General features: G+C 36.7%; 1 non-coding gene across 1 annotated transcript; it reads right to left on the reverse strand.

The window, feature by feature from the left end:
* Nucleotides 1-141,644: 141,644 nt before the first annotated feature.
* Nucleotides 141,645-141,753, reverse strand: LOC132693456 (U6 spliceosomal RNA). The gene has a single exon (XR_009616830.3). It is a non-coding gene; the product is annotated as a U6 spliceosomal RNA (small nuclear RNA).
* Nucleotides 141,754-144,179: the final 2,426 nt, after the last annotated feature.

The following is a 144,179-nucleotide window of genomic DNA, read 5'->3' on the forward strand; positions in this document are numbered from 1 at the left end:
GCTTGTGCATACCAAATGCTGCAGTTTAGGCTCTTTGGGAAAGAATTATTTTGGAAAAGAATTCATCCAGAAGCTAATTAGAGAAATGGCAGGACTTCCATTTTCTGTTTCCATCTCTTTTCTCTTGCTTTTTTAATAGAGTCTGGAAAGTGATGAGCCAAACTTGAAATGGCAAGTGGTAGGAAGTGGATTTGATTGCCATTTTGAATTTTTTCAACTCCCCTTTATATTTTAGGATAACTAATGATGTACAAAAAGTTTGAGAGAACTCCATCATACATAGGCTTAATATATTTTTTAATGATATTTATTCTTGAGAGAGAAAAAGAGAGAGCATGTGACGGGGAGGGGCAGAGAGAGAGGGAGATACAGAATTCGAAGCAGGCTCCAGGCTCCCAGCTGTCAGCACAGAGCCTGATGAAGGACTTAAACTCATGAACTGCAAGGTCATGACCTGAGATGAAGTCAAACGTCCAAACACTGAGCCACCCAGGCTCCCCACATATGTAGATTTAAAAAAAAAACCACTTGTGGTCTACATATATGAATATTGATTTCAAATTTCGGTCAGGTTGTATTTTACAGGCCAGTTAAGGAACAATCACACTTGAAGAATAGCAAATAGTGTAGAAGACTGTCTTAAGTTGTATATTTTCTGTTTAACTAGTTTTTTTGGCATTCCTGCCAAGTCTGGTTCTCGTGAAAAATAATTTATTTCTTCATTGGGTGACACTGAAATCTATTTAGGCAACTGTGATATGGATTTATACTCTGCTGAACTGTCACACTAATTTAAATGCCTTGGTCTTATACGGAGGTTGCTCAAAATTCAGATTGGGTGTGAAAATATTCTAGACAGAAACTCCACTATATTAGGAGCATTATGAAGGGTCTTACTACATTTTCTCTAAAATTAAACTTAGGCCTAAGGGGTACAGGAAACATTATCATTTCTTTTATTTAGATCCATGGATTCAGTGGGGGTGACAGCTACTTATTTCAAAACTAAAATATCATCTGCAAAGATCAACTCTGTTCCCTAGCCAAACAAAATTCCATTAACTAACTTAAATTGGACTTAATAATAATCACATAAACCAATTAGTTTCAATTTTTAACTCCATTAGCAGTATTATTCATCATGGCATTGCCAGATAGAGCTGTGCTTCTTCAGACTTTCAACGGATTAAATAAATATAACCTGGGGTGCTAATTATACAGTGATGATGCAGACACTTCAAGATTACTTCTCTTAATATAGATAGAATTTTTGGAAAATAACTTTTTAAAGAAAATGTCCTTCATCCAAACTGCATTTTCTCATTTTATATTTTAAAATGAATGTGTGTCTCTAATATATAATTGGATCCACAGTCACCTGTGGGTTTTGATCATAATCACTCCTTTCCATGAATATCCAATAACCTTTATTTTTACATTCTCTGCAAAATCTATGGCTTTCTAGGTGCTCTAATCTTGGGTAGTTTTGTAATCCTTTATGGTTCACACAGAAAATTTAGTGGACCCTATGGCTTGTGTTTTGATCTTGGAACTATGAGGGAGTCAGTCATTCAGGGCAATGTTCAACCAACAGAGAACCAGTGGAGGAAATCTTCAACCAGCTGTAAGTCACTCGTTCTTTGCTCCCTAGGCAGTCCTGACTAAGTCAAGTACCTAATACTTAGAGTGGTAAAGAACATCATGCATCCTTATATTGGATTTCTTTTCTTCCCCCTCACTGTCTCATTCTCCTTGGTTCTTTCATTTTTTTCCCTCTGGATTTATCTCTCATATAAACTACCTGAATACAAGTATTGCCTGAGGCCCTGCTTTTGGGACAATCCCAACATAATAAAATCACTAAATCCAATAAATAATCTGTTAAATATTGAACCCATATTTTCTATAATTCTCACCACCATCTAAAAGCTATGTCTTATGTTCCCCACTTATATATTAAGTAAATTAAGATTCCAAGAAATTAAGAAGTTTGTCCAAAGTCCCATAGCTGACAGATAACAAAGTCAGTATTCCAAATACACGTCTGACTCCAGTAGAGCATGGTTCTTGCTCTACACTCTAGTGATGCTATAAGGTATATATCATTCACTTTCGGCTTGGTATTTTGGCAAACACTTTCCTATTCTGGCCTGGCTCTGGGCTTTATCTCTGGTGTTTGTTCTTGGTTTATTCTTTCCTGGGATGTATCTAACCCCTGATTAGGATGGCTTATATTCCCAAAGAAGCCCCACCACTCATACAGGACATGGTTTAGATTCCAGGGCAACCAGTGCTTAGGGATTAAAAAAAGCTTGCCTTTACAGGTGATAGTCTTGAGTAAAGATTGACAATGTCTGGTTTGCATTTTTGGCTCTGGTGAGTGTCAGATTAGTTCTTATAAAGATCGCAAGCAATTTTTTCTCTCTCTTGAGATGTTTTTCTAAATTTCAATTTCAGATATAAATTATTTTAGATATTATGATTCTTAGAAATCTTTAATCGGTGGAACATGATGAATTCACATGCATAGTATTTTTTCTCCAGACATAACAAAAAATAGGCACTGTGGAATATAAAAAAATTTTAAGTACTGCCTGATGATTAACTTAATTTATGTACATTTTTCTATCTCTTTGAGCCTATGAAATCATGTTTCATTAATTTCCATAAACTGAATGGGTTTCTCCCTCAAATTAGTAGCCAGGAGAAGCTATCTTTTTTTGAGTCCTTACTATTGTGCTAACTGCTTTTCACGTATGTCAAAAGAATTGTAGTTTGGCTAAACCAACACCCAGAACACATTCCTAAACTCGTTTTCCTACCCCCACTACACAGGCTGTAAATATAATTGCATTCCTATTCTTATTTGCAGGAAAGCCACATGACATAATTCTGGCCAATGGTACCTAAGTAGGTATCTATCGATGAGGAGCTTGAGACAGGCTTTTGCCATTCCTGATGAAAGGGATGGGTAAGACTGGCATGACCAACCATCATCCTCTTTTTCCTGTTTTGAATATGGGTTTGATGACTAGAGCTACAGCAGCTATATTGTGTCCATAAGGAAAAGACCACATTTATTTTGATCACCCAAATAGTTATGAAATATTTTTTGTATATGTAAGACTATATGAAGCACTGTAGGGAGCATAACAAAAATGTTAGCCTGACGCTTGCCCTAAAAATACTTACAATGTATTTATAGAGACATAGGTGTGAGAATAAGAAAGAGAGTATGGTCAAAATTTTATAATAATAGTTTCCAAAGGCAGTCATATGCCCAAAGGACAAAATTCAAAGATCTTACCAGTAAAAAGCACAGAGAGCTAGTATCATGATTGTTTTGTCAGGGGTCTCACTGACAGGTGTTCTGATCTGGGGAACTGTCTTTCCCATAACCATTCTCTCCCCCTGAAGAAGAGAACTTTAGTCCATACCGCACCACCCAAGGAATAGCCCAAACAGACTGTGCATTCCAGATCAATATCGTGGAAGCATGAGAGGGAGGGTGTCTGAATTTAAGGAATGCAAAACACTATTATTTCTTCCAATTGCTAAAAACTCAGAGAGGAACAATATTTTCATCCAAATTGTCTGGCTTTCATTGTACATATTAGAGCCAGACATGTAGTAAACCAGATGCAATTTGAGACTTGTGGAATTTATTTCTCAGCCAAGCAAGAAGCTGAATTAATAGACTTTTACTTTTACTTTTGTTGAAATGAGAAAGCTGAAGATTTTCCAGCATATTCCTACCAGATGGCATGCTCTATTCCCTACAATTTCACTCCCTGCTGTGGATCGCCTCCATCTTGGTCTCATCCAAGGAGGGGAGGAAAAATACATATCTGCCTATTTGTATGATAATCAAAGCAGAAGATAGAGGAAAGATCAGTCTGCCTACCTCCAGTAGGGCTCAGCTTGACCTAGCTGTGCAATTCTTCCACACTTTGGTAACATAAAATATGTCTTCCTGAAATTTAAAACAGGGAGTATTAATCAATTTTGGTATGAAATAAAGTGGATGGATGTTTGATAGCTAATGACCTAAATATAAGAGAATGCACTAATATTTATGAGGCTTTTGAGTGATGATGGAAAAGAAAGATTTAATGTGTTCATCAAAACCAACTGAATAAATTCACCATTTTCAAGACTGTTTTAAACTGGAAGCATCAATTTGTTACTCTTATTTTCATATGAGATCTCTCAGAATTTTTTATGTGTCTCAAAAAGAGAGATAGGAGACTAATCATCTTTAGAATTATAAATAATAGTAGCATCAGAAAAGTGCATTATCAAAGTTATATTTAGGTCAGACTAGATTAAAATCTCACATTCAACGGTTTAAATATGTGGTGCAGAAAAGGGAGGGAGAGATTTAACAAGTCAGAAAAGAGAACATTTATACATTGAGTTGGACCTGAATTGTAATCTACCCTTGACAACTGATCTTAAAAGTACCATATTTCTGATAACCTCTACAAAAACACCAGCAAATAAATACAATAGGAATAGTTTTCAAAACAGCTGGTGATATTTCAGGATTCTGTTAACCCAAGCTTTGACGCACTTCTACCTGTTTCTAGCTGTTCCTATTACGGTGATTTAAATGACTAGAGACCATCTATAATTTATTTAATTTGGCCATGAAGTGTGCACAAACATCAGCCTTCACAGATAAAGCACTGGGAGCCATAATTCTTGAAACATAATTAATATTTGGCCCACTGTTTTATAAGTCATGTTCACATATGCTTCTTCCCATTTCACGTTTGTTCGTAACTTTCCAGGTTTCAAAGTCCAGGGGGAGTGTTTCTTGTTGGTCCTTGGGTTATCTGACTGTCCCTGGCCAAGATAAGGCAGGAAGAGTGTGTTCTAATTCCTTTACAGCCCTAGTGGAGAATGTTTACTTTGTCCTCTCCCATTAATGCATAAAACAGGAGGTAAGGATTCTATAGACGAACATTCAGACATAAGTTAGGATAGAGGGATGGATCCTAGGACATCACAAAAAGAAAATCAAAATCCACATTTATCCACTATAAGATGAAATTAGACTCAAACCCCTGTCTTACCACTGTTCTCTGGCAATTTCAATCCCTCATTCTTCTCACACTCCCCTAACATTGACTATCTTCATCTAAAAGTTCCTTTGGACTTGAATTCTCAGGTGAATATCTCTGTCTCTCTGCCTGTCTTTTTAAAAATATTTTATATAAGTTCAAAAACTCATTTTAGATTGTGGTTTGCTGTGTTAGAAGCATCACATTTATCAGCTGAGTTGTCTGTGTGGTCTCTTACTGTTCTATAAATATTGCCTTGAATATAATTTTTCATATTAAGTTCTCCCGTTTCCAAACTGCACGATCACATCTGCCAGTTGTTTAGGGAATTCATTCTTGAGCAATGTCATATTATCAATATTAAAATTGTACACGTTAAGCCTTTCTTTAAAAAAAAAAATGATTCAAGGCTTACTTTTTATTATAGTCATGATTCAATTATTCCAATAACTTCTCGATACAGCCATTAAATTAAAGTTAATTTCTATTTATTTTGTACTGTAGGAGTACCTAGAGTTTGTAGCAATATTTATGGGGCAAAAGGAAGTGTTAGATGTTAAACTGCATAGGAAATTGAACCATAGTGATTTATAACCAGAGGGGAATGCATTGGTGTCATCACGCAGCTCCCTTATTTATAAATAAAAGTCTCAAGTCATTCCATCCTACCCTTGCCCTGTAACCATTTGACCTTTTGTTCTCTTTAGATAAACTATATAAATGCAAAATGATGGAACTTTTAAAATATTCTTTCCTTTTTCCCATTGATCTTAACTTGCTCTTATTAGTTTACTGAAGACAGAGGATACTATTGTATTCTCCAGTCAAGATCAAGGAGTCTGACCGTTCTCTTCTCCTCATTTCCACGTTTCAGTTTATCTTATTTCCAGATCAATGCCCTTCATATGACTGATTCTTCACTAACATCTGCTTTTCTGTAAATGTAACCAAAAAGTGTAACAATTAACCTCAGTTGCACAAAACTACAACAAAAGAGACTCTTTTACAATGAAAAATAAAATAAAACATTAGCTTTTCAGATATGAAGGCACCCACTCTTCTGTGTATCAAGTCTGATGGAAACCACCTCGTGAAATAGTCTGAATAATACACACTGTTCTAGAATTGTGCAATAGCTCTTTCCTCCATTTGGCTTTCTCAATCAACAGACGGAATAACTCTCACTCTCCTACATGCTTGGCTATTAAACTTTTAATACATTGCCAAAAAAACTTGTCAAACAAATAACCAGACATACCACAGAAAGCAGTTTCTAAAAGGATGAAGTAAAATCTAATCATGCTAATAAGTATGATGCTAGAATGGTAATATTGAAAGTTTTTGTGAAAGGTTGCATGCTTAGCAAGCCTTAAGTAGCTTGAGAGTTATTTAAATATTTTACCTGAATCTGAGTCACACCTTATAAAATTCCAGGGGCTTTCATTCATTTCCCTGCATACACCCTTGTAAACAAATTCCCTGCTGCTTGTAGGATAAGTAGCTTAAATTTCATTTCCTTTAATCTCTGGTCCAGAAAGGAAAAGATTTCCTTTTCTTTTCCTTCCTTCCTTCCTACCTTCCTTCCTTCCTTCCTTCCTTCCTTCCTTCCTTCCTCCCTTCCTCCCTCTCTTTCTCTTTCTTTCTTTCTTTCTTTCTTTCTTTCTTTGTTTTCTTTCCTCTTTTATTTATTTTTTTTTTTGCATAGTATAGAAAGATAAATGTTAAGTACAGACAATTCACCAAAGAAGCAGAGAAAGAGAGGAAGGAGAAGGGAGTCTGTCCAACCATTCTCTTTTCCTGAAACTCCTCCCCCACTCCCACATTCAGTGTATCTTATATTCTGGTCAATGCTTTTCATGGGACTGACTTTTGAGAGAGAAACAATCAAACTCATCTGAACAAAACTGCAACAAAAGAGAAGAGTGAGGGCAGATGGAGGGGGGAAGAGGAAGAAGAAGAGGAGGAAGAGGAGATGAAGAAATTTTCACTATACCTGTAAAAATTACTTTATTTATGATAATCAGGAAAATTCACATACATCAAAGGGAAAATGAAAATACCATTTATAACACATCACACTGATAATGTTCCCCACCTAATTTTTAAATTTCAGCTTTATTGAGGCATAACTAAAAGATAAAATTTTAAGATATTTAAAATTTTAAGATTTATATATAAAGATTTATATATATAAAGATATATATATAAAGATTTATATATATAAATAGATTTATATACATAAAGATATATATATATATAGATTTATATACATAAAGATATATATATATAGATAGATTTATATACATAAAGATACATATATATAAAAATCTAAGTGTCCACCAATGGATGAATGGATAGGGAAGATTATATACATATGTACATGTACATATGTATATGTATATAATCTTCCCTATCCATTCATCCATTGGTGGACACTTAGATTGTTTCTATACCTTGGCTATTGTTAATAGGTCAATGAACAGGTCAGTGCAGATAGCTCTAGGATATCCTATTTCATTTCCTTTGGATATATACCAAGAAGTAGGAGTGCTGGATCACATGGTAGTTATTGGTGGTTCTACTTTTCTTTTTTTAAAGGCACCTCCATATTGTTTTCCACAGTGACTACACAATGTATATTACCATCAACAGCGCACAAGTGTTCCTATTTTTTTGCATCCTTGCCTACACTTGTCTTTTTTTGTGATAGCCATTCTAGCATTTTGTTATATCTCATTGTAGTTTCATTTACATTTCCCTGGTGATTAGTGCTGTCAAGCATCTTTTCATGTACCTGTTGGCTATTTGTATGTCTTCTTTGGAACAGTGTCTATTCAGTTTCTTTGCTCGTTTTCTAAATCAGATTGGGTTTGCTCTTGTTGATGTTGTTATTGGTTTGTATGACCTTATATATTGGATATTGATGCCTTGTCTGATACATGATTTACAAATATTTTCTCCCATGCCATAGGTTGTGTTTTCATTTTGTCATTGTTTCTTTTGCTCTGCAGAAGCTTTTTAGTTTTCTTTAGTTCCATTTTTAATTTTTCCTATGTTGCTTTGCTTTCAGTGTCATATAAAAAATATTTCTGCCAAGACAAATGTTAAGGAGCTTCTTGCCCATGTTTTTTTTTTTTTTCTGGAAGTTTTGTGGCTTTGGTTCTTACATTTATATCTATAATATATTTCAAGTTAATTTTTGTGTGGTACAAGTAGGAGTCCAACTTCATTCTTCTGTATGTAGTTATCCAGTTCTCCCAATACCATTTATTAAAGAGACTATTAGGCCCTCATTGAGTATCCGTGATTTCCTTGTCAAATATTAGTTGCCTGTGTATGTGAGAATTTATTTCTGGACTTTCGTTCCTGTTGAACATGTTATGCATATATTTTTATGAGAGTTCCATACTGTTTTGATTCCTATAGCTTTGTAGTATAGTTTGAAATCAGGAGGCATGTTGACTCCAGCTCTGTTTTTCTTTCTCAAGATTGCTTTGGCTATTCATGGTGTCTTGTAGTTCTGTGAAAATCTAACAACATAAGTTGTTTTTCTATTTCTGTGAAAAATACAATAGGAATTCGACAGAAATTGCTTTTAATTTATACATTTTTTAAGATAATATGGACATTATAACAATATTAATTCTTCTAATCCATGAGCATGGAATGTCTTTCCATTTATTTATGTCTTCTTCAAGTTCATTCTTCAGTGGTTTATAGTTTTCAGTGTATAGATCTTTCACCTCCTTGGTTAAATTTACTCCTAGGTATTTCAGTCTTTTTGATGTAATTGTAAGAGGGATTATTTTCTTAATTCTATTTCTGATAGTTTGTTATTAGCATATAGAAAGAAACACAACTGATTGTTATATATTGTTTTTGTATCCTCCACTTTATTGAATCTATTTATTAGTTCTAACAGTTTTTTGGTGGAGTCTTTAGTATTTTCAATATATATCATGTCATCTACAAATGGAGACAGTTTTACTTCTTTCTTTCTGACTTGAACACCTTTTATTTCTTTTTCTTGATCAATTGCTCTAAGATTTCCAGTGATATGTTAAATAAAAGTGGTGAGAGTAGACATCATTGTCTTGCTCCTGCTTTCAGCTTTTCACCATTGAGTATGATTTTAGCTGTGGCCTTTATTATGTTGGAGTATTTTTGCTCTATACCCAGTTTGTGGAGAGTTTTTATCATGAATGGATGTTGATTTTCATCAGATGTTTCTTTTTCATCTACTGAGATAATCATATACTTTTTATCTTTCATTTTGTTACAATGTTATATCACCTTGATTGATTTATAAATGTTGAATCATCCTTGTATCTCTGGAGTAAATTCCACTTGATCATAGTGTATGATTCTTTTAATGTATTGTTCATTTGCCAATATTTTTTGAGGATTTTTGCATTTTTGTTTATTAGAGATACAAGCTTATAATTTTCTTTTCTTGTATTGTTTTTGTCCGGGTTTGGTGTCAGGATAATGGTGGCCTTATATAATGAGTTTAGAATTATTCCTTCCTCTTTTATTTTTTACAAGAGTTGAAGAAAAATTCGTATAAATTCTTCTTTAAATGTTTGGTAGAATTCACCAATGAAGGTATGTAATCCTGTCCTTTTCTTGTGGGGAAGTTTTGGTTACTGATTCAGTCTCCTTAATAATAATTGGTCCATTCAGATCTCCTTTTCCTTCATGATTCAGTCTTAGTAGATTTTATGTTTCTAGGGATTTACCCAATTCTTTTAGTTTGTCCAATTTTTTGGTGTATTAATTGTTTATAGCATTCCCCCACGACCTTTGTATTCCTGTAATACAAATTGTAATGTCTCCTCTTTTGTTTATATTTTTTATTAATTTGAGTCTTTTTTTCCTTTCTAAGCCTAGCTGAAGGTTGCTCTATTTTGTTTAGTTTTTCAAAACCAGCTCAGTTTCATTGAAATTTTCTACTGTCTTTTTTGCCTTTGTTTCATTCACATCAGCTCTTATCTTTGTTATTTTCTTTCTTCTACTACATGGCGAACTGGAGTGGGCCACAGAGAGAATGTGGAGATTGCACTCACCAGCCTCACTGGAGGGTGCCCAGGAAGGATCACAGTCAGGATCAATCCTGGTTGTGTGCAAAATTAGAAGGTTGGCTCTCTGGCAACAGCTTTTAAAGTATGAAAACAGGATTTTTTTTTTTTTTTTTTTTTTTTTTTTTTTTTTTTTTTTTTTTTTTTTTAAGGACAATACTGGGAGATGAGCCTTTCTGGCTTTTCCCTCTTCATTGAGCTTTGGGGAGATAAACACAAGTCATCCTGAGCCCATTAAGAACTCTTTGCTCTAGTCTTATGAGAGCAAGCCCCATTAATTTTCAGAGATAGGTGTTTGAGGGGAACATCACTCTGGTGGAAGTCTTAAAAGGTGGGGCCCTGAATGTTGGATCCAAACCCTTTATTCCTCAGAGAGAACTTGGGAATTTTGAGTCCACTTCCTACTATATGTCTCTGTGCCACAGGTGAGGTTCTTGGTGAGAATGTGTCTCAGCCTTTCCTACCCATTTCAGTGTAGGTATATTCTAGGTCACCTGATGTGTAGCTCAGTGAGTTTCTGGATTTGTTTCAGAAGGAAATGCTCCATGTGTATATGAACATTCAGTGTATATGTGAGTGGAGGTGAGTTTTTACGTCACCATCTTTGACAGGTTATTATTATTATTATTATTTTTAAATTCAAGACACAATTCTGGCACATGCCTGCCTCCTTTTTCACTGACATTAGGTTAAGTGATCGAGTCTTGCTTAATCTAATTACTACCTAGTTCAACTCTAAAATCTAGTATGTCATATGGATCAATTTTTTTCATCATTTAAGAAATCATGACATAACATACAAAAGGATTCCTAAAAGACACATGTACATACATACATATATAAACATAAAATTTACTTAAGAGGTTAAAATGAGTACATGATTAATACTGCTGAGTTTTTAGAAAACACACACACACACACACACACACACACACACACACACACAATTTTGGCAGATTTGGAAGTCATAACCAAGTTATTTTATCTCCCCTCTCTTACAAGTAGCTCTTATTCTGAAATTTGTATTAAAATCTCCTGGGTTTCTTTTTTTGCTTTATAGTTTCTCATTCAGTTATCCAGCCTAAAACGAACGTTCGGTTTTCTTGCAGTTGAGAGTTGTATAAATAGAATCACACTGTATGTCCTGTTTTGTGACATAATTCTTTCACTCAGTGTGTTGTCAAGGTAGCTCCCTCTTGACATATGCATTTGAGGCTCAGTCATTTCCATTATTATATAATAGTCCATTACTTATTCAACACAGTTTATTTGATCCTTCTACTTTTGGTGATCATTTGATTTGTTTCAAATTTGGAAATGTTATTAACAATGATCCTATGGTCAACCTATATATGTACCCTGATATAAATGTACAAAGAATGTCAAAATATTTCTAAAATATTATAAAAATACTTCCATGTACATATATACTTTCATACACTTTATATACTTCCATAATCAGAGCATGAGAGTTTTTGTTGCATTTACTTCCTGGTTATTTTCCCATTTGTAATTTTTGCTAGTGTAATCATCTGGTTTTAATCATATGCCTCAATTACTAATAGGGTTGCACATTCCTTCTATAACAGCATCACTGACGTATATCAAGTGTCATCAGAGATTCATGAATTTTTGTACAGTGCTTTTTTATATTTTTCAAATTTTTTCAATGTTTATTTTTGAAGGACAGGGAAAGACAGAGCATGAGTGGGGGAGGAGCAGAGAGAGAGGGAGGCACAGAATCCTAAATGGGTTCCAGGCTCTGAGCTGTCAGCACAGAGCCTGATGAGGAGCTCAAACTCATAAACCACAAGATCATGACCTGAGCTGAATTTGGACACTTAACCAACTGAGCCACCCAGGTACCCCTGTAGAGAGCTTCTTTAAATTTTCTGTTTATTTTTTCTGTTTGTAAATAATTGTTCTTTCTATATTATGAATATAAATGCTACTATAAAAATGCTTTCACCAGGCAATAAAACCTCATATCTTAATACATTTGTCTCAGAACTTTATAATAATTCCTCAGATTTCTGTAAAGGTCCTCAGCCTAACACTTAAAAGGTCCTCCTTATACTGCAGCAATCTGTTTTTTCCAGACTGAAATTATTGTCCATGATGTTCCTGTAAAAATACTCTGTTATTTTTTTCAAAATAAATCATTTTTCATGTTTTTTAGAGAGTACTTGACTTGCCTTCTCTGTAAATAATCAACCAATGCATCAAGACATATCGTGACTTTGGTCTCCTCTAAATTCTATCTTTGGGTCTGATCTAGAAATAAATTCCTCCTTATTTTTCCACTCCCTCCACCATTCGTGTTGTTGTTGTTGTTCATGAGCAGTAAAAGAACACTAATGTTTTATATTTACCCATTAAATGTCAGACCTGATTATTTTATTGAGTTTTTTTTAATATTCATGAAATGATGTGGTAGAATGTGTAATAAAGCATACTTTCTTACAAAAAAACTGAAACATATATCTAATAGATAATCTACTCAAAGAGAAACAAACTATAATTATGCTAAAACCAAAGTTCAAACTTCTTTCTGCCTAATGGAAGTACTTGTGTTTTCTCTGCTGCCCCATCCCACTGGGAGGTGTCTTATTGTGCCCTTCAATATATATATTCACGTGTAGAGAGTCATAGCAAGGGAATTGCAGCCAGAATTCCTGGAGCAGTTGAATGATGACCCTTAACAAGATGTGTCCACATCCTAATCCTGAGAACTTTTGAATGTGACTATATTTGAAAAAAACAGTCTTTGCAGGTATAATCAAATTAAGGACTTTAAAATGAGATCATCCTGTGAGATGAGATTACCTGGGTGGGCCCTAAATCCAATGACAAATATTCTTATAAAAGAGGGAAGAAAAGATACAGGAGAAGAGAAGTCCACATGGACACATGAGACAGAGATTGGAGTGATGAGGGCACAAGGCACCCGACAGCCACCAAAAGTTAGCAGGTCAAGAAAGGACCCTCCCCTTAGGCTTCAGAGGGGATAAGTCACTGCTGCCACATTGATTTCAGAGTTCTGCCTTCCAGGACTATTTCTGTTATTTTCTATTATTTTAAGTCTCCCAGTTTATAGTAATTTGGTACAGCAGCCCTATCTTCTATATTCTGAAACTAATATACTGAGATTTATAAGCTGTTTTTGTCATGTAACCTAGAGAAGAATATCAAAGTTCTCTGTACATCAGTTTTCTATCTAAAAAATGAGGATGAAAAAAGAGATCTGGTCAATTTTATAATTATATGATTTAATAAATGCAAAGTGCTTAAACATTGCATGGTGCAAAGTAAGCCCTCAAAACATCATAACTATTTTTGTTACTGATTTACTATACTTAAAACTAATTTTAAACACTTAAGAACAAGAAGTAAAATATATTTATATATTTATCTTTATATTCTGATAGAAGAGCTTAACATAGTTCCCGTTCAAAATATTTACCAATCTGAACTAGAGAAGAATTAGGACCCACTGACCAGTTATACTGCTCCATAGTGGTGTTAGGGATATGTTATTAAGAACATAACAATTATAAAATAATTTATAAATTTTAAACTTTAAAAAACTTTAAACTTTTAAGGAAACATCTTCTTGATGATTCAATAATGCAATGAATTTAGAAAAAAAACTGGGATATTAAAGGTAAAGTAGACTTTATAATCTCACCAAATAGAATATCTTTAAAATATATTTTTAAGTGTCTCAATGGTTTGAGCATCTGACTCTTGATTTTGGCTCAGGTCATGATCCTAGGGTTGTGGGATCAAGACCCAAACTGGGCTGGGCCCAAGTCTGGAGCCTGCTTAAGATTCTCTCTCTCTCCCTCTGGCCCTCTCCCCACTTCATGTGCTATGTCTCTCAATCTCTCTAAAAAAATAATAAAGCATATTTTAAGAATATTTGTAGATAATCACTGAAAATGAAATATGGTTCCCTCCCTTTAATTGTTTTAATTGTCTTTGACGAACCAAATTCAAGTGTTGATTTTTCATCAACAGTACTTCTCAGGTACTCCCAAAGTAAGCTGAACATGGCTGTCTTCCATCTGAGGGAACTTGAGACCTAGACTTTTTTTCTCACAAACCAGTCAGAAGTAGCCCTGGCTTGGGAGGCTGTTATCATAGCACAGATTACATCACTGTTCATCTTGGCTAGCCCTCATAGACTCTAGATGCTTTGGAGGTGTCTCTTTGGCTAGAGTTTCTTGTTTCTAGTTTCAAAGTATTAAAGTACTTTGCTACCAGCAAGTCTGCCACTGCATTTCTGGGCTCCACCCAAGGTGCTGATATGTAAAGCCTTGGCTGGCAAACAAGAAGGATAGGAGAAAACTGTATCAGACAGGACTCTACCAGCCTAGACAACGGGGAGCTGCCTAAATGGATTAGGAACCCCTCTTTCTGGTAGATTTTTCAACAAAACCAAATCATATAACTATCTCAAAAATACAGCAGTGTCCCTATTTCACATTTCTATCATTTGAACTAGTATATCATGTATCAGGAAGGTATCCAGGACACTTATCTAGTACAGGATTAAATAAGAATGTCTGGAGATAAAATCTCTGAGTTCAAATCTTGGCTTCATCATTGGTGGTGAGAACATAGGCTAGTTACTTTACTTCTGTCTTATTCTTTCCTTTGTCTGTAAAATGGGTTAATAAGTGGACATAAAACATAACTTTGTAGTAAAGATTCAATGAGTTAAGGAATGTGTGCTCTGTAAATAGGTAGTCAACAAATTTCAGCCTTTATTTTAATAAATACTCATCTTGAAGGAAAGTTTAGAAGATAAGCTTATACTCATTGGCTCCAGAACAGGTAAAGTATTCCTTTTCAGGAATAACTAACAATTCTTTTTCAAAATGGTTCACTTTAACATAGGTACAGCCACACTTCGTAGATGGGATCTCCAAGAAGGCAAATAAATAGCACCCATTTTCCTCACAAATGTATGAAACCAATTGTGATATAATGCAAAAGAGATGACCCCCTCATAAAGGCAAGGATAGTGAATGCATTCCAGCCTTCCCATTTTCTAGGTATCACTCTGAAGTAACGCTCTCAATGGAAGGATTGAGTCTGCAGAGCAGACCCAAACACCAGGTCAATGCCTCCCACTAGCCTTGATGAAGATTGCCATAGTCCATCCTGGCTGCTCTAACGAAAATAACACCAATTGGGTGGCTTAAACAATAAACCATTATTTGTTATAGTTTTGGAAGCTGGGAAAGCCAAGACCAAGATAATGGCAGAATCAGTGTCTGATGCCTTCTTCCTTCTTCATAGACAGCCGTCTTCTTTCAGTGTCGGCACATGGTAGAAGGGGCAAGGGAGCTCCTGGAATCTCTTTTATAAGGGCACTAATTCCATTCATAAGGGCTCCACCTTCATGACCTAATGATCTTCCCTAAGGCTCCACCTTCAAATGCCATCGCATTGTGTATTAAGTTTCAACACATGAATTTGGGGAAGACACAAACATTCAGTTTACAGAATATAATAAAGAAACAAGGGACCAAGTCACTATTGTGCCCACTCCATACTCAGAACCTTTGATAGATTTGTTCAACACAATTCACAAGTGTGGAGCTATGGCTGACACTCAGCAACCAGACTACTCCTAGCACCTTAGTAAAAACCTGGGGTGTTGAGGGGATTCATTAATGAATAAACATCATTATGAGTAAAGAGCCCTGGAAAAAACCTTCCCGGGGTCACACTGGGGTAGTCATACTGGAGCATTCAGTGTTACTTTCTAATAATATTTTCACAAAAGCCCTTTTATTTTATAGACACAAAACTGATGCTTGAGGGTAGAGTGGGGACTTTTGCAATTAAAAATTATTTCAAAAATTGGTTTATATAACTAATGAGCTAAAAGATTCTTGAAATGTACTAAACCACAAGCTTCTAGATGTCAGCCGTTGTCAGCTGATGGAGAGATTATAGTATTAGACACCCTGGGTCTGAATTCTGGCTCTGACTATTAAGAGCTGTGTGACTGATATCAAAGTATGGTGACCCAACTTACCCTCTCTGAACCCCAGAGGTTTCACATACATGAAATGGTGGATATAGCACCCACCTTAAAGGATGATGTGAGGTTCAAATGAATGAGTAAATACATTACTTAGATAAGTGCCTAACATATGGTAAGGGCTTAATGTTAATTAATAATAGTATTATTCTTAAGATTGCCTTTTGTTTTCACCTTTGTAGTCCCTACAGTGAACTGCACATAGCAGATGTTCAAAAAATGCTCTATGGGAATATGAACCAAAACACTCTACCAAATGCTTTAGCATTGTATTTCAAGGGCTTATTATATAAGTGTCATGGAAGGAATCTATAACTGGGCAAACTTCCATAAATGTAAGCAACCAGTAACTCAAATTTCGCTTAGGTAGAAAGGAAACTGCTAAACAAGAATTAACACAAAACCCTGCAATGAGCCACCTGAAGCTGTAGATTCGATATATCAGAACCATATCGATAGGCATTTAATAGAGCTTATGGTCAGTGTACCAAAATGGTGCAGTCATGGGAATCACCTCAGTCGCAGAAAAAGCCGTCCCTTTATGAAAGCCTGGACTTAATTTAGAGAAACAATTCCAATGGAATCATCATTTTTTTAACTGCAAAATTGATATCTGAATGGAAGACAGAGGGAAGAAATTAACGTGGACAGTGTGCCAACCCCGTGCTGGGAACTGCATTAAGCACTTTAGGTATTCAATCTTATTTAATCCTCACCACCACCCAGTGAGGCAGGTATAATTATCCTTTTCTTTCTTTTTTTCTTTACAATTGAGGAAATAGACACTCCAATGTTATGTGAATTTTCAAGATCAGACAACTGGTAAATGAAGGAGTCGGAATTGGCACTCACATTTATTTAACTACAAATATCTTACTGTTAGCAATCTTGAAAGAAAGATGTGAAGAGAGGTAAGAAGGGAAGAATTTTACCTCGACTCAAAATGACTTTTCTGCTTCATTAAAACTATGCCTACACATGTAATGCTATTTTACTAAACATGGAAATATCACATTTAGGAGAATAAAAAATATAAATGAGAATTCATGTGCATCTGTATGTGTTATTTTATGATTTTTAATATCATTCCAGAAGAAATTTTATCAGCTGGAATTTAAAATATGAAGGCAGTTGAGAATTCCCATAAAGATTAAGGCATAATGATTTGAATTGAACCCAATGATATGTACTCCTTCGAACCTATTCTGCTATTACTTAAAATGAACTCAGCATCTAGATTGCTACCTGGCAAAGCATAGTGCTGGTGTTCTCTGAAGCTTGCAGGGCAGGTAAGCTTTTGTTGCCAAAAATGCTTTTAGAAGAAAGAATTAAAAAAAAAAGTGTGGCTGAAAAGATTACATCAAATACGTAATTTCTAGATGCAGTTATGTAAGTTGTATAAATATTTTAATACTGTGCCCACTTACTATAAAACGTGTGGAGAGAAAATTTCCAATTTCTTCAGAGCTAACTTAACCCCACAGACAGCCCTCTACTGTCAACTAGAACTAACCATATGTTAAATTCTCACTGCCCAGATTTTAAAACTTCCTCTTATGTTATCAATATGGGCTTTCTGATAAATGCTATGTTGTTATCAAACAAGTTTCTTTTTAGAAAGTGTGGTGGCAAAATTGTAGGAGGAAAGACTCTCAAGTGATCTTTATGACCCTCACCTTCTGGTCATCATCCCTCTGAAGGGAAGGATTCTTCCCTTCCCTTGAGCGGGTGTATGGTCTGTGGCTTGCTTCTAATCAATGGAATAGGGTAAGATCTACGAAATGTATGTAATCATGTGTAAGTGAACACCTCACAGAAGTTGTAACACCAATCTTTCTGATTCTTTCTTGCTAGCTTTGGAAAGTGAATGACTATTTTTGGAAAACTCACATGGTAAGAAACTGACAGAGGCCTCTGGCAGGCAGACTGGCAAGAAACTGAAGCACTCAGTCCAATAATCTGCTGGGAACTGAAGTTGCTAACAGCCATGGGAGCCTGGATGGAAGTAGATCCTTCCTTCCCCAGTCAAGCTCAGATGAGACTGCAGTCCCAGCTAATGCATTGACTGTGGCTTTGTGAGAACCTGAAGGAGAAGACTTTCCTAAATGAAGCCAGAAACTATGAGATTATAACTCTGTTCTAACCCAAGCTTCTAATATTGTGGTAATATTGTTCTGCAGCTCTAGATACCTACTAGATATTGCATAGGTATAGGCTCTTGAGTTTAGATTTTTTTTTAATCTACGTTTATTTATTAAGCATTCACCATATGCTAAGATTCATCCTAGGGTAAGCATATGGTTACTGCTCTGAAGAATGTTTTAAAAAGATGTGTAAGAAGCAAAGTATAATACCCATCTCACAAGATTATAATAGCAAGAAAATGAGACAATGTGCATGAAAACAATTAGCAGTGTGCCTGACATATAATAGCTATTAATGCATTTAAACAACTTTTTTTTTTTGTTGTTTCACACTGAGTAGTGTGGTTATGAGGTCTTTAGGCAAAGGGGTAAGAGAGAGGAGCTTACTAACAGGTGGGAAGATAGAAAAGACCTCAGTGGACTTTTCCAGGAAAAAAAAACTAGTGTGATAATAGTAAATCTGGGAGATATAGGGTAGAAGCCCTACATTTGAACAGTAGTAGTAGAAATAAATGGAGTAATAATAATGGTAGAAAAATAGCTTTTATATGGTGAAAAATAAAAGGTAGGTAGTGAGTTTTAATTGTTTGCAGGACTAGATCCTAAGCCAGAATTAATCCTACTAACTAAAAAACTAGTTCTCTAGTTATTGCAGTTAGAAGATAATAAACACTTGCTAAAAAGCATTCTACTAAATTAGAAATATTGAGTTACAAATTATGTCATCTAGGGATGACTGGGTGGCTCGTCAGTTAAGCAGCCAACTCTTAATTTTGGCCATGTCACGATCTCACACTTCATGGGTTTGAGCCCCACATCAGGCTCCATGTTGACAGTGTAGAGCCTGTTTAGGATTCTTTCTCCCTCTCTCTATGCCCCTCCCAACTTGCGTTCTCTTTGTCTCTCTCAAAATAAATAAATGGACTCTAAAAAAAAAAAAGTATTATGTCATCTGCCTTAAAATGTTGGAGTTATGAATTGTGTTTAAATTTCAGCTGTGATATTCATTGGTAGCTGCCACCAGATACATTTGTGCTTAGTAAACCTATTGTGAATTCATTAGTTATTATTAGTTATTTCCAATTATGCTTGGGAAATTCATTTCCAATTCATAGTTGTTACTGGTTATGCCCAATTATGCATGGGAAGAGTATTACTAATTCATTGGTTATTATGAATTGTGTTTGAGATTTCAGCTATAGTTCTTACCAAATACAGTTATGCTTGGGAAATCTGTTGACAAGTAAATTGTAAAATCCTGCTTAGTACTATATTCTAATGACTTTTTATTTGCTTTTTTAACTGGAATAGTCAATTTAGCCAATTAACAAGTACTTAAAAATAACACAATATTTTATAAACAAGGCAGGATTTATAGCAATGGATTTGTTACTTGAAGCAGCAATTCCAATTATCACAGAGCTGCAAGCTTCAGTGAAATTAGAACTGTCTGAGAAATCAGGAAGAATTCAGGCATATTACCAGAAGTTAAAAACAAAACAAAAACAAATAAACATTTTATTACTAGAACAATCATGTAACTTATCATCTAAGGTAACGTATCATTTGGGACACTTGAGAAAGTGAACAAGTGAACATCTAGATGAAATCCTGAGTAAACTGACAGAAGCCATGAGAGTCGCAAGCACACTGGCTTGTGTAGTTACCTTTCTTTCTGTTCAATGTGAATGATTTTTGTTTTTAGTCCCCTTGTTGGCCAGCAATGATATTTTGTTCATGTTAAATTGCCTTATAGACATACTAGTGGTAGTTCTGAAGGGAATTGATGTGAGGGTTAGAGAGTTGTAGCTTATTTAATGAATAATAATAACCATATGTCTGTTTAATGCTTTATAGATAATAGTTTTATTTTTTTATTTAAAAAAAAAATTTTTTTTAATGTTTATTTATTTTTGAGACAGAGAGAGAGCATGAACGGGGGAGGGTCAGAGAGAGAGGGAGACACAGAGACACAGAATCTGAAACAGGCTCCAGGCTCTGAGCCATCAGCACAGAGCCCGACGTGGGGCTAGAACTCACGAACCGTGAGATCATGACCTGAGCCGAAGTCGGACGCTTAACCGACTGAGCCACCCAGGCGCCCCTATAGATAATAGTTTTAAAGGAAACTTCCCAAGAACTCATTAAGTATGACAATAAATTTATGATGTAAGTGTTCATTCATTTAATGGATACTCATTGAGTGTCTTCTACATGTCAGGCACTGTTGTAGTTGCTGGGTACACATTGAACAAAAAGAGATGAAGTTCCTACAGCCTGAAGCTTAGATCCCAGTGAAAAAACAGAAAATTATTTCACTAGAACAAAGCTAACCAATTAACACCAATATTGAAACATTTATTCCAGACTTTTTAATGCCCTGTGCTTACTAACTGACCTAAACAACTGGTCACTTTGCCAATTATTACTGCCACCGTATCAATAAAAAAACTAATCCTTAAATTCACCAAGTAGAGTCTTGACTTAAATCTGTAGCACACTAAATCAACGAGCATGTGGTGAATGGGAATCAAGTTGAGTATTAGAATGTAAAGGTGTTTTAGATATTGTGGAAGAGACAGATAACTGGTCATCAAAATCCATATTTTCATTTTCTTCCTAAGGACACACAGAAGTCATGAGTCCTGCCTATCTCTCCATTAGACTGGCTAGGTAACAGAAAACCTCAAGAGTAGAAAGTGAGAAGTGACGGATGACATTTTCAGACCTGGATCACAAAAATTTCTCATGTGGCGAAACCCAACAGCCCCTCTCCATTTGGGCAAGAACTAACATAATGTCCACCAGGCTGGGTCACTTGATGACCGTTTGGGAAGGACATCACACCAACTTGTTCCCCTCTCCTGTACTGTCACAAGATGGAGAAACAAATTTCTATTGTGTTTGAGACAATATGTATTTTGGAGTCTCTTTGTTGGAGCAATTCACCTATCTTAAGTAAAACAGAAATCTTCTATAAATGTCTTGAAGTAATACAGCCTCTTCTCTCTACCCTTCCTTCTATTAATCATGCCACATTTTTCTTCTGAATCTTGATGCAGCTCAAATTATTTCAAAACCCAGTGCTATAGACAACCAATGCCAACTGAACAAAATGATGACACAAAGTGAAACCTGGTATCATCATATTAACTCCCACTAACATAGACGCAAGAATGGGGGCTTGGAGACATTACCTGGGACTTGAAGCTGGACATAGCTAACAGGGCCCTCTGCCCACCACAACAGGCTGGAACATATCATATCAAGGGGTAAGTTATATTTACTGTCTAAAATTTTAGGATAACTTTTTAGTTTAAAATATATTGGAATATTATCTAATCTGTCCTCTGTAATCCTGTTAAAACCATTTTTTTTTTTTTGGCCAGGGTAGGAAGGAGGTCATATTTTACTAAAATTAAGGTACCATTTTAGTAGGACTTAAATGCATCAAGTATAGCTTGATATAATGGAGGAGTGACAGGGTCTAAAGTAAGTTTTTTAAATGGAGTTTCTTTTAAAATTATTTATAGTGATAGAACTTTAGTTCTGTTACATTACTGGAATGTAGAATAATAAATATAACCTTTGTAATGACTTGGCACATAAATATTCAATGTAAAATAACCGCTATATTTAGTAGTATTTTTATTGTGTTATATTTTCAAGGGAATATAGAGTAGAGGTTAAGAGAGTAGCTACCATCACACTACCTGGGTTTAAATCTTGATTGTACTACTAACTCTCTGATATGACAACCATATGCCTCCTGTGGGGTTGTTTCCCCTACTAACACACCAGGAAGTTGAAGAAATACCACATAGATGTATTAAGATAATTAGATAGAAACGGTATGTGAAGTGCTTATAACAATGTTTGACACATGGCAACAGTTCAATTAATGTTAGCTCTTGTTACTGTAAGGGACACTCAAAGTATTTCTTTCTTAAACGTTGTCTGAAGTACTGGAAAAACAACTATAATTTCTCTGTCACATATATGTCAGTCTAGAAAATAACCAAGCAAACAAATATACTCAAATTAAACAAATGATTGAAATACCCTTTGATGTATTATTAATATAGAAAGCTTGTATTCTTTGTAAACACTTCTCATCCAAGGGAAAAAGGATATTTTTAATGCCTGAAAAGGACCTAAGTTTGGGACTATTATAAAGCTATTATTTAAAACCACTTTTCCTGGGGCGCCTGGGTGGCGCAGTCGGTTAAGCGTCCGTCTTCAGCCAGGTCACGATCTCGCGGTCCGTGAGTTCGAGCCCCGTGTCAGGCTCTGGGCTGATGGCTGGGAGCCTGGAGCCTGTTTCCGATTCTGTGTCTCCCTCTCTCTCTGCTCCTCCCCTGTTCATGCTCTGTCTCTCTCTGTCCCAAAAATAAATTAAAAAAAAAAAAAATAAAAAAAAAATAAAAAAAAAAAATAAAACCACTTTTCCTGTTCTTCACTGAAACTTTCAAGGTTGGGGTGATTTCTATTCCTTCATCATAGTATCATAAATGATTGATATGTCTCCCTTTCACTGGCAGCATATAAATATGTTTTGAATAAATAAATGAGTTAATTGCTATGCTCAAGTCAGTATATCTATCCAAACCTTAGTTTTCTTATCTATAAAATGGGAATATGAGCATCTAACCTGGCAACAGATTGTGTGGAATGCTCTACATAACTTATGTAATATTACCTGGATCTAGCAGGCATTTGAAATATGTGTGGCTGTTAAACCCCTATGCTAAATATTGCATTGCATGATACTTTATAATTATCAAATGTAAATCTCACAGTTATATCATGAGGTTGGTATTTTTCTTAGTTAAAACTCTTCTGTTTGCTGGAAAACAAAATCAACTTGAGTGAACCTAGGGATAAAGGGAGAAATTATTACATGAACACAGTCATGTCTCATGGGCCCCAAGGTGAGCAACACACACAAAGGATTATAATCAGAGCACAGAAAATCATCCAGCCCCCAAGCACCCTCTATTCCAGTCTCTCTGGGGCTCTCACAACCAACTATCCCTTAAAATCTACTTGATTTGTTTCTCTCTCTTTTTTAAAAAAAATTTTAATGTTTATTTATTTTTGAGAGACTGAGTGTGAGTGGGGGAGGGACAGAGAGAGGGAGACAGAATCTGAAGCAGGCTCCAGGCTCTGAGCTGTCAGCACAGAGCTTGATGTGGCGCTCGAACCCATGAGCTGGGAGATCATGACCTGAGCTGATGTCGGGTGCTTAACTGACTGAGCCATCCAGGTGCCCCAATTTTTTTCTCTCTTTAGATGGTTTACTCTGTTTTCCTGTACACATGGCAAAAGAGGGCTGCTTGATGCCACATCAGTCCAATGGTCAAGCCAAAATAAGTTTGGTGCCTTAGGTTAAATTCCAATCTTTCAGGTATAAAAGTGGATTGTCTTAGCTTGGGGCAGGAGATGTATTCTATCTTCCCAGGAAGACAAGATCAAATCATACAAACACAGGTCCCAAGCTCTACACTTAATTTTGGGGGAGGTGGCAAAGTTAGATCTAGGGGATATAGTATCATTGTGGGTTAAATGTTACCCTATAAGATTTTAATATTATAATCATTTAAAAAAAATAGACAAGGATCAGAGAGTCAGAATAGCTTGCTCAGAACCACAGAAGAAGTGAAAACTATGGTCCAAATGCTGTCTTTCTGACTCTTACAGACATTTTTCTCTATGCTTGCTTCCTATTAAGTAATCCTGAGACCTCTGATCTCTTAACTTTTCTGTATTAATCTCTAAGGTGCTTTTAAACTTTTTGGCTTACTCTGACTACTGCCTAATTCTGATGTCTGTTAAGCTATAAACATTCTGAAGTCTACATTTCCATTCTCCTGCTCTTTTCAAACCTTTGCGTTTTCCCCTTGCACCACAGGACTAAAAGAAGCCTACTTTGTAGGATATAGGCCTCAAGAGGAGAGTAGTTTTAAGAACATTAGGTAGCAAAACTCTTGCAAACTTTTGAAGTACATTTTGAACACACTGGAACACTCTGGAACTGAATGCACAATGTTTTGGCATCTTTTCTCCATTTCTGAGGACACTAGATTAATTTTTTTTAAGTGGTATGAATTCTCAAGACTCTTCTTGATAAATAAAACCCATTAAAGTATTTTTTTCAAGTAGAAAATAATATCTATGTGAATATTTAAAATACTCACTAATGAGTTGGCATGAAAATTCCATTCTCCCAACATTGACTTCAAGTTAGTATTTCCAACTGGGTTGCCTTCGGATGATTACATTATTATTTTTTGTGTGTGAAGAAATGGATAACTTCAGTTAACAGATCACTGAGATCAGTTCAAAATCTGTGATTAAGAAGAGACATTCAAATTCAAATTTCTCTTACTTATCCTTGTGTCTTTTTATTAGCTGACTGCATGCAATTGGAAAGGAAGATATTAATCAAAAAATAATTACTAAGACAAAAAAAACTATCATTTTTTTCAAAGATGTCCAAGAAGAAAAAAGTTAAATGTTGGCAACCCAGCAGTTTGGAAACTTTGTTAAGGCTTTGAAATTTGAATGTGAACTGTAGGAGAACACTCAGAAAAATAGTGAAATAAGCAGGTTTCATTGTATTTAATTTGGCCTCTTAAATGTAACATGATGGAACTTGTAACGTAGGAATATTTTCTTAGGTAAATTCACTAGGGAAAGTAAGCATAATTACAGCTGTTCAGACTTCATGCAAACCAAATTGGCGTTATGGACAATTAATCTTTTGAAACATTAAGATAGCTCTGTAATTTCTCACTTTTGTAAAAAGTCAGAGGAAGACAACATATATCAAACTTTAGTCAGTAGGCCAGAAGTTTACTTAATTGACAATATAAGACAAAGCGTCACTAAATTTTTATTACATTGGGGCAACCCATAATTCAAAGTAGTCTATATAGTCCTGAGCATGCATAATTATGTCCTAATTCTTACCTACCTAAAAGAGTAATAAATTGGGAATTGGACTTTTTCCTCTTGTTCTTCCAGTTTACGTTTGCTTGAGATAACTCATCAAAGGATTGGGAGTTCTTAGAATAAAGCAATGTTATAACATTCTCTCTATCCATTCAGGTAGAATGTGCTATGCTGCTTACAATCCTAACAACAGAGAAAGCATCTGACCAAAAATAAAAGGATCATGGTTTTGGTGGACCTGATGAATTGGAAATAAGGAGGCTAGCTACTATTCACTTGGAAAAATTAATAAATATTTTAAATCAAATTCCTTCTGTGGAATAAGAAATATATTTGACTCTGGAGCAAAATTTCTCAAACCTTTGGAATTTCCTGAATGATAAGTCTGTTTCCATTCATTAGAAGCCCCCTTTGGAGTTTATGCTAATGAGGTAACTCAGGGTGGGGCCCCTAGAAAGCCTGTGGGATGGGTGGGGCTTGTCTTCAGAATGACCAATAGACTAGAAGGTTGGAACTTCCAGCCCCTCCTACCAACCTCTGGGAAGGGGAAAAGGGAGGGGCTGCAGATTAAGCTCTATAAAACTCTTGAACAACAGTGTTCCATGAACTTTCAGATTGGTGAACCATAACACATCCATGTGCCAGGAGGGTGGCACATCCCAAACTCATGGGGGAGGGAAATTCCTTTCTGGGACCCTTCATCTGGCTGGTTGTTTCTATCCTTTAATATTCTTCACAATAAGCCAAAAATCTAGTATGTAAACTTTTTCTGAGTTCTGTATACTACTCTAGGAAATTAATGGAACCCAAGGAGGGAGTAGTGAGAACCTCCAATTTATATACAGTTGGTCAGCAGGACATGTAACAACTGTAGTGGCATCAGAAGTGGAGTCAATCTTGGGGAACTGAACCCTTTGCCTATGGGTTCTGACATTATCTCCAGGTAGATAGTATCAGAATTGATTAAATTTGTGGGATACCAGGTCAGTGTCACTAAGAATTTGAGACTTATATGGTGATGTGAACAAGTAAACCATGTTGAACTTACCATTCAATAAGTGAGTTAAATTCTACCTTAAAATAATGCTCAATTGGATTGGGAGTAGATTTATAGATGAAAGGCTTGGTTTGAAGCTGGTCTGAAGAAATTGTCCCAGTTAAAGTAAGGTGGGACAATGACCTATAATATTTCTGACACTTTTATTGAAATCCAGAGTTGGCTATTAGGTGAGTTTCTTATAAAAGTCAGAAATATACAGATTGGTATATGTAGCTCTCAATTATGTGCCCACACTTAACAGAGAGAAGCTAATTACCCTGGCCATATGCTTCCTCCCCTATTCACTGGAGTCTCTCATGTTCTGTCTTTTCCCTCTTCTTGTACACTGTATTGCATTTTATTTTAATTGCCACCTTACTATCAAATGAAAGGGAAATATTGCTGTAGGGATGAGTGAAAATTATAGGGTTTCAACATTGCCCAGATGGGCTGGCTCCCTGGCTTAGGGGTCCTATTTTCCAGAATGTAAGTTTGAATATCTTGGCCCAATTCCTAACCCTGAGGTCTATGGACAAAAACACAGCATGCAACTTGGTAAACATGACTTTATATAAAAGCTCTAGAGTTGAAGAGTTCTGGCTTCCCAGGTTTTTGACTGTGTGGCTGTGTCACAGCCTCAGTTGAACCCCTCAGATTCAACTCTAAATTAAGTTCTGCAGACTAGTTAACCTCCACTGTCTCTTTCAGTTATGACTTGTATTTTTCATCTAAACTTTAGATGAGGTTCCTTCTTTTCAAGACTTCTTTACTTTCCACCCCATCCCAAGAATGAGTTAGGTGCATTCTTTCATCAGAATATATTATTGTGATTCATGTTCACCCATGGATCTTTCCTTAGATCTAGACCTGCTTCCTGTAGATAAAGGCTCTGCCTTATTCATCTTTAGAACATCAGTTCCTTGTAGAGTGTCCAGCTAATGGCAGGTAATCAGTAATCACTGATTGAATTAATAATTAACAAGAAAATTAAAGAAATGAATGACTTAGCAGCATCAATCACTCAATCAGTTTCAGACAACAATGAAACTAATTTTCCCCCTGACCTCCTGAGTCCGATATTGACATTGGAGGGACCTAGAAGCTAGGAGAATATTCCCCCTTCATATCATACAAGATGATATTAACAATAACTAAAATGATTGAGTGCTTAGTATAGACTCATGAATGAAATTATCTTATGGAATAGGCACAACAAACCTCTGAGATAGGTATAATTAATTTCATCATTTTAATGACAAGAAAATTGAGATTTAGAGTTATGTAATGCGTTCCAAGTTTCACAGCTAGTGAGTAGTGGAGCCTGAATTTGTGGTTAATCTGACACCAAAACCATTATTTACCCCCTTGGAATTCTGCCTCCAGGCTCTAAGCATTACAGCTCCTGAGTGGCTGAGCGAGGACCCCATCTTTAAATCTCCCTTTCCAGTATTTTCTTCCAATCTTCATGAAAGCAAGAACTACTCATAATGATAATTAGAATTATCTATCCATAAGTTTTTAAAAAGTGGACTAAACTTAATTCAGTGAAAACTGCCCTTGTAACACGAGTTAATGAACTCAGGGATGCACTAAATGCACATGTTTTCTCTCAGTAGGTGCCCGTCACAGATGACAGCAGGTCATCACTAACCACAAAAGGCTGTGCGGAAACTGGGTGGTTGATACCGTCTTGATTATTTTCATTTTATCAGAAAGGAAGGTACGATTAGGAAACAAGATTTGGCGAGATGTTTTCAAGTAAGTAAGGCACTTGGATGATGTAATACCGAAGGACACATCTAAAAGGAGAAATGGGATGTCAGTTGAGAAACGTAAAATAAATACATTTTTGTATGTGCACTGCATATGTGTGTTGTGTGGAAACTGATAAACTATGTATATATATATATATACATTTAATGTATGCATAGATATGTATATATTTAATATATGTATAGATATATATGTATACATTTTATATAGAAAGAGATATAGGTACGAGATAAACTATATACATTTACAAATATATATTTTATTCCATATATGTGTAGGTACATTTAAAGAATACCTAAGGTAATTATTTATTCCTTTCCTTTGTAGAAATATCACCGTGAATATTTTTTCTCATATCTTACATCCTAGATGCATTTGATGGTATGATGACATGACTTCTACTTTTTTTTTTTTTTTGACCTGTTTATGTAGCAAGTTAGCCACCCTCCTCCATTGCTGGACACCTTTTTATTTTGTGTCATCACCCTCCATAAAGTTGGTGTCATCACCTGGGGCAGGGATGTATATTCTTTTATGGTGACCTTGACTTCTTAACAACCATTTGCACTAAGCTTGGAAACGGGCCTTTAAGCCCTGCTGTGAATCTAACTTTCCTGGTGTAAGATGCCTATGATATTGGAAATAATAACATTCAGCTAAGATGTTTTTGTTAAGTGACTTTTGTTCAACCACTGAAAGGAAAATAGTAAACAAACAAACCTCCCTTCCATTTAGACTTATTAAATATTCAAGTGATTCCTCAAATATACTCAGCCTTGCTGTGGCTTCATTAACGTGCAGCTCCATTGCATTTTACGATGGAACACTGGGACAGTATGCTTCCTGCAGTGGCTGCCCACAAGCGAGTAGATTGTTGCAGTCTTCACCAACCAAAGCTCAAAAGTAGTCCAAAGTCAAGAGTATTATAGTAATCAAGGCCGCAGGTTAGAGGCATGGATAATGATGGTAAAATCCACATCAGTGAAAAAGAGAGGCCACAACTTCCTCATCAAGTGCAGATGGGAACAGCAAGCAGCTATTTCTAGTCAAAGCTTAGTGCCCCTTATTCCAGAAGTCACTTCTAAAGACCTGCTTCAGAAAGCCTACACGTCCATCAGGAGGCCATTGTTCACTGGCAATAGCGTTTGAAATGATTAAAATTGATCATTTGTAGACTATGTACACAAACAAACAACAAACAAAAACCTAATGTCTACCATAATATGATCAATGAAAAACAATACCATAAAGGAATCAGGACGTATATGAACTATGATTGCAATTACTAAAAGTATCTAGGCATGGAGACAGACATGAGAAAATACAGAAAATTGTAAAACCTGGAACAATGAGTTCTGTTGTTTAAATAATTAGTATATGACAGGAATTTCCCAAAGTTTTTTATATTATTTTAGGTAACTCTTAAACCAATTCAGATATACACATATTTATATACACTTATAGATAATAAAGCAAAACCAATACTAAAAATTAAGTGATGCCCCAGCAGTCATTTAGCTAGATGAGAATATAAAACTGTGTTCTGTTGAGTTCCAAGTACTTTCTATTATGCTACATTGCTTTCTCATGGTGAATGATGTTTTATTGAATGACAAACTTACACGGATGTTTATATTTTTCTAGTTGTATTATACTGACTTTAATTTAAATTAAATTTTAAAGTGTGCTTTGGACTATGCAAAAACACCACCATTATCCCTAGATCCAAGATTTCAGCATACTTTACAGACCTTTCTCCTACTGAAATGCATTGAGTCATGCTGGAGCTTGTTTTTATCAGCTTTAGTTCAGTCGTCTCTGTCTTTTTAGAGCACCACCTGAACACGGCCCCATAGTGAATAATTAGTGCAGAAGATTCTATTTTGAAGTGATATGTGCTCTATAATTTTTGAGATGGGATTGTGAATCTACATGGGGACATGTGATACTCTCTTCTACAAAATCTTTTGTAAAAACTGATGGTATACTAGAATCAATGTTTCTGAAGATCTCAGGAGTCAACATAATTATGCGGGCAGGATTTATTTGTACAAAGAATCCAGTAAAACAGTTGTGAAAGGCATTAGTAATAAAATCACTCAAAGTAACCTTAACTCATGCATGGCCTTACACACACAACTTCTCTAACAGGAACCACTCAACCTTAAGATTGTAGTCATTTTTTTCATTCATTTAGATATTACATAAATATTTGGTTTGTGCCTGTTCATTGCTGGGTACTGTCCCTAGGGAGGGAAGGTCCAGTGATTATCCTCAATAAAATGATGGAATCTTAGATGAGACAGCCAACTAAAGAGATGATTACAATAGGGGCACCTGGGTAGCTCAGTCGGTTAAGTATCCAACTTCGGCTCAGGTCATGATCTCACAGTTTGTGAGTTCGAGCCCTGCATCAGGCTCTGTGCTGACAGCTCAGAGCCTGGAGCCTGCTTCAGATTCTGTCTCCCTCTCTCTTTGCCCCACCCCCGCTCATGTTCACACTCGCATGCTCTCTCTCTCTCTTTCTCAAAAATAAGTAAACTTAAAAAAAATTTTTTAAAGAGATGATTATAATACAATTACAGACATGTGACTCTTAAAGGATTAGTCTGTTGACAAATATTAATAATATTAGTTCTGGGGCACCTAGATGGCTCAGTCAGTTAAGTATCCGGCTCTTGTTTTGGCTCAGGTCATGATCATGGTTTGTAGGTTTGAGCCCCATATCAGGCTCTGCACTGGCAGTGTGGAGCCTACTTGGGATTCTCTCTCCTTCTCTCTCTGCCCTTCCCCTGCTTGTGTTCTCTCTTTCAAAAATAAATAAATAAAATTCAAAAATTTTTAAAAATTTACAAATAGTAATAATATGAGTTCTAAAATAAGAGAAGTAAATTTACAAAGAACAGTTTTGGGCCCTCCAGACTCTGCCTAACAGAACCAGAATACTTAAAAGTATTTTGTTTCTCAAGATTGTCAACTGACCATCACTTGAGTCACCCCTAAAAATTTAGTGCAGTCCATAAAGCAAACAAGTCACTGCATTCAGTCCGAAACTGATCTCAGTAAAATTTAATATGTTTTTGTAATTTAATCATTTAATATTTGTTTTTTGCAATATATTTATTTTTGCAATTTGTTAATTCACCTCACCACTTCTTTTATGTAGGAAAGTCTTGAATAGACCAATGACCAGGTAGGAAAAAATGGTGGGAAGTACAAAAAGGTCCAAAGTGGTGAAGAGAACTGGAGAGCTGGAATTTTAAAAGAACTTAAGTATTATTTTGTCTAATTCATTTATTCATTTATTTACACATCCATTCTCACCATCAAGGAAAGAAAGGAAACACTGTGTGTGTGTGTGTGTGTGTGTGTGTGTGTGTGTGTGTAAAAGAGAGAGAGACAGAGACAGAAACAGAGAGAGAGAGAGAATGCAGGTATGCCAGGTAATTCACTAGATATTCTGTGAGTCAGGGTTGGGAAAAAGATGGGGTAGTCCAGACTGGTGGAGAGAAGGGGCAGATACATAGATGCTAAGATATGGCCTCTATCCCCAAAAAGCTTACAGTTGAGTGGGTACATTAGAAATGAATAATTATACCATAAGGGAGGATACAGTAATAAGCAAAATAGATTGCTTGATTGAAATTTAAAAGAAGGTAGAGACGTCAGCCTGCAATCAGCTAGTAAAGTTCTATGGATATTATGGAATAAAAAGCCAAATTCCAGAGAAGTTAAACTCCAAGGCCACAGTTTTTCAAGGGGGGTCCACAAAGAAAGGCCTCCTTCCTAGCTTTGAATCTAGTATTTGCCCCTGTTCTATGTGCTGTAGAGTGAGAGCAAAGATGGCAATCATTTCTTCTTTCCCAAAATACCACACCCTAGCATTAAAGGTTTTTGACTGGGAAGTAACTTCTATCAAAGATGGATCTCAAGTTAAAAATTAGACATTGTAAAAAAATTTTTTTTTAATTTAAAAAAATTAGACATTGTATCTCACAGAGAAAATCAGCAAATTTAGGACTTTGCCTTTCTAAGCTATTTTATTGGCAAATATAAAATAAAATTTGTGTCATGCTATTTATTTCATTTCATTATATATAAAGTAGTTGATAAATAAACTCTTTGAATAATGTAAACTTCATAATGTTTGAAGTTTTTTGTTTGTGTAATGTCATTTGGTGAAACAATATTTCTCTTTTCCAATAGTTAGTATTTTTATGCATAAAATTAGCCTGAGATATAGAACAAAAATGGGTAATAATCAAAAATTCCTGATAGTATGGATGGATAATATAAATAGGTATAGACGCAGTACAGCTATATCTAATATAGATAGAAAATACACGTAGATAAGTAGGTAAGTCCAGGCATTATTCTGTATGCAGTATATGGATCAGTTCCTTAATTCTCCTAACAATTCTGTGAAATGAGGACTATAATTACTCTAGATTTACAACTGAAGAAATGAAAGCAAAGACAGGTGTATTGGTTTCCTTTGGCTGCTACAACAAATAGTCACAAACCAAGTGGTTTAGAGCAATGCAAATTTATTCTCTAATAGTTCTAGAGCCCGAAAGGCCAAAACCAGTATCCTTGGGCTAAAATTAAGGTGTCATCAAAGTTGGATTCCCTCCCCAGGCTCTAGGGGAGAATCCATCGTTCCTTGATTTTTCCAGCGTTTACTGGCTCTTCTGGCATCCTTGCCCATGGCTGCATCATTCCAATTCCTGTCTCCATATTCCACTGCTTTCTCCCTTGTGTGTGCATCTTCTCCTCTAGTCTAATATTCAATCTCCCTCCATGTCTTGTGATTACATTTACTCCCCACCGGGAAAATCCAGGATAAATCCCATCTCAAGACATGTAATCACATCAATAAAGACCCTTTTTCCTTGTTAGGAAACAAGTACAGTTTCTAAAAATTAGGAACTGGTATCTTTAGGTAACTTTTATTCCATCTACTATAAAAGATTAGGTAACTTACGAAAAGATCATACAGCTTGTAATTTGTGGAAACTTTCAGACAGTCAGTGCTTAAATTCTATTAGCGATTCTCATTACTGACCACTGTCCACAACCAATTTCTAAGGATGTTGCTGAGTGTTCACCAATTCTAAGAGAATGGAATGTTTTAATTTGATAACAAATCAGATTTAAGTTTTGTGTACTTTATTAAATTTTTGGATACTTCAAGACCCACTTTTACATTAATTTGTTTTTCACTACATTTTTAAACTTGACTTCAAGGGTTATAACTGGAATAAAAAGGGTTCTGATAGTGACTGTTAAGGATAGGTACTAGTGTCTGCCCAGCTAAAAAATTCATGTTCAAGTCCTTTTATGTCACCAGTACAGAGCAACACAAAAATCGGGATTTAAAAAAAAAATCGTGCTTTATCTGAAAGGCACATTTTGATTCTGCAGCAAGCTCTTTCTTGATGGCTTTATCAATAATTACCTCATGTGTTTAAGCATAGTTGTAACCTTGTAACCATCTTATAGTAATGTGAGGAAAGCTTACCACATAATAATGTGTTCATTAAAAATAATACAATAAGTTACAAATCTATCAGTGTCATAGGATGGGTTTTTGTTATAGCACTTAAAATCTTATTTGGGGATAATTTAATATTGATTTCCCCCAAGTCCAGGGAAACCACTTCAAGCAACAGATGCTTCCATCAACCCCTTGCATTAGAAGAGTATTACAAAACCTACTGTTGAAGTTATTTAAATTCCTTAGTGACAGTGCTGCAATGAAAATTAGTCAGAGTGCAAACTTAGTTAATTTTATTCTGTGTAGGCAGTCTGATATTAATTATAAGGTATGGTATAACTACCAGTTTCTGCATGGATTGCATAATCAACTGAATAATAATTTGCATATATTTAAGAATCCAGTTGTCTGTTAAGTTTTTCAAGATGTTAAGGTCTTTGAATTTATTTTATATATATAAATCTATATATATCCACACATATGTATATATATACACACATACACATATATGATCATATATATGGATATATACACATGATTATATATAACATACATAAATATATAATCATGTATATGTATTTATTGTATTTTTGATACATGTAATCTCGCACTCTCTTAGGAATCTTCATTAAAATTTGAATGCTACTTAAAGAAAACGTATAAGTACAGCACAAGTTGAGTGACAGCATGGAGTCCTGGAAATGGGATGGACTAGAATTCTAAGAGTAGGATTTATTTTCTCACTCTCCATCAATTATTGGCTGTGGAATCTTGGGCAACTTCTCTGACTTCTCTGGGATGCAGTTCCTCATCTATAAAATAGTGAGACCATTGACACCTATGTTGTAAGATTGTTGTGTCGGTTTAAATGAAATAAGTTATGCTTTATACATTGCATAGCACTGGAAGTGTTTTCTATTTAAAGTATAAATGCATAATGACTTCTTTTTTTAAAAAAGGTACTTTACATATGTGAGGGTCCCAAGCCTAAACAAGACGACACTGTTGCTGGAGTAGGATGCCCAAGACCCATCCTCTATCCTCACCCGTTACCACTGACCCCACTCCTACATGGAGAAGCAGAATACAAACCCAGGGCTCAGAAGTGCAGTTTGCACACTATTAATTGGGGAAAGTAAAACTAAAAGCACGTCTATATAACCTGTTCCTAAAGATGAATGTTTTCATTCTTTCTCTCCACAGAACATGGATTTGACTACCCCTCTCCTAACATTCCAGGAGCCAGGGGCAAAGTACAAATGAAGGACCATGTATCACATGTGTAAATAGTTACAACTTGGGGCGCCTGGGTGGCTCAGTCGGTTAAGTGGCCAACTTCGGCTCAGGTCATGATCTCGGGGTCTGTGAGTTTGAGCCCCGTGTCGGGCTCTGTGCTGACAGCTCAGAGCCTGGAGCCTGTTTCAGATTCTGTGTCTCCCTCTCTCTGACCCTCCCCCGTTCATGCTCTGTCTCTCTCTGTCTCAAAAAAAAAAAAAAAAAAAAAACGTTAAAAAAATTCAAAAAAAAAATAGTTAAAACTTAAGCTGACATTCCACTAAATAAAATCTATCTTCTCTCCTATATCGGCATACATGTTTCAAAATGACCTAGAAGGCCAGACTCAAACTGAGAATTTCAAACTCCTTGGAGTTCTCACCTCAGGTCTGTCTGACCTCCAGTATATCCTCCTTCTCTTCCCATTTCCAAGTTCTTCCCATTCCACAATGGGCTATGCACATTCCAACAAACATTCCAAAGGTTTATCCATACCTCAGAGCAAAAGAACCCGCTTCACTCTTGGCCACCTCTGTGTCTAGGAAGCATACCTTAGCAGAATGAGCTTCCCTAAAGACTGATCTTAGAAAGAGGTCAAGACAGGTTGTGGGAGAGGGTAGAAAGCCTTTGTAGCTTGAAATACCAGGGTTCCAGTTTCTTGAGGCACGTTGTGGGAGGGGAGTTAGGGCTATAAAATGGATGTGCATTCTTGGCTCCTATAATTCCTCATACTATTAGAAGGGTCTTAGCTAGAGGAGAGTCAGGGAAGAACTGCTTTTACAAAAATCCAAGTGGGGAAGGAGGTTTGTAATCTTGACACAGGTTTTTCTGATGTTGCTTTTGGTACAGTGGAGGACTGCTGTGTCACTTCAGACATCTTTGGCCACTCATTTATTCTTAGCAACTGAGATCGCTCATCTAACCAGCCTTTCATGAGGAAATGGAAATTCTGAAGATGAAATAGAGAACCCTTCATTTTCAACATCTGTAGGTGGTGATGCATTTAGGTGATGTACTTGTTTTCATCAGCTTGAGCTGCCATAACAAAATATCACAGACTGAGTGCTTTAAACGACAGAAATTTATCTTCTCACAGTTTCTGAAGGTTGAAAGTCCAAGATCAAGTGCTGGCAGGGTTGGTTTCTTCCAGGGCTCTATCTACCCTTAGCTTGTAGCTGTTTTTCTTTTCACTGTCTTCACATGACTGTTTCTCTGTGCACATGCTCTCCTGGTATCTCTTCTGTTTCTGAGGACACCCATCTTATTGGATTAGGGCCCTACATTTATGACCTCATTTAAACTTTATCTCCATAAAGACCTTGTCTCTAAACACAATCACATTGGGGGCTTCACTTATAGCATTTAATGAATTCTAAATACAACCACATAAAGATGGAATATTCTCTCTTATTGTTAAAGGAAGAATCCAAGTTTAAGTCAGTTGCTCAGGAATATTTAAGCCAAAAACTGCTACATTATCACTTTGCCTTCTAGTGGCTTCAGTGTAGGTAGAGTAAGATCTTCCCTTCTGCCCAGCTCAGAGCTGCCCAAGGCAATGTGGAAGGAATACATTGCGATAGAATTTAGGTTCCCACTAATTCTTTAAATCAAAAATAGCAGCGGCATCCCTGAACATGTGGACACTTTTGTGTTCCTGAATTCACAATGCCAAGAACCATGTATAATAAAGAGCACTTTGATAGAAATTGAAGGTAATGTTTATGTCTTAGCCACGTGATTCCATGGTGTGACATTAATTATAAAGGACTTGATCCTGTTGCCTTTGGTCTATTTGTCTTTGCACTAATTCCTGGCACCACGTGCTCCTCAGTGAAAATGTGAAGCCTTCTTAGAATGCAGTCAGGAAAAATGAAGTCTCAGCAAAGGTGATCACAATAATGAGCAAATGAGGAAACGTCACAAAACAGAAACTGAATGAAAATGTGTGTGTGTGTGTGTGTGTGTTTGGTTTGTTTGTTCATTTTGATAGTATTTCCTACTACTAATCACAACTTCCAGTCATTGTTAATCAATAAAGGGTGAAACTTTTCTCTTAAAAATCCTTCTCTTTTTGGAAGCTAGTTGCAGAAACAAGTATTGGCTGCAGGAGACGTTACTTGCCGCAGCATCTGGCTTCCCTCACGGCTCCAGATGCAGTTTTATTGGCCATGTTGGAGTTGCCTCTGGGCCTGGGGTTTTGGAGGAGGCTGCTGTTTTGATTTGTTTAGAATGTCTTTCTTCCTGGAAGCTGTTTTCCTTTGACTAACCTTCAATTTTCATTTGTGAACTAGGAAAAATGGAAGTTAAAATTTCTTTGGGCTATTTTCATATCCTAGAAATATAAAGCAAGACAAATATGCGAAAAACATAACAGTCTTTATTCAATACTCTAGTTAAAATTATGGAATTATAAGTAAACTTGTAAAATATTGTTTCAACAAATTTTGAATATTCTACTGTATATAATTCTACTTTTAGAGATAGACTGAAAAATATGTCTGGGCATTTTTTATGAATAATATTACTACTTATAAAATCATGTTTTATGAACATCATTATCATTACTTAGTATTATGATGTCAAAAAACTTACCATTTTTCTAACAAATTGTGTTCTTTATTTTTTGCTATTTTGATAATACCTGAACATCAAGATAATTTTCACAGGAAAAAAAAAGATACCTGTGTAACCTTTAGATATTAGGAACATAAGGAAATTGAATTGAGCTAATAGTGGGAATTATATTAAATAGATTCAAAATGAACATATTTTATAGGCCTTTTGAGTAAGCTAAATTATAATGAATAAACTATTTAAATTTTGTTAAACAGACCAAGTACAAATTTTATACAGGAGATGGGAAGATAGGTTGAGTAGGCAGTGTGGAGAATAAAGATATAGTGTGGTACATAGTACAGAAATAATTGTGCCATTACTTCAACCTGTATAGATGGTATGCATGATGGAATTTGCTGGGCATTTTTGGAGAGATATTTTTCAGGTTTAATACAGGGAGAATATTCAAATGGTTTTAGGCGGTGGGGTGGGGAGGTTAGAGCAGGCCCTGATTTTGGTCCCAGTTAAGCCTGGACCAAAGCTGGTTGCATTGTCCAACGTTACCTGTCTTTTGGTCTGCGGGCTAGTGATTCTATCTGAACTCTGTACAACACTTTGAATTCCATTTTATCTTAGGCTCTCTTTGTATTTGTGGCACAGTTAGATAGCTAGAACAGTGACTTGGTAGTTTTGGTATGCCTGAGCACCAAGATGTCATGAAGGTCATGACACTCAAAAAATTCATAATAGCCATTAGGGAAAATGGAGGCTTAGGAGGGCGCTGGGCTCACCTCGTCCTGCTGATCACTTAGGTTCCGCCCACACCTGCCTAAATAACCCAGAAAACCACCGGAGGACTAGCAGAATGGATTCTCCCGAGCCAAGCGTAGACAAGAGGCCCACGGAAGAGGGTAGGAAGGGCAGAGAGGTGGTGCATGCTACATGGACTGGTAGGAGGGAGCCGGGGCGGTGGAGGGGCAGCCCACCTGGCAAGGCAGAGACCCCGAGTCTGGCTTGTAAAAGCAGAGGGGCTGGACTGCGTGAGTTCTGACACCAGCAGGACTTAACATCTGGAATGTTAAAAGTCAACAGCTCTGCTCGGAGAGCGGGAGGGCGAGAAGACACCGGGAGAGAGAGTTGTTGAGCCTGGAAAGACAGAGCTCAGCTTGGCAGGAGAACAAAAGCACTGGCAGCTCCATCTCCCTCGCCCATCCCCCAGCCAAAACCCCAAAGGGAACCAGTTCACCGAACTTGCTTGCACCATGCAAACACCCAACGCTGTGCTTCTGTGGAACCATCCCTCCGACGGGTCTGCCTCCCTCCCGGTGCTGCAGGTCCCCTCTCACAGGGGACCACTGACAGCAAAGCCGGCTAAACCTGCGCCTCCCACCCCTGTGCACCTTGCAGATCCACCCTAGCTAATATGCCAGATCCCATCAAAGTAGCACCACAAGCCTGGCAGTGTGTAAGTAGCCTGGACAAGGACCACACCGCTCCACAGTGAGTCCTGCCCCTGGGAGAGGGGAAGATAAGGTACACCCCAGTCTGACTGTGGCCCCAGCAGTGGGCTGGGAACAGACATCAGGTCTGACTGCGGCCCGACCCACCAACACAAGTTACTCCAGACAGCACAGGGGAAGTGCCCTGCAGTTCGGTGCCACCCCAGGGACTACCTGAAATGACGAAACGGAAGAACTCTCCTCAGAAGAAACTCCAGGAAGTAGTGACAACTAACAAATTGATCAAAAACGATTTAAGCAATATAACGGAACAAGAATTTAGAATAATAGTCATAAAATTAATCGCTGGCTTGAAAAAAGTATAGAGGACAGCAGAGAATCTATTGCTACAGAGATCAAGGGACTAAGAAATAGTCATGAGGAGCTAAAAAATGCTATAAATGAGGGGCAAAAGAAAATGGAGGCAACCACAGCTCAGATTGAAGAGGAAGAGGAGAGAATAGGTGAGTTAGAAGATAAAATTATGGAAAAAGAGGAAGCTGAGAAAAAGATTAAAAAATCCAGGAGTATGAGGGGGAGAGTTAGAGAACTAAGTGATTCAATGAAATAGAACAATATCCATATAATAGGAATTCCAGAAGAGGAAGAGAGAGGGAAAGGGGCTGAAGGTGTACTTGAGCAAATCATAGTTGAGAACTTCCCTGATCTGGGGAGGGAAAAAGGCATTGAAATCCAAGAGACACAGAGAACTCCCTTCAGACGTGACTTGAATCAATCTTCTGCATGACATATCATAGTGAAACTGGCAAAATACAAGGATAAAGAGAAAATTCTGAAAGCATCTAGGGATAAACTCGCTCTAACTTATAAAGGGACACCCATAAGACTAGTGGAAAATCTATCTACTGAAACTTGGCAGGCCAGAAAGGAATGGCAGGAAATCTTCAATGTGATGAATAGAAAAAAATATGCAGCTGAGAATCCTTTATCCAGCAAGTCTGTCATTCAGAATAGAAGGAGAGATAAAGGTCTTCCCAAACAAACAAAAACTGAAGGAATTCGTCACCACTAAACCATCCCTACAAGAGATCCTAAGGGGGATTTTGTGAGTGAAACATTGCAAGGCCCACAAAGTACCAGAGACATCACTACAAGCATGAAACCTACAGCTATCACAATGACTCTAAACCCATATCTTTCTATAATAACACTGAATGTAAATGGACTAAATGATCCAACCAAAAGACATAGGATATCAGAATGGATAAAAAAACAAGACCCATCTATTTGCTGTCTACAACACACTCATTTTAGACCTGAGGACACCTTCAGATTGAAAGTGAGGGGATGGAGAACTATCTATCATGCTACTGGAAGTCAAAAGAAAGCTGGAGTAGCCATACTTATATTAAACAAACCAGACTTTAAATTAAGGCTATAAAAAGAGATGAAGAAAGGCATTGTATAATAATTACAGGGACTATCCATCAGGAAGAGCTAACAATTATAAATGTCTATGTTCCAAATATGGAAGCCCCCAAATATATAAAACAATTAATCACAAACATAAGCAACCTTATTGATGAGAATGTGGTAATTGCAGGAGACTTTAATACCGCACTTACAACAATGAATAGATCATCTAGACATAGCATCAAAAAAGAAACAAGGGCCCTGAATAATACATTGGATCAGATAGACTTGACAGATATATTTAGAACTCTGTATCCCAAAGCAACAGAAGATACTTTTTTCTCAAGTGGACATGGAACATTCTCCAAGATAGATCACATACTGAGTCACAAAACAGCTCTTCATAAGTATAAAAGAATTAAGATCATACCATGCGCACTTCCAGACCACAATGCTATGAAGCTTGAAATCAAACACAGGAAAAGTCTGGAAAACCTCCAAAAGCATGGAGGTTAAAGAACACCCTACTAAAGAATGAATGGGTCAACCAGGCAATTAGAGAAGAAATTAAAAAATATATGGAAACAAATGAAAATGAAAATACAATGCAAACGCTTTGGGATGCAGCAAAGGCAGTCCTGAGAGGAAAATACATTGCAGTCCAGGCCTATCTCAAGAGGCAAGAAAAATCCCAAATACAAAATCTAACAGCACACTTAAAGGAAATAGAAGCAGAACAGCAAACACACCCCAAACCCAGCAGAAGAAGAGAAATAATAAAGATAAGGGAAGAAATAAACAATATAGGATCTAAAAAAACTGTAGAGCAGATCAATGAAACCAAGAGTTGGTTTTTTGAAAAAATAAACAAAATTGATGAACCTCTAGCCAGGCTTCTCAGAAAGAAAAGGGAGATGACCCAAGTAGATAAAATCATGAATGAAAATGGAATTATTATAACCAATCCCTCAGAAATACAAGCAATTATCAGGGAATACTATGAAAAATTATATGCCAACAAACTGGACAACCTGGAAGAAATGGACAAATTCCTAAGCACCCACAAACTTCCAAAATTCAAACAGGGAGAAATAGAAAACTTGAATAGACCCATAACCAGCAAGGAAATTGAATCAGTTATCAAACATCTCCCAACAAATAAGAGTCCAGGACCAGATGGCTTCCCTGGGGAATTCTACCAGACATTTAAAACAGAGATAATGCCTATCCTTCTCAAGCTGTTCCAAAAAATAGACAGGGAAGAAAAACTTCCAGACTCATTCTATGAAGCCAGCATTACTTTGATTCCTAAACCAGACAGAGACCCAGTAAAAAAAGAGAACTACAGGCCAATATCCCTGATGAATATGGATGCAAAAATTCTCAATAAGATATTAGCAAATCAAATTCAACAGAATATAAAAAGAATTATTCACCATGATCGAGTGGGATTAATTCCTGGGCTGCAGGGCTGGTTCAACATTTGCAAATCAATCAGTGTGATACATCACATTAATAAAAGAAAAGATAAGAAGCATATGATCCTGTCAATCAATGAAGAAAAAACATTTGACAAAAATCATCATCCTTTCTTAATAATAACCTTCTAGACAGTCGGGATAGAATGAACATACTTAAACATCATAAAAGCCATTTATGAAAAGCCCAGAGCTAATATCATCCTCAATGGGGAAAAACTGAGAGCTTTCCCCCTGGGATCAGGAACACGACAGGGATGCCCACTGTCACCGCTGTTGTTTAACATAGTGTTGGAAATCCTAGCATCAGCAATCAGACAACAAAAGGAAATCAAAGGCATCAAAATTGGCAAAGATGAAGTCAAGCTTTCGCTTTTTGCAGATGACATGATATTATGCATGGAAAATCCAATAGACTCCACCAAAAGTCTGCTAGAAATGATACACGAACTCAGCAAAGTCGCAGGATACAAAATCAATGTACAGAAATCAGTTGCATTCTTATACACTAACAATGAAGCAACAGAAAGACAAATAAAGAAACTGATCCCATTCACAATTGCCCCAAGAAGCATAAAACACCTAAGAACAAACCTAACCAAAAATATATAAGATCTGTATGCTGAAAATTATAGAAAGCTTATAAAGGAAACTGAAGAAGTTATAAAAAAATGGAAAAAACATTCCGTGCTCATGGATTGGAAGAATAAATATTGTCAAAATGTCAATACTACCCAAATCTATCTACATATTCAGTGCAATCCCAATCAAAATTGCACCAGCATTCTTCTCGAAGCTAGAATAAGCAATCCTAAAATTTGTATGGAACCACAAAAGACCCTGAATAGACAAAGTAATTTTGAAGAAGAAGACCAAAGCAGGAGGCATCACAGTCCCAGACTTTAGTCTCTACTACAAAGCTGTAATCATCAAGACAGCATGGTATTGGCACAAAAACAGACACATAGACCAATGGAATAGAATAGTAACCCCAGAATTAGACCCACATAAGTATGGCCAACTAATCTTTGACAAAGCAGGAAAGAATATCCAATGGAAAAAAGACAGTCTCTTTAACAAATGGTGCTGGGAGAGCTGGACAGCAACATACAGAAGAATGAAACTAGACCACTTTCTTACACCATTCACAAAAGTAAACTCAAAATGGATAAAGGACCTGAACGCTAGCCAGGAAACCATCAAAATCCTAGGGGAGAAAGCAGGAAAAGACCTCTCTGACCTCAGCCGTAGCAATTTCTTACTTGACACATCCCCAAAGGCAAGGGAATTAAAAGCAAAAATGAACTATTGGGACCTCATGAAGATAAAAAACTTCTGCACTGCAAAGGAAGCAATCAACAAAACTAAAAGGCAACCAATGGAATGGGAAAAGATATTTGCAAATGACATATCAGACAAAGGGCTAGTATTCAAAATCTATAAAGAGCTCACCAAACTCCACACCTGAAAAACAAATAATCCAGTGAAGAAATGGGCAGAAAACATGAATAGACACTTTTCTAAAGAAGACATCCAAATAGCCAACAAGCACATGAAAAGATGCTCAACGTTGCTCCTCATCAGGGAAATAAAAATCAAAACCACACTCAGATACCACCTCACGCCAGTCATAGTGGCTAAAATAAACAAACCAGGAGACTACAGATGCTGGAGAGGATGTGGAGAAATGGGAACCCTGTTGTACTGTTGGTGGGAATGGAAACTGGTGCAGCCGCTTTGGAAAACAGTGTGGAGGTTCCTCAAAAAATTAAAAATAGATCTACCCTATGACCCAGCAATAGGACTGCTAGGAATTTACCCAAGGGATACAGGAATGCTGATGCATAGGGGCACTTGTACCCCAATGTTTATAGCAGCACTTTCAACAACAGCCAAATTATGGAAAGAGCCTAAATGTCCATCAACTGATGAATGGATAAAGAAATTGTGGTTTATATACACAATGGAATACTACATGGCAATGAGAAAGAACGAAATTTGGCCTTTTGTAGCAATGTGGATGGAACTGGAGAGTGTTATGCTAAGTGAAATAAGTCATACAGAGAAAGACAGATACCATATGTTTTCACTCCTATGTGGGTCTTGAGAAACTTAGACCATGGGGGGAGGGGAAGGGAAAAAAAAGGTTAGAGAGGGAGGGAGCTAAAACATAAGAGACTCTTAAAAACTGAGGACAAACTGAGGGCTGATGGGGGGTGGAAGGGAGAGGAGGGTGGGTGAGGGATATTGAGGAAGGCACCTGTTGGGATGAGCACTGGGTATTGTATGGAAACCAATTTGACAATAAATTTCATATTTAAAAAAAATTCATAACAAAAAATGACATGTGGCCCTTACGTAAATGTATATGTTTGAAGGGTAGGTGATGTTGAAGTGAGAAGGCCTTGCCTAAGAACCCACAGGTTCATGATTTTCTCTTTCTGGATGGACAGTGATTATTTGGGATTTGGGAATTCCTGTCAAAGGCAGGGGTTTGATGTAGGAGGTCAGTGAAAGCAATGTTGCATATGTGTGAGTTGGGAAGGTTGCTGCCAAACCCCACAAGCTCATGTATGTAGTCCCCTCCATGCACACACACACACTCATACTCACTCACACACACACATGCACACACACTCAAATGTAGGTTTAAAAGGTATAGTATAGAATATATCGACTTTGCTGTTAGGCAGAACTGCATTCAGAACTCAGATTTACCACAAAGTTATTTAAACTCTAACAGACTTAAATTCCTTACCTGTAAAAGGAAGATACAAGGCCTTATATCTGAGGATTATCATGAAGATTAAATTAAAAAAATAAATGTGTATGTGTGTATAATTCTTGTCGCAAAGGAAATGCCCAGTCAGTGATACCTACAAATATGGTTTCAACAGTCATAGCCCTATTTAAATTAACTAATTTAAGTTTGACCTGACACAACATATCATATGTTCTTAGGAACATTCATGAGATCAATAAATTCTTCTAAAATCCTATAGTCAAGATTAGTTTCTGAGCTCACTAAATTTCTACCAGCACTTAGAAATGGTTTGGCTCTAGGTAGGCAGGAAAGAAGGGAGGTTTTTTTGCAGTGGTAGAGCAGATTATATTTTCTACAGATAGTCACAATATCATTTCCCACCCTTCATTCTCTCCTGAAATGTGTCTTGTCATCTCCTGATAAGAGGAGATGTACCCTTGAATGAGGAGGGTGTGTAAAGGAGTCCTGTAAGCACTTTGACCAACAGGATAGGACAGAGGTGGGACTCTTCCATCTGTTCCAAGTGTGAGTCTTAACTGCTCTGGAAACTTCTGTTCCTGCCTCTTGAATTCTGGCTTCTATGTAACAAATATGACTACTCGAAGACCACCATATTTGAGAAGCTTGAACAAGTTGAAAGGACCCTAGAGGACCTATCTGGACCTATCATGTCCAGAAAGAGATCAAGGAGGACTAAGGTGCCAGATGTGTGAGGAAGCCATGTTTGCATCTGATCCTCCAGCCCCAGGGACCCTAGCTGACACAACATGGCTCAGAGACCAACTGCCCAGCTGAGTCTTTTCAATATTCCTGAAACATAAAATTGTGAGCAAAATCAGTGACTATTTTAAATTACTAAATTTGGGATGAGCACTGGGTGTTGTATGGAAACCAATTTGACAATAAATTTCATATATTGAAAAAAAAAATAAATTTTGGAGTGGTTTATTACTGAGCAGTAATAAGTAAACAGTATAAGTAAAGAGGATAAGTAAACAGGATAAATAATAACAGTTTAATTATGATTAAGGATAGTATCTGTAATTTTCTGCCACTACACTGAATTATTTGGTTTCTCTCTTCTTTATTCTGCAATTTTAAAATGGTTGTATAAATACAACCTCTAGTGATTGAGTCAATAAGCTTTTAGAGTCTACATGAATGGGAAGAAGATTCTCAAAACTGTAATGATGAGGTTGTAGCAACTAAGCTTAATCTTAGCCAGGTATTGATCCATTACTGGATGAGCCCATGTGTGGCAGGTTGTGTGAAGAGGATAGGCAGCAGGCGAAAATTCCATATGAAAGATATTATATTATAAGGGTTACTTTCAAATTTGAGCCTCGACTCTGGATGCAATATTTTTATATTCTGAAATTATATGATACTAGATTCTTGTAGGCTTGGAGGTAAAAGTTATGGATTTTGAAAATGGATACACTTAGATTCAGTCTTCTACCCACCAGCTACTAACTTAAAATTCAAGCCACTTACTTAAATTCTCTAAACCTTAGTGAGTCTCCTCAGGTACTCAAACAGGCTGTTGTAGAGATTAAATGTGTGAAATGTACAAGGGGCTGCAGTGCACATGCGTGCCTTCATGGCCCTCTGCTAAGGTCAGTCTCTGCTCTTCATTCAGGTACCTAGAGTGGTAGCTATCATTCCCTTTCATGACTCCATAAATGAATCCAGTGAATTCTTTCTCATAACAAAAACCAATGAATCAACCCAATAAATCCTGGGACACCTCCTTAACCTAAGATTGTCCAATCAGAATACTTCCCCAAAATTCAAAATTAAAAAAGTATAATAAAAAATCAAGTTGAAAGTTATGCCCACACAGAAATATGCACACAAATTTTTATGGCAGCTTTGTTCATAATTGCCAAAAGTTAGAAGAAACCAAGATGCCCTTCAATAAATGAATGGAAAAAAAAAAGACAACTGTGGTATATCCATAAAATGGAATATTATCAGTAACTAAATAAATGAACTGAGGCTCCTGGGTGGCTCAGTCAGTTAAGTGTCCAACTCTTGATTTTGGCTCAGGTCATTTTCTCACAGTCCCTGAGATTGAGCCCTGCATTGGGCTCCATGCTAAGCATGGAGCCTGCTTAAGATTCTTTCTCTCCTTCTTTCTGCCCCTCCCCTGCTCCCATTCTAAATAAATAAATAAATAAATAAATAAATAAATAAATAAATAAAATGAACTATCTATCAATGAAAAGACACAGAGGAACCTTAAATGCATATAGTTAAGTGAAAAAAGCCAATCCGAAAAGACTGCATAATATATGATTCTAACTATATGACATTCTGGAAAGGGTGAGACTATGGAAATAGTAAAAAGATAAGTGTTTGCCTTGAGTTTGAGGGGGCAGGGAGAGAGGGATGAATAGGTAGAGCACAGTGAAACTATTCTGTATGTGACTATAATGGTAGATACGTCATCATACATTTGTCAAAACCCAGAGAATATACAACACAAAGAGTAAACCCTAATGTAAACTATAAACTTTAATCATAATATATATCTTAATCATAATACATAGATATTGGCTGATCAATTACAACTAATTGATGTAAATTAATATGTACCATATTAATCCAAGATGTTAATAAAAGAGGAAATGCGGAGGGTGGATTAGTGAGATAGATAAATGAGAACTCCCTGTATTTTCTGCTAATTTGTGTGTAAACTTAAACCTGATCTAGATAATAAAGTCCATTAATTAGAACATAAAATAAAGTCAGCCCCTGTTTTGTAGGCAAAGCCAAGTAATATGCTGTAGGCAGACATATTCCCATTCATGAAGAGAAACCCATCTACAAGCATATGATGACCAACTTCCCAAAATAGCAGTGGTAAAGTACCGAAAAACAGATCTAGCAGCATTTTAGTTCCTGATTCTATTTGTTCCTGAAGTCCACATTTATTCCTGATCTTCCTGTGGCTTATTTTTCATCCCTTACTTGAATTTTGGAAGTCAGCATAACACAATTTCCCAATTTTCCCTTTAAAATCATTAAGTTCCTTTTCCTTATACTGAAGAATACTTGTACTGCCATGGACCTGGGATCACCTCGTACCCAGTTAGCACCCCACACCCAAACCTGACAGCGAGGAGGTAACTTGCATTTATAATACTTTTACAGTTGCAAGGTATTCTCTTTCTTCATTACTCATCTTCTCATATGTATCAAACAGTATTATTATGTAGATTTTCCCCAGCATTTTCACATAATTAATGTAACCTCCACTCTGATGTTCAGAAAAATCTGTAACCAAAAAAATTATATTTTGATTTCTTGAAAAAACTTTGAAGTACTTAAATATGTAAGTGAATAGAACCAGGACTCATCATTTTCTGAAAAAGTAATTTTAAAATATACTTTATAAAAATATTGTGTTAGCAATGTCAAACCACAATACATGTGTTTTGTGAAAATGCCGAACATCTGTTTCAGGATGAATAATGGTTAAAAATTGACTAGAATATCATAGTTTCTTCAAAGCACTTCAGATCCTCTTTACATAAATTTACTCATTTTTTTCCTCAGTACTGGGCTTCTTCTTTTTCCCTTTTACACATGAAAGAATGGCAAAGCTCAGAAAGTTCTGTGACTAAAGTGCCCAGAAGCCAGAACACAAAGCTGGACTGTGTGATTACTTGGACTTGAATCTCCATGTTCTACCCTTATATTCCATTTATAGTCTACTGGTCCACCATGTTATGTTGCCGACACATTCATTCAGCAAGTTTTCTTGTTTTTTTGGTTTTTTGTTTTTTTTTTTGGACACATACTGTAGACCAGGTGCTGAGAATCCATTGTAATGTGGCAAACATTATGCTTTTCATCATGGTCTTTTTAACGTATTGAATACAGGAATGGCATATATAAGTAATAATTAAGAATATAATAACAGTTCCTCAACAAATTAAACATAGAATTACCATACCATCCACTAATTCCACTGCTGAATATATACACAATAGAATTGAAAGCGGAGACTCCCACAGATATTTCAACACCAACGTTCACAGCAGCCTTATTCAGAATAGCCAAAAAAAGCGGACACAACCCAAGTGCTCATTGACAGATAACGGATAAACAAAATGTGATAGACATAAAATGGAATATCATTCAGTCCTAAAAAGGAAGGGACTTGTGACACATGCTACAATATGGATGAACCTTGAAGACGTTAATAACAAGTGAAATAAACCATTCACAAAAACAAATATTGAATGAGTATATGGAATTCATACCATAATCAGATTCACAGAACAGAAAGCTGAATGCTGGTTTCCAGAAGCTAGGGAATGGAGGAAGGAGAATTCATGTTTAAAGGGTATGAGCTACCATTTAGGAAGATGAAAACAGTTCTGGAGACTGATTGCCCAATGGGAATGTACCTAACACCTTTGACACCAAAACATGGTTAAAATGATAAATTTTGTTGTGTTTATTTTACAAGAACTAAATACAACAAGAAATGCCATGTTCACTATTAAACATGGTATACATATTGATATCCTTTAGTGTCAATAACAACTTTACGAAGGATATATTACTATTTTCCCCCATGCTACACGTGTGTGATCTACATGGTTGAAAAGATTCAGTCTCAGATTCAGAGAGTATGTCAACTATTCTTCAATAATAAAACTAAAGATTTAGAGAGTGACTTTTTGAAGTTCACTCAGCTAGATAGAAGCATAGCTAGGATGTGAACACAGTATTCTTTAACTCCAAAATGTAGCATATCAATCCCCACGCTCTACTGATTACTGGTAACACACTGAAGCTACCATCCCATTGCTCTCTGGCTTCCAATATTTTGGCTGATAGGCTATCTGACAGTTTTGTCTGTGTCTGTTTATGCTCCTTTGAAAGCCATGTCTTTTCTCTATTCGTTATCCTTTGTTTTAGATTGTCCACAAATTTACTCTGATGTAGCTAGGTGTGACTTATCTTTGGATTTATACTGCATAGGGTGAATCCATATTTCAGATAGTTAGTAAGTTTTTCAAGATTCTTGGCCACCGTCTTTTCAAAAATTGCTTCTATTCATAGTTTCTCTCTTTTGATCAATATTTATTAATTACCTTAATGCTAGATTCATTTACCATGATCTACAAATCAGTATTCACTTTTCTCTACCATATCTTTCATCCATGCTTCAACTTATCTGGATTTTTGTGGTGGTGTTTGTGTGGTTTTGGTTTTGATTTTTTACTGGTCTATCTTCCATCTTCCAATTCTCTCTTCTTTTAGCCTTTTTTTTTTTCCACCTGAGGGAAAATTTGCTTAATTGAGATTTAATATTTGTTATTTTATTTTTCATATATAGAATTTGGGTTTTTTTTTTATAGATTCCAGTTTTCTGAGTAAATTCTTCATCTTTTACTCTATTATCATGAGCATATTAATGACAGCTATTTCAAAATCTAGGTTTGATATCTGCAGTAAAGCTCTTCCCCATTTTTTCTGTTGTTTTTCAAGATTAATTTAATTTAATAATGGTGTCTTTTACATGGTTATCTAGAACAGGGGAAACTCAGAAGAACACACATATTTTATAAAATAATTCTCAAATAAAGTTTTGTAATATTAGATAAGCATAGAAACTTTTACAAAGCTCTCCAAAGAAAATATGAAGCCATCACTTAAGAAAATCTTCATACCAGGCAATATCTGTTTCCAAATACCCTCAAGTGGAAAATAATTTTCATATTTTATTTAGAGAAAGACAGATGTTAAACTTTAGGTTTTTGAGGATTATTCACTAATGTCCATTTAGTATGAATACTTCATAAAGTTAGTAGATTACATCTGAGAACTATGTCTATATATTTTTCATGAAATAAACTTTTAGATGCCAACTCCTTTTGTTTATTGATAGTTTATCCCTCTAGTAGCATGATAGAATCATAGAGATATTTAAATGCATTTATGGTAAATCCAAGGGTTTTTTTCTCCTTCTAGTTGACAGTCAAGAGGAAAGTATTTTTCTCGGCTCTGACACATAACCTCGAATAAAACAAACAAAACAAAACCTCTGATACACACAGGGCAATGATGCATGCTTTCCTGTTGCTTAGATTTTTAGTTTGGGCATGAGTCAGATGTCAAGAGGCAACCTTAGAGGAAAATCTCTTTCATTGACTGGGATAGTATTCTGAAGTCACAATCATGTAGATGCTTACAGACACTGTATTTGAAAATAAACATTCAACTGCAGTGGTTTTGTTTTGTTTTGGTATCTTATTAGGGAAATGGCATAACTCAGTGCTCAGTGAATCATGTAGATGGGTCAAGAGGGGTGAATGTAAGCTGCGGTTGGGAACCAACCAATTTTATAGTGATGAAATAGGTATTTCCTGAAATTGAATTGACAATTTGTGGGGTCACAATCATAACAGAGAAAACACAATATGTCCCTTATACAGTGGTTTGTAAAATGTGGGTACATCATTATCTGAATAGCATTTTGTTTTTTATACCTGACCTGTGAAGTAGGTAGGGCAAACCTGGACACAAAGACACAAGCACTTGTCTGAGATCCTCAAATTAGAAGTATAAAATATATAGGCATGCCTGGGTGGCTCAGTAGGTTAAGTGTCCGATTCTTGATTTTGGCTCAGGTCATGATCGCAGTTTGTGGGTTCGAGCCCTGTGCTGGGCATCTGCAATTACAGTTCAGAGCCTACTTTGGATTCTCTCTCTCTTTCTCTCTCTCTGCCCCTTCCCAACTCACATACAAGCTCTCTCTCTCTCTCTCTCTCTCTCTCTCTGTCTCTCTAATTAATAAACTTAAAGAAAAGGAGAAGTATAAAATATAAAGCATCAAGTTTGGAATTTAAAAGCCTTCCAGGGGCCTCTCGGTGGCTCAGTTGGTTAAGCGTGCGACTTCAACTCAGATCATAATTTCACAGTTCGTGGGTTCAGGCCCCGCGTTGGACTCTGTGCTGACAGTGTGGAGCCTGGAGCCTGCTTCGGATCCTGTGTCTCCCTCTCTCTCTGCCATTCCCCCACTCACAGGTGCTTCCCCCCCCCCAAATAAATAAACATTAAAAATTTTTAAAAATTTAAAACAATTCTGCCATTTATCTTCTGAGATATCTGCAGTTTGAAAATTTTGAGCACCTAAGGGAGGTAAAGCAGTGAATTTAGTGCTTGGCTAAGAAGCAAAGTCTCAATTCTAGGGGCCTCAAAATCTAGTGAGAGAGACCAAATTTTTACACACACACACACACACACACACACAGTTTGATAATATCTTTCCCAATGGAATTTACAGCATTGTACAGCATGCTAAAAAGAAAGATACCATAACTAATCTGGTATGCTTCCTAGGATTGCTGAAGGATCTTCCATGGGTAGTCTTATAGAAGAAAAGAGAATATCTCAGATGGAAAGCATAGCTGCTCAAAAGCACAGAGAAATGAGAGTCCACAGCCTGTCAATGTAGGGAGTAAAGGAAAATTGACATGACCTATTATAAAATGTGTGTTTTGATATGATATGTTGGTGAGGAGAGGTCAGCATAGCTGAAATCATAAAGGGCCCTTTCTTTTCCGCATGTATAAAACAGAGATGTTTGTAGATATGCTGAGACACTGACCAGACATGCTGCCTTCAGGAGTAAAGCGTAGATTTGCCCAACTGCTGAGGTGTCCGTGGCTTACAGCTCTCAGCGGACTCTTTCTGGGGCAGCCTTCAGCTGAAGAATGCCTTCTCACCCTACGGTCAAGCCTCCAGGAAATACTTGTCAATGAGGGAGAATTGTGCCCAGGGCCTATTATCTCTTTTTGGGACAACTCTAAAGGTCACCTCAGCTCCAGAATTCCCCATTGAATCAGCTGATGACTATGTTGTGAGGGTACCATACCCTCCTGCCCAATCCTGCTTCCTCATTTCCATGTGGATGCCTCCAACAAACTTCCAGAACATATATCTACCTCACAGTCTATTTTCTAAGTGCCCCAACCACATTTCCCGGGGTGGCTAAAAATATACAGAAATAATAAATGTGAAAAAGTATCTCCTCTATGGGAAACACTGCACGGACACTAACTATAAAATCAACTATTACACAAAACAGGGTATTAACTGTGAATAGCTTCAGAGGCTACTTGAGAATGATGGCTGGGATATCAAAGACAACCCATGGGGTATTGAGTCCCAACTTCTCTACTAATCAAAATGTTATTAATTTTTTAACAGATATTAACAAAATTCTTGCACATGGTTAAAAAGAGAAACCACATGGAAAGGCCTATGATGAAAAGCAGTAACCTCCTATGTGACTCCTGCTGCTATCTCAACCACGGTACACTCATCATCAAATATCTTATTTATTGGCTACGTTCATTCTTATTTTTTTGTGTGTATTCATTCTGACATTTCCTTCCTAATGCTAAATTGTCATTTTACCACCTTTTTTTGATTATCAATTTAATATGTTGTCTCTTAATTTCGAGTTCCAAAAATTAGAGATTTAACATGCACAATCTTCCCCTTCCCTTTCCACTCCAAACTTTCGATTGTTAGTTTTATTACCTCAGTGAAATTGTTAACCTTTAAATGAGTTTTGAGTCTCTATTAATTGTTTTATAAATCTAGGTAATATCTTGACTTGATAGAATGTTGGATATTAGCAAGTTTCCCTCTCTTGCTTCCTTATGGTTATCACCATCTATTGTACCTTTATGCCTTAATTGACAAGGTCCCATATGCTCAGTAACCAAAATTCAGTCTTTTATCCTGTGGAAATAAAGTTTACATTTTTGCAATTCATTCAGCATTGTGTAATATGGAATGAAGGATCGTGTACAGTTGACCTTTGCTTTACTAATGTCTCAGCCTAATAACCTTAAGGCCACAGTGATCTGGCATCAGGCCAAATAGCTGTATTCTTACCTTCAACTGGTTGCTCAAAATCAGGCTGCATTTTGGTTTGTATATTCTCTTCACAAAATGTTACTTTTGTTTTTCTGTCTCTAAGTTCTGAAGTGTATAAGCCCTGTAATGGCTACTCCAGCCCCAAATGTAAGTGAGCTTTCCTTTCCAGACACATCTCTCATGTTCACCTATTCTACGGTTTCTCCATCATGGCACTATTCACATTTGGGGCTGTAAAATTTGGTGTTGTAGAGGCTATCTTGTGCATTTCAGGGTGATCGGCAGCATCCCTGGCCTCTATCCCCTAGATGCCTGGAGCCTTCTGCTTTGTCCATTTGAAACAACCAAAAATGTCTCCGGACATTGCCAAATGTCATCTGGAGTTTAAAGTCATCTCCAATTGAGATCCACTAACCCATACAAATTACTTATATAACCTAACTTAACCTATGCCTGTTTTTGAGACTGAAAACTAAAAATGACTTTTTAGTGACTCCTTGCCTAGGCCTTTAGATTGGTTCACAGGGAATAGAATAAAAGCTGTTGTTCTCAATGGGTCTTGTGGTGGGTGTATTTCTCTTTTAGAAAGATTGATGGGCAGGCTGACATAATTACCAACAACACTAGCATGGTGCTGAATATGTTTTGCCAACAGAGAAAATTGAGTTGATAAGGCTAAACATAATTTGCAAGACCTGCTTTCTCACAGAAAGCCTTGATATTGATATGATTCTCGTTGTGGGTTCATGATTTCATCTTTGTGACCTCATTATGAATCGCATGCCAATTATAAGCAGCAACTAACCATCAACAAGAAGAAGGGTGTTAAATGGAGAGCCAAGGCAGAACACAATTTTCATTTTGTTTTAATTTTTTAGCAAGGGAAAGAACAATTCCAGGATGTAACGGTCCTCATGGTACTGAAGTCCCAGCTCCTTACCCTGCCCATCCCCCCAATCTGCTTTTCAGGAATTATAGAAGGGAAATCTGGATTGCATTTTAAGAATAGGAAATCCAACTTAATACCCTTAAATTCAAACCAGTAGGCTCAGCGAATACACTTTCCCAAGCTTTAATTCCTCAATCAAGAGAGAACAGCATACTGGAAATCTCCAGAAGGCAAGTAACATATTTTTAGTCCCTTCTATGTCTAGATACTTAGAAAGGGTGTTTAACCTTCTAATCTTTTTAATACAGGGTTCATCATCTCTGCTCTTCCTCTACTCCCTCAAAGAAGTTAAAGAATTTATGCAAGATCTTACCACTAGTAACAAGTAGCACTTTGGTCCACATCCATGGCTTCTGTTATCAGAACCCATTCTTCTATTTTGCCTTTGGGAACCATGATCACTCTCCTTAGGAAAAAGATGTGCCTTTAAACTGCATGTGGGCAGCACCACACATCTGATATGGAAGAAGTAGTTGTTCCTCTCTGCTCATCTAGAGAGGAGTGGACTTTATGCACTTCTGCAGAGAGTGATGGTATGTAAAGTTTCCTAACTCTAATAAATTGCTACTGGTTTGATTACTGAGCCTTAATAAGTCCATTTAAGAGTCATATTTATGAAAAATGTAATATCATTTTGCCACAGTGCATGAAGTGTGCAGGGAAACTCATAAGCCCATAAAGAGTGAGAATGTATACTTTTGATCCCAAAGAATTACATCTATTTCCTGCCTGCCACCTATATAGCAGACTTTGTGCTAGGGGCTTGAGATACAAAGTTATGTAAGCATAGTCTCTATATTCATTCTCTAGAGCTGATGTAATGAATCACCAAAAATGTAAGGACTTCAAAATTTTTTTCTATCAGTTTTTAAGCTAAAAGTCAGTAGCCAAGATGTTAGCAGCACCAGGCTCTCTCTGAAGGCTACAGGAAATGATCCTTCCTTGCCTCTTCCAACTTCTGGTGACTCCAGCCATTTCTCAGCTTATGGTTGCATCTCTCTACTCTCTGTCTCTGTCTTCACATGACCTTCCCCTATGTCTCTTATAAGGACATGTGTCACTGGATAGTGCACACCCAGATAATCCAGGATGATCTCATTTTGAGATCCTTAGCTAAATTACTTCTGCAAAGACCCTTTTTCCAAATAAGGTCATACTCACAGGATCTAAAGTTCAGGGTGCAGGCATAATTTTGGGGAGCCACCATTCAATCCACTAGAGTCTCTTATTTGGAAGACCCTAGAGCTTAATATGGGAGACTGAGAGGCAAACAAATAGGTAGAAAAATTATATAGAGATGCTGTGACAGAGTCTGTTTAGAGAGTAGTCTGTTTAGAGCACACAAAGGAGTGAAACACATACCATCTGGAGATGTTCAAGAAAAGCTTCACAAAGAAAATAGTCCTTGAGCTTGGTCTTGAAACACAAGAAAAATGAAAATACAGGAGAAAAAAAGAGTGTGGGCTTTCTCACAGAAAAATATACTGTATTCCATCATCTGCAGATGTGTTTTGTTTGGCCCACACAATATTTGCCTACACAGTGTTTAAAGATTATTTGAATGAGTTACTACCACTTAAAACTGGGATATATCAGGATGTCCTGCTTCTTTTGAAAAAATGGAGTATCTAGTAATGTTGGGCCTATATTAGTACATAACAAATATCATCTGAAGCTGCGTATCACCTTTTGATGGGACCTGTACATTTCAGTTTTAAAATATTCCTACGCACCTGGGTGGTTTAGTCAGTTGAGTGGCCAACTCTTGATTTCGACTCAAGTCATGATGCCAGGGTCATGGGCCGAGCCCTGTGTCTGACTCCATGATAAGCATGGAACCTGCTGGAGATACTCTCTCTCTTTCCCTCTGTCTCCTCCCCTATTCATGCTCTCTCTCTCTCGCTCTAAAATAATAATTTAAAAAATTATAAAATATCCCTATAACTGTCTCTTATTTACATTATAATTAGGTCAAGTGTCAAGTGTCATTTGTTGTTATTGGACTTCCTGTATAATGGAGTTAAAAGGGAAGACAAGTTTGATCTTATCTATGTCTTTGTTAAAAGTGGTGGAAGGCACGGGCTGACTCAGTCAGTTAAGCATCTGACTCTTGATTTTGGCTCAGGTCATGATCTCACAGTTTGTGAGTTCCTTCCATGCATTGGGCTTCACCCTGACAGTGCAGATCCTACCTGAGCTTCTGTCTCTCCCTCTCTCTCTGCCCCTTCCCCGCTCTTTCTCTCTTTCTCAAAATAAATAAATAAACATTTTAAAAATGAAAAGAAAAAGTGAGAAAGTCTGTGCTAGAGAGGACTTCGTGATTCAAAAAAAAAAAAAAAGTAAAAAACCATATCTGTGTACGGAGGCGAAGATTTTTTTTAACATTTACTCATTTTTGAGAGACAGAGAGAAACAGAGCATGAGTGGGGTAGGGGCTGAGAGAGAGGGAGACAGAATCCAAAGCAGGCTTAAGGCTCTGAGCTGTCAGCACAGGGCCTGATGCGAGGCTGGAACTCACAAACTGTGAGATCATGACCTGAGTCAAAGTCGGATGCTTAACTGACTGAGCCACCCAGGTGCCCAAAGGAAGAATCTTCTTTTAATAAAGTGTTTCTGGAGTAAAAACAGAAATTTTATTATCATTGCTCACTTCATTTATATTTCTTGTGCATTTTGCTTCTGTGGGCATTTGAGCTTTCCCCTCCTGCCTCTATATCTTATATCTGAGGATATCTGATAAGTAGAGGGAATTCTAATATATAAAAAGTTATCTATAATAGTCTTCACTGCTATTTCATTGCTAAATAGGGAACTCACGTTTGGGAAGAAACTGGATATGCAGGCTTGAAGCCAGCACACATTCTAAGCATTGGATGTTCTCTTCCCTCAAAAGCTTGGCCAACTAACTAGAAGGAACCCATTTGGCATCACTTGATTGTGGTCCAAAACTCCAAAATTTTCCTGCATAGCAGGATAGCTAATGGCAAGGCATAACCATCCAATGCTCTAGGTCAAAGAATATTTGGGTCCCTTTGAAGCTATAGGTTTGGAGGTGCTCTCCATGCATGTTTCAGATAAGCAATGTGGATCTAAATCTGATAGTTGGTTTATTATGCAATTTATTGTTGTTTTTTAATAGTAAGAACACCAGTTGAGTCAAGATTTGGGATTAGGATAGTAAAAGAAGTTTACTAAATAGAAATGGAGAACTCTTTGCCTAACAAAAACTCAAGGATTGCCAATTTACAAAGTCCCCAAATTATTAGTTGGTGATTAATAGTATACAATCACCTTGCTAACACAAAAAGATCTTGCACTTTAGTATGAAAAAGGTCTTCTGAAAGAGAAAGCCAAGAATCTTTCTCTGACAATTGATCAAGACAATAGCTAAGTCCCCAAATAAATTTTAAGTCTTAAGGCTCAAGGCCACAACCTCAATAATTAAAAACTAATTCTGGTGAGTTCTGTGAAGATGGCGGCAGTGGTAGCAACATAGATTCTGGATTTTCCCAAATCTCCACGAAAAATCAAAAGAAACATATACATAGTGAAAGCCACACTCAAACCCCAACCCCCCCCACACACACACGGGGGGTGGGGGGGTGGTGGGGAGTCAAGTAAGAAGTTACCCACATGGAGACCAAAATATAAAATGGTGGGGGGGAAAATTACCAAGTCACAAGAATGAAAGTCATGTCAGGGTATTTGAAAACAGTAGCTGAATCTGGGAGGAATTTTGCTCACTCAAAGAATATGTAATTAGAGAGGGCTTTTGTCAGGGCCCTTAGGGCCTGAAGCAGCCTATTTCTTATGAACTCTAGAAACTGACTAGCTAGGGAGCCATTCCAGGACAGGGCTTCACACTGAGGAATACTGCCTTAAGTGGAAACAAAACTGGGCAAGGTAGGAGAAAAATTGGTGAAAAATAGACATGACCCAGATACAAGGGGAAGAGAGGAAAAGAGCCAAGGAATCTCAGAAATTAAGGTGCCATATTTCACATTTCATAAAAACATCAGAAAAGGAAAAAGTTAGCTGAACCATATCTTCTTTGTCTTAAATTTTTAAGTTTTTTTTTATATTTTTAAGTTTTTATTTTAATCACTTGCAGCACATCATGACATGTGCACTCCTTAATGCTCATCACCCATTTCACCCTTCTTCCCACTTATTTCCCCTCTGGTAACCATCAGTTTGTTCTCTGTAATTAAGAGTCTGTTTCTTGTTGTTGTCATTTTTTTCCTCTTTCTTTCCTTTCCTCATTCATTTTGTTTCTTTTTTTCAATGTTTGTTTTTATTTTTGAGAGAGAAAGACAGAGCATGAGCAGGGGAGGGACAGAGAGAAAGGAAGACACAAAATCTGAAGCAGGCTCCAGGCTCTGAGCTGTCAGCACAGAGCCTAACATGGGGCTTGAACCCATGAACCATGAGATCATGATCTGAGTTGAAGTCGGACACCCAACCGAGTCACCCAGGCACCCCTCAATTTGTTTCTTAAATTCCACATATGAGTGAAATCATATATTTGTATTGCTCTGCCTTACTTCACTTTGCATTGTACTCTCTAGTTCCATCCATGTTGTTGTGAATGGTAAGATTTCATTCTTTCTTATGGTTGAATAATACTCCATTGTGTATATGTGTATATATATATATACATATATATATACATATACATATATATGTATATATATACATATACATATATATACATATATATGTATATGTATATATATACACATATACATATACATATATATACATATATATGTATATGTATATATATACATATATATATAAATAAGATGTGGTGTGTATATATATATGTGTGTGTGTGTATATATATATATATATATATATATATATATATATATACACACCACATCTTATTTATCTATTCATTGATCAATGGGCACTTGGGCAGCTTCCATATCTTGGCTATTGTAAATAATTCTGCAATAAACAGGGGTGTGTGCAGCTTTTTAAATCACTGTTTTTATATTCTTTAGGTAAATACCTAGTAACATGATGGCTGAATGGGAAGCTAGTTCTATTTTTCCCTTTCTGAGGAAGCTCCATACAGTTTCCACAGTGCCTGCACCAATTTGCATTCCCACCAACAGTGCACAAGTCCTTTTCCCCCATATTCTTGTCAACCCCTGTTGTTTATTGTGTTGTTTATTTTAGCCATCCTGACAAGTGTGAGGTGATATCTCATTGTAATTTTGATTTGCATTTCCCTGACAGTAAGTGATGATGAGCCATCTGGATGTCTTCTTTGGAGAAATGTCTGTTTACATCTTCTCCTCATTTTTAATTGGACTTTTGGGTTTTGTGTGTTGACTTTTATAAATTATTTATTTATTTTGGATACTAACCCATGATCAGATACATCATCAGCAAATATCTTCTCTCATTCAGTAGATTGTCTTTTAGTTTTGTTGATTGTTTCCTTTGCTATGCAGAGGCTTTTAATTTTAATGTAGTCCCAATAGTTTATTTTTGCTTTTCTTTCCCTTTCCTCAAGAGACAAATTTAGAAAAATAGTGCAGTGGACAATGTCAGAGAAATTACTGTTTGTGTTCTAGGATTTTTATGGTTTCAGGTCTCACATCTAGGTCTTTAATCCATTTTGAATTTATTTTTGTCTGGAATGTAAGAAAGTAGTCTGGTTTCATTCTTTTGCATGTAGCTAGCTGTCCAGTTTTCCCAACACCATTTGTTGAAGAGATTATTTTTCCCCATTGGATATTCTTTCCTCTTTTATTGAAGATGAATTGACTATATAATTGTGAGTTTTTTTCTGGGTTTTCTATTCTATACTATTGATCTTTGTGTCTATTCTTATGCCAGTACCATACCATTTTGATTACTACAGCTTTGTAATATAATTTGAAGTCTAAAATTGTGATACCTCCAGTTTTGATTTTTCTTTTTCAAGATTGATCTGGTTATTTGAAGTCTTCTGTGGTTCCATACAAATTTTGGGATTGCTTGTTCTAGTTCTGTGAATAATGCTGTTGATATTTTGATAGCATTCCATTAAACATTTATATTGTTTAGGATAGTATAGACATTTTAGCAATATTTGTTCTTCCACTCAATGGGCATGTAATATCTTTCCATTTCTTATGTCATCTTCCATTTCTTTCATCAATGTTTTATGAGTACAATGTTTAAGAATACAGGTCTTTCACCTCTTTGGTTAAGTTTATTCCCAGATATTTTATTATTTTTGTACAATTTCCATGGGATTGTTTTCTTAATTTCTCTGTACATTTAAATATTTCTATGCATTGAAATTGTCTAGTGACTTTACTGAATTCATTTATCAGCTCTTATAGCTTTTTGGTGGAGTCCTTTGAGTTTTTTATATATAGTATCATGTCATATGCAAATAGTGAAGGTTCTACTTATTGCTTGCCAATTTGGATGCCTTTGATTTCTTTTTCTTTTTTTTAAAATTTTTTTTTTTTTTTAACGTTTTATTTATTTTTGAGACAGAGGGAGACCCAGCATGAACGGGGGAGGGGCAGAGAGAGAGGGAGACACAGAATGGGAAGCAGGCTCCAGGCTCTGAGCCATCAGCCCAGAGCCTGACGCGGGGCTCGAACTCACAGACCGTGAGATCGTGACCTGAGCCGAAGTCGGACGCCCAACCGACTGAGCCACCCAGGCGCCCCTTGATTTCTTTTTCTTATATGATTGCTGTGCCTAGGACTTCTAATACTATGTTGAATAAAATTTGTGAGAGTGGACATCCTTGTCTTGTTACTGACCTTAGAGAAAAGGCTCTCAGTTTTCCCCCCTCAATCATCATTGAGGATGATTTTAGATGGTTTTTCATATATGGCCTTTAATACATTGAGGTATCTTTCCTCTAAACCTATTTTGTTGGAGGTGTTTATCATGAACGAATGTCATACTTTGTCAAATGTTTTTTCTGTGTCTATTGAAATGATTATATAGTTCTTATCCTTTCTCTTTTTGATGTGATGTATTATGTTGATTGATTTGTGAATATTGAACCACTCTTGCAACATAGGAATAAATTCCACTGGATCATGGTGAATGATTTTTTTGATGTGTTGTTGGGTTTGGTCTGCTAGTACAGTAAAACCCTGGTTTGTGAGCATAATTTATTTTGGAAACACTTGAAATCCAAAGCACTTGTATATCAAAGCAAATTTCAAGGACCTTTGGTTCAGTTGTGATCATGTGACATTTGGCATCACATACTTGTACTGTAAGACATTGCTCATTCATCAAGTTAGAATTTATTAGAAATGTTTGCTCATTTTGTATAACACTCACAGACCAAGTTACTCACAATCCAAGGTTTCACTGTATTTTGTTGAGGGTATTTGCATCTATGTTCCTCACAGATATTGGCCTGGAGACCTCTTTTTTTGTGGTGTCTTTATCTGCTTTTGGTTTGGGGTGATGCTGCCCTCATAGAATGAATTTGGAAGTTTTCTTTCCTCCTATTTTCTGAAATAGTTTGAAAAGAATAGGTATTAACTCTTTAAATGTTTGGTAGAATTCACCTGTGAAGCCATGTAGTCCTTGACTTTTGTTTGTTAGGAGATTTTTGATTACTGATTCCATTTCCTTGCTGATAATCAGTCTTTTCAAATTTTCTATTTCTTCTATTTCAGTTGGGTTATATGTTTCTAAGAATGTATCCATTTCTTTTATGTTGTCCAATTATTGGCGTATAGTTTTTCATAATATTCTGTTATAACTGTATTTCTGTGGTGTTTGTTGTTATTTCTCTTCTCTTATTTGTGATCTTATTTATTTGGGTCCTTTCCCTTTTTTTCTTGATAAGTCTAGCTAGAGGTTTATAAATTGTATCTCTTTTGTCAAAGAACTACCTCCTGGTTTCATTTATCTGTTCTATTGTTTTTTTACCTTCTGTTTCATTGATTTCTGTTCTTTACATCCTTCCTTCTACTGGCTTTAGGTTTTGTTTATTCTTTTACCAGGTCTTTTAGGCATAAGGTTAGGTTGTTTATGTGGGAATTTTCATTCTTCTTGAGTAGGCCTATATTGCTATAAACTTCCCTCTTAGAACTGCTTTTGCTAAATCCCAAAGTTTTGAACCTTTGTGTTTTCATTATCATTTGATTATATTTTCTATTTATTTCTTCTTTTGTTTCCTAGTTGACTCATTCATTGTTTAGTGGCATGTTATTTAACCTCCATGTATTTGTGGGGTTTTTTTCTTTCAGATTTTTCATGCGGTTGATTGTCAGTTTCATAGGTTGTGGTCAGAAAAGATGCATGCTAGGACTTTGATCTCTTTGAAATTGTTGAGGCTTGTTTTGTGGCCTAATATGTGATCTGTTCTGGAGAATGTCCCACGTGCACTTGAAAAGAATGTGTATCCTGCTCTTTTAGGATGGAATGTTCTGAACATATATGTTAAATCCATCTGGTCCAGTGTGTCATTAAAAGCCATTGTTTCCTTGTTGATTTTCTGTTTGGGTAATCTGTCCATTGATGTGAGTGGTGTGTTAAAATCCCTTACTATTATTGTATTATTATTTATTAATTCCTTTATGTTTGTCATTAAGTGTTTCATGTATTTGGGTGCTCTCATATTTGGTACATAAATATTTATAATTTTTGTATCTTCTTGTTGGATTGTCCCCTGTATTATTATATTATGCAGTGTCCTTCTTTGTCTCTTGTTACAGTCTTTGTTTTAAAGTTCATTTTGTCCCATATAAGTATTGCTACTCTGGCTTTCTTTTGACATCCATTTGCATGATAAATGTTTCTTCAACCCCTCATTTTCCATCTGTAGGTGTTCTTAGGTCTAAAATGAGTCTCTTGTAGGCAGCTTAGAGATGGGTTTTGTTTTGTTCTGTTTTGTTCTTAATCCAATCTGTCACCGTGTCTTTCAATTGGAGCATTTAGTCCCTTTACATTCAAAGTAATTACTTATAGATATGTATTTATTGCCATTTGTGGTTGTTTCTGAAGATTTTTTGAAGATTTTCTCTGATCCTTCCTTATCTTTCTCTTTTTCATGGTTTTCTGGTTTCCTTTAGTGATATGTTTGGATTTTTTTCTCTTTATTCTTTGCTTATTTATTAGCGGTTTTTGATTTGTGATTACCATTAGGTTTGTATATAACATATGCATATAGCAGTCTGATTCAGTGGTCAGGAGCTCCTTCAATTTTTTTTTTTTCTTTGGTCTGGAAAAATCTTTAACTCTCTTTCTATTCTGAATGATAGTTTTGCTGGATAGAGTATTCTTGGCTGCATGTTTTTCCTATTCAGCATTTGAATATATTATTTCCATTTGAATATTCATGCCATTCCTCTGACTTGGAAAGTTGCTGCTGAAAAATCTGCTGATAGACTTATGGGGTTTCTTTTGTGTATAACTGTCTTCTTTTATCTTACTGCTTTTAATATTTTTTTTGTATCACTATATTTTGCCATTTTGATTACAATATGTCTTGGTGTGCATTTACTTTTATTGATTTTGTTGAGGGTTCTCCATGTCACCAGAATATGGATTTCCTTCCCCAGATTAGCAAAGTTTTTAGCTATTATTTCTTCAAATAAATTATCTGTCAGCTTTTCTTTCTCTTCTTCTGGGACTCCTAGTATATGAATTTTATTATGTTTGATGGAGTCACTGAGTCTCTATGTCTATTCTTGTTTTACACAATTTTATTTTCGCTCTTTTTCTCAGATTGATTACTTTCCATTACTCTCTTTGATCATTAATTCATTCCTCTGCTTCTTCCAGCCTGCTATTTATTCTACCATGTAAGTCTCCCATTTTGTTTATTGAGCTCTTTAGCCTTCTATTTTATACCTTATCTCTGTATTAATGGTGTCACTGATGTTCTCCACTCTTCTCTCAAGTCCAGTGAGTATCCTTATGATGATGGCTTTAAATTCTCCATCAAGCATATTCCTTATATTTGTTTCATTTGGATCTCAAGCTGTGGCCTTGTCTTGTTCTTTCATTTCAGACAAATTCCTCTGTCCCTTATTTTGTTTAAGTCTCTGTGCCTCTTTCTCTATGTTAGGAAAGTCAGCTATATCTCCTGTTTTGAGGGTACTGGCTTCATGAAGAAGAGATCCTGTAGTGCCCTACAGTGTGGTGTTCCCTGATCCGCAAGGCCTGGTGCTTCCCCCTGAAGTGTCTCCAGTGTGTGCTGTGTGCACTCTGCTGCTTTGACCTGGCCACTTTATCCTTCAGGTTGGTCATCTGCAGAGATTCTTTGTCTGTTGTGGACAGTGTTTAGTGCCTGGCCTGAATGTGGTGCATTTTACTTAGGTGTACTCTGGTCTGCTTGTGAAAAAAGTGTTGCCATCCCCACTGGAACAAAAGCTCCAGAAAACTCCCAGGTTGGGAGATGTGGTATGAGGAGGGATTTGGGCACATTTTTTTTTAATTTTTTTGGGGGGAGGTGGGGTCTGCTGCCCTGTGCCTGAGGTAAGCACGACTGGGAGGGGTGGTTCCACTGACTGTGGGGGTAGGGGTGGGGTGAGGCTTGGTGTAAGCAAGTTAGGTAGTGATTGTTGGTAGCATGCTGGTGCCTGCTGGTGGCCCTGTGCAGAGAGGGCAGTGGTGCCAGCCATTTTCTTTGTTCCCAGAGTGGTCTCATTGTGAATGCTGTCTCTCTAGGATGTGCTTCAAAATGGGCAAATAACCTCAGTGTATGCCCCAGATGCTCTTCAGATCATCCACACTGTGTGTTTCCAGGCCATTTTCCCTGCCTTTTCTTCAAGAGTAGCCCTGGTGCCTCTGAGCTGTCCCAGAGCCAAGCCCACTGACCTTTAAAACTCTAGGCTTTAAACCACTGGTTGTAAGAACTCATGAATTTTGGGCTTTCTTGCTTCTTAAGCCACTTGCTGTGGGCATTCATTTTTTCCATGCATTTTCCTTGTGTTAGCCTGTCTCTCTCCTTCATCATGGCTGTGACTCCCTCCCCACCTCAGTGGCCATGATCCAGTTCTGTCCCAAGCCACATCTCCACCCTTCCTACCCACTTGTGGCCTCTTCTCTACTTTTAGTTGTGGAGTTTGTTCTTCCATCTTCAGGTTGATTGCTGGGCTATTTAGGAAGATTTGATAGTTATCCAGTTGTATTTGTGGGATGAGGTGAGCCTAGGGTCCTCGTACTCCACTGTCATCTTCCTTCCTACTCTGAACCATATCTCTTCTAAGAATTTAGAAAAAAGGAAATTCACATAAAGATGAACAAGGGAAATTTATCAAGAGAGATGTCATACAAAATTATTACAAGATGGAAAAAGAATGAAGAACAAATAACATCTAGATATAATAAAGGCATACGAGATAGAGGTCCAGATAATACAAGATTATAGTCCAAAAAAACTAGAAGCCCAAATAAAGAAATATGTGGCATCAAAAAGCTAGGACATTAAAAATGGTGCAAGATCTGAAATTCAACATAAATCAATTTTTAAAAACCAAGAAAGGAGTTGAAAGTAGTCAAAAAAGAATTAGGACTTAAAGAAAAAGTTTACTTTACAAATAAATACAAAACTAGAAGGAAATGAAGAGCTAATAAACACAATAAATAATGCCTTCAGGAAAAAAAAGAGGTTAAAAAATATGTTTTTTTTTTAAAAGTAAAGAAAGCAACTAAAAGGATTCAAGAAAAAGGCAAATATTGAAAACAAGCAAAGATATAGTTTACAAACAACAAGAGTCCCAGAGAATGGAAAACAAAGCAAGAGAACAGGAAATATATTAAAATCTATAATTGAAGAAAATTTTCCTCAAATGAAAAAAGATATAGATAAAACTATATATAAAAAGCATATACTATGTACCAACTCAGAAAAAATAACACCAGCAAGTAATCTAGTAAAATTTCAGGATGTTAATGAAAAAAAAAAAAACAAACAATATAACAATAGCAAATGATATATAAGGGAAATAAAATTAGATCATCATCAGACTTCTTGACAGCAACACTTATGGCAAAACAAAATAGTGTAAAATGTTTAAGATATTTAATGAAAGTAAATGTGAATCACACAGTTTATTTCCAGCAAAACTGAAGAACATAAGTGAACTGATTAATATGTAATAATTCAGGGAAAACCTGAGATCTTCCTAAAGAATAAACTCGAGATTGATTATGTAACAAATATATAATATTTCATATATAATGTATTATATATGCCGTTCAGAATAAACAAGAATTACAAAGGAAAGACTGAAGTGTTTAATGTCTATGTGATCTGACAATATGGATATAGACACATAATAAAAGCAGGATTGGGGATAGCATATGCAAAAAAAGTTTAACAATTTTCAGTAATTACAACTGATATCTTTATCTCTCTACCTACCTACCTACCAACCTACCTATCTGTCTATTGATAATGAAAAATACGGTAGCAGTAAGCATTCTGCACCCAGATTTTAGTCTTTGAATATTATTTCTTATTCAAAGAATTTAACCCTTCTTGGAAAAATCTGGATGAACTCAAATCTAAAGGAAAAAATGCACAATGAATCTGAAATATCTTGACATACCAGATAGCAAAGAAGCTATCTTGAAGAGACCATCACTGACTACAGATGGGAAAAATTGAGCTTCAATAAGGGTAAGAATAATAATTGTAATAGATTAAAATATATCAAATATATGGGGTGCCTGGGTGGCTCAGTCAGTTAAGTGTCTGACTTTGGCTCAGGTCATGATCTCATGGTTTGGAAGTTCAAGCTCCACATCGGGCTCTTTGCTGTCAGCACAGAGCCCACTTCAGGTCCTCTATCTCCCTCTCTCTCTGCCCCTCCACTGCTTGTATGTGCACACACACACTCTCTCTCTCAAAAACAAAGAAACATTAAAAAATTAAAAATATCAAATGTACTTAAATCCATGAGTCTATAGTGATTAAAAAATAACATCTCTGCTTAAAGATGACAGGGAACCAATTTCTTATCTTTAAAATTGAATAAGTGATACAAACAAATCAAGCATTTATCTTTTCTTTCTCATATGAACTGTATAACTGATTAAACAAATAGCAGATACATAAAAGGATTTTTAAATAAATTCATGGCTGTTAAAAATAAAAATTAAATTTCATAATTGGAATACCAACATTTTATTATCCCTAGTAAATTAAGGAATCTAAACACTGGATATCACTGACTGCTAACAACACACACACACACACACACACACACACACACATTATGATGGAAGAACAAAGCCATCTATAATTTTACCACAGGGATCAAACTTGTGTCTGATGAAGTGTCCAGATAGATCAGCCAATTTGAAGCAAATACAGAGATTAGAGGAATATGTTGAACCACACCATGAATATGCAACCAACAAAATCCAGACTTTGAGTAAAATGCCCTGGGTACCTAAGGGATAAACTGTAAGAAAAGACATGGAGTTGGAGGAACATATAGCTTTAAAGAGAAAAGACAGTATCAAGGTAAAAAATAAAGTGCTGCCTAAGGTAAAAGAATGGTCTGGAAGGTCTTGAAGTTACATGACATCCATACTGTTACTAGTTATAGTTTGATTTCTTTCCAAGGAATTCAGTAAACATTATAATATTCTTGAATGAGGAGGTAATTTTCCACCTTCAAGAGTTGTTGATGAAACGTAATAATCAACATTTTTAGGAAAAAAAATGACCACATCTACTTCTAACTTTGTTTGGTCCTGTTTCCCACCTCAGTAGTTGGCAAATATCCTATTTTCTTTGATAGCTTGTTATCTCTCAGATCTGGTCCTGACGCAGCAACTCTTGAGACACTATGTTCTGATCATCCTTTTGTACTTAAATATTTACTAGCTGAACAAATTTAAATTCCTTAGGAAAACAATTCCTGCTTTGTTCACACTGGGTCATAATATATAGAATTGCTGATGTGAGAAGTGGTTGAAAATCAGGGCTTATAACTCAATCAGCAGTAATTTGAGGGATCTATTTCAAGCCACCATTTGTTTTATCCCTGGCATCTGAATATCCATGAATGTCTCTCAAGGCTTCTCATGATTCTCTATTTTTAGCAGTTCTGGAAATGCTTTTCTTTGGTGTCCTCCCTCCCCTCCCCACCCAAACTGAATCTGAAAAGGCCAGTACTTTGTATGCTGTATAGCTTTTATTTAAAGTCATACCATCTCTATATATCCTCTGATTCTGTGATAATTCTTTACTCATGTTCTTCCTATATGGTAACATATGAGCAAACAAAGGACTTTTCATTACTAGTTTATATGTTCAATGCCTGGTCTCTCTACATGTTAGGCATTATGACTCATGAAGACATTAACTGTATTTTCCTCACCATTAAACCTAGTGCCTAGCATCATACTTGAGACATAGAAAGTATTTGATATCTATTAAGTAAATGCCCAAGGGACTAAACAAATATAGTTCGCTACTATCCCCATCTAAGTGCATCATCCAAAGTAAATACAGGATTCTAAATGTAATCTAATTACTAAAGAGTACAGTCATTGTATACAGTCTCTTGATTTGGATATCCCAAGGTATTAACACAGCCTGTGAATTATGTAACTGGTTTCCCCTCTCCTTTCTAAACAATATGTCACAAAGTGAGTTCATACTTAATATGAACTGTTATGTCACATAAGTTAAGTCTCATGTCATGTAACTTGCACTTATCAATTTCTTCCCCAACGTACTTGTACTATTGACATTTTTTAAATAGTGCAATTTGATTGTAAGAGGGAATTTAACAGGGATAAATATATCTTCCAGTTCAAGATCTCCAGGTGAGATCTTACTGAATCTTCCAAAACATAAACCATCTTTCTCAGATTAATAGCAGCAACAAGTCTGTTTTCATACAAGGTATCAATGAGAATGTTGCAGGAAGAAGCCCCTACAGAGCACTGAAGACCTAAGTGCCCATTTATTCAGATTGATGTGCATCTAAAAATTAATGACATTTTGTATTCTTCCTCATTATTGTCACTAGTCCTATATTCTTCCTGCTTCCAAACATAGCTTGATAAACTTAGTTGATTTCTAGACTGAAGATGATGCCTCTAGAATGAGGCAGGAGTGAAAGAAAAGGAGAAAGTATAGATGAAAGAGAGAGAGAGAGAGAGAGAGAGAGAGAGAGAGAGAACCACTGACTAAATAATCCATTTAGAAAAGAGGTTAGAGTGGGAGAGGGCCAAAGCATAAGAGACTCTTAAAAACTGAGAACAAACTGAGGGTTGATGGGGGGTGGGAGGGCGGGGAGGGTAGGTGATGGGTATTGAAGAGGGCTTCTTTGGGGATGAACACTGGGTGTTGTATGGAAACCAATTTGACAATAAATTCATATATTAAAAAATAATAAAAATTTAAAAAATAAGCCATTTAGATTATCAAAATGATAAGAATAATTTGATATTATTTTTTATAAAGGTATTTTGACTTGTTGTGATTCCTCTTTTATTTATGAGTCTTCACAAACCATCTAGTTAGCATTTTTTCTAGAAATCTGTAGAAATCAATTGTTTTTCTGATGCATAATTTCTGAAATGTATACTCTCTTTTTAGAAATTTAAGAAAATATTTTCATAAAACCAACATTATCAATTTTGTCAAACACTGGTTCATGGATTGCAATACCCTCTACAGTAAAAGGATAGATGTAGTTTATAGCAAACGAGTAATACATACCAATTTTGTCAAAGTACTAGAAGATTAGCCATGCTCTAATGATACCAAATTTAATAGTTGATTTGCTCAAAAATGGTTTTGGAAGTCTACCTATTGCTGGATTTGATAGCACCAACAGTTTCATTTTTACTCTTATTTTACATGCCTCAAGTTTTTTTTCTAAAAAAAAATCTTGTATTAGCAAAACAGTCAATTTGTGGAAGATTGATGGGTGGAACAGACAGTTCCAAAGTGGAAATGCTGATATTGTGTGTACAATATACTTATAGAAAATGTGACTACAAACATCAGAAACTTTTTTCATCAAGTCTGATGGCTCAGTCTTTGGACTTTTTGCGTTCTAACTGTAAAACTGTCACTTTCTAGGTGTGTGAACCTTGACATATTTCTTAAAATCTTTCTGGGCCTTCCCCTTCATTAGTATTAATGACATAATATCACTATGCAATCCACTTTTGGAATATTAAAAGAAGGTGGTAGATTTAAAGTGCCTTTCATCCCACTTCACATACAAAGAGAGTTCAAAAAATGTTTCTTGTTCATAGTGGCTCTCATGATGAGTAAGTGTTTAAATGTTCTGTATTTTGCATCTGAACAAGTCATCTGTCAATTGTGAATGAGCTATAATAGAATATAAAATCACAATGTGTATTTTTGTGTGTGCATATCTGTAATCCTGCTGAAACAATTTTGGATCACCCAATCTAATTCATCCCAGATTTGACAGAGGCAGAGAGAAATTAGATTAGATGGGGTCTTATAAATTTCATAACAGTAGGGGGGCTGTTTTTAGAGTATGATTTCCTTGGGCCAAAAAAAACCCCGTTCTGAAGGAACAATAGGATATGTGCTAAGACTTGGCCCCAAAGACACCAAGATTCATTAATTCAGTTACTTGACCAAAACTCATTAAAATAGGTTTTTGTTACTTTTCCACAGAACTCAGAACAGTCTGTAACAGTGCTTATGGGAAATGAAAAAAAGACCCATATTCGAAAGAGAAAAATAAAACAAAATATGGGAAGGGAAGGATCTGAACCAATTGTGGTTTATCTACATTTTATAATAAAGAGATTTAAAATCATTGAGATTCTTCTATCAGGACTTCACTGAAGTATCTGAAAGAAACATTGCCATTAAAAATAAAACATATGGTGGCCACATTAAAAGAAAAAAACACACCACAGTTTCATCGTCCCTTAAGAAAATGTGTCATCAGGCTTGATATTGCCTCTTAACTCTGGATTATGAAATAAAAAAGCAAAATATGAGTATAGTTTCTTTTATGAGTTATTTTGTTTTGAAATCATCTTCCCAATTTTTTTAGGAAAAAAAATTAAGAAAAATGTCATACCATAAAATTTGAAGTCCTTTGAGAATTTTCTGAGAAGCCTCTATAATTCTATATAATCATACTCCAAAGAATACTTAACAAATGGTTTTCCCTTAGATGACAGCTTAGCCTGGCTATGATCAGAATAAGTGGCTTTGATTTCCAGCTATACGACCTCCTAACTATATGATTGTGGATAAACTACTTAGTGTCTCCAAGGCTTAATGTTATCCACAGAAAGGTGATAACCATTGTACTTATGAAGGATAAGTATGATAATAAATTTAAAGTACTTAGCACAGGTCTGGTGCATGCCCTCTCAATAATAAAAATATTAAACTTATATTTATAATAATACATAAGCATATTATTATATGTTATATGCTATATAAACATTATTGAATATAATATTGTTATTATTTGGAGCAGATTGCCTAGTTCTAAATCATTCTGACTCTGCATCTTATTAGCTGAAGAATCTTAAACAAGTGACAATCATTTTATGACTTAGTTTCTCTGCTAGTAAAAGGGGTAAAAATAATAGTCCCTACCTCTTAGAGATGTTATAATGGTTAAATAAGTTAGGGTATGAAAAATGTTCACCCATAAAGCTTTGGCATTTAGTAAACACTATGTAAGAGTTAGCGAGTATTATTGATATAGTTTTCATTATAGAACATTGCTATTTGAGATTTTCATCCTTTCCTATCAAATCAGAGTGATGGTATGAAGTGGGTGAAAAGTTGTACAGATATTATACCTAAAAATAAATGAGTATTTTTCTATTTTTTCTTCTAGAAAGAGTTGTTTCTTGCAACCAGGTCTCTGCCATGATTTCCCTTCCATCTAGAAGGGTATATTTTCACTTCCTCTTATTCCTTAGCTCTCTGAACTTGTCCTTTAGTCTACATTTCACAGTTTACTCTGGAAAACCTTCCCTCAACCTCCCCCCAGCATGTACCCACTATGCACCTGGAGTGCACTAAACGGTAGTCCTCATATCACAGCACTGCACTGCTGACCATTGCCTGATTAATTGCCACTGTTTCTTATCAAATGATTATATATTTTCAGGAAGGGTCCCCATTTATTTTATTTCTCATTACATATCCTCCATGGCATAAGACATTGCCTGTATGGCATAATATATTCCCTCAGTATTCATTAAATTAACAAATAGAGAAATCTGAACAAGCCAGTGTGTAGCATTTGCATAGCTTGGGACAAAAGTATAAATTGGGGCCCACACTAATGAATGTCTCAATATCACTTTAGCAAGTACTAACAGAAATATCACTTTAACAAGTATTAACAGAAGTATCGCTTTAACATGCATTAACAGAAATATCTACTTGTTTACTTTGATATGCTTAAGGCTATTGTTTTTATATAAATGAAATTTAGGAAAATATTAAAAATGAATACATTATGGAAAATGTGTAGATAATCTAATGATGTTCTGGAGGTATCTGGAAGAATAGCAAAAAGCAGTGGAAATGTACATAAAATCCTAGATTTTTACTTCAGTAAAATCAGTGTGTTGCTATACACAATAACTTCATATAATGCGTGTTCAACTACAGATATTTAACCGATGAAAGTAAAATGGAACTGTATTTAAGATGTCAACAATCTGAATGTATATTAACTAAAAATAAAACTTAGCTGTAAAAACTGAAAATTAAATTTTATGTTTTTCAAAAATAATTGTTCTAAAATACTAAAAAAATTAAAAGGCTAAATACAAAAGTTAATAGCAAATTTTAAATTAAACAAAGCTGAAATTCTAATTTTTAACTTGAAATGAATTTCTACATATTTTATAATAATACTAATATAAATACATAACACTGTATTATGTATTATATATATATAACACATATGGATCCATGAAACATGTATTGGACCACTGGGATATACAAAAGATGGATATTTTGATATGAAAGAATTTATTATATCCATGCTATCTCAGATAAAGAATTTGACCAGTTAGCAAATTTGTCTTTGCTCTTATTTAAGCACTGCATTGTAAGTCTTCCCTGAATTCAAAAGCAGCATTCATCTCAGACATCAGAGCCATGACAACTACAGCCCTTTACAGAATTCAGATGCGGTTGTCTTTCATTTTAAGGACATAGGGGCAGAGGAGTGAAGAACTATTTCTCTAGGGCCTAAACAGGGTCAGTCATGACAGCAGATGTTTAGGGTTTCTAGTTTGTGTTTCAATGTGCTAAGTACTGCACCCCAAGCCACAGAAGCATCCATGAGTTCTTTAATAAATATATTTACCCTTTTCTGTTAGTGATATGTTAGGGGTTCTAAAGAAAGGGACACAGGGAAAAGACCCTTCTTGCCCGGATCAAAAGATGTACTGAGTGGGAATCATCCTCTATATTGTAAAAAAGTCTTCGTCAACAGACTGCCTCATCCCAAATGAAACAAAAACATGGGCTCCTTGAAGATGAACACTGAGATTTTTCATCTTTTTAAATCAAGCAAATAGCACAGTGCCTGATACCAGATCTCACTTAATGCAGATTTAACAAAGAAATGAACAAATAATTGCATAGATAAGTTAACGCCATGGTGCTAGTCTCCTTCTAATGTCTGTAGAAACCTGAGCAAAGACAGACTGCCTAGCATCCTAAAACTTATCCTCAGAGTAAGATGATGGTAAGTTTTAAGTGAAAAATAGCCTAGCATCCTTCTGGGATTTTATTACTCTAATATATCCTTCCTCACTTCCTCCTTACTTACCACCCCAATCGTTATAATGCCCTTCACAGACATTCAAGAGTAAGAATTTGATTTTTCTAACTATCCTCACTTATTATAGACAAGAAAATAATTCTTCCTTGATTTGGACTGGCCTATCATTCTTATTCTATTTCTATTCCTTGAACATTAAAACATTCACCTTGATCTGTATGTATCATATCATATGAAAATCTGGGTATTAGAGAATTTCTTTTCCCTCCATGTTTATTGCTGAAACATATACAAGATTACTAGATGGCTTGCTTTGCAAATGAATCCTGGAACTACTGCATTATCTGATGAACCCATATTTCAGGAATTTTTCTGAAATACCCGTGACTTTGTGTACGTATACAATGACATCCATGATCATGCACATATGAAGAAGCGTCAGTGATGTTCGTTATGAAAAGCTTTTGTATATATGTTTGTCTATGACCTATATTATCAATCAAACTTCTCCAAGAGAATTAAGTGAAACCAGACAATTGTGGTTTTTATCTCTTTTTATAACAATTTTCCTCTTACAAGATATTCAAAGAGAATGGCTGTCAAATGTCCTTTTGCAAGTTCACCTAATGTATTGTTTCCACATGTGTTAAACTTACAGCTCACTCATTGCTGACTTGGACACAAGAGGGTATCCTGTTGCCAAAACTTTCATTGAAAGGCAGTTTTATTCTGTTTCACTATGGAGATATTTGGGGAACATTCTGATCCAAGAAATTCTGAAAGGTTTCTTCATACAAACTATGGTTTAACTTTAGAGAGACTTTCGATTAATTACACCTAGATGTTTCATGTATGTGCTTGTGATGGGTTTTTGAGCACATTCCCTATCTTCTTTGTAGGGAAATGAAGATTTCTGCATCTTTTAGTGTGGTTCCGTGCAGCAAAACTAAGCCAACAAGCAGCAGCAAAGTCTATTAATGTGCTGCCTTCTCGGCAGGAATATTTTACTATTTTATTTTATTTTATTTTATTTTATTTTATTTTATTTTATTTTATTTTATTTTTTATTTAGAGAGTGTGAGTGGGGGACAGGCAGAGAGAGAGAGAGAGAGAGAGAGAGAGAATCCTAAGCAGGCTTCATGCTCAGTGGGTGCCTGACATGGGGCTCCATCTCAGGAGCTGTGAGATCATGACCTGAGCTGAAACCAACAGTCACATGCTTAACCAACTGATCCACCCAGGTGCCCCAATATTTTACCTTTTTAGCTCACCACCTCTGCTATTTTGTATATGTTGACCCAGAGACGATGATAGGTTTTAAGTGAAAAATAGTCTGGGTACACACATACACACACACACACATGATTATGATATCCTACTTGTTATTAAGAAAAATGCACACACACACATTGATCGTATTTACTATGGCCAGAAGCTGTTGTGTATACTCAAATAGTATTCTCCCACTCTCCCTCACTCTCTCTCTCCCTCCCTATCTCTTCTTTAATTCAGCAAATAATTGAGTGTTAAATACCTGCTAGGTGCTATTTCAGATTTTAGGTGGCAGAGAGAGAATACTACATAAGATAAATAGGGCCACTGACATAAGGGAGGTTGCATTTGAAAAGCAGAAAAGCTGGCCTAGTCACATGCAAGCAAATTAATAGGTAGGATAAATTTAGAGAATGTCTGGTATCAGGAAGATGATAAAAGCAAATGGAGGGATAGAAACCTACTCAGAGGATCCAGGGATGTCAGGTGGGACAGATAGGGAGGACTTGTCTCTGAAGTGACAAGACAGGGATGTGCCACTTCCTGTCTGAAGCTGATTGAGGTCTTCCTCTATTGAATCAGTATTTCCCTAACCTGTATCTTTGACTTCTGTGTTGGATGTCTCCTGCCAAACTTCCCCATTTTCGTCCTCCTGGGGACATCAGCTATTGTACTGAGAGCAATTCTTTCAGCATCTCTAATTGTTCCCATGGAGTTCCAAGTCATAGACCCAGCCTCCTAGAGTGGTCCATGTTGCAGGCTTAGACAATTATATTTCACAATCTCCTAGTCATAGCTAGTGGCCCAGAGATGGACAGGTGAGTGCAGTCTGGCCAAAGTCCTTCTCTAGGATTGTACGTGCTGATGCAGACTGAGAGAATTTCTCTTATTTTTTGTGGAATGTGAAATGACATCATTTGGATCCCTAGATTCACTGAGTTAGCCCCATCCCTGGATGTCACAGTTTGTGATGGTGTTTAAATTTTCTTCCTAAAGTTGTTTACTGTGGGTCATTGTCACTTGCAACCAGAAAAGCCCTTAATTATATATGCCCACGCTTCTGACTCCTTTCTATTATGTCAATATACCCAAGCCTCTCTTGTTAAAAACAAGTTACATTTTCTAATTCTATGTCCTCATCTAGATACCATTGCTCATTCATATTCTCTCATTGTCCTTCTTTCTTCCTTTTTGTCCAACTCCTTACTAAAGTTGTATGCCCTAAATCTATTTCTTTATTTTCTATTGACTAGTCATATTTCAGTCTGCCTTCTGTTTCCACCACACAACTCTGAATTTATTTTTAGCAAAATCACTATAAATGACCTTGTTGCAAAATCCAATAAGTACAGGGAACAAACTGAGGGTTGATGGGGGGTGGTGGAGAGGGGCAAGTGGGTGATGGGCATTAAGGAGGGCACTTGTTGGGAAGAGCACTGGGTGTTGTATAGAAACCAATTTGACAATAAATTATATTAAAAAAATCCAATAGATATTGCTCAGATATTGCTCTATTTCACCTAAATATACAGAAATTTTCTGCCATGCTGGTTAAACCATCATTCTTTTTTTAAAAAATATTTTTTAATGTTTATATATAAATATTATTTTATATAATATATATTATAAATATATAAATATATAAATAAGTAGAGGATATAAAGTGGGCTCTGCACTGAGAGCAGTGAGCCCAATGCAGGGCTTGAACTCACAAACCACGAGATCATGACCTGAGCTGAAGTTGGACGCTCAACCAACTGAGGTACGTAGGTGCCCCTAAACCATCATTCTGACTTTTTCCACCACCACCCCCCCACCTCTTTGATGACTCTTCTCTTGATTACTATTAACCTTTAATATCTGTTTCTCTTAAATATTGTTATTCCCCACTGGTGTTCTCTTTGGATCTCTTCTCTTGATGTTCCTTCTTTCTAGACCATCTCAGGCATTCTCTGGGCTTTAATTGCCATGTATTCCCAATGATTCCCAAGTCAGTATTTCCTGCCCAAACTTGACTTCAAAGATCCAGACGCACACATAAAGTAGACTTTTAGACACTGCCCATAGTTTAGCAGAATCCTCATGTTCGATATTTGCCAAACTTAGACCATATTCTGCAAGAGGCTCACTCTACTCCTTGTGTTCCCCAGCTCAGTAAAGAGCACCAAAAGCCACCCCGTGTTCCAAGTCAGATGCAGATCTATGAGACAATTAAATTTGTAGGGCTATCCTGAGTCTGAAACAAATTGCCTAACACACTGACCTTGAAATGCTCAACAAAGAGTAGCCACGAGAGACATATTCTTGAGGAATGAAGAGAATCAAACCCATTTTAAGGAATTGTAATATATACAACACATATGTGACTTGCAAACTAGGTAAATAGGCACAGGACCACACTAACTCATATATTTAATCTTTCATTAAAAAAAAAAAATCATCTCCACCTCCTCAGCACGAAAACCTACATACAGTACAGGAGTGCCTGAAAAATCCCTGCTCATCCTTCAGCTGGCATGTTAAGCTTTACCTTCTCATGGAAGCCTCTGGGCATTGATTACTGCCTCTGGATGCCCCCCCCCCCCCAGCTTCCTGTGCATTCCTCTGTATGAACATCTATCACGTTGTGTAGTTCTTGTTTATGAGCCTCTCTCCACTATAGGCTTTGAACTTCTTAAGTTTGAGGGCCCTGTCTTAACCATGACATCTCCAAGTTTGATTTGATGTGAACTCTCTGTGAAACATGCACATTTTAAATGGCCTATAAAATCCTCCCTCCCCTAATTACAAACTTGTGAACTGGGAGGCATTCCCAGAAAAGCAAAATGACTACAGCATTCAATGAGTTGTCTCCTTTGTATTTCACAGCCATGTAGCAAAGAAACATCTTCCTTCATAAGAATAAATATGTGTAAATTTGGTGAATTTAGCAATTAGGTTTTCATATTGAATACCTGCAAACTTGTTCTGGCGATTGGCCCCCCCCCATCAACCCAGATTGAGAAAATTTGTTGTGAGGAACATTTGCCCATCTCAGCTGTCTTTGATTTACTCTGTAGCTAGACTCCCAAGTGGAATCTTTTGATTTGAGTTCATTTCATGACTAATGCTGTAAGATGCTGATTGCTTGAATTAAAAAGCCTCTTTGCTTCTCAAGCCATTCACATGCAATCACTAACAAAAGAACAAAACAATGTCAGCTTTCCAAGATCTAAGGCACTCTGTGTAGTGTTCCCAGGTTGGCTAAATGTGAAAGAACGGAGAGTGGTAGTAGGAAGGTGTCTGGCCTCTTGAGCTTCCCTGAGGGGCGTTCTCTAGGTCTTGGTTCAAATTTCTGAAACTCTTTTGTAAAATTATCACAATATGAGAATAAAGGGGTCCAGCCTACCCTATTGCTCAGTGACCATCAATGTCTTCATGAAAGCATGGGTATTACTTTCCTGTAGCTGCTATTAAAAATAGCATACTGCATGCTTAGTGTCTGAGAAACAACACAAACTGATTACCTTATAGTTCTGGAGATCAGAAATCCAACAAGTCCTCACTGGGCTAAAATCAAAATGTCAGAAGGGCTGAATTTCTTACTTGAAGCTGTAGGGGAGAATACACTTTCTTGCTTTTTCCAGCTTTTAGAGGCTGCCCACTTTCCTTGTCTCATGGCCCTTTCGTTCATCTTCAGTGCCAGCAATGTTGAGCTGAACGGTTATCTCTTTTGTCTCCATCTTTCACTTACAAGAACACTTGTGATTACCTTGGGCCACCTAGACAGTCTCCCCATATTGACATCAGCTGGTTGGCAGCCTGAATTCCTTCTGCAACATTAGTCTCCTTTGCCATGTAATCTCACGGGTTCTGGGGATTAGGACATAGATATCTGTGAGGGGCCATTATCTGGCCTACCACAATATGGAAGAAACACCTTGATTGAAAGTTGCCAGGGAACATACAGGATGTCCCAATAAATTTGAATTTCAGACAAAAAATAATTTTTTTCATCTAAGTATGACCTATGCATGTTCAGTAAATGTTAAATATTACGTGGGGCACAGGGACATTTTAAAAAATCATTACTGGGGCACCTGGGTGGCTCAGTCAGTTAAGCGTCTGACTTTGGCTCAGGTCATGATCTCAGTCTGTGAGTTCCAGCCCTGTGTTGGGCTCTGTGCCGACAGCCTGGAGCCTGGTTCAGATTTTGTATCTTCCTCTATCTCTGCCCCTCCCCTGCTCACACTGTGTCTCTCTTTCTCTCAAAAATAAATTCAAAAAATCTTTCTCTCAAAAATAAATTGAAAAATGTCAGCACACGCTCTGTGCTGACAGAGCAGAGCCTACCTGGGATTCTCTCTCTCTCCCTCTCTGCCCCTCCCCCACTCGCTCTCTCTCGCTCAAAATAAATAAAGTTGAAAAAAATCATTATTTATATGAAATTCAAATTTAATTGGGGGCTCTTGTATTTTTATTTGTTAAATCTGGCAATGTTACCAGGAATAGAGGTAAGTAATCCTGGTTCCTGATCCAGAAACAAAAGCACCTAAAATAGTTACTTCACTGACATTTATTACAGTGTTGTATTTAAAAGTGAAATTTATGACTCTAACCCTAGGGGAATTGTTAAGTAAATGTAAAATATCCTTTTGGTGGAATAAATGTACCAATTAAGATGTTATTTTATCAATTTTCTAACAGAGAACAGTCATGTGGCAATGTTATGAAAGAAAGCAGGACATAAAATTGCATACAGATCATAATTATAGCAACATAAACAAAATAGTTTAGGCCCATGAAGATATTGAAAGCAAATACTCCAAAATGTCAAGAGGGGTTTCACTTTATTGGTAGTTATTAGGGTGATTGTTTTAAATTCTCTTTGTACTTTTTTTTCCTTCTTTAGTGTGTGTCAGGTATTGCTTTCATTATTTACAGATATAATATTATGTGATATGAGCAGATAATGGTAGAATGCATCCTGCTTCTCCAAGAAGTATTATTTTTATGATAGAGCTAGTTAGGCTACATTGAAACTATACAGGGATACTCAGCATATATAAAATTTGTTTCCTATTTATGAATGGAAAATATTACATATTATGTATCATGGCCATTCTGCAAATTTTTTAACTCCATTCTGTCCAAAAGTAAACATCAAAATCTAGAGTCTGTTTCTTTTAATTAAATTCATTCAAATGCCTGTCGGCTTAATAACACTTGAGAAAACATATCACATTGGGGGTATTTAAAGCTGTGATACAATCATGCAGATAACAGCGTCAGGAATCATTGTCACACAACTTCAATGCCTTTGTTAATTAGCAACATTTGTGAGAACCTGGTCATTTCCAGCAACTTGCTCTTTTGATTAATGTCTTGAAAGTAAAGCCAGCTGTTAATTATGTTAACAACCAATTCCTTGGGAATCATCATAATCCATTTTAATGGACTGACAATTATTATTAATCAAACCCAGAGACCTGAAGAAGTGTTACAAATTTGAAAATTCAGCTTTACTGAGCATCAGGGGATAAGACATGTATGCAAGCAAAGAATGACAGAAAATTTATTCCCTCTTTTTTTTTTTTTTTTTTTAAATTAAGAAAGCAGAGCTTTTTTCTAATTATGTGAGTAGTCCTTTGATTGTACTATCCGGCTAAGCCTCCTTTCATGATGCAAAACAGTGAACTACAGAGTGGAAAAAGTAATTCAGAATTAGTTGTTTGGCATATTGCAGAAAGAAAAAGGATGTTAGACAGAATTCGGCAAGAAACAGAAAAACAAACAAAACCTGATACTGTGGGCATAAGTTCAGAAGAGAGGTCATTGGAAGTAGTAACAAGCTGGAAAAGAAGACCGAGGAGAACTCTGGGTTTTCCTTCCTGCTCTCATCCTCTATCATTTGCTTTTTCTACTCATGTGTTTTGGTAAGTAGATCAAGAGGTCTATGACCTCCAAACCACTGATATCACAGACAGTGTCACATGCATTAATTCCTACTCCTGGAGCCACAAGCTTTAATGATGATAAATATTTGGTACATTTGGAAAAGACTCAAGTGAAAGAGTATTAATACATTCTATTTTGCATTTCTGGTTAACAGATGTATATGAACAATGTTCATTTGTTCATTTATCTAGTGCCAGTGATCTAGCCTCTACTTTGTGAAAAGCTCTACTCTAAGTCCTGCAGATACTCAGATGGACAAGAAAGATAAGGTCTTGCCCTCAAGGAGCTTACCACGAGTTGAGTGGGAAAACAAACTTGTAAATAAGTGAATAAACACGTGATTCAAATAACTTTAATTGGGTAATAAGAATTGTAGACAAAATTAAAAAGGATGATGTGATAGAAATTCAATAGTAAGCAGGGAGGGAATGTTAAATTAATGGGATAAACAAGGGAAGATTCCCTGAGAATGTAAAATTTGTACATGGACCTGGATGATTGGAAGGAATCAGCTAGGCAAAAATCTGGGGGAACAGCGTTCGGGGCAGAGGGTGCTAGCACAAAGTTTCTAAGGTGGTAAAAGGCTTACTGTGTTTAAGGGACCAAAAGACCTGTGAGCTGGGAGCATAATGAACACTGAAGTGAATGAACAGTGATAAAGTTTGAGCTATAGACAGGCAAAGCCCAGACCCCAGAGTGACTCCATGACCACAGGAAGAATTTATTCTGATTGCACTGGAAATCAATTGGCAGGGTATTTAGCAGGTCAGAGACATGATCTGAAGTTAATATATTCTTAAGGGCAACAGGTTTTCAGGTGAATAATGGCAGAGATGATGATATAAACACAAAAGTAGGTTCTAAAATCAAATTGAATGCTTTTTGCATCTTTCCATTTCAACAAAACACAATTAACATTTAACAGGAGTTTGTCTTTAAATGGATAGACATTAGTTTATTGAATACCCTTTTCTCTGTGAAACTGATTTCCTAAAATTGCTGCTTAATTACAAATATCCAGTCCTATATCACAGTAATAATCGATTCCAACTAGTTTGTCTCTGAAGCCAGAAGGAAGTTTTCTGGTTATGTATTCAGGGTTCTCAGCACAGGCAGGGCATTGGAATATGGCAAATACAGGGGCCCCAGATTTTAGGCAGGAACTGTGCCCACTACAGGCTGGTTCTCCATTGACCACTGCCTCCTCGATGTGTTTGGCTTCCAACCTCACTTTCTATCTTTGCACCACTTGCTTAAGATTCAAAGGTTTTTGATAAACATCTGGACAGCCTATTAGAAAGAGCCCCAGTGGAAAGGTTTGGGGATTACCAGGGGTTAAAAAAAATGATAAATTCCCATGAATTCTTTTATCAAACAAATGAAGATTGATATCCAGAATCATAAAAGAACTTGTTCAGGATACTTAAGCTAATCTGGGGAAGAAATATAACTATCTTTTTATTTTTTTATTATTATTTTTTAATGTTTATTTACTTTTGAGACAGAGAGAGACAGAGCATGAACAGGGGAGGGTCAGAGAGAGAGGGAGACACAGAATCTGAAGCAGGCTCCAGGCTCTGAGCTGTCAGCACAGAGCCCGACATGGGGCTTTAACTCACTGACTGTGAGATCATGACCTGAGCCGAAGTCAAATGCTTAACCGACTGAGCCACCCAGGCGCCCCTCAGGTCCTCTATCTTTTACATCATTTACTTTCCACTATACTATAGGGCACATCCTGCTGTGTTTTTGCAGAAATGCAGGCTTAGCCACATGAGCCACAGCTTCTTCCAGGCACGTCATCCTTTCTTGGTAATGTAAAGAATAAGTCAAATGGCCACATTAGCCTATCTATCAAGATTTAAAATAAGCAAAAAATGCTTTACATTTTGCAGCTTTCAAGATTTTAAGAAAATATATATGTAAGACACACACACACACACACACACACACACACACACTGACACATATCTAGTCAAGGCTCTATGTGAATTGGGAGTTTTAATCTTTTTATTGGCTTTGTCATAGATCACTGTTCCATAGGAAAAGGAATACAATGGATAAGAACCTCAGAGAGATTCTGTAAACAAGATTGAACACAATTAAGAAATGATGTACTCTTATGCTTGATCGATAGTTATTTTTCTTCCCTGGTAGAACAAAGTTAGACCTCAGTTGATATTTCAATAATATGCAAGTGTTGGGTCAGGTTTTACTCCAATACTGCTGGTAATAACTGTGGCGTAGGTGAGAGCTGGACTAACTTCTTGCTTTTCTGGAAAAATGTAATGACTGGGATATAGGAGTCCTGGCTGGTCATTCCAGCCCAGTTCTAGAAAGCTCTGTGATCTAGAGGAACATACTGGGTTACTTCAATCCTCAGTTATCCCTTTGTAAGATGAGATCATTGTAGGGGAAGCTTTCTAAAATCCCTCTTTATTTCTATCATTCAATGATGTTGGGTAAGTGGTGAGAGTCACGGGTTGTGAAGTTAGTTTTAACTGCAGCACTAACTAGCTAAGTGACTGAGCACATCTTCTCTCTCTGAGTTCCAGCCTTTTTATCTATATACATAAAGGACTACGACTTGCAATTTCCCTGATGGATCAAAAATTCAATTTAAAGACTATGAAGAAGATAAGGCTTTTTTGAATTATGTTGTTTTCCTGTTGGGAAGATGATTTTGGGCTGTATCTGTCTTCCCAGGCCTCTTGCCCATTAAATGTGTATGTTTATAGGGTGAGCAGCGGGGGTTTGTATCACACACTGTGATATAAGAAAAAATATCATAGACAGGGTCACGTACAGTTTATTTTATGTTTTTAATTTACAGTTTTAAGTAGATATACATATATTTTTTCCAAGTTTGGAAAAAAATAGTGTAAAAAGAATTTGAACCTTTAATGATTCACATATTTTAACCAATTGAAAATTCCTGAATATAGTGCTTAAATAGGTCCTAATGCATTTCTCATCATATAGCATTATCAAAGGATAAAAACGTATATCAGTCTTTTCTACATATAATAATAATAAATATTTTTTTACGTATTTTAGAACTACAGAAAAATATAACTCACTTCTAATTCTTCCACCATAGACATATGGGGTTACTATCATATTGGGGTACTACTCTCTTGTACTTTTTTTTCTTTTTTTTCTTTTTTTTAATGTTTATTCACTTTTTGAGAGAGACAGAGTGTGAGCAGGGCAGGGGGCAGAGAGACAGGGAGACACAGAATTGGAATCAGGCTCCAGGCTCTGAGCTGTCAGCACAGAGCCCGATGCAGGGCTTGCTTGAACTCACAAACTGTGAGATCATGGCCTGAGCTGAAGTCGGATGCTGAACCGACTGTGCCCCAACTCTCTTGTACTTTTATATTTGTTTATAATTTGAAGTACAATATAAATGTTTGGTATCATATTTAATTTTAAAAATGCAATTATTTTCAGTGTGTCACCAAGATTTTTATTATCTTAGAGTTCTTGGCACCAAATAAAAATGAACCCTTATCATTGATACTTTTTCTATTTTATTTTATGTGATTCTTAATTATTGGTTTTCTATTTTTAATTTTTCTATTATTTTATACTTTAGCTTTGCCACGTTGTATTATATATAATTCATTCATGTGCTAAACACTTACTGTTTTTTTTTAATTTTTAAAAAGTTTTTATTTATTTATTTTTGAGAAAAAGAAAGAGAGCAGGGAAGGGACAGAGAGAGAGGCACAGAAAGAGAATCCCAAGCAGGCTCCATGTTACCAGCATAGAGCCAGACATGGGGCTCGAACTCACAAAGTGAGATCATGACCGAGCCGAAACATGATTAACTGACTGAACCACACAGGCTCCCCTTATTAAAGTGTTTTCTATGTGTCTGGAAGAGTGTTAGGTTCTGTGAGACCCAATAATAAGTAACACATAGTCCCTGTCTTTGAAGAATTCACATTTTACTAGGGAAAAATCATGCAAAGAATGTAAGAGGTATCATGTAAAAAAAAAAAAAAAAAAAAAAAAAAAGAAAGAATAAAGACCTAGAATAACAGAAAATGGAGAGAACTTAAATCTACCTACTTATGACTAAGGAAAGAAATGAAGAAGAAAAGTTGGAACAGCATCAGAAATAAGGAATGAAAATTTATGAGACCAAATGTGTGGAAAGAGCATGTATATGGAAGTACGTAAGGAAAAAGTCACCACGATCGAGAAATGTTTCGAGTTTCCCAGACCAGCTCAAACAGTGATGGGTGACTGGTAATGAGTTAATAAAATAAGCTAGGGCCAACCAGAAAGCTATACATGTTATGGGAATGGATTTTGAAAAATATCTCATAACAACACTACGGCAAAGATAACATTTACTTAATATTTGTTCTGGGTTAAGTACTGTACTAAGCACTGATTACAATGTGGCATTCCCAGCTATTACTATATTCCTCTTAGAAATGAGTCAACTAAGTCACAAGTAGAATAAGTGACTGAGTTGCACACAAATGATAGTGAAGCTGGAGCTTTAACTCAGTGGTACTTAACCCTATAGCGGTGTTCTCACGAACCTCTTAGCCAGAGCTCCACCACGCCTCCCTGCGGGCCATGACGTGACTCTCTGTGGGCATCAAAGAATTGTGAAGATGGAAGTGAAAAACCCATGCTTTTCAAAGATCTCTTTATTGGGGAGGAAATATTTGTTTCTTCCTCTGGCAATCTCCCTTGCTTCCTATAATGTGGCATCCTTGAATTACAATAAAGAGAACTCCTTTGATTTATATTTAGCTGAATTTGCTTCTCAGCACACATCTCAAGAAAGTTCCCTGCGATTGTTTAAAGCTTTGTTTTTTTGACCACAGGCCAAGAAAAATGCTTTTCTCACCAACTTCCCTCATTTATCATTTTTGTACTACGTCCTCAAGAAAATACCCTTATTTCTTCTGTGATAGTAAGTTATTTATAGCAATGACAATATTTATGTAGTAGCTTCACCATACCATAGAACGTTCACCTAATATTAATCAAGTGCTGAATGAATGTCATAATTTCAGGGCCAAGGTTGTGCCTTACATGTGGAACTTGACTGGTAGGTAAAGGAGCCACTGGAAAGTCCATTAGCATTTAGTAGCATGGCTTCAATGGTAGATTTGCAGGAGAAAGGGGCTCTGAGTGAGTGTTTTGGAACCTTTGACTGATCTATTTATGAGACCAAGATATGTGAGTAAAGCTTTGTAAATCTCCCTGAAGTTAACCTCAATTCAGTCTCTTCTTGCTCTTTCCCTAGCTTCTTTGACCAACTGGATTTTTTCAAAAGCACTTGGAGTATTTGTTCCACTCTATGAATGTGCAGTTTATTGCAGATATAGAGATGAGAATAGCTTGGAAAATGTCTCTGAGAAGGTAATGGAAGTGATTAAAAGTTTGGGAAGTAGGTCATAAAGGAAAACCAGGGAAGCCAGGGAGAGCTAAAGAAGAAATCGTACTTAATAAATCTTTATGTCCTAGAAGAGATGTTGTACAGATGGAGGCAGTGAATGTTTCCTCTTTTCTCATTGAGACCAAGAGAAAAGTTGTGATAAAGCTGATGTATGAGGAACTAAGGTGTGGCTTATATATATTTTGTATATATTTCCTAAAATGTATATAAAGAATTATATGATAGAATCTTCTCTCTGCTTTGCTGTTTGAACACGGTAGTTTATTCATTTAACACAACATAAATGTATGACTTGAGCATAAGTACTACACAGAGATAAAGAAGCTGTCCTGCAGTTTGGGTGGGGGACCATAAAGAATAAGCGAATAAGTGCTAAAATAGAGATAACTAGAAGGAATAATGGAAGCATTGTTATATATACAATATAAATTAGAAATTGTAGATTAGAATCAGGGGCTAGATATAAATGTGTAGAAGTCATCAGGTAATAGGTAGTATTTTGAGAAAATAAAAGTGAGTAAAATTTTGAAAGAATATAAATACTGAGTCTTTGTTTTGATGAAGTTAATCATATGGTCAGATCCTACATTTTTCCATTTTGTGATTGTAGAAGTAGTTTTCTCTTAGCAAACCCATATACTCAACCATTGTAGATGTATATTTTATTAAAAAAATTTTTTAATGTTTATTTATTTTTGACAGAGAGAGAGACAGAGCATGAGCAGGGGAGGGGCAGAGAGAGAGGGAAACACAGAATCCAAAGCAGGCTCCAGGATCTGAGCTGTCAGCATTGAGCCCGACTTGGGGCTGGAACTCACAGACCGCGAGATCATGACCTGAGCCAAAGTCAGATGCTCAAACGACTGAGCCACCCAGGCGCCCCATATTTAAATGTATGCTTTCTAAGGTTTTGTGTGCAATAATAGGTATTAAGAGATAAAGAAAAAATAATTCTGATAATTCTAAGTAGGATTTATATAAAAAATCTGTAAACTCTGTCCTCCCCAGCATGTGTGGGCATCATCCAAACCATTGAGGGACAAACAGAACAAAAAACTTTGAGGATAGGTACATTTTTATTCTTTCTTCTTGAGCTGGGATGACTGTCTTTTCCTGCCCTCAGACATCAGAGCTCCTGGTTCTCAAGCCTTCGGATTTGGGGACTTACACCATCAACTCTCCAGGTTCTCAGGTCTTTTGTCTCAAACTGAATTATACCAACTGGTTTTCCTTGTTCTCCAGTTTGCATAACCACATGGGCCGATTCCTAAAATAAGTCTCTTTCCGCTCTCTCTTCCTCTCTCTCTCAATCTTTCTATTCTATTTGTTCTATTTCTCTGGAGAAAACTCTGACTAATTCACTAGGCAATTCATACTAAACACCTGTTCATGAAAACAAAAAAATGATTGGGAAGAAGTTTTTTGTTTTTTGGGTTTTTTGTTTTTTGTTTGTTTTGCTTAAAGGTATCAAAAAATTAACAAGAAAGAAAGGATGACAGGGCCAGGATTTAGGAGGAGACAGTCCCATGCTTGCTCCAAGATCACTTGCCAGTTGTAGGAAAGACTGCTGACAGCCCAACAAATCTTGAGATCCTCATGAACCAAGGGATATAAGATGTGAGTTCAAGGTCTATCATAGATAGGGTCATGATAAAATCCACACACATTGTGACAGGACCCTGGGAAGCTACATTTTTAAAGAAGGGGTGAACTGTAAACAAAACCTCTGGCATGGATGAAAACAGCTCAACACATATTAATCCCTAAAACTAGACTATGTCATATGGAATCATCAGCACCTCTAGACACCTGGAAGAAACAAGTTTGCATCCTTCATGGAAAAATATAACATTACTCTAAGTCTCAAATTATCTTTACAATTTGTTCACATGCATTGTCTAGTAGTCAATAAAAAATCACCAGACACAAGAAACTAGACAATATATATGTTAGAAAAACACTCAAAAGGACTCCAGATAATAGAGTTTAAGGTGATAAAAGATAAGACTGAGAATTTTGGCATAGAACTGGAAATTAGTTTTTTAAAATAAAAGAACCAAGCAGAACTCCTGGAACTGAAAATACAATATCAGAAATTAAGAACTCAATGGACTTGCTTAACATAGAACTTGATATATAAGAAGCGAGAATAAAGTAGATAATAGGCCAGAAGAAAAATCAAAAAAGGAGGGGAAAATGCAAAGAAGAGAATAAAAGATATAGTGAATATGGTTAAGAAGAAATAACATGTGTAATTGGAGTCCCAAAGTAGAGCAGAGAAAAAAACAAAACAAAACAAAAAACACGGGACAGAGAATATGTTAAGGAATACTAAGAGAAAAATTAACCAACTTTTAAAGATGTCAAATCAGTGCATCAAAAGATCTCATTGGGCTTCTGATTCCAGATATAATAAAAATACATCCCTCCATACTCATTTAAGAAAGGTAAGACAACAAAATAGAAAAGAACCATAGAACCAAATTTTCTAAAACAACTGACAAAACACTTTGAAAGTTGAAGAAAAGGAAGACTGTCCAAGAGTCTCAGGATTTAAAGAACAATACAATAGTATTTCCTCTCTGTATCTGTAGAGACTGTGGCCAGCACCCAGTCTTTCTTTACAACTGTGCAGTGAGGACATAATGCACATTCCCTCTTCCCCAACAACAGAGCTAGGGGAGGAGTTCAGAGGGAAGGAGTTGCAGAGAGAAATTTGTAAACTCTGTATGAATTCTTGAGCAGACCTCTAAGTATGCATGAAACACAGCAAAAGTTGAGAAATGAGTAGGGATCTGAAATACCATCCTAGATTCAGGTTAGCCTTTGGGAAACACACAGGTAAATAGAGCAAGATAACACTGCAAAGGCTTTGAAAACTAAATTGGCATTTTAATCACAGCTCACAAAAATGTACGTTCTGGACCTAAACAGGCTGACTGCATTCTAAATAGATCTCAGGAAGACCTGGCATATGATAACATAATACACATAGGGTACAGGATAAAATCCCAAATTACTCATCATAGCAAGAACCATTATGTCCTCAGGATCAATGAGAAAAGGCAATAGAAAGTTGCCAACATCCAGATGGCACAAATTTTGGAATTGTCTGACTAGGATTTTAAAGCAATATATGGATTGAGTGTTTGTGGTCCCCCCAACCCTGCCCCCAGATTCATACCTTGTTCTTTACATCTCAATACAATATTTGGAGATAAGGGCCTTTGGAAGGTGACTGGAATTAGATGAGGTCATGAGGGCAGGGCTCAATTCTGATGGGATTAGTGCCCTGATAAGAGAAGATACCAGAAATCTTGCTTAAGCTCTCTCTCTCTGTCTCTCTCTGTCTCTGTCTCTCTCACCCCCCACCCCCCCTTCCACCACATTTCCTGTCATGTGAGGACACAGCAGGAAAGTGGCCATCTGCTAGAATAGTAGAGAACTCTCACCAGAACCTGCCCACTGTGGCAGCCTGATATTGGTCTTCCAGCCTTTAAAACTGTAAGAAAATATAAATTTCTCCTGTGTAAGTCATTCAGTCCGGGGTACTATTTTATGGAAGCCCTAACAGACTAAGAAAAACAACTTTCATAAAAGTGCTCCAGCAAGCAATTGTAAATCCTCTTGGAAACAAATGAAGAAAATAGAAATCCTTGGTAAAGAGACAGAAATAATGTAGAACCAAATGAAAGTTTTGAACTGGAAAATACAGTAACAACAACCACCACAAAAAACATCACTGGATGGGCTCAATAACAGAATGAAGATGACTGGAGAAAACATCAATGACCTAGAAGACCTATCCATATGAATTGTTGAATCTGAAAATAGAGAGAAAGTAAACGGAGAAAAATTGGATGGAACCTGAGACCACAGGTATCTGAGGAAAAATATCAAATATGACACTCATGTGATCAGAATCCCAGATAAAAAGGAGAAAATTTAAGTCTGGAAAAAATATTTGTGTTATATCTGCATAAGTATAGGAATGTAGGATAATAGAACAGTATAGAATCCTGAAATATCACATAAAAATTAATTGATATTTGTCAAAAGTATCAAAGTAATTGAATGAAGAAAGGAAAATCTTTTCCGTGAATGGTGTTGGCATCAATATTCAGATATCTATATTTAGAAAAAATAATAATAATCTAAACCTTTATCACATATTATATATAAAAATTAATTTGAAATGGAACATGGATATAAACAAAAAATCTATAACCATAAAAGTTCTAAAAGAAATCATCAAAGGAAATCTTTGTGACCATGTGGTAAACAACTTTTTTTAGACAGAGCTCCAAGAGACATAAATACAAAGAAAAAATTAATAAATGACATTTTATATACATATATATTATTTGCTTATTGAAAGACACTGTGAAGAAAATACAAAGACAAGTCCACAGCAACATACTGAGAGAAAATATTTGCAAAATATATTTGTAACAAGAGACTTTATCCCGATTATACGTGCAATTCATAGTAAGAAAACAACCCAATTTTTTTAAATGGGCAAAAGTTTGACCAGTCCACGAAAGAAGATACACAAACATCTAATAAGTCCATGAAAAAGATCTCGACAACATTAGTTATTGGGGAAATGGCAATTAAAACCACAGAAACTATCAACATACTCACTAGACAGCTAAAACTAAAAAGACAGGCAATAGCAAGTTTTGGCAAAGATGTACAAAACCTGAAATTATTACACATTTCAAAGGGTATAAAATGTGAAAACCACTTTGGAGTACCAAAGAACTACTTTGGGCATTTCTTATAAAAATAAATACACAATTTATGAAATATAGAAATTCCATTCCTAGGCATCTATCAATAAAAACGAGGACATATGTACATACACATACTTATATGGGAGTGCTCATAAAAGCTTTATACATAATGGCTCCAAATTAGAAACAAGCAAGTTGTTTATCAGTAGGTAAACTGATAAAAAAACTGTGCTAAAAAACTGTGTTCAACAAGAGCAAATAACATGCAAAAACCTCAAAAGTTCTACGATGAGTGAATGCAGAAATATGCAGTAAAGATGTATACAGTATCTTTCCATACATATGAAATTCTAGAACAGGAAAAGTTAATCTCCAGTGGGAAGAACAGATCTTAACTTGCTTCATCTGGAATGAGATTGTGGAAATGGATATAAAGGAGAACAAAGGAACTTTTTGGGGGAGATAAAACGTTGTATATATTAACTATGGTAATGAATACAATACTCTATACATTTTTTTCAAAATTTACCAAGTTGAATGCTTAAATGAATGTATTTTATTAATATATATTATACCTCAATAAATGTTATGTATATATACACATAATTTGATACATATATGTGCATATATATATGTACATACATAGGTGTTTGTGTGTGCATGTATGTGTGTGTATTCTCATTATATATATGTGTGTATATATATGTGTGTGTGTGCATATATATATACATATTCTCATTGAAACAGAGAGAATGCAGATTTTATCAGTGTTCTCTAATGAAAGATTTTAATAGGAACACAATTTGTCTAGAAATTTCAGCACTACAATATACCATGCAAAGTAAGAAAATTAAAAATAAATTCAAAATGGATTAAAGACCTAAATGTGAGACCTGAAACTATAAAAATCCTAGAAGAGAACGCAGACAGTAACCTCTTTGTCATTGGCTGTAGCAATTTTTTCTAGACACGTCTCCTGAGGCAAGGGAAATAAAAGCAAAAATAAACTATTAGGACTACGTCAAAAAACTTTTACACAGAGAAGGAAGCAAGCAACGACAACAAAAGAAAGGCAACCTACGGAATGCTAGAAGATATTTGCAAATGACATACCTGATCAAGGGTTTGCATCCAAAATATACAAAGAACTTATACAACTCAATACCCCCCCTCAAAATAACCCAATTAAAATGGGCAGAAGACATGAACAGACATTTCTTTAAAGAAGACATCCAGATGGCCAACAAACTCATGAAAAGAAAGATATTCATCATCACTTACCATCAGGGAAATGCAAATCAAAACTACAATGAGGTATCACCTCACACCTGTCAGAATGGCTAAAATCAACAACACAAGAAACAACAGGTGTTGATGAAGATGCGGAGAAAAAGGAACCCTCGTGCACTCTTGTTGGGAATGTAAACTGGTGCAGTCACAGTGGAAAACAGTATGGAGATTCCTCAGAAAGTTAAAAATAGAACTACCCTACTCTCCAGCATTCTCACTAGTGGGTATTTACCCGAAGAATACAAGAACATGAATTCAAAGGTATACATACACTCCTATGTTTATAGTAGCATTATTTACAATAACCAAGGAATGGAAGCAGCCCAAGTGTCCATTGATAGACGCATGGATAAAAAAGAAGTAGTGTGTATGTATATGTATATACATGTATATATAGACACACACACACACACACACACACACAAACACACACCATGGCATATTATTCAGCCATAAACAGAATGAAATCTTGCCACTTGAAACAACATGGATGGAGCTAGAGAGTATAATGCTAAGCAAAATAAGTCAGAGAAAGACAAATACCATATTATTTCACTTACGTGTGGAATTTAAGACACAAAACAAACAAGCAAAGAAAAAAGAGAGAGAAACCAAGAAACTGACCCTCAATTATAGAGAAGAAACTGATAGCTACCATAAGTGAGGCGGGAGGAGGGATGGGTGAGGTAAGAGATGGGGATTAAGGAGTGCACATGTGAGGAGCACTGGATGATGTATAGAATTGCTGAATCACTATACTGTACACCTGAAACTAATATAACACTGTATGTTAACTAACTGGAGTTAAAAGAAAAAACTAAAAAAAAAAAGAAAAAACTGAAAAGAAAAAAGAAAATTAATGCCCACAGAATTAGATATTTTGAAGATCATAAAAATAATGACTGCAACAGAGAACAAACTGAGGTTGCCACAAGGAAGAGGTTGAGGGGATGGACAAAATGGGTGAAGGAGATTGGGAGATATATGCTTCCAGTTATGGAATTATTAAGTCATGGGAATAAGAGGTATGACTTAAGGAATATAGTCAATGATATTATAATAGTATTATATGGTGACAGATGTAGCTATAGTTATGGTGAGCATAGAATGTAGAAATGCTGAATCAGTATATTGTGCACCTGAAACTAATGTAGTATGTGTGTCAACTATAATCAAATTAAATGTTTTTTTTAGGGGTGCCTGGGTGGCTCAGTCCTTCATGCATCCAACTTTGGCTCAAGTCATGATCTCACAGTTCCTGAGTTTGAGCCCCACATCAGGCTCTGCACTGACAGTGTGGAGCCTGGTTGAGATTTTCTCTCTCTTCCTCTCTCTTCCCCTCCCCTATTTGTACTTTCTCTCTCTCTCTCAAAATAAATAAATAATTTTTTTAAAAAAGTTTTTTAATTAAAAAAAATGTTTTAATGTTTATTTAAACAAAGAGCCAAAACCAAGAGATGAACATGTAACCAAATGAGCCACCCAGGCACCCAAAAAAAGGTTTTTTTAAAAGATTCATTATAGGGGCACCTGGGTGGCTCAGTTGGTTAAGCGTCCGACTTCAGCTCAGGTCATGATCTCACGGTCCATGAGTTCGAGCCCCGCGTCGGGCTCTGTGCTGACGGCTCAGAGCCTGGAGCCTGTTTCAGATTCTGTGTCTCCCTCTCTCTCTGACCCTCCCCTGTTCATGCTCTGTCTCTCTCTGTCTCAAAAATAAATAAACATTAAAAAAAATAAATAAAAGATTCATTATATTACTATCAGTTATACATTCAATGGCCTTGATAATTTTCATCCTAACATTAAATTAACTAATTAAATGCATTAAAGAATGCATTGTTTAGAGATACTTATAGTAATACTTGATAAAATAAATATTGATTTTCTAAGGCAGACAAGTTTCTTGATGTGACAATTTTGCAAAGGTGAATTATTATTTAGCAAGCCCTTAAAATTCAAATATATTTGTGTGTGTTATAGACACATATGGAAATGATATATTTCATTTTATTCTGCAGCCAGAAAGATGGTTATCAGTGCTAATTTCCTCTGTAGAAAATTCAGAATGATCTCCTGGATTAGGTTTCATAAAATTGTTGCTTCACTATTAACATGGCTATGATATTCTTTAACAGGCACATTTAGACATCTTAATTGGCTATTAAATATAGAAAAAAGGGAACCGTAAATTGATGCAAATGATATTTGATAAGTGTGTCCTTTAGTGACAATTAATTATTTCAGTCCTTGATAATATTCCCAGGTCTCTAGAGAAAAGTGAGGAAAGCCAATTTCCGTAAAAAAAAAAAAAAAAAAAATGTTTCGGTTAATGTTTCTTTCTGAATGAAATTGTGTTGTTTATTTCACAATCCCAAAAGTTTGCATTTTTAAAAAATGTTTATTTGTTTTTGAGAGAGAAAGAGAGAGATAATGTGCAGGGGAGGGGCAGAGACAGGGGGACAGAGGATCAGAAATGAGCTCTGCACTGACAGCAGTGAGCCCACTGCAAGGCAAGAAGTCAAAAATTGTGAGATCATGACCTGACCCAAAGTCAGATGCTCAACCAACTGAGCCACCCAGGCGTGTCTGTATAAGTGTAGTAAACACCTTGAGAAGAATAAGGAAAAAAAACTCAAAATACATAAACAAAATGAGGCACCTATTTTGTTTTTAACTAGCTGGCATATACTCCTCAACTGTACTTCAAACAGATTTATTAACAAAATTTGAAGGGCTTAATAATTTTCAAGGAAAAATACTGCCTCTGGGAGTCAAGGGCCTTTGTGTTGTGAGCCAAACCTGTCTTCTGTGTTCCAGATACCTCTCAACTTTCTGGTGAGAATTCTGCAACATGCCGTTTTTATTAAGGTTAAGAATTATTGGATCAAATGTGGGTGTAAACCCCAATTTTAAAAAATAATTAACAATACATACTTGAAAATATTTATTTTATTGCCCTAGTACCATTTGTTTCTCATTCAAATAGGTCTAGATTTCCTGAAGCTCCACAGAAAGCAGTTTCTATGCTGGCCAGCAATCATGGTAGTGGACCCATTGAGTCTATCCAGGGTCCTGTGTTTAGCGAATACAAATCAGAACTCTTATTTTTCCTTTCTCCTACTGACTCAGGAAATAACATACAAAAGGTAAAAAAAAAAAAAAAAAAAAAAAAAAAAAAAAAAAAAAGAGTAATTTTACCCTGCTTGAATCCACACTTTCCCCTCACCTCACCCAAACCCTATCACAAATATCACAAATCTTAGTACATGTTGAATATCTTGGCCTTTTTCTAATTAAAGGCAGCTGCCCAATTCCCCAGGCAGTGCAAAAACCCTTCAGGTAATAAAAAGAAATGACTTCCAAATCAAAACGCTAGTAAATAAGTCCTTTTGAAGCCCAAAAGAAATTATCATTACAGGGAAGTATTTTGTTAAAAGTCTATCTTGAGTTGGCTAGTTTGGGTTTTCTAGTAACTGGAAGGCAGACAGACAGCAATTTTGATCCCAAATATTCATACAAAGGCAATGTGTCAACACTATAATGATATTTAGGTAAAGACATTTATGCTAGAGTTGCCTGAACAGCAACAGTGTTTGTCACTCTCAAAATCTCGAGGGGAAAGAGATAATTTTATCTTAAAGTGCATTTATATAATTCTAATTATACCTATATTACCAGGAATTTTAACTGGTTATATAATACAATTCAATTCAGGATCTGAGCCTTTATTTGATGCAAAGTACTGCACTTAACTTCAGAAGGGAGATGATTATCAAGGTGGTTAAAGTACAAGGAATTTAAAATTTGCAAGGGAAGGAGACAAAATCCCATCACACAAAGCATAGGAGAAATTTTGTAAATAAAAGACAAAAGGCCATGGAAATACAAGCAAGGAGAAACTGTAGCATCTGGACCTGGGAAAAGAGTGAGGTAATGAGGAACGATTTCATGGGGAAAGTGACAGGTGAGATGGTCTTTGCGAGACAACTTTATTTCCACAGGCAAAGTTTGAGCAGGAGGGCTTTTTAGACAAAGGAATGGTTAAAAGGCTGGAGATGGAAAAGCGTGGGGGTATGTTATGGAAGCATAAACCATACGGTTTCAATAAGGGGAGAAAATGAATAAGGTAAAAATAAGCAGTGCGTCTTCACTACAATCTGCAACAAATATGTGAGATTTCCCATTTTTAAGACATGGGCAGCCAATAAATTATTTTTAGCAGGGAGTAATATGATAAGAGCCATTTGGGGAGAAATAAATATATCTACATGGAGAATAGAATGTTGGAACTGGAGACACCAAATGTACGAGAAGTTGTGAATCACCAGAGATGGTTGGAGAAAGAGAATGAGAGGAAATGAGGATTGGATTAACTCAGATGCCTTTGGCACGGAAGAAAGGGAGTCAATGCGAAAGGCATAGAATGAACAATGTACAAAATGTTTAAAAAGGGTGAAAGGAAGGGAGAGGTGTCATTATGAGTCAAGGTTTAAGACCTAAAAATTTGGCAGATGATTGGATAGAAACAAACTTAGGGAATTCAGTTGGAGACATATTTAAAGGAAGTGACAACGAGGATAAATGAACAAGAATTTCTCTCACTCCCATAGCATCAGCCATCAGCAGTATAAAGACAAGACACTAAAATCACATTTGTTCCTTCAAAAGGTACTAATTCTCATTATGTGTCAACTATATTTCAATAAAAAAGCACCCATTCTAAAAGAGAAAATAATTGAAAATTCTGCATGCATTTTGATATGCACTTGATACAATAAAAATAATAGCTAATATTTATTTAGGGTCTTTCTATGCCAGGACCATTCTCAATTATATAGTCATTTAATCCTCACACAGCCACCTGATAGAAGATCAGGCTTAGTGGGGTTGGGACACTCACCCAAGAACACACAGCTAGTATATATCACAAGCTTGACAAATTAGGATCTACTTGCTTCCAGAACAGATGCTTTTAGTCTGTGTTATGCTATCTAAATTGCTATTGGAACTCTAGGAATTGCAGTGGGTAAAAAGATAACGAGAAGGCATCTTAGAAGACACTGAATATGGGGTCTCCTGGGTGGCTCAGTCAGTTAAGCGTCTGACTTCAGCTCAGGTCATGATCTCATGGTCTGTGGATTTGAGCCCTGTGTCAGGCTCTGTGCTGACAGTTTAGAGCCTGGAGCCTACTTTGGATTCTGTGTCTCCCTCTCTCTCTCTCTGCCCCTCCCTGCTCGCACTATCTCTCTCTCTCTCTCTCTCTCTCTGAAAAATAAATAAACACTAGAAAGAAATAGAAAAAAAAAAAAAAAGAAGACACTGAATATGTAACCTAGTCTTGAAGAATATGAGAGAAGCTGTTGAATGTAAGGCAGATCAGAAGAGAGCACCAGGGGAGGAAGGACTTTGTAGACTGTGAAAGCAGCCTGTGTAGAGGCCTGGAAGGGAGAAGCAAGGCACATTTAGGGACTTGCCATGCAACACGAGGCTTATTATTCTGTCCTAAGATTTGTCTCTGGGGAAATGGGAACTATTAGGTCACCCTGTTATTACTCTTTGAAAATGATATCAGAAAGTTATTAAACTAGATCTCAATTAAACTGAGGCTTCAATTAGATTGTGTCCCACAAATACTATTTTTAATAAGAAAAAAAGAATGACAGACATCCAAACCTCTTTCAGGCACTCTCTTGGGCCAGGGCACAACTGAGTCTGCTTCTCTCACCTGTTAGGTAAGGTTTGACAAGAACATCTCTGAGGTCTGATAACAAGAAGAAAATCAACTCCATTACTCTGATTTACTGTTTTTTATTTTGTTTTGTTTTGTTTTGGTTTTTTAAAGAGGAACTTTCATATGACAGGAACTATATGAAGTGAGATATGGAGGCCTTGACCTCCTGTTTTATCCGAGTTATTTTTGGATGGGGATGATAATAAAAGGCTTGTGGTCTGTGACACTGTGTCATTAGGACAGGTAACAGGCGGTACAGTTAAAATTATTGATCCTGGACAATATTTGGACTGGGATCCTAATTTTTGTGAACTGTGTGACCTTTGGCAAGTGTAATTGTTATATCTTGCTGCATAAGAAGCTATTCCAAACTTAGAACAACAAACATTTATCACACACCATTGATAAAGGTCAGAAATTCAAGAGAGGCTTAGCTAGCTACTTTTGGTTTAGGATATCTTATGAATTAGAGTCATTTGAACAAGCCCAAGAATCCAAGATGATTTCTGTGGCTATAAACAGGAGGTTTTAATTCCTCAGTATATGGGTTACTTCATAGAGTTGCTCACAGGTATGTTAAATGGCTTTACCTAGAACAAGTAATCAGAGAGACAGAGAATGACAGAGAGAGAGAGCTCAAGACAGAAGACACAGTGGTTTTATAAGTTAATCTTGAGAGGGATATCCCATCACATCTATCCTATACTGTTCATTAGAAATCAATCACTAGTGCAGAAAGAGAAATTAAGAAAATAATTCCTTTGAAATTGTACCAAAAATAATAAAATATATAGTAATAAACTTAACCAAAGAGACAAAGGAACTGTATTCTGAATTCTATAAAACTTTGATGAAAGAAATGGAAGATGACCTAAGAAATGGAAAGACATCCCATGCCCATTGAGTGAAAGAACAAATATTGCTAAAATGTCGATACTATCCAAAGCAATATAAATGATTAATGCAATCCTATCAAAATATTGACAGCATTTTTCACAGAACTAGAACAAGCAATCCCAAAATTTGTATGAAACCACAAAAGACCTCAAATAACCAGATCAATCTTGAAAAAACTCAAAGCAAAACAAAACAGGACGTATCACAACTTAGACTTCAAATTGTATTACAAAACTGTAGGAATCAAAATAATATGGTACTGGCATAATAATAGACACAAAGATCAATAGAACAGAATAGAAAACCCAGAAACATGCTCACAATTAGATGGTCAATTAATCTTCAATAAAGAGGAAAGAATATCCAATGGGGAGAAAACAATCTCTTCAACAAATGGTGTTGAGACACTGGACAGCTAGCTGCATGCAAAAGAATGAAACCAGACTACTTTCTTATACTCTAGACAAAAATAAATTCAAAATGGATTAAAGACCTAAATGTGAGACCTGAAACCATAAAAATCCTGGAAGATAGCACAGGCAATCATTTCACTGACATTGTCCATTGCACCATTTTTCTAAATATGTCTCTTGAGGCAAGGGAAAGAAAAGCAAAAATAAACTATTGGGACTACTTCATAATTAAAAGCTTCTGCATAATGAAGGAAACAATCAACAAAACTAAGGCAATCTGTTGAATGGTAGAAGATATTTGCAAGTGACATACCTGATCAAGGGTTAGTATCCAAAATATATAAAGAACTTATACAACTCAACACCCAAAACCAAAAATCTGATTAAAAATGGAGGGAAGTGGGGCGCCTGGGTGGCTCAGTCGGTTAAGCGGCCGACTTCGGCTCAGGTCATGATCTCGCGGTCCGTGAGTTCGAGCCCCGCGTCGGGCTCTGTGCTGACAGCTCAGAGCCTGGAGCCTGTTTCAGATTCTGTGTCTCCCTCTCTCTGACCCTTCCCCGTTCATGCTCTGTCTCTCTCTGTCTCAAAAATAAATAAACGTTAAAAAAAAATTAAAAAAAAAATGAAGGGAAGACAGGAACAGACATTTCTCCAAAGAAGATATCCAGATGGCCAACAGACTCATGAAAAGATGTTCATCCTCACTTACTACCAAGGAAATGCAAGTCAAAAGTACAATGAGATATCACCTCATACCTGTCAGAATGGCTAAACTCAACAACACAAGAAACAGTAGGTGTTGACGAAGATGTGGGGGTAAATGGAAGCCTCATGCACTGTTTGTGGGAAAGCAAACTGGTGCAGGCACTGCGGAATACAGCATGGAGGTTCCTCCTAAAGTTAAATACAAAACTACAATCCAATAATCATGCTACTGGGTATTTACCCAAAGAATTCAAAAACACTAATTCAAAGATATCCATGCATCCATATGTTCATTGCAGCATTATTTACAAGAGCCAAATTAGGGAAGCAGCCCAAGTATCCATTGATTGATGAATAAAGAAGTGGTATGTATTCACAATGGAATGCTATGCAGCCATAATAAAGAATGAAATCTTGCCATTTGCAACAACATGGACAGAGCTAGAGAGTAAAATGCTAAGCTAAATATGTCAGTCAGAAGAAGACAAATACTATATGATTTCATTCATATGTGGGATTTAAGAAACAAAACAAACAGGCTAAGGAAAGGAAAAGAGAGACAGAAGCAAATCAAGAAACATACTCTTAAGTATAGAGAACAAACTGATGGTTACCAGAGGGCAGGTGGGGGTGGGGGTGGGGAAAAATTGGTGATAGGGGTTAAAGAGTACACTTCTCTTAATAAGCACTAATGTATAGAATTGTTGAATCACTATATTGTGCATATGAAACTAATATGACATTGTATGTTAACTATAATGTAATTAAAACAAAAAATAATAATAAAAAAGGAAATGAATCACCAAGTCCAAACCAAACTCAAGGGGGCAGGAATTAACCTTCACCTCTTTGGATCGGAGCACCAAAGAATCTGTGGACATACCTTAAACATCACAGAAAGTTACTTTATTTCTTGGTGTGAGTTTCCCCACTTTTAAAATGGAGAAAACAATAATATCTACCACACAGGATTTGTATTAGGCAGAGAACAAAACCAATAGATCTGTGTATGTGTGTTTGTGCGTGTGTGTGTGTGTTTGTGTGTGTGTGTAAGTAGAAAGAGAGAGAAAGAGTTTTATTTATTATAAGGAATTGACTCACACAATTATGGAGGCTAATAAGTCCCTCAACTAATTGAATGAGAACCCCATTCCCACCCCCAGCAGCAGCAGCATTTGGGAGGGCTAACTGCCTTACTCTGGTGTGCCAATTCAGATGTTAATTTCATCCAGACACACCCTGACAGACCCACCTAGAATAATGTCTGAACAAATGTCTGGGCACTATGTGGCCCAGTCCAGTTCACACAAATTTACCAGTGCAGAGTTGTGACATAAATTTAGTTCATTGATTGTTGAAAAGTGCTTAGAACAGTTTTGCATAGTGAACATTTGTTACTCTTATTTTCAGATGAGACTGATTTCTAGAGAAGTAAAGTGACTTGCTGTTTAGCAAAACATAAACTATTATATCTTCAGTTTTCTTTCTATTACCCTTCCTTTTTCTGTGACTCTAAGGGCAACCCGAGAACTCTAGTTCCCTTGCCCCGTAAGCAAAGTAGCATCTGCATTTATTGATAGTGATATAAGAGGTTGACTGTATTTATACTTTCCTGTGTTAATAATTACCTCCTCTAGGTGAATTCCTTGGAAATGGAAGGGAGTTCATTAAAGTCTATTAATAAATTGCCAATATATGAGCCTAGCATCCAAGGAGGGAAATATATTAGGTCAGGCCCACCACAGTGCATGTCAGCTTCATTGCGTTGTGCTCTCCTTTATAAAAGCACTGAAAGTTTCAGAGAGAAAGCAGTTAGTGATATAAGGATATAAAGAAAGAGGAAGGTGGATATAGCAAGCTGTCCACTTACGTTCCCCAAATTAACTTTCGATCAGGGTGTGTGGAGAAATGAGAAAACACTGTCAAACAAAGGAACACTTTGAAGCTCAGTTCTTGGGTTCTAACCACTGGTCTGAAGGCTTCCTGTCAGGAAGGTTTGTGTGGGGCCTATTAGCTGAGTATGAAAAATCTACCCCAGCAGCTTCCCAGTGCACAGCTGTTTCTGAATGCCTTGGTTCTGGTCTCGGAAGAAGACATAAACGAGGGAATATTCCTTCAAAGACATAAAATCTCCACAAATCCCAAAGTGCAGGTCCCTCTTGCTTTTGGCAGGCAGTAAGATGTTTCAGCTTTCAAGCTAGAATTGCCTCTTCAAGGTCACCAGGTTATTATGGAATTGCAGTAAAACAAAGACAGGCTTCCCGTGGAGAGTTTTCGACAAAGTCTTCTTGTACACGAGGAAAATGCATCAGTGTATTAGCCTCCATTGTCTTCTCTGGCTCTTAGTTGAGGGGAAAAGGACAATAAAAAATAGAGGAGGTAAAAAAGGAAACAGATTTTTGAGTAGAAAATAGATAAAGTTATCTTCCCAGTCTTGAGGGCAGTGTCAGGATATGCTTTTTAATTTTTTGAAAATATATCATGTCATTTGAAAAAGCCAAGTCCCGTGGGAAACAGAAAGCTATGAAAAAGAATTGAGTGAAAAGCCTGGTACATAACCTGTGTTCAGTAAATGTGTGTGAACAGATTTGTTGATCAATGTGAAGTTATCATTTGCATAAATTAGACCCCTTAAATCTCCATCTCTTCTCAGATCCAAATTCTTCTACACCTGAAGAGATTTTTGCCAATCTGTTGGCCTGGATGGTACTAACCTTGGAAAGGCATGACAGTTTGTATTGGGAAAGACAAGACCATCCACACTCGTGGTTCTCTACCATGATGGGTTTTATCAAAATCACGTGGTGGGCTTGTTAAACTAGACTGCTGAACCCCAGCCTCAGAGTTTCTAATTCATTAGTTCTAACTGGGGCCCATCAATTTGCATATCTACTAAGTTCCCAGGTGATGCTGATGGTGCTGGTTTAGGGACCACACTTTCACAACCATTTGCATACGGGAAGAAATAATAGTCTGAAAGTTCAGAAATGTGGTTTTTTTATTTTGTTTTCTAATACCAGGATATACTAATTTGAATCCTTCTTACCTTGAAAATTACTTACATATAATAAACTATGTAAACCTACCATGTATACATGTACGATATTTTACAATTAACATTTTTCATGTATACTATCGTATTTGCTTTTCCAAATAGCTTAATGAGATTGAAAAGGCAATAATTATTATAATGATATTTTCAATAATTGAGAAAAAGGTGAAACTCGGATGGCATAAAAGTAAACATCTTGAAGTCAGTGATCATATCTTATTTATATTAGTATCCTTAAAACTTAGCAATGTGAACAAAGCATATACAGTTCAAGAAGTATTTCATTAGTTATTTACTTTTGCATGTAACTCCCAAGTAATGGAACCAGCGACCAGAGTCTTACGACTCCAAGTGTGTGTCCTTCCTAATTTTCCCTAATACTGTCATATCAGAGTTTCTCTGGTCTTAATTTCCATTCTAGTTGTACAGTGGGTGATAGATCAACAGCAGCAGTGAATATGCCACAAAACCGTAAACTACTTAAGGGTGGGGACAATGGCATCTTCATGTCCTCCTTCATAGGAAGATGTCTGACACATAGTAAGTACACCACCCATGCCTTTGGCATTGAATTCCATGTTTTTCTTCCCCACCAGCTACAAAACCATGGCTGCATGTATCTGCCATCACAGACTCTCTCTGGCAGGCCTCAAGCTTGGGGAATAAGTTTCAGGGAAACCACAAGCCATGGAGGAGGGCCACCTGGGGTTTGGGCCATATGGTTCTGGCTTCTTCCTTGTGGGAGGGAAGCAGCCTCTTTAAACCAAAAAGCTTAGGAGGGGTGCCTGCCAATTCTGGTAACTGGCAGCTCCAGACCGTAACCCTTGAGCTTGCTCTGCTATGCTTCCAAGTCCTCAAATGTGTTCAAATCAAGGGAATGCTGCTGAATTGAAATGGATTTCCCCATTGCTGCAAGGAAACAAGGCAGACCTTAATTTTGACTTCTAAGCAGAGTCCCAGAGGGAGTATGCCTAATTAGACCAAGGATCAGACTCCTTCATGCCCTGCCAGAGAGGCCCACTGAGTTTCTATGGGCCGATGGCCATAGAATCTGTTTTCTGCTTACAGTGGTCTGGCTTCCCAGAAAAAAAACAAAACAAAACAAAACAAAACATAATTATCCAAATAATTTATAATGTTGGAAGATGTTTCCTAAATCAGTAATAGCTAAATTCTTTGTATTTCTGGTATTTTCACAAAAAGAAACAGCTCTCATAAAGGTCCTATTAATCATAGCTATACATTTTACTTGGTTCTTTGAATAATTATATGCTAAGTAAAAAGTTAGGCCTTCTTTGCAAATTATGAGCAACTTTAAAATAACCTCCATAAAATCCAAGCCATTTGTCTTTGTTTACAAAACTAACTGTAATGTTAATATAAACAACAATCTCCATATACAACTGAAAGCTTGCTGAAAGCATTTTAAAACTAAGAATCAGATTTTGTTTTTTTTAAGAACTCATACCTTAAATAGACAAAATTATTTTTGCTAAAAACTAGACATAATTGCATAAATATTTTCCTCTCAGGGGCCTAAGTGACAAAGCCACGTATTTATAAATCAAATGAGCACTTTTGAGCACTCTATTTGTATCATTAAACCCCACAAAATAGAGCTGTCTGGACATCTTTATGTTCCAACCAACTTTAAAAATCCCAGTTGCCCCAGGAGAAGAGCCTAAGATCCTGAGGATTAGAAAGACAAGCCTCCAAGGGCCAGATGCATGGAGCCACGAGTGGGAAAAGCAAGAGAGAAGACAAAAAGTCAAAGTTAGAGGTGATTTGTAAGGGCAGCCGTACTGATGCAACATAAAATTATGAGAAAAAAGTAAAGAAAAGAAAAAAATTACCATGGGAACAGGGACAGAGAGAAGCCACATGAGAGAAGGCTGTGTGTTAGGAAAGGGGATTGGAGCAGTCAGAGACTCAAGCAGTGCCGACTGGACAGAGAGACAAGTTAAAGCTGCTATATCTTGCCTCTTTGGTGGCTTCAACTGTTCTGATATGAAAAGACAGTAACTATAGGCTCTTGTCTATAGAAGACATTTACATGGCTTCTAGGAAACTGTCTTATAAAAGGAGACTAATTTATTCAACAAGTGTTTATTAAGCATAATATACACCAGACACTATACTGCGTGCCATTTATACATTGTGTTTGCACCTGCTAAAACTCATAACCCAGTGGAGGAGATAAACATTTAATATTCTTTGAATCCAAGTAAATTTTTTCTGAATTATTGATCCAATGTGTGTATATATTGTGTATATTTGCATACAAAAACAATCAAAGAAACTTATTACTGGAATAATTTGAGCAACACATCCTGAAAGAATACCAGATTAAGTATTCAGCACAAGTGAACCACTGAAATACTTCCAAATTGATCCAAAGCCACAGGTTGGTGTCTAAGAATTACTAAGCCTTTGGAGTCTGGAAGTTTGCAGTTTCTCTCTTGTTACTATTCCTAGTTGACTCCCTTGAACTACTTAGCAGCTCTGTTTTATTCCATCTTATTGATTTGTGAAAATTATATCAAATATGTCGCCCCTAGAAAATGTCTATCAAATGCCCACTGTTTGTATAATAAGAAGGTACCGATGTCACCTCATGAGGTAACCAAACACTTTGTCCGTCCTCTGAGTGAAAAAGCCTGATCAGCTGCTTCCATGGAGGAGGGTAGTGTTCAGAGGAAGGGATTCTTCTTGATTCTTCTGCATACTCTTTATACTTACCTACCATAAGTCCTCTCCTGCATGAACTTCTTTGTCTTCATAAATCTACCCCTCAACACACACACACACACACACACACACACACAGCAGTAATTTTTCAAAGATCTAAATTTATATACGTCACCACTACTGCATAAACCTATGCAATATCATGTCTGACTACACAACTGTGATTTTCTGTTTATTTTCAATCCTTCAGTATCTCAGGAATAATGTACTTCCTTCATTAACAGTGAATTCTAGAGCTGCCATTCCAGTACAAGGAGAGGACCAGAATCTCCTTGGTGTTTTGGATAAAGGATATGGAGGCCAGTGCTACAGGCATTTGAAAAAGCACCCCAAATGATCTCCTCTGTACAGGCAAGCATAGTGTTCCCCTTCCCCAGCCTCACTGAAGTTCACTGCATTCCTTGGCATAATGTACAGCCTTGACACTGAGGCTAGTTAAGAGTGTTTCCTTGAGCATAATGTTCTCTTCAGTAAAATCAAGCTAACAATACCTGTTTTGCAGGGTTGTTATAAGTACTTAGGAAATAAAGAATGGGTTGTGCCTGGCACAGTACCTACATGGAGTAGGCACTCAATGGAGAGTTAGAGGGCCCTTTATGCTCTAGCTCCAGACTAATAATCAATTTATTTATCTATTTGTTATTCCTCTAGTGCACCATATGCTCTCGTTACACTTTCCAGGATGACTTTTATGTCTTCTCATCTTGCTTAAGAATATTTGTTTTCTACTGTTTTTAAACCAGTGGGATCCTATTCATCCCTCACTATCCAATACAAATGTTAGTTCTTCTCCTTAGCATTTTTGTTGGATTTACCCATCAAACACAGGGGAATTAATCCTGGTCTATGCTTCCTGTATTCACATTGAATTTTCTGTATTCCTCTATTGTAAAACAAGTCATAATCTTAGATAAAGACACAAATTCATGGATGATAGATAGATAGATAGATAGATAGATAGATAAGTAGATAGGTAGGGAGAGAGAGAGAGAGAGAGAGAGAGAGAGAGAGAGAGAGAGAGAGAGAGAGAGAGAGAGAGAGAGAGAGAGAGAGAGAGAGAGAGACAGATGACCCAGCTCACCCAGGGCTCTCTAAGATCAAGACAGTTCCCTATTCATCTTTTTTTCCTTTTAAAATAATAAACTCTGAGTTTCTTTTAGATAAACTATGTTCACAGTAAAACTGAGGAAAGCATAGAGTTTACATATACTCCCACCTTCCCCTCCTACACACTGCCTCCCCCACCAATAAACATTCCCTTCTAGTTTGGAACATTTGTTACAATTGATGAACCAACCTTGACACATAATTATCAACCAAAGTCCAATGTTTACATTAGAGTTCACTCTTTGTGTCATACATTCTCTGGATAGTGACAACTATATAATGACATGTGTCTACAATTACACTGTCATATAGAATAGTTTCACTGTCTAAAACTCCCACCCACTACATCCATGCCTCCATCCTTCTTTATCCTTGACTCCTGGCAACTACTGATCTTTCCACCATCTCCATTGTTTTTCCTTTTCCACAATGTCATACAGTTGGAATAATACAGTATGTACCAGTATGTACCGAATGTACTTCTTTCACTGAGCAGTATGCATTTAATTTTCCAATGTATGGTTTTGTCGCTTGATAGCTCATTTCTTTTTATTTCCAAATAATATTCCATTGTTGGGTATACCACAGTTTGTTTATGTATTCACCTATTGAACGTTATCTTGGCTGCTTTCAAGTTTGAGCAATTCTGAGTCATATATACGTAGGTCTAATTTTAGGTGATCTTTTAGGTTTCATTGATCTATTTGTCTATTTTTTGTCAATACTACACTGTTTTGATTATTTTTTTAAGTTTATTTATTTATTTTGAGACACAGAGAGAGTGTGTGTGCTCTTGAGTTGGGGAGGGGCAGGGAGAGAGGGAGAGAGAGAATCCCAAGCAGGCTCCACACTCAGCACAGAGCCTGATGAGGGACTCATCTCACAGTTCATAAATTCATGACCTGAGATGAAATTGAGAGTTGGACACAACCAACTGAAACACCCAGGCCCCCAAATTAATTACTCTAGTTTTTTTAATGTTTTATTTATTTTTGAGAGAGAGACAGAGAATGAGCCAGGGAGGGACAGAGAGAGAGGGAGACACAGAATCTGAAACAGGCTCCAGACTCTGAGCTGTCAGCATAGAGTCCGACATGGGACTCAAACTCGTGAGCTGTGAGATTCCAACCTGAGCTGAAGTCGGAGGCTTAACTGACTGAGCCACAGAGGCACTCCTAATTACTCTAGTTTTATATTAAGACTTAAAGTTTGGGGTCTTTTGCCTTTCTGTATAAACTTTAGAATCACTTTGTCAATATCTACAAAATAACTGGCTAGGATTTTGACTGGGAATATACTGAATCTATAAATCAAGTTTATACTGCCTGAAACCAGCACAGTCCTTAGCATATTTTGGGGACCCCATTAAATTTTTATTGATGCTAGATGTCCTATGAAGCACATTAAAATGGATAATTCTCTACCTCCCCCAAATCTTAAGAAAGTATGTCCACAGTGGTTGCTGTTGCAAAATAATCACCCCCTCCTCCCTATATGGCAAAAATATGGGAGGAGGAAAGGGGGTACCGGGAAGATGGATGGTGTCATAGGCTCCACAAGGACAAGGGGCCTTCTCTTTCTACTATGCTGATGGTCATACCCTAGCACCTGGAGCACTTCCTGCTATATCACAGAACAAAAAATGGATATTTTTGAATGTGGAATGAATATGTTTTTTGGCCAGAAACCAACATGCTGAAGCAATTTCAGTTCCCCAGTATACCATGATTTCTCTGCATCTAAGTCCTTGGCCTGAGCTATTTCCTCTACCGGGGACCCTCTTCTTTCCTCACTTTCACCTAACTAACTTCTATTCAATCTTCAAGTGCCTGCATCTACACTGCTTCTTCCTTGTCCGTATCTCCCATGTGCTTTGTTCCCTATTCTATTTCCAAGGATAAGCACACTTTGGCATGCATTAGGTACTCAACACATAATTACTGTTTAAAATAATATATTTCTCCCTGTTCAAGGATTCACTCAGTATCATAAAAACACATATTTATAAATTATAATTCCTGAATGAGTTATTCATACCCAAAAGCCAATCTACACTCTAGATTAGAGTCTGTAATATGTTTTTGGATGTACTATTGCACTCAACCAAGAGTACTTGGCATTTTCATCTCTCAGACCCATGGTGCAAACAGAATGGACAGCACAGATTTAAATTCTGTCTCTTATTGGAAAAACTGTCTCCCATAGAGGAAGGCATCTTGCGTCTCATCACCTTAAAGGCAGCTGTTATCCATTTCCTGACTGTTTCAGTTGCAGCTTCTGGTCTTCTGCTGAAAGCTTTCATTCCATTATTTATTACTCGACCTATTAAATGTCAATGGGAAGATTCCCAGGAAAGGTGTGTTACTGTGGTTACCAAGAGCTTCTCGCATCCCACGAAGAGTCTGCTTTCTAGGGTGCAGAACAAGCTTTAAAATCAGCAGGAACCACACAGGCTGAAGCAGAGATGTATGAAGGGCGTGAAGAACCTGCTATTATTGTTAAAGCATCCTGGGAAATGCCGGGAAGGATTCTGGGGTTTTCTTTCAAAATGATAACTTATGGATGGTTCGAGGCAAAGCCATGGAAATGAAAAGATTTGATTCTCCTGCCATAGATGGAACAGTGACTTTTTATTCTCCTGCTATCTTCCCCCACCTCAAAAAAAAATGCATTTTTTATGAGAAAGTCAAATTGGCCTTGTCTCACAAGCAAACACTCCTCACAGAACAAATGAGCCCTTTTTTTGTTAAATTACAGAAACAGTGAAAGATTTATGATTCTCCTGGACAAAATCCTTTTGTTTTAAATAGTTGCCATTTTTCCATGAAGAAATCAGACACCTTGTTGGTGTTTTCTTATAGTAAACATAAGGTCACCGAAAGAACAGGCTAGATGAAAGATCACCCCGGTATTAAATTACTTCCATCTGCAAACACTGTAAATCCCGTAGACATAAAAAGAGAAGTTATCGTTAGAGCTCTGAAGTGTCATGTTTTTGGACTTGAAAAAAGTCCTTCTGCTGAGGACTTTATTCTATTGCCAAGATTAAGAAACATGAAGTCGTGATGCAGTAACTGGACCATGTCAAAAGCATTTTGCAATAGAAATCTCCCTCGCTCACTCTTTTTTCTCAGCTCTTTTCCTCCATTCACTTCTTGCATTATCTAACTTTCAAGTTTATATTGGAAAGGGTTGCTATGAACTGAAGTCCCATAGTATTAGTTCTCAACAGGTTTTAAAGAACTTATTCAAGGCATACAATTACTCTCCTCAGTCTTTCTTGTTACTGATTATAAATCGTTTATGCTTGGGATAGAAACCAAAATGGTACCTTTTTGGAAACAAGGTTATTTACATTTGTAACCAATTAATGTTCTTCACAGTGGCAATTTTATTCAATTTCATGGAAGCCTTTAAGTAGGACTTCAACTTTTCATCCAAGGTTACTAGTAGTTACTGTAGGAGAGAGCAGTGACTGTTATGTTCTTTTGGCTTCTAAGCATCTGAACTTCATTCCTAGTTTTAAGAAATATATTATTGCATGAATCCAACCATCTAAGGCTGGATATTTGCTTTGTAATCCCCTGAAGACAGGACGTGGACGTGAAATATCCACACCCAATATTTGAATCTGGAATAAGAGATGCAAAATGGTAGGCAAATGCCTAGTGCCCAGTGGCAGTAAAGATGGAGGAAAGAGAAGCACTTTGTGGTGGTTAGTAGAAGCAAGCATCCTGAGAGGAATGTTCCTATGATGTGGTCTTTACCGCTCAGATCTCTCACTTAATATTTCAATGCTTTTTTTGACAAAAGCTATAACAATTCTGCTTTAGTTTTGTAGAATAGGGATAATAATAGTTACGGCCACACAATACTGATTCAAGGGTTGAATGAGCACATTGAACAGTATCTAGCACAAAGGAATGTGTTCGCTAGCCCTACTTGTATTACCTCCTTGTGGGTGTACACATAGACTGAACCACATACCTTAGCCTTCATTCCTTCCACTGTTATTTTTCTTAAATTAACCCCAAAATTTTTCTGTTGAATACAACCAAGAATCCTGACTGAAGCCCATTGTAAACCGATTTGTATTTTTAACAATAAAAATACAACTTTTACACCAGAGACTCATTTTAAGCTCACAAGTGGGATATTTGTGAAAAAATCCTTTGATAGTGTTCTATTTGTGCAATGCTATCACATAAGAATTCTGTGTTTGGCAGTAACTAGTCTGGCAATATTGCCATGTTTATTTCTTCTTGTGATGTAATTAAAAGGTGATCCAGATTCTTGTACCTGAGAGAACTTTTGAAGTTCTTATGTTAGAGTAGACTGATTTTTTGAGCTCTGCTGAGAATAGAAAAGAGAGGTAGTTTGTCTATTTGTATTTACCTATGAGTTCTCATGTATGCCTCTGAGAAAGAAGAAAAACAAGTAACATTTATATGCTCCCAAGGACGACATGGATTTTCAACTCGTGAAAACACGGGGCATAGGTCAAAGCTCTGTTTGGCGCTTGTCCAACACAGCCTGAAGATATTATAGAGAGATCATCAGGGAGAAAACACCAGTGCAAATCACATCATGACTGTCAGAAATCTGGTTCCATGTTTAAGAATTCCAGAAAGTTGTCTGGGAAAGAGTAACACCAGAAGCTTCCTTTGATTCCCTGTTTGATAAGATCTCTTCTAAGAGGGCTTGAAGGGGAAAAGAGAGATAAAAGATGATATTGACAAAAGTTCTAGCTGCTTCAAAGGAAATCCATGTGGTTTGAATGCCTTATATAACTCTTCCTAAAAAAGGAAGACAGCTGTTTGCTGTACAAAGTTCCAGACTGCTGTGGCCAGTAGCTTCAGGCCACTAATTACAGTTTCAGAGGCATGAGAAAGGCACAGTCTTTTAAATCTATCTCCTATCCTTCAATGTCTTCTAAGTATGGGCTGCTTCCCATGACCTTAGATTAACCCAGAAGAATCAGGTATTTCTCTAACTTTACGGAAGCAGTATTATAATTTTTACTGATGAAGGATAGAATGTAGGGGTCTAGATGGGCACTTGCTTGGTTTCCCCCCTGTGGAGAGAACTAAGCAGATGTTGGCTCATACTGGGAAAACCAGTGAGCTGGAAAGGCTCTTCTCCATCAACAAGCATGTGCTGGCACCACAGCGCTTGGTGGGGCTGGAGAGCACCAGGACAGGACTCAGGCCACCTTGACTCTTGCTCTGGCTCAACTGGTAGCTGCCTATGTGACTTTAAATGAGGCCTTGCCTCTCTTGTCATCGGTGTCCGTCCTTAAAAAATGAGAAAGCTGACTGAGATCACCTCCAAGTCAGTTCCCAAGACTAAATCATATAACTTTTCATTTCAGAGAAAACTGTTTTCCTATTTAACAACAACAATGATGAAAATTCACAGCACTCAAGTAGGTCACACGTATCACAAAAAAGGATACCTTATTCATAGTTACAATCATTTATTTTACAACTCGGATACATATATATGTTTGGCCTATGGTATGATAAACATTTTACATACAAAATATCAGCAAATAGTTTATTAATAATATCTGGTTATTAGGGAATATGTTGGACAATTCATAAATATCATTCAATACAATGATAATAATAATATAGTGTTTTACAGAATACTCATGTGCCGAGTCTTGGTATAAATGTTTTACTTATATTCACTCATTCATTCTTCAAAGCAGCCTGGGCATGAAACAGAATTTATAACTCTTATTTTAGAAATTAGAAAATTGAGACAAGTTCACAAAATAAATATGCAGGGGCTAGGATTTGAACTGTGGGAGTCCTGCCTCAGTTTCTACACTCTTCAGCACTCTATTTTTTAAAATTGAAGGTAAACCTGGAGATGAGGTTAATCCAACAATTTATTTGGTAAGACTATGATAAAAGAGTTCAAATTAAAATTAGTTACATTCTAGTTGTATAGTTTCTCTGCAACCGGAGAAAACTATTTGATCCTTCTAATATTTAGTGCCTTCGTCTGTAAAATGGGGATAATATTATATAGAATTGTTGAATGTGTTTGATGAGATTAAAAATGTAAAATTACCCTGCTCAGTTAACAAAGTAAGTATTTATTTTGCAAATATTTGTGAACACCCACTATGTGCCAAGCACTGGTATAAAGGTTATAGCAGTAAACAAAATTCATGTCATCATGGAACTGACATTCTTGGGGAGAGACCAAGAATTTTAAAAACATTAAAATAACAACATAATTGCAGCCTGTGATAAGTGAGTAAGTGTTTTAGCTATTGCTGTGTAACAAACAAAGGGATTTATTAAGTCAGGAATTCTGAAAACACATAATGTAGGTGGCTCTTTGGTCCATGGAATAACATGAGTGCCTGAGACATAGAACAGCTGGGACTGGCAGAGGACTTCCAGGATGGCTTCTTTACCTACACATACCTGGTGTCAGGACAGACACGGCTGATGCTCAGACACGCTCAGCTGGGATGCAAACATGTGGCATCTCCAACATGTTGAGATTTATGCAGAGAATTAAAATAGGATGGTATGATACTGAGTGATTAGGAGATTCATTGGGAAACTGTTCAAGGAAAGTGTCTCTAAGGAATTAATAAAGTTGGGACCTGAAGATGGAGAAGCATCCAGGTAAGTGAAGATGACTGAGGAGGAACCCAGGCAGAGCTTGGCCAAAAGCCTTGCAGAAAGAACATGGAGCACAGTAGGATATGGAATGAGCTAAGGCCAGTGATGTGGACGGGGGCCAGGTTGTGTTGTGGCTCTGTATGCTAGGTGAAGGGTTAGGATGTTGTTTATAAGTCCACAGAAGCCATTGGAAAATTTTGAGTTGGAGAATGATAGAATATTAAAAGAAAAAGAAAAAAGGAAAGGAAAGGAAAGGAAAGGAAAGGAAAGGAAAGGAAAGGAAAGGAAAAGAAAAGAAAAGAAAAGAGAAAAGAAAAGAAAAGAAAAGAAGAAAAGAACAATAGAATAGAATCTTATTTCAATTTCCTCTGGTCATGTCCACAAACAATCCACCTCTAGTATCTTCAGAGTGGCTCCTAATTATTGACTTTCTTTGTCTCATATTGCTAATAATTTATGAAACAGAACATTCAAATCTCTTTTCTTCTCCAACAATATGCATAAATCATGTTTATAAAAATTAATATGCATGTAAAATAGGGACAGAGTATTTGGGGGCTGCTGAGTTTTATAACAGTTACTGACTTCACTCCAAATCTGGACCAAAGCATGTCATTCACATATTATTCACCCAGACATCTATTTACTCAACCATCTTTCCATTGATTACCAGGTATCAATAAGTGCCAATAACATAAAAGTAACCATGACACAGTTTCTGTTTTCACAGCATTTCTATGGCACAGAGTAATTTGAGGGGAGGGGGCACGGGGGGAGAAAGTTATATTGGAACACAAAGGAAGAGAAACAGTATCTGATACCCCAAAGTAGAAAACACTGAAGACTGTTTAGCAAGTTATGTGTCCTGGGAAAATACACTCAAACTAATTAAAGTGCAGTTTATGTCAACTGCTTATGTCTTGACCCGAGAAGCTCTTGTCATACTCATAGAAAACACTATATTTGGGTCCTTCTATCAAGATTACTTAAGCAAACTGAAAATGGAAGTCTTCCTTATGGTATTTCTGTGCAGTGTTTGTCCATCATCAACAGTCCTCAGGAGCTGGATTCATTCCACATGAAAGGAATTCCAAAACTCAACACATTCCTTAGCTTCCAAAGCAGAACCAAAAACTTAGACAATTGTTCCAGATGAATGGCACAAATGCATGGGCATACACATGCGCATGTACACACACACACACATACACACACACACACACACACACACACACACACACACACACACTTGAAGAGGGCAGACTGGTGAGAAATGCCTTAGCAATTATTTCTTTCAATTTGTTATAATCTCTTATCTCACACCTAACTGGTAAATTACAGGTTTTTTTCTAGGTAAATGTATTTTTTTCAGACTTCAAAGTCAAAGATTTTAAGGCTAGAATTGACCAAAATAAACATTTCAGACTTGAAAATATCAGTAATGAATTCATTCACCATAATCTATTACTGGCTTTCCAAATGGAATGGCCCATCTCATTAACACATTCACCCCAAAGTCAGAGGTGGTGTCAGAGTTTCAAAATCAAGGTCACTGGAAGTCTGTCATTCATTTCTATTTTTTCTGAATCAGGTATTAAATATTTGGAAAACAGTTCTCATGAACTGTGAGATCATGACCTGTGCCGAACCAGCTGAGCCACCCAGGTGCCCCTATGCTATCTTTATCAAAAACATAGAATCAGAATTTATACCAGTACCCTTTCTTTCATAATGTAACTTCCTATAATCCATGCAGGCAACCATACTCACAGCAATCTTTCTACACACAGCCATAATAATCATGTTATCTCATTTTGTCTTTCTGTGATCATAATGCCTAATCATTTAGAACATGATGTTTAGAGTCAAATACTTGGTTCTTAATCTTGTCTCCACACTTGGAAAGAGTTACTTAACCTCTATGTCTCAATGTTTCAATGGGGATATGGCACCTACATTATAAGGTTATTAAGATAATTAATTTGGTTAGAACATATGAAGTATCTAGAAGTGCCTGGAATACCACTTATATTTAGTCAATCAATATTCCTAGGAATTCAGTTTTTGTTTTGTTTTGGTTTTTTTTGTTTTGTTTGGGACTCTCATTTTCCTTCCCAGTGCCCCTGTCTACTTTTGTACTTTCAAAACTAGAATTATAAACTCTCATTTTCTTTTTTTTTTTTTTTTTTTTTTTAAATTTTTTTTTCAACGTTTTTTATTTATTTTTGGGACAGAGAGAGACAGAGCATGAACGGGGGAGGGGCAGAGAGAGAGGGAGACACAGAATCGGAAACAGGCTCCAGGCTCCGAGCCATCAGCCCAGAGCCTGACGCGGGGCTCGAACTCACGGACCGCGAGATCGTGACCTGGCTGAAGTCGGACGCTTAACCGACTACGCCACCCAGGCGCCCATAAACTCTCATTTTCAAGAATATACCTTTTATCAGACTTCAGTGTAAAAGGCCACTGATAGCTTTGCACAGGAGTTTGAGCATTTCCTGCAAATGAAAAGAACTGAGGAGCAAAGTGAGGGGGAGGGGCATGCTAGCATTAGACATGCAGGAGTTGTCAGAACACCAGGAACTCTGATATAATTAACGGTTCTTTGGCATAGAGGTATCTGACCAGATATCATAAAGACTCTCATACAATCTTCTGCTCATAGATTCATCAATTCAACATTAGGGTTCGAGCAATGGGAGACATGACAATATAAAAGATAATTCTCTTGACTTTACCAAGCTTTCAGATGACTGTATGCATGTGAGGGACAGGGAGAAGAATGATAAATCAACTTCTTAAAAATTATGTTATTAGTTACACTCTTCTTAGGAAATACTAGAGGGATGAGAGGCAAGAAAAATAGAGCCTTGTGGGGATAGTGTCGAGGAAAGAAAAATTAAAATATCTGAAGAATGAAGAAATTTCACATACCAGTCTGAGTATTAAGGAACAGCGGAAAGAAGTTGGTTTAAAGGGAGGGTAGTTAGGACGGTCGTGAATCAGGCCTCCAAAATACAAATGGTGGCCTGATTAGGAGGGTCAAAAATCCAAAGGCCATGCTGTCTTAGCTATACGTAATTATGGCTAAGACTGACTTTGAGAACACAGAGCCAGAGACTGTTATTTTAGTGACATTTACACTGCTTTGATAGGGAGCCCAAAGAGGTCCACCCATTCCCATTTTCAAACCAGATTTAGCGTTCACACTTTGGTGGCCAGTGAAATATGAGATGGTACTATACAACTTCCACAGCAATATTGGCCAGTATAACAACAAATTGGCTGGGAAAAAATTCATACTTTTCTGAGACCAGTAACACAGTTAGTCATTAACCACAGATTAATACACGGGACACGTATTTTGAGCTGAAACTCTTCACAAAGTCTTGTACTGGTAAAAAAAAAAAAAATGCAATAATTGAATATGTAGTCCCACACATTTGAATGACCTGAAGTCAGATTCCCAATCATTGAATTAGTCTCTATAATATCACAATTTACCTGCCTAAAATATTTACAATTTATCACAAATATCACATATTTAAGATGATTCATCAGTGGATTATTATTATTTTTTAAAATGTGTATGTATTTATTCATTTAGAGAGAGAGAGCATGTGGGAGCAGGGGAGAGGCAGAGAGAGAAGAAAGAGGGTATCTCAAGCAGAGAGAGAATCTTCACAGTCAGAGTGGAGTCGATGTGGGGCTTGATTTCCCGAACTATGAGATCATGACCTGAGCCAAAATCAAGAATTGGATGCTTAACCGATTGAAGGAACCACATGGCCCTCACAGTGATTATTAACAAAACATCCTACTTCTATTTCTATGTTCTTTTCTTATATTAGAGTCTTCTAACTGAAGATTGGGCCAAGATATGGGTTTCTAGAGCACATATACATTTGATTACTCTTACATCTCCAGTACCCAATATAATATGAGCAGAAGTAGGATATTCAATGCAGTTTTGTTGAATGAGTAAATTAATAAATATACAAATTGATTGTTGAGAAAATGAAAAAAAAATGAATGATTAAATGAATGATGAATGAAAAAATAGTAGGTTTGTTAAAGATCTATGATAAAGAATAAATGGATCAGTGAGCTAATGAATTATGCATTATCTCCATAATTACTATTCTTGGTAGCTACTATGATATGGAGAATAGACTCTACATTTTGTACAGTTAAGTCAGGTGCAGTCAGCTGACTACTTTTGTTAAGTATGTGTGGGTTTGGCATATTTTTCTGCTTGTTGAAGACAGCTTTGTTGTAGAAGTTAGCTTTAAATTGATCCTTGAAGAAGGCCATCCAAAAATAGCCCAGCATGAGAAGTCCGGCATGCTGTTTCTTTCACTTCCCTAGGCTACTCCCTTATGAAAAATATTTTGATTTAGTTGGTTCATTTCATGTGATGGCAGTATGAATGATCACTTTATAGCGGACATCAGCAAAAGGATAGGAATTTACCATTAAAACAGAGTGAAACTGAAACTATTTTGGCCTCCCTCTGCTTTCTTTGAAGATAAATGATTATGATGTCAGTGCAATTTGAAAGAATATTAAATCAGAAGCTGAATATACCTAGCAGTTCCAATTCCCTCATGTCACAAGACCTGGATTCTCTTGAACTCTAAAACTAAGATGATTCTCTCATCCTCAAAATCCAAATGGCTTTCTGCAACTAGTTTCAGGACACGTTGAGTGAAAAAATTCACTCATGATGGCTTTACACTTACAATTGACTACATAATTTGGTTTTCTTCCAGATGCTTTCCAAACATAACTCAGATATATAAAACACACCAGACTCTAAACGCTCATCAAAGGAAGAAACAAATACACCACAAGTATAAGACTTCTGCTTTCTTGTGGTTTTTAAGGCTTTGCCATTTTACTCTTAGTGGATTCCTTCAGCCTTTCTTTTGGGACCTCTGAGCAGAATGTTCAAGGTGATGGTAAATTGGGGGAAAGAGTGATTAGGTCCATCTTGCTTCCAATTCTGATAGAAGAGGAAACAAGGGTTGGAATTTGTTGCATGCTTGTTTGTGTTAAATATTTATAATAGGCTATGTCTCAGCCCTACAAACACACTCATATCATAGCCCGGCAAACATGCTCACACCCTAATTCCTGGAACCTGTGACTATGTTACCTTATGGAAAAATGGACTTTGTAGATGTGATTACATTAATGATCCTGGGATGGGTAGATTATCCTAGTGGGTGTGATGTAATCACAAAGTTCCTTATGAGAGGAAGGTAGGAGGTTAGAGAGGACAAGAGGCAATGTGATGACAGAAGCAAAGACTAGAGAAAGGTGACCACAAGCCAAGGAATGACAGATGAAAGCTTCTAAAAGCTGGAAAAAGCAGGGAACTAGTTCTCTCCTGGAGTCTTCAAAGAAACCATCTCTGTTGATTCCTTAAATTTAACCTCATAGGACTGATTTTTAGACTTCTGATCTCCTGAACTGTCAGACAATGAGTGTTGTTTTACATCACTAGTCTTGTGATCATTAGTTACAGCAGTAATAGGACACTAGTACAGCTTTTTTTTTTTTTACATTATTTTATGAAAGATTCAGAGCACCTACAAAGGAAGAGTACTTTCTCCATTTTAAAGTGACATCAGGGGTGCCTGAGTGGCTCAGTTAAGTGTCCAACTCTTTTTTGGGGGGGCGGGGCGTCTGAATGCCTCTTTATTTTATTTATTTTTTTTTCCAACTCTTGATTTAGGCTCAGATCATGATCTCATGGTTTTGCAGGATCAAGCCCCACATGGGGCTCAGCCCTGACAGTATGGAGCCTGCTTGGGATTGTCTTTCTCTCTGCCCCTTCCTCTCTCTCTCTCTGTCTCTCTCTCTCTCAAAATAAATAAAATAAGTATTGAGAAAAGATAAAGTGACATCAAAGGCTTGGAGAATCTCCCTCAAGTTCTCATTTCTGATTAATAATACGATTAAGGCTTCAATCCAGATTTGTGAGCCAATAAAGCCCATGATTTTTCCACAGGACTATGTAACCAATAAGTAGGCCCAAGTTTTCCCCATCTCAGTTATGTCAACCAGATACATTATTCATACATATGAGTTACTCGCGAGTCCATTCTGCCCTATAACCCATTGCTTCCATTGGATGAACACCACTCTTTGTGGATTTTCCTGAAATCTTTTTAACCTATATCTTCCTTTCCCAACTACAAAATTTTGAACTATTTGCTTTGCAAGGAAAGCAGGGAAGAAAGGAGAAAAAAGTAAACGTCAAGGCAGACCTCACTGTATGAATCATGGCCCAAAATCTGTTTCCAGGCATCAGAGTATGGAAGAATGAATGTAGGATTTTCATTTTTCCTCTATAACTTCAGCAGGAAGTTACTTAACACCCACCCCCTCCTGCCAAAAATACTGGCTTTGAGGGATGTTTTTGGGAATTATTGAAATGGATCCCTTTTCCCTGAGCTACCGGGAAGCTGTACCTAACATCTTTAAGGGCAGCTTGGCCTTCTTCCAGAAAAGATGCTATCTGATTTACTGCAATGCCTACTGTGATGCCTGCACAGCTCAACTTCCCACCTGACCAGTGGGAAGCATCTGCAGGAGAGTGCCTCCCTTGGCAGCTCTGTTCCAAAGAAAGGGAGAAGGCCAGCCCAACAGCTGTCTTTCTTATCTGTTACTGATGTGCACAAGAGTGCACATTTCTTGGTTGTTGTTTGTCAAAAAGGCTTTCAAGCATGGAAGTCATTCCTGCTCTACTTCTTGTTAAGATCCTTCTGCAACTCATTTGGGATCCTTACAAAATAAAAACAATTCCTTCTTCATGGAGCTCAACTAGAGGATGTTAAAGTAGATACACATTTTATGGATTAGTCCCTCCCAATGTATTTCCACTGTTTTCATTATAAAAGTGAAGTCATGGGGAGCAGGACGAAAACATGTGGACGTGTAACATTTCAGCCACCATCACACTGGTAATGAGACTTGGCGTCTTGGCAAAAGTGAGATCGGGTGCGAAAAAGTGCAACGGTAACTAGTGTTTCCTTGACACTTTTCTTCCATCAGTTTTCCTACTTCTCTTCCCCTTCTGCCATCAAATATTTTCCGTTGTGAGTGGGTAAAGCAGACTTCAGCAACTTTGTAACTTATACCTAGCCTGTTTGATCAGTTTCAATCTTGGCTCATTTTATGCAATCCTGTTGTTCTGAGGTATTCACGTGGAAAGGGAATGGGTAGTTCATGTGGAATAAGGGAGACTAGGAACAATACAGATCCCTAATACATTTCAGTGAAACCTATTACTTAGTATTAACGTTTTTGGGGGAAAAATAAAACAAAACTCTAGAATGACTATCTTGCATTTATAGATGTTTTCTCGTTGTGATATTCTAGTTCTTTAAACAGAGGAGGGTAAAAAGAAAAATCTGTAGTGCATTTTTTTAAAAGTTGGAGGAAGACTTTAAATAGATAATGTAAATTTCAGGAGGTGGGGAATGCTGGTAAGAAACATACAATGGGTAGATAGGAAAAAAAATTAAATCAGCCATTGAGAAAGTACTATACAGTAACATTAATTACTTAGATTTCTAATTTTAAAGCCATCAGAAGAATAATTTTGGAGGAAAGTGAAATTTATCAATTTGTTTCTTAAGACCTGAAGAGAAATGCAAATTGAAAATGCACGTTGATTTCCAGAGGAGAGAAATCCAGTGAGGTGAATTTTCTTAGATGGAGATTCTGGAATATGTTCTTACAAAACCATGCCCATTTTTAGTAAAAATTGAGGATAACAGTGCATACCTTTGAGTAAGACTTTGGAGAGTATGCTATGAATAGCTTATCTATGAAGCTTGAAACTTTTGAGTCTCTTCCACTAATTTATTAACAAAACAAAAATAAAAAAGGTTTATCTGCCTTGCTATCTCATGGGCTTTTCCATATCATTCCTTTTGAGTCACATTCAGTTGCCCCAATAGAGTCCATAGCCTCACCTGGACTTTCTAGTGCATTCTTGCCTGGTGAATCCTGATTCATTTTCTCAGCCCTCATTTCAAGCACATCATCTTCCTTCCTAGATGCCTATTCTTCCTTAGGACCCCAGCATATGTTGTAATTGTGTATGTCATGGGTGGAAATCTACCTGAGGGGTACCTTTGTGGCTCAGTCAGTTGAGCATCTGACTTCAGCTCAAGTTATGATCTCATAGTTCATAAGTTCAAGCCCCGCATCAGGCTCTGTGCTGACAGCTCAGGGCCCAGAGCCTGCTTTGAATTCTGTGTCTTCCTCTCTCTTTTTCCACCCCTCTTCCCACCCAAGCTCACACTCTGTCTCTCTCTCTCTCAAAAGTAAACATTAATTTTTTTTTAAATAATAAATCTACCTGAAATTATATTTATCTACATCTTTACATTTTCTGTTGGTTGACAAACTCCTTGAGAGGATAAATGGTGACATTTTTATCTTATGTTATCTCAAGTAAATCCTACAATGCCTAAAACAGAGATGACAAAGTAATATTTATTACAAAATAGGAAGTTCATAGATTTTGTTTTCAACTTTCCATTACCTAATTGAATACATATTCTGATTTAAAAAACAAGGATCAACTATAAACAACCACCTTTTAATTGATGCTACCATGCTCAAGGCTCTCTGCCAATTTTTTTTTAAGTTTATTTATTTATTTTGAGTGAAAGAGAGAGAGAGCACGAGCAGGGGAGGGGCAGAAAGAGAGAGAGAGAGAAAACCCCAAACAGGCTCCACACTGTCAAAACAGAGCCCTACGCAGGGCTTGAACCCACGAACCAGAAGATCATGACCTGAGCCAAAACCAAGACCTCAACCGACCGAGTCACAGAGGCGCCCCTCTCTGCCAATCATTTTATATTACGTCATCTACTTCTTACAATTATTTGTTGTTTCAAGAAAAAACTGAGGTCTTACTATGTGCGAATCTAAGTTCACGTTATATGCCTATTTTGCATAGGAAGAAAATAAAGCCTAGAAAAATTAAGGTCACAAAGCTAGTAAATAGATCATGGTTCAAATGTAGGTATGTTTTAATCCCCATCTTTCAATCTTTTCATTAAAGGACTTATTTAGACATGAACTATTCTTAACTGAAACAAAGACAAGATGACTTCAAAGTTTATTCTTAGCACATCCCTGGCACCTTGATTTGTAATTTTTTTTCTAAAAATATTAAAGGAAAAGCACTCTGAAATACTCTCAAAAATATTTATGGTTTTTAATTTCTATTCAATTTCTAGAATCTATTTTATAGACGACAAATTCTAAACCCCTCCTAAACTACTAGTAGATTCCTTCTTCCAACTGAAAAAGAAGAAAACAAGATCACCATCCTCTTTATAACATCCGTCTTTCATTTAGAACTCTTTAATTTATAAATATCGGTAAACCAGCTCCAATTATCTAAGGAAAACAAGAGTTGAAAGAAAGAGGTAGTTTATTGGCTTGTGGAACTAAAAAAAAACAAAACAAGACAAAAAATTCCAAGGTAAATTTGGTTTAGGTGCTGCTAAAACCCAAGGGTTCATATGCACCAGGTCTCAGTGCCTCCTTCTCATTCACATTTCCTCTCTCCCTCTCACTTCTATTTTCATTTTTTTCTATCTCTTAACTTTGATTTCTTTTCCCTTGTTTCTATTCTCAGACAGGTTTTCTCTGACGTTAGGAAGCTACCAACAACGTAGAGTTCAATACTATCAGCAATATGGTAGAAAAAGCCTCTTCCCAATTAGCGCAAACAGAAGTCCATGGAAATACAGTTTTCTTCATTTGTGTTAGTGATGTGCTGCAAAGTTGCCACAAGCACTGCTAAACCGTGGCTCCTAGGTGAAATACAGGAACAATGCTCTGTTCCTGTGAGCCTCTGGTCACCATGTTCTTATAAACCAATCAATAGCTTTATGTGTCTCTGTTTAAACATATCTTATATAATATGCATGTTGATTCATTAAAATTAAACTCATAGCCAGAAGCACTGTACCTCATGTTCAAATGAAAATTATCTAACATACATACTTTTTCTACATAAGGTGCCCACAGTTTTCTTGCTGGTAGGAACACTAGACAGCATTTCAGCTATTGCTTAGGGTCATTTTAAACATCAGCCAAAAGCACAAAAGTGTGAAAAAACTTGGCACTAAATAGACCTCGAAAAGGAAACTTGTTTATAGTAGCAGAGCTGAAACAAAAAGTCAGGGCTTCGCCGTGTTCAACCTTAGCTGGGAACATATACGTTGGGTGGTAAATATTTTGCTGTTATGTGCATGTCTGTGAATAACTGGGGCAGCATTGGGGTGCTTATTTGGGGATTACCAGTATATTTTAGCAAGTAGGAGAATTCAAAATATAGAGCCCACGAATAAGGGAGACCCTAAATCTTACTGGCTGTGTGTGATTAAGCCTGAGTTGCCTACCAACCTCTGGACAAAAAAGAGAATGATGTCCATTCTCTCGAAGCCACACGGACAATTCAGTCAGTTCAGCAGGGTCACCTAAGGAAAATAGATGTGATTAGAAAAGAAAAGGGGAGGGAAGAGGAGCCAAGACTGCAGAAGAGCATGGAAGTTTTTTGTGTGTCTCAAGTCCATGAAATACAGCCAGAACAACACTAAACCATTCTGCACACCCAGAAAACTGATTGGAGGGTTAACACAACAATCTGCACAACCTGAACCACAGAATTCAGCAGGTACGCGGCGCAGAGAGGTGAACTGGGGGAGCGAGAAGCTGTGGGAAGGGAGGTGCTTTTGTGGGCAGAGGACGGAGATGAGGGGGAGGGGATACGGGAAAAGCACCCCTCCCCAAAAGCAGCTGGAAGGAAAGTGGAAAATTGGAAACAGCCGCAGGGACTAAACCAAAAAGGGAGAAAGAAAGGAAAGGGTTTAAATTCCATTAAGACTGTAAACAAGGGGAGCGCAAAGGCTGCAACTCCTCAGCTCGATACCTGGTGATGCTCTGGTGGGAAGGGAGAATCCCCAGGAGCAGAGTGGGGTCCGGGAGGTTCTCGGGCCACACGGGGGAGAAGCGGTTCCACTGCTGGAGGAGATTTGGTAGAGACTGTTGAAGCCACCTGGTCCCAGCAGACCCCAGAAAACGGCCACATTCTCTGATTCTGAAACAAGGTCATTAAGGGTGAAGGCTGGTGCCAGATGTGTGTTGTGATTCTCCATAATCCCTGAAAAGCCGCTGCTACACTATCTCTCGAACTTTTTCTGGGGCAGGCTGGCACTGGGCTGCAGTATCGGGGCACCAGCAGCAGCAGAGTCCAGCAAGCTTTCCTGGGTGCAGCCGACATTCGTCCATTGCTCGGTGAGACCCTCCCGCAGAGGGGCGGAACGGGTCAAAGCCGCAGTCCTTCGGAAGTAAGGGGCCGGGGAAAACAGCCGCAACTGAGACAAAACATGGGAGAGAGGTACTGCCTGGGGCTTAGTCACAGACAGTGAAAAAGCGGGGAGTGGATGAAAGCTGACGACAGAGAACGGTGCACGATTGCTGATCTGGGAGAACAGACTGGGTAGCTGTGCGGCGCCATTTTTACCGTTCCTGTGCATGCGCCTACGCACCTACGAGCAATGCAACAATCCACCCCAGGAGGCTAGCAGCGCCATCTAGTGGAGAGCGGAGCCGTCACAATGAGCCCCGCCCAGCTGGGCCAACTTCACTCTTCAAGAACACAAGTCTCACCGCTGGCTTAATTTATGCACTATAGAGCACTACATAGGCTAGCTTCTAGGGAAAATAAAGTAATTTCAGTCTTATTTCAATCTGTTAGCAGGTCCATCTATTCAATTTTCTTTCTTTTTTTTTCACTTGTTTTTCTTGAATACAGAAAGAGAAAAAATTTATTTTTATTTTCAATTTTTATTAAAACTATTCTTCTTTAAATTTTTTTTACTATATTTTTTACTCTTGTGTAAATTTTTTCGAATTCTATTTTACTTCCATCATTTTATTTTAGTCTACTTCAGTGTATTCACTTTTGCAAATTTTCAAACGATTTCCTTTTTTTACTTTTTATTTTTTCTCTTTTTCATTACTTTTCTTTTTCTTGAATGCAGGAAGAGAAAAACTTCATTTTTACTTTCAATTTCTATCAAAAATACTTTTATTTAATGTTTTTTACTATACTTTTTGCTTTTATGAAAATTTTTTCAAATTCTATTTTACTTCCATCATTTTATTTTAGTCTACTACAGTGTATTCACTTTTTCAAATTTGCAAACGATTTACTTCTTTTTTTCCCTCTTTTTTTCTCTTTTTCATTTCTTTTCTTTTTCTTGAATACAGGAAGAGAAATAAATCATTTTTATTTTAATTTTTATTAAAAACATTTTTCTTTAATTTTTTTCTACTATATTCCTTACTTCTGTGTACTCCCATCATCTCATTTTAGTCTACTTCAGTGTATTCATTTTTTCAAATTCTCAAACAATTTCCTTCACACCCCCCCCTTTTTTTTCTCTAATCTGTCAAACCACTTTCAACACCCAAACCAAAACACACCTACAATGTAGCATCATTTATTCAATTCTTTTGTGTGTATATTTTTAATTTTAATAATTTTTAATTTTAGTTTTTTTTAATTTTAATTTTTCTACCTCATTAATTCCTATTCTCCCTTCAAAATGACAAAAATGAAGGAATTCACCCCAAAAGAAACAGCACAAAGAAACGACAGCCAGGGATTTAACCAACACAGATACAAGCAAGATGTCTGAACCAGAATTTAGAATCATGATAATACTAGCTAGAGTCGAAAATAGATTAAAATCCCTTTCTGCAGAGATAAAAGAAGTAGAAAATAGAATGAAATAAAAAATGCTATAACTGAACTGCAATTACAGATGGATGCCGCGGCGGCAAGAATGGATGAGGCAGAACAGAGAATCAGCGATATAAGGACAAACTTATAGAGAATAATGAAGCAGAAAAAAAGAGGGAGATTAAGGCAAAAGAGCACAATTTAAGAATTAGAGAAATCAGTGACTCATTAAAAAGGAACATCAGAATCTTAGGGGTCCCAGAAGAGGAACAGAGAGAAATAGGGGTAGAAGTGTTATGTGAGCAAATCATAGCGGAAAAATTCCTAACCTGGGGAAAGATACAGACATCAAAATCCAGGAAGCACAGAGGACCCCCATTAGGTTCAACAAAAACTGACCATCAACAAGGCATATCATAGTCAAATTCACAAAATACTCAGGCAAGGAGAGAATCATGAAAGCAGCAAGGGAAAAAATGTCCCTAAACTACAAGGGAAGACAGATCATGTTTGCAACAGACCTATCCACAGAAACTTGGCAGGCCAGAAAGGAGTGGCAGGATATATTCAATGTGCTGAATCAGAAAAAAAAAAAAAAATATATATATATATATATACATAGATATATATGTATATAATATATACAAATTATTATACTTACCAAAAAATATACATACATATATATATATACACACATATATATATATACACACACACACACACACATATATATATATATATATATATGTGTGTGTGTGTGTGTGTGTGTATCAAAAGCAACAAAGATTAGAAAGGACCAGAGAACACCACCGGAAATTCCAACTCTACAAGCATCATAATGGCAATAAATTCATGTCTTTCGGTGCTCACTGTAAACGTCAATGGACTCAATGCTCTGAGCAAAAGACATAGGGTAACAGAATGGATAAGAAAACAAAATCCATCTACATGCTGTTTACAAGAGACCCACTTTAGACCTAAAGACACCTTCAGATTGAAAATAAAGAGATGGAGAACCATCTATCATGCTAATGGTCAACAAAAGAAAGCCGGAGTAGCCATAGTTATATCAGACAATCTAGACCTTAAAATAAAGACTGTATCAAGAGATGCAGAAGGGCATTATATCATAATCAAGGGGTCTATCCACCAAGAAGACCTAACAACTGTAAACATTTATGTGCCAAATGTAGAAGCACCCAAATATATAAATCAGTTAATGACAAACATAAAGAAACTTATAGATAGTAATACCATAATAGTAGGAGACTTCAACACACCACTCACAGCAATGGACAGGTCATCTAATCAAAAAACCAACAAGGAAACAATGGTTTTGAATGACACACTGGACCAGATGGACTTAACATATATTCAGAACATTTCATCCTAAATCAGCAGAATATATATTCTTCTCCAGTGCACATGGAACGTTCTCCAGAATGGACCATATACTGGGACACAAATCAGCCCTAAGTAAGTACAAAAAGATCAAGATCATACCGTGCATATTTTCAGACCACAACACTATGAAACTCAAAATCAACCACAAAAAACATTAGAAAGGTAACAAATACTTGGAGACTGAAGAACATCATACTAAAGAATGAATGGGCTAACAAAGCAGCTAAAGAGGAAATTAAAAAGTATATGGAAGTCAATGAAAGTGATAACACCACAACCCAAAACCTCTGGGACGCAGCAAAGGCAGTCATAAGAGGAAAGTATATAGCAATCCAGGCCTTCCAAAAGAAGGAAGAAAGATCTCAGACACACAACCTAACCTTATGCCTTAAGGAGCTGGAAAAAGAACAGTAAATAAAACCCAAAACCAGAAGAAGACAGGAAATAATAAAAATTAGAACAGAAATTAATGCTATCAAAACCAAAAAAACAGTAGAACAGATCAATGAAACCAGTAGCTGGTTCTTTGAAAGAATTAACAAAATTGATAAACCACTAGCCAGTTTGATCAAGAAGAAAAAGGAAAGGACCCAATTAAATAAATGAAGAATGAAAGAGGACATATCACAACCGCAGATATAAAAACAATAATAAGAAAATACTATGAGCAATTATATGCCAATAAAATGGGCAATCTGGAAGAAATGAACAAATTCCTAGAAACATATACACTACCAAAACTGAAACAGGAAGAAATAGAAAATTTGAACAGACCCATAATGAGTAAGGAAATAAAATTAGTAATAAAAAATCTCCCAAAAACCAAGAGTCCAGTCCAGGGCCAGATGGCTTTCCAGGGAAATTCTACCAAACATTTAAGGAAGAGTTAATACCTGTTCTCTTGAAGGTAGTCCAAAAAGTAGAAATGGAAGGAAAACTTTCAAACTCTTTCTATGAAGCCAGCATTACCTTGATTCCAAAACCAGACAGAAATCCCACTAAAAAGAAGAACTATAGACCAATTTCCCTGATGAACATGGACGCAAAAATCCTCAACAAGATATTAGCCAACCAGATCCAACAATACATTAAAAAAATATTCACCACAACCAAGTAGGATTTATATCTGGGATGCAGGTCTGGTTCAATATCCACAAAACAATTAACATGATTCCTCACATCAATAAAAGAAAGGACAAGAACCATACGATCCTCTAAATAGATGCAGAGAAAGCATTTGACAAAATACAGCATCTTTTCTTGACAAAAACCTTCAAGAAAGTAGGGATAGAAGGATCATACCTCGAGATCATAAAAGCCATATATGAATGACCCAACGCTAATATCATCCTCAATGGGGAAAAACAGAGTTTTCCCCCTAAGGTCAGGAACAAGACAGGGATGTCTACTCTCACCACTGTTATTCAACATAGTATTGGAAGTCTTAGCCTCTGCAATCAGACAAAACAAAGACATAAAAGGCATACAAATCGGCCAGGAGGAAGTCAAATTTTCACTCTTCGCAGATGACATGATACTCTATATGGAAAACCCAAAAGAGTCCACCAAAAAACTGATAGAATTGATTCATGAATTCAGCAAAGTTGCATGATATAAAATCAATGCACATAAATCAGTTGCATTCCTATACACCAACAACGAAGCAACAGAAAGAGAAATCAAGGAATTGGTCCCATTTACAGTTGTGCAAAAACCCATAAAATACCTAGGAATAAATCTAACCAAAGAGGTGAAAAATGTATACACTGAAAACTATAGAAAGCATATGAAAGAAATTGAAGAAGACACAAAAAATGGGAAAAAGATTCCATGCTCTTGGATAGGAAGAAGAAATATTGTTAAAATGTCGATACTGCCCAACCCAAAGCCATGTAAATATTCAATGCAATCCCTATCAAAATAACGCCAGCATTCTTCACAGAGCTAGAACAAATAATCCTAAAATTTGTATGGAACCAGAAAAGACCCTGAATAGCCAAAGAGATCTTGAAAAAGAAAACCAAAGCAGGAGTCATCACAATTGCAGACTTCAAGGTATACTACAAAGCTATAATCATCAAGACTGTGTGGTACTGGCACAAGAACAGACACTCAGATCAATGGAACAGAATAGAGAACCCAGAAATGGACCCACAAATGTATGGCCAACTAATCTTTGACAAAGCAAGAAAGACTATCCAATGGAATAAAGACAATCGCTTCAGCAAGTGGTTCTGGAAAAACTGGACTGGTGCATGCAGAAGAATGAACCTGGACCACTTTCTTACACCAGACACAAAAATGAACTCAAAATGGATGAAAGACCTGAATGTAAGACAGGAAGCCCTCAAATCCTTGAGGAGAAAGCAGGCAAAAACCTCTTTGATCTTGGCTGCAGCAACTTCTTACTCAATACGTCTCCAGAGGCAAGGGAAACAAAAGCAAAAATGAACTACTGGGACCTCATCAAAATACAAATGTTCTGCACAGCAAAGGAAACAATCAGCAAAACTAACAGGCAACTGACAGAATGGGAGAAGATATTTGCAAATGATATATCAGATGAAGGGTTAGTATTCAAAATCTATAAAGAACTTCTCAAACTCAACACCCAAAAAACAAGGAATCCAGTGAAGAAATGGGCAAAAGACACTAATAGACATTTCTCCAAAGAAGACACCCAGGTTACCAACTGACACATGAAAAAATGCTCAACATCTCTCATCATCAGCAAAATACAAATCAAAACCACAATGAGATACCATCTTACACCTGTCAGAATGGCTAATATTAACAACTCAGACAACAACAGATGTTGGTGAGGATGTGGAGAAAGAGGATTTCTTTTGCATTGTTGGTGGGAATGCAAGCTGATGCAGCCACTCTGGAAAACAGTATGGAGGTTCCTCAAAAAATTAAAAATAGAACTACCCTATGATCCAGCAATTGCACTACTAGGCATCTATCCACGGGATACAGGTGTGCTGTTTCGAAGGGACACATGCACCCCATGTTTATAGCAGCACTGTCAACAATAGCCAAATTATGGAAAGAACCTAAATGTCCATCAACTGATGAATAAAGAAATTGTGGTTTATATAGACAAGGGAATACTACTTGGCAATGAGAAAGAATGAAATATGGCCTTTTGTAGCAACGTGGATGGAACTAGAGAGTGTTATGCTAAGTGAAATAAGTCATACAGAGAAAGTACCATATGTTTTCACTCTTATGTGGATCCTGAGAAACTTAACAGAAGACCATGGGGGAGGAGAAGGAAAAAAAAGAGTTAGAGAGGGAGGGAGCCAAACCATAAGAGACTCTTAAAAACTGAGAATAAACTGAGGGTTGATGGGGGGTGGGAGGTAGGGGAAAGTGGGTGATGAGCATTGAGGAGGGCACCTGTTGGGATGAGCACTGGGTGTTGTATGGAAACCAATTTGACATTAAATTTCATATTAAAAAAAAAAAAACAATAACCAAAGTATGGAAAGAGCCCAAATGTCCATCGATGGATGAATGGATAAAGAAGATGTGATATATATATATATATATATATATATATATATATATATATATATATATATATATATATATTTTCCAATGGAGTATTACTCAGCAATCAAAAAGAATGAAATCTTGCCATTTGCAACTACTTGCATGGAACTGGAGGGTATTACACTAAGTGAAATTAGTCAGTCTGAGAAAGACAAAAATCATATGACTTAACTCATATGAGAACTTTAAGAGACAAAACAGATGAACATAGGGAGGGAAATAAAAATAATATAAAAACAGGGGGGGAGACAAAACAGAAGAGACTCATAAATATGGAGAACAAACTGAGGGTGGCTGGAGGGGTTGTGGGAAGGGGGATAGGCTAAATGGGTAAGGGACATTAAGGAATCTACTCCTGAAATCATTGTTGCACTATATGCTAACTAATTTGGATGTAAATTAAAAAAAAATAAAAGATTAAATTAAAAAAAGAAAAGAAAAGAACAAGGGAGATTAGATGGTGGGCAGGAAAAAGGTCTACTAGATATCCATCACGCCTCCTCTCAACATTCTCAGGTAAGAGAGATCTATTTCTTAAGACTTTAACCTATTTAAAATTTTCCCTTCTTAACTTCTATCTTTCTTCATTTATACTTTATCAGCTATGTAGCTAAGGATTGTTGTAGAAAAGGCATACCCTAAGTAGTATTTATTAATTAGCATAATTAAGTATAAAAAACATCAAACTATTTGGGATAACTCTGTTCTTATGTTCTCTTTTGGAGGTTAATAACTAGTGAAATTAGTAAGGAGTAAGTACCTGTGTTACCTGAAACGATTTGATTGTTTTGTACTTCTGTCAGGCCAAATTCACCTCTATTATTTCAAAGATAAAGAAATATTGTTATTTGCCTTATTATGGATCAAGTCCTGTACATGTTACTTTTATAGATGGCGCCTTTCATCATTAGAAATACTTCTTTGGAGACAAAGAAACTGAGGCTCAGTTTGGTAAAATATTTTCACTTATTTATATAAAGAGTCTTTTCTCAATGTTAGACCTGTGCCTGGTGTTGGAGATGCAGTGATCCCAAAGACAGAGAGGTAAACAGAGTTAATTAATGCATCCACTGAAGAAATAATTAATTCTTAAAGGAGCCTCCATGCTAATATTGGACTAGCTCAAGGGGAAAATAAAAAGGCTCTGCCTTTATGAAGTGTGCGGCCAAGCAAGAAATACTTTAACACAGTATGCAAAGTGCTATTCCAGAGGTGGGCACAGTTTATATCAGCAGCTCACATATGGAAGCAGAGATGAGAATGGGTAAGGAATGACATTTTAGTGACATCTTAAATGATGAGTAAATGTGTCTCAAGTGATCAAAAGATTCGGAAGTCATTACAATAGCTTACTAATATTTGGTTGACTCTAGTCCATCGGGTTTATATGGGATGGTATTTCCCTTCTCAGTTGACCTCAGGCCCTGTGGAATGTGAGAGGAAGGGACACTTCTAGGTGAAAGTTGTCAGAGTCAACATGCTGGGACAATATCAAATGCTCCCATGCAATAGGATTGTGGCTTCTCATGGGAATGCAGGACTTCTCAACTACTGTTCATCAGAATAATAATTGCCTGGGATGTTAGTAATTAGTTTTTTTGGCAAATGGTTCTGGGACCAAATAAATACCAAAATCATTGTGTTAAAGAGGTTAAATGTGTAACTTTACCACAGTGTTTCCTGGTACTCACAGTATGCTGGTAAGTCTTGTGAAGTTACAAAAGGAAGCACAAATACGTAGCATTCCTGATATTTGTTTTACCCATGTCACTAAATCCAATATTTTCCAGTCCTCACATTATTTGACTGTCCAAGGACATTTGATACTATTGCCCTCATTTACTAAGGTGTCTTGGTTTATTCATTCATCCAAATGTGTATTAACGATTCCAATAACTATTAGTTGACCATGTAGAATGTGCTCGGCTTTGTGCTCATGGCTGAAGATAAAGCATGAGCAAAAATAAGCTCATTCTTTCATGGAGCTTGCATCTACTGGTGAAGGTGGAGTTTACATCAACAAAAGGATGCTTAATGAAGTTCAGGATAAGTAATCTTAATAGGAATGATCTTATAACCAAGGAGACTGATCTATCTAGAAGGGTGATGAGAAGGAGTTACTGAGGCTAAGAACATGGTGGGTGACAGGACAGAGGAAGAAGCATTTCAAAGGATCTGAAATGAAAGGGAAAAGATTAGAGCAAGATTGAGAAAATGATAGTATGTGTGGTGGAGCTCAAGCACAGAAGAAATAATTACTTGGCTGTAACCACAGGTCACAAAGACCTGATGTAGGTGTGTTAAGATTTGGGACTAAGCAGACTGGTAACCCATTGAAGGAGTTTGGGGTTGTGGAGAAGAGGTGCTCTTTCTGGCCTTTATCACTGTTGCTCACCATACAGGTATATGCGAATAGGGGCTCTACCTATAAAGGCTCACCATTTTGCTCCTGGAATCCACTCTAATGACTTAATATTCTACAGATTTTTACTGACAGAATTACATTAATACTTTCTACCTTAAGTCCTCTCCCATAGATTGTCCACAATTTGAAAAGCAATGTCCTGATTCACAGTGTTTCGAATTCCACAATTTAAAAACCAACATCCTTAGTGTTTTTCAAGCTTTAATGTGAATATGAATCATCTGAGAATCTTCTTAAACTGCAGTAAGTCCAGGGTGGGGCATAAGGTTCTTTGATCTAACGACTCTTGGGTGAGGCTGATGTTGTAGTCCCTGGAATACACTTGAGTAGCAACGTCCTGTGCATTGATTCCACACCTGGATGTACAGAGCAGAGTGAATTCAGTGTATTTCCTTCTCTTTCAGTGGTTCTCTTTATTGACTGCCCATAAAAATCATCTGGAAACTTTAAAAAAATGCACTGTTTAGACCCCATCGCTGGAAATTGGGAGTCAATTGATCTAGAATAGGGTGTGAGCATTGAAAGACTGCAACAGTTCCCCTTGTAAGACTAATAATAAAGAGCCATGGTTGAGACTTAGTGTTTTATATGAAAGTCCACCTCTGGATTGCTTGGAGTTAAATCCAGCCACCTTGCCCTCTCCCCTCGCTGCCAGTCTCTCGCCAGCCCCTACTTACTTTGCTCATTAGCCTAGCTCCTGCACAGATGGTGCTTGTGGGCATGCTGATGAGTTCCATCACCATCAGGCTGCTCATTGCCTGAGGGTGCAGCAAATAAATCGTCTGTGCAGGTGTAACAGGGAAAGGAGAAATGTCTTCTCTTGTGATATATTCTATCAAAATCAAAATCACCTCGGCTGACTTGCAAGGAAGTATACTTTATCATATTAATATGAAAGACAGCAAATGACACCTACATATATTTACTTTTCTTTCTTCTTCTTCCTTTTTTTTTTAAAAAAAAGCTTTCCAGATGTTCAGAAGCTCAGCATTTAATATCCCACCTTTGACCTTTGAGTCTTCTGCCATCTGCCACAGAGGGTGTTTCAGCAAACTAATGGGAAGAGGCATCTGATAACAGATTAACTCAGTTGCGGCACATTTTCATGACCCCACGTCAAGGTAAAAATTTTGGTACTACTAATTAATGAAATAAGTGTTCTCATATATTCCCCCCCCCCCAAATTCCCGGATAGCGGAATAAGCCTCTTGCCACTGTGTGAGATAGGATTACATCTCATCTCAGCATAGTCACTTAGGTTTTTGTGAAATGACACTTTTTCCCTCTTTCGCTGGTGCCAAGGATGGCTTACTTCTCATTTGGAAGCATGACTACATTCGGCCTTTAAAGAACTAAGAAATTTCCAGAAAATGCAACGTCGGTAAGACTAATAAAATATTAATAATGAATATTGAATATTAATATATTAACATTCATGTGTAAGTGAGCTTAATCAATCAATAGAAAAGTAATGAAAAAAATTCCCATTTTAGGGAAAAGAAAACAAAACCCTAGAAACTAGAAGAGTGTTGTGTCTTCCTATGATCCTTGCACTTGAACCTGTTTGCTTGGAGCACCTAATGTATTTTAAAAAGTCTCATTGACAGCTCATCATTAAAATTGTCTCATGTTATAACTTCTATTTATTTTTTTAAATGTTTATTTATTTTGAAATATGGGGAGAGAGAGAGAGAGAAAGAAGAGGGAGAGAGAGAGACAGAGACAGAGACAGAGACAGAGAGAGACAGAGAGAGGATCCCAAGTAGGTTCTGGCTGTCAGGGTCAGAGCACAAGGCATGGCTCAGTCTCATGAACCATGAAATCATGACCTGAGCCAAAATCAAGAGCTGGACACTTAACAGACTGAGCCACATACCCCATCACTTCTATTTTTTAATCTTTTGGATGAAGTGCCCCTCCTTTTAGGCTGGGAAGTTTTTAAATTCTTCCTTCTTCCTTTCTTTTCCCTTCTGATTATTCATTCTGAGCAAACAGATCTCACCAGGCTTATTATTTGCTCTTCAATCAGCACATGGATTCTTTTCACTTTCACTTGGATGCTAATACAATTCACATCTCCCACATTCAACCTGAGGACAAGTACAATTGCAAATTTTGTTTCTGGATGTAAGAGGAATTTAACCAGTGCAAGGACAGTCAGTGATGGTGTGTACTAATGAATCTCTTGCCAATTGGATGCAAAAAGAATAATTTATGAAATCATAAGTGATTCTTTTGTGATTTGGAAAGTAGTTTCCTGGCAATTGAGTGGGGGTGAAAGTAAAATTTTCAGGTGGGCCTAGGAATAGGATCTCTCAGTTCAGGACTATCACAGAGATGTAAATGCCTTTTTCGTGAGTCTCAAGCCTTATTCTGTTTCAAAGCTTTGACTCTGAGCTACAGACTGGTGGTTCCCCAGTAGGAATGCCTCCTAGACATGAGTGTTGGCTAATATTCTTAGTTTCCAGCTCAATAGCTATTTTGAGTATTTTTAGTGTGACTTGTGCAACTAACTATTAAATTAGGTGTTGAATGAAGCATTGTTGAGAGCTTATCAATTAATGGTTATCAACATAGTGCATGCCACTAATCATTCATCTAATACTCATAACGACAGGAGGACACTAATGAAATTCTTCTATAGATTTTCAAAATAACTATTTACCTCTCTGCAAAAAGTCTGAAGGAATGTCCTTAGGAAGGACAATTCTCCCTTCTTGTAAACTCTCCCTAAAGACATTATCCTCCTGAAATGGTTTCTAATCCTCTGAATCTCTTTGTAGTGTCCTTTCATCAGCTTGGAGTTTGCTTATTTGTACTAACATATCTTTATACATATAGTTTGAATTAGAGTAAGACTTTGAATCTGGATTTGAAGCTTATTGAATGTGTGTAACTTTGGGCAAGTTTTTTCTTTAATTGTACTTCAGTAAAATGGAAATAAGAAAATATTTTAACTCATAATGCCATAATATTGTTTTAATTATTAAATGGTATGAAGTATAGTAGATACATTGCCTTGTACACTTAATAATCATCAGCTGTGATTATCATTATCATTACCATACTGTGTGTGGCTGTTTTAATGTTTTAACAAGCCAGTATTATTTTGAGACATAGAAATGTAGCAACTTAGGGGCACCTGGGTGGCTCAGTCGGTTAAGTGTCTGACTCTTGATTTCAGCTCAGTTTGATCTCATGGTTCATGAGATCAAGCCCCGTGTTGGTATCCATGCTGAAAGCCTGGAGCCAGCTTGGGATTCTCTCTCTCCCTCTCTCTCTGTCTGTCTCCCCCCCTCCCAAAATAGATAAAGAAACTTCAAAAAAAAAAAAAAAAGACTGTAGCAATTTAAAATATTAAGCAAGTAGATTTATTTATATGAAGGGAGATTTCTTCACATGTACAGGTACTAAATGTTTAAACTGTGTTTATCAAAAATGAAAGAAACTGATATATCAATTGATCAATGAATGAATACATAAACGTAATGAGAAAAATGTTAACGTGCTTATCATTACATGCCAAACTTATATCGATTTTCTTGTTCTGAATATCAGGAACTTCCAATCTTTTCTCAGCTAGCTAAGTTCTTTAGGATTCAGATAAACATGATATATGTTAGGAAAGAAAAATATCATTGTTAGAAAACTCTTTGTATTAAAAAAAAGAGGTATCTCAGTTTTATAGCATTCATGTCAGGATTAGAATACTTGCACCAGAAGCAGGCACACATTTTTCAAATGCCCTGCTTCTTAGATGAAAAGTCTGCAAAGTAATGGCCTCTTTTACGCCCATTCTTCATTCTCCTGATAGGTAAGTTCCTGTAACCTGCTGACACTTGCCTGATTCCCTTCAGTAGTATTTCAAATTTACCAGCTATCATTAATCAATAGGTACCCCCAGTTAAGTGTTCCAAATCATAATGATGGAGAATTCATATTCTTTTAGGACATACCAGATTGGGGATTCATAATACCAGAATGTGCCTGACCCAGGCCCTACACAGGTCACAAAATCTGAGCTTCTTCTATGTTCTGAGTGTCCTACAGAGGGCAATTCTTATGCTCTTAGAGTCCTTGTAATTACTGAGTTGATTCACACCTTTCATTCTCTTCAATTCTAGTTCTCTTCTTTGAGAGATGTCATTGTCATGAACAACAAGACAGCCCATGGCAAAGGCACAATTGCCTCTACCAAAGCTGCCAATACCTAACACCACAAGTTTTGCATCCCTGTGAATGCAACACTGCTGGTTGTACCTTGCATCTCCAAGGTATGGCTAAGAATGTTGAAACAACATTCTCTATTATAAACCTCTGTAAACAGATTGGCTCAGAGGTTAATCTGAATGCTGGTTATTCCACAGTTCTAAGAACCCTTGTCTAATTGTGACCCATAATTTTTAGAACTTTTCTATTTCTTGACTTTCTCTCACTTAAGAATGAATTACTTGTGGGCAGCTTCTTAATCGCTCTTATAATAGTTTCCTAACTTTCACCTTCACTACTACCAATCCCGGCCAACTGGCATACCAGACATTTCTGATTATCAGGGAACATCTAACTGACATTCATTATAGATGTTCCTAAAATTAAGCCACAGTCACATAAATTAGATGTATCCAAAAGCCCAGCTATCAGTACAATCTTAAACTCCATCAGTGTAATTTGAGTTATAAATGCACAGACATGAGTGGTGTGGTTATTTATTCATTCTGGTGTGGTGTACCAGAAAGAACATTGAAGTGAAAATCAAGAAATGGATTAGGGCTTGTTGGTCCCTAAATGAGCTTTATAAGCTATAAGCTTGGGCAAGTCTCAAAATTCCTAGCTCATATGAAAAATTAGGGGGTTGAACTCAAAATCTCTAAGGTTTCTTCCAAGGTTCCTTTCAGACCCAAATGAAAACACTTTAGTGGAACCTGTTTTGAGAATCAACAGAGAGAAGGTGCTTGACAATAGAACTTGGGCTCTGTCATTTAATACTGGAGCACCAGTTTGCACAATCTGCGTTAGCATACCCAGAAGAGGAAGCCCATCAGGCAGATGTTGTACGGCACACTTTCAGATTTTTGTTTCAAAGCTTGTAGGAGGAAACAGGCTTTAACATTGCTTTCAAGTTATATTTATATCTATTCAGGAGAAAATAGGTCTTCAAAAGAATACTCAAGTCTGAACTGTCACAATGCAATTTAGGAAAGATTGCAAGTAAAATAGTTCAAGAATACAATATAAAGTAGAGAGTCAAATTCAGAGAAGAAAAGAGACATTTACAAGTTTAGCAAGAACACTCGGCCACTATTTATTCAAGGAATATAAATCTTTTGAGAAAACTCCCACTGAGATTCAAATTATATAAGGAGAAAGAAGGAGAATATATGAGTTATTTAAGGCAGTGTTACAAAGGTAAAAGCAAATGGCAGTACAAAATGGCGGTGTTGGTAATGGTATTATGTAGGTTATGTAATTTTTTTTCTAGCCTCTACTACTAGATTTGAAAGTAAAAGTGTAATTACAATTCGAGTTGAAGAATGAGAAAATTTCCTACCTGGAAAAAAGATTAATCTCTCTTTAATTGACTCTTTGATCAGAATAAAGATTTATAAGGAGAAAATGCAATATGCCTCTGATAAGGAATTAGGAATGATGAATGGGGGAGTCATTAGCATTATGGGGATTCCAGGAAAGCATATGCTTCATGATGAAGTAAACTTTATTGGAGCAAGATAATTGAAGAAGTGAACTTGTTGGCTAGATTTGAATTTATTTGCAAAGTACTTCTTAAACTTTACAGTAACAAAATCCCAGTTCTCACGTTGTTACAACAACAATTTAGAACAAGTTCATCTTGTCTTTATTAGGTACTTGACAAAAGCTCAGGGTAGCCTGTAACGCTCCGTAAAAGCAGGGAGAATTCTGTTTATATTTTCCATAAAGGTCTCAGCCCACTATGAATGCTAAGTGGATGCTAAATCCTAGTCATGAAAATGCCTCTCTAATGAGTAGTAAAGAATTCCCAGAGTAAGATAATGTCTTTGTAACCAGTGTCAAAAATCAACCTTTCTTGCTTTTGCAACAGAATTGTTCTCAGAAGCTCTCTGCCCATCATCTTTTATCATCCACAGACCAGGTATTCAGTAAATGTGGATTAAATTAATTAGAGACTTTTGTTGAAATTAGATGGTCCAGCAAAGAGAAGTCTTAGTAGAACTCAGATTTCCAGCTCTATATTAGCATAATGAAAAGTTGTGTGTGTGTGTGTGTGTGTGTGTGTGTGTGTGTGTGTGTGTGTGTTTAATGTTATGGCAAAATAATAGTAAAACTTCAGCTTCAGATTCATGGACAATCATTACAATCATTCCCCTGCACACAGTCTCAACTCGCACCCCCCCCCCCCTTTTTGTTTCTTTATTCTACTCAATTTACAATGCTAGCCCTGGTTAAATTTTACCTTGCATCTTCGCCAACACAGCTAAATATGATTGGAGACTAGAAGCTATGCTGGCTGGTCTCATTTTAAATTCATGATCACTAACATCAAGTGGGCCCTAATACTGCCCAGGGATCAGAGCACATTTTCCTGGTCTAATGGTTTCCCCTCTCTCCTAGAAAACTATATCATACTTTGTTTTCTCTCTTCAAGCATCCCACATAATGGCTCCCAATCTTATTTTCTGCTGATGACCTTGTATGCTGTTTCACTTAGAAAATTAACAACAGTCTCACCATTACATGTCCTCACAAAGTGGCATCAGTTCAACATATTCTACCATCTCTCCTAACACCGGTGGTAAAATTTCCCCTCAAGGACATTGCTCTGGCATTTCTCTCTCAATCCTGCAACATTTTTTTTCTCTCTCTATTGCATCATTCTTATCAGCATACAGAGATATTGTTACTTGTCCCATCTTAGAAAACAAAAACAAAACAATACAAAAGTCTCTCTACTTCTCTTCATCCTGCTCATCCAGCTGTACTCCCTCTTTCTCTTTGCCTTATGACAGCAAACCTCCTTGAAAGAACTGTCTATGCTTACGTCTCTAACTCCTCTTCTCCATTTTCCTTTGAACCAAGTCCAAAGAGGTTTTTGCCTCTACCACTCCTTGGAGCTACTTTGTAGAGGTCACTATGACTTTCATGTTGTGAAGTCCACTGATCAATTTAGTCCTCCTCTGACTTGACCTGCCAGCATCACTTGACTGTCACCCCATCCTTCATCTTTATTTACTTTCTTCCTTTGCCGTGACTCTCATCACGTCACTTCTATTTCATGGGCCTTTCTTCCTCAATCTTCTTTCCTGGTTTATTCTCTTCCTTCCAGTCGCTTAAAGTAGGAGTGTCCCAGGGCATAATCTCTAGGACTCTTTCTTGGTAGTCACTGATGACTATCAAATATCAGTCTCTGTCATCCTTAAAAAGGGGACATACTAATCTTCTCTATTTCGTTCCAGTTTTAGTGTATGTACTGCCGAAGTGAGTGCTCAAATGTCTGTCTCTGGAATGACAATCTTACCTAACTCCAGACTCATACACAGAACTGCCCACTGGATATGTCTATATATGTGTCTAATTGCCATTTCAAACTTAACATCCCACAAACTGAAGTCTTAATTTCTGTCACTTCTGCTCACTGCCAAATCTGCTTGTTTAGTTTCCTGAACAAAAATTTTGGAATCATTCTTGACTGCTCTATTTATCTTGCACTGCACAGTTAATCCATTAACAAAATGTGTTATCGCTACCTTAGAAACATATCCAGGATATGACTCCTTCTTTTCACTTTCATGTTTAACTTCCCTGGTCCACGTGCTTTACTCTTATGTCAGGATTATTTATCCAGCCTCCTAACTAATTCATCTAGTTTTACTTTTACCTGCCCTATATTCTTAATACAGCAAGAAGAGTGACCCTCTTAAAATTTAAGTCAGATCATGACTCCAATAATAAACCTGTAATAAATACTGTTATGGCTATCTATTACTGCATAACAAATTAAAGTATCATGGTTTTTAACAATTTTTTTTATTATCTCTCCTGAATCTCTGTGTTGACTGGTCTTAGCTGAGTGGCTCTGATTGGGTTTTTTATGCAAGTGCTGAATGCTAACAGATAGTGACTGGGGATGAAGTCATCTGAAAGCTTGATGGGCTGGATGTTCAAGGTAACTCATTCACCTGGCTGGCAGTAGATGCTGGCAGTTGACTGGGAGCTCAGCTAGCTGTCAATCAGATTGCCTGTCATGGTTTCTCCACATGGGTTGGGCTTCTCAGAGTATGATGCCCTCCAAGAATTAGTATTCCAAATAACAGGAAGCAGAGGCTGCCAGTCTGTAAAAACCTGAGCCCAGAAACTGGCATAGAGCCACTTTTGTTGTGTTCTGTTAGTCAAAGCAGTTATAAATCCCACCCAGTTTCAAAGGAAGGGACCTACTCTCTACCTCCGTGGAGGGCACATCAAAGATTTGGAGATGATTCTTAATCTGTTGCAGTGCCCATTTCATTTTCTGTAAAAGGAAATATTCTTATGGTGGTCTTCAAATAGCTACTTAATGAAAACTCTGGTTACTTCTCTCATCTCATGATCTCCTCTTCTGCTAACTTCCCATTTTTCCACTAGGCTTCAGCTACGCTCACCTCCTGGCTATTCCTCAAAGTTTTAATGTTTGCAATTTTCTTTTTTCATATCCCTTGGGTATTTATATAGCCACATGGCTGATCCTTCTTTTAATCTCTGTTCATGTGTAACCTTCTCAGTGAGGTCTTCCCTGACAACGCTCTTTATATATACATTTATTTGTTGTCTGTCTGTCATCACTAGAAAGTAAGATCCAAAGGATAAGGATTTTTTCTGTTTTATTTACTGCTGCATCTGTTGTGTCTAGAATAGTTCTTGGAACATTGAGGAAGCTCAATGATTATTTTGAATGAGGGAACATATGCCATATTAATTTAATTCCTCCTAGTAGTTTTATTGCATTCAATCACAGTAATTTAGGATTTTGCCTACTTGAGTCACTTTGACTTCATTAAAGAACTGTTCATGGAAGGGATGCTCATCCCCCAACTGCTTGATCACACTCAGCGAACAACTCTTGTTATTTGGCATTTATAAGACTGACTTGTTCTGGGGTTTCTATTTACTCAGTTAAACATCCGACTTCGGCTCAGGTCATGATCTCACAGATCGTGAGTTTGAGCCCTGTATTGGACTCTGTGCTGACAGCTCAGAGCCTGGAGCCTGCTTTGGATTCTGTCTCCATCTCTCTCTGTTCCTCCCCCATCCTCTCAAATATAAACATTAAAAAAAAACTTAAAAAAGAAGATTGGCTTATTCTGAACTATTGACAATGATAAAATGAAATCTCATTAAAGAGCAAACATTGTAGTAAAAGATCAAAAATTCACTCTCCAATACCACCTTGGAATTTGAAAAATCCAAATAGTTGAAATGATTGTGTGTGGTATTTTAAGGTCTACAAGCTTATTTCCCAGGATTTATATATACATAGATTTAAATCAGGCTAATTCGGGCTAAATGTTATCAGCTCAGAAGCCATCCACTGAAGACTTTCAGTTTCTCTTGATCTTTCAGTCAATCCAGACTTTTTCTGTCCATCCAGCAATATTCCCTCCAGTATACAAATCAGGGCCTTAATAGGTGAGCACTCACTTTAAGCCTTCATTTGTAAGGCCTTCCTAAGATTTCTCACAAGCTCAGCCTGATGTAAAACTGCAAGATATAAAGAAATTATTGAATTGCCATGGACAAGAGTCATTATTAAAAATTGTAAATTCCCCAGTTAATTAATTCAAATTCTATTGTGGTTGTTGCTAATCATTTTTCAAAGCTATGCTGTCAATACACCATTGTTTAGAGCACGTTCATAGTTAACTTACTGATGGTGTAG

This window comes from Panthera onca, chromosome B1 (genome assembly GCF_046562875.1).
Source record: "Panthera onca isolate mPanOnc1 chromosome B1, mPanOnc1 haplotype 2, whole genome shotgun sequence".
In the NCBI taxonomy this organism is placed as follows: domain Eukaryota; kingdom Metazoa; phylum Chordata; class Mammalia; order Carnivora; family Felidae; genus Panthera; species Panthera onca.